General features: G+C 43.8%; 4 protein-coding genes across 5 annotated transcripts; 3 read left to right on the top strand and 1 right to left on the bottom strand.

The window, feature by feature from the left end:
- Positions 1-1,198: 1,198 nt before the first annotated feature.
- Positions 1,199-6,358, top strand: elp6 (elongator acetyltransferase complex subunit 6). The gene is made up of 7 exons (XM_083988936.1): positions 1,199-1,467; positions 1,681-1,759; positions 1,841-1,911; positions 2,457-2,581; positions 2,819-3,026; positions 3,209-3,358; positions 5,530-6,358. The coding sequence occupies exons 1-7, from the start codon at positions 1,414-1,416 to the stop codon at positions 5,653-5,655; spliced, it is 813 nt and encodes a 270-aa protein (XP_083845062.1). The 5' UTR covers positions 1,199-1,413; the 3' UTR covers positions 5,656-6,358.
- A 762-nt stretch (positions 6,359-7,120) lies between these two features.
- Positions 7,121-64,006, top strand: scap (SREBF chaperone). Of its 2 annotated transcripts, none has more exons than XM_083990442.1 (23): positions 7,121-7,273; positions 13,983-14,183; positions 21,504-21,624; positions 22,695-22,852; positions 25,332-25,552; positions 28,173-28,278; positions 29,418-29,590; positions 31,002-31,128; positions 34,647-34,759; positions 35,916-36,010; positions 36,350-36,448; positions 37,538-37,750; positions 38,344-38,729; positions 39,413-39,562; positions 44,743-44,944; positions 53,875-53,990; positions 55,086-55,638; positions 57,620-57,705; positions 58,488-58,570; positions 58,691-58,857; positions 61,286-61,366; positions 61,687-61,893; positions 62,926-64,006. In XM_083990442.1, the coding sequence occupies exons 2-23, from the start codon at positions 14,062-14,064 to the stop codon at positions 63,169-63,171; spliced, it is 3,825 nt and encodes a 1,274-aa protein (XP_083846568.1). In that variant the 5' UTR covers positions 7,121-7,273; positions 13,983-14,061; the 3' UTR covers positions 63,172-64,006. The 2 variants fall into 2 exon arrangements, with proteins under 2 accessions (XP_083846568.1, XP_083846567.1); XM_083990441.1 differs by lacking the exon at positions 7,121-7,273 and adding an exon at positions 9,064-9,341.
- Positions 64,007-68,747: 4,741 nt separating this feature from the next.
- Positions 68,748-101,916, bottom strand: ptpn23a (protein tyrosine phosphatase, non-receptor type 23, a). Its single transcript, XM_083989778.1, has 24 exons — positions 101,721-101,916; positions 99,957-100,031; positions 98,299-98,426; positions 97,512-97,588; positions 96,591-96,640; positions 96,367-96,498; positions 96,199-96,279; positions 95,986-96,117; positions 95,801-95,848; positions 87,393-87,449; positions 87,233-87,291; positions 87,054-87,133; positions 85,585-85,699; positions 85,404-85,469; positions 83,534-83,679; positions 83,118-83,435; positions 81,609-81,763; positions 81,165-81,496; positions 76,490-78,926; positions 75,626-75,810; positions 75,428-75,532; positions 72,696-72,834; positions 72,487-72,600; positions 68,748-70,051 (listed from the first exon to the last, which is right to left on the bottom strand). The coding sequence occupies exons 1-24, from the start codon at positions 101,802-101,804 to the stop codon at positions 69,482-69,484; spliced, it is 5,685 nt and encodes a 1,894-aa protein (XP_083845904.1). The 5' UTR covers positions 101,805-101,916; the 3' UTR covers positions 68,748-69,481.
- An 11,743-nt stretch (positions 101,917-113,659) lies between these two features.
- LOC310999175 (ecto-ADP-ribosyltransferase 5-like) lies at positions 113,660-114,500 on the top strand (the record flags this gene model as incomplete). The annotated part of the gene is made up of 2 exons (XM_083989499.1): positions 113,660-113,725; positions 113,814-114,500. The coding sequence occupies 2 exons, from the start codon at positions 113,660-113,662 to the stop codon at positions 114,498-114,500; spliced, it is 753 nt and encodes a 250-aa protein (XP_083845625.1).
- Positions 114,501-121,896: the final 7,396 nt, after the last annotated feature.

Here is a 121,896-nt window from a genome sequence, read left to right as displayed (position 1 = left end):
GTTGGATTTAGATATTCTTTATTATACACGTGGAAAATGACATAAAATATGACTCATGCATTACCAATGTTCATGCATTGGAAAAGGAGGCAGAAATTCAACATGAAAGCATCCAGAGACAGTTTGAGGGCATCTTCATAAACAGCCTACTTGATTCTGATTCCACTCGGGTTTAAAAAGACCCTATTTTGTCATAAACAGAAACGTTTTGAAGATATAACCAAGGTTGGTGATTCCCGACTGCAAATCTGCAAAATATGCCTTGGTTAAGGTTCAGAATTCTGAGCTTGAAGCAGATTTAAATTGGATGAAGAAGAAAAAAAGTGCTGCAGACACTTGCTAGATGCATAAATTAGAGTTGCAGATTCTCCTGCGCTAACTAGGACACTGGCGTCCCTTTTTCAAATGTAAGTATGATTATTTATGAACTTTTAGGTTTGTTTTCTCCAAAATCTCCAAAATAATTCTACTAATCTAATAAAACTTGAGCAGTTTTGTGCAGATGGAGAATGCTGGAGGATGAAAGCCATCCTCTCTTAAACAGATAGCCTAGATTAAAAAATGGGATTTCTGCTCTACCTCAGCACTATACATCACTTATTAATATCTCTGAAAAGGAAAAGTAGTGTGAATAAGTTTAACATGTCTTCAGACAACGAGATGGTTTTTGCAGAGAATGGTAACAGGCAGATTAATGAGTAGAAGTAGCCTGATAGTTTATGATGGTAAAATGACAGGAAAATGTTTTATTAATTTTAGGGCATTATATAACCCTAAACAAGAATTTGATTTAATCTGACATCTAGTATCTCTGAGGTATAATTTAATGAAAATGTAAGTCATTAACACAGTCCTACCAACAGGAGGCACTGTCTGAAAAGCGACAAGGATTGAAACAACGAAGGAGTCGCCATGCGCTTAGCAAAGATTGTCTATGCAGGCAGTTGCGTTGATGTGCCTGTATCTGTCGCCATGGATACCAATTTGTCACAGACCTGAATGGTTGCCTTTCCAAAAACAAAATCGATTTCAAACCCATAACTTTCCACTGTGATTAAAACAGGATCAATAATTTTCGAGTATAAGAGTATATCCAGCTTTAAACAGTTTCTAACGAGTAAGACTTACCAAGGACCGTTTTTTCTTACTGCCAGACAAAATAGGTGGGGAGTGAGACCTCTTGTTTAATTTCAGCTCTTTGCTCAAAGCACGCTACCTGACGTTAGCATAACAGGCAGTTAGCAGACTAAAAAGCTATTAGACTACTACTACTACTATTTAAAGTGGGATACACTACGGTACAGTTATACCCATGAATTCCCAATACAAGCTTTGGACGTAAAGCCTCCTAACCAGGTTGTTACAGCTCGTTTATAGACCGTTTAGCTTGTGTTATATACAGTGGGGTTAGCCATGTACACAGAGCTCAACAGCATCCTGAGCGCCGCTCCAGACAGCCTCACACAGGTAATGATGACATCTGGAAACCTCCCAGCCTGGATACTGTAACATTACGCGTTGTTTTATTAAGATGTAACTCACTCTTTTGTCAGCTAACAGGTAAAATACGCGTGAGTCCCTGTTGTATTAGCTACGAGCTGTAGCAGCTGTACAGCCTGCAAACACATAATGACAACATTTAGCCTATGTTTTTCTAATGATGTTTGTATGAACCTACAGGGAGAATTCATCTTATTGTCAGACAGACGGAGTGATGCCTCTTTCCTTATTCACCACTTCCTCTCGTTTTACCTACGAGGTGAGTTTGTTAACACCAGTTAACAAGTCAGACTCTCGTTTTGGTCTGAACAGCAGCTGATGTTTGTGTTTTCTGTCACAGCGCGTTGCAAAGTGTGTTTCCTGGGTCTGGTGCAGTCCTTCAGTCACTACAATGCAATCAGCCAGAGACTGGTGAGACACTGATCATTATGCATGACGGTAGTGCTATTTGAATGTTGTTATTTAACTGTTACCTGAATTATATTGTGCAATCCCCTCTATTTCAATTTTTCTAAATGTTCAGACTAGTTTTATTGTCATTCATACCACTTTGTGTTTCCCAGGTCTCAGTGTACTTTCTACTAAAAGATGAGACAAAATAGATAAATATAATAAAATAACTGTACAAAATATAAAATGTTCTACCTCTACCTTGTATTTTGGGGTCCCAGCAAATATTATCAGGGTTTTTCTTCATGAAAATTTGGCTCTAAAGTTGGATATTTGTAAAGTCATGCACTGGGTAGAAAACATATATTTTAGCAGATCTTTATTTTGCACACTTGACGAATAAATATGTGACACTTTGTCTCATAGCTACAGGAACAGTGGACCTGTGTCAACTGAAGAACATTTGACTTGATTTGAATAACTGCAATAATTTATATCACAATCAGCGATTAGCTTGCATTAGATCACAGAAACATTTAAGATCTGTGTGTATGGTGTGTTTTCAGGGTGTGAGTCTTGCACAAGCGAAGGAGAAAGGTCAGCTGGTATTTCTTGAAGGACTGACGGAGTCGTTGTCTGTTTTGATTCCTCATGAACCCACTACAGGAAGTCAAGCTATGGACTTCCTCAGGTACAACAAAAAAAAAAAAACATTTTTTCTTTTTGATTGTATGATATCGTTTCATTGACACCTTTGTTTTTGTTTGACATCTATACATCTTGATCATCATGCTATCACCTTGTTACCACTACACCTCATTATCAACAAGTAATATTCTTCTGTTACCAAATACAACAATAATATATCCATGTTTTTTACCCGGTTTTCCTTTTCTTATTGCCTGTTTCTTATTATCTCCACGTTCAGGGATCCTACAGTCAGCCTGAGGCGTTTGTATGAGTTTGTCCGGTCCAGTCTTAGCAGTTCAAGCAGTGGTGAGGAGGGGGCAGAAGAGTGGGGACCCCCGGTGCTGCTGGTGGACGACCTCAGTGTACTGCTGAGCCTGGGAATGAGCGCTGGAGCCGTGTTGGACTTCAGCCACTACTGCCGAGCCACAGTCTGCTCCCAGCTGCAGGTTAGATTCCTGCCGCCAAATAGCAGTTAAAGCTGCAATTTACTGTACAGGCCGATATGTCTTCACATTTCTGAATTAGATTTGAATTAAGTCATACATATACCATATTTCCTACTGAGCATCAACTTTGCGGTATGAACAGGGCACAGTTCACACAGGATTTCTGTTGACTCCGACTGCAGGGCAACATGGTGATGCTGGTGCGCTGTGATGGGGAGGAAGAAGATGATGAAGGCTCAGAGCAGCTCCTCAAGGGCCTGACCCACCAGTGTAGTCTCACCCTTCATGTACAGGGTCTCCCAACCGGCTACTGTAGGGACATACACGGGCAGGTGCGTGTATTTCAGCAGTGTGTCTGACTGTGATTGATCCTACATTTTTCAACATTGCACAGACACTGCCAGTGGTGCAAGTACTACAAGACCCAGTCTGGAAAAATTTGAGCTTAGAAATTACAATTGTGCTTGAAAACAGTAGTATTAAGTATAAAGTATAATGTATAGTGGTTACATGCTGTCATTCCGACATCCCACCATTTAGACAGACCACCATTCCGACATACCGCTATTCCGACATGCGAACGTCCCACCATTCCGACAAGGCTTTCAATATAAGGAAATGTGCGTTACTCAACAAGTGCCTCCCTTCTTTAAGACATGCTGATAGAGGAATACCCACATGGTTGTGCATAATTACGCAGCAGAGCGCAGACAGGGACTAGTCTGCCTGTCTAGCCTCTACCTGCTCTTTTTACTAAACGTAAAGTAGAAGTAAGCGATCCGGTCGTTTTGGCTAACTTCTTGTCAGCCGATGGAGTTAGCAGTCCCCGCCCTCGTCCCTACGTCACCACATTCAGTGGCGCCGCCAGCCGGAATCCTGTACGCACTGTGCGTACAATTTTCTTCATTGGTGAAAAAAAAAGAAGCAATTTTGTTTATTTTGAGGGGGTGTGATAAAGACGCTTGTTGTTTGTAACAGGCTAAACGTGCTGAGTTCATTGATTGTTAAACCAATCACTGGAAGCCTAACGTAAAAGCCAGAGATTGTCGTTTACGTCATGTCATCTGTCCCATTTTTATTTCTGGCGCCTATTTACACTACTGCTATGTGATGATTACGCCCGGTCCAGTATAGAAATGTCAAAAAGACAGTTGAGCCTTTTCCAGGCATTTGAAAAAAAAAAAAAGAGATCCAAACCCACGATCACAAACACGCAGCAGAGCAGCGATAATGAAGGTCTCTCCTCTCTAGCTCCAAACTCACTCGTCTGCACCGCGATTATGGACTCATAGGCGCCGATTCCAGGTTGAGCACCCACTGGGGGAGCCTCGGCCCATCAGCTGTGTGTCTGTGGGTATGTGTAGCCCGTATGTGTGTTCAGCCTGTGTGAATGTGTGTGTTAATCTCTCACGCGCTCTGTTAAGATGAACAAACACAAACCGCTGCAGAGTGCGAGCCTGGCACAGAGGCGCGCGCTCTGGCGCATCTGGCACAATCTGTTAACGGGACCGAAAGGAAACTGCTCCGCTCCGCGGCTATTTCGCGTCCGACGTCTATTAAGCACATGTTGTTATTGATATTGTAGCGTCCGACCCGAGGTAACTACATCAACATAACACAAACTTATCTGACAGCTCTCACTTCCTCCTCTGCTCTTCCTCACACACACACACAAACAGGTCTTCCTCACACTCACCCCGGCCCCTCAGTTTCTCATCCAACCATACCTGCTACCTGCCCGTACACATTCACAGTCAGTCAGAAATCACACAACTCAAACATCATAACAACAACATTACTGCGGGGTCGCAACAATATTTTCAGTTGTGCAGTAGGTGAGCGACATGTCCCATTGCTACGTGGCATGATAAGCACAGCAACCCCCCCCCCCCCCTCGAAAAAAAAAATTGTTGTTTGCCGTTTCTGTGCGTACATTGAAATTGAATCCTGGCGGCGCCACTGACCACATTCACGCGCATCCCTTGGCTGCACACACAGAGAGGACCGCCCCTTTATGCCGTTCTCTCCTCATTGGATAAAGGTTGTAGGATACAAGGAAAGTTTTCTCCTCGGCTTACAGCAGAGCAGAGTGACTGACAGACCCGTGTTTCAGACCAAACACTCTATAGAAGTGATTGCTGTCGGAAGATAGAACTATTTAAGACTTATATTAACACAAATATTCCGCTTACTTCTGCTTTAACCAATTCTTTTCGTTATTGCCTAAACCCAACCAGTGCAAAATCTTTTGGGGAAAAAAATACGCTTTTAAAGGAATTGTCGGAAAGGCAGGATGTTTAAAAAAAGAAAAAAATACCGTCATTCCGACCATAGGAGGCAAAAATTGTCAGAATGACTGGTGGGATGTCGGAATGGCGGTTGCCCCCCATGTATAGTGTATATATATACTATATTACTTCTATATTTTTGTACAAAACACAATGGAATGGTGAAATCTGCCTATAAACATGTAAGTAAACATAAATTATTCCTTTGTTTTCAGGTGGAGGTGTGTTGGAGGAGGAGACAAGGTGATGGTCAGAACACACAGAAGAAACTCTTTCAGTATAAAGTCCATGATAAAGGAGCCTCCTTCTTTGCTCGGGGGACATCCAGCGCTGTTCTCTAGTTGCAGCCTTCAACGTCCTCATGTGTAGGGTTTTTTTTTTGTCTATTCAACACATGACAACAGACTGAACTGAAGTGATGCCGCTGTTCTGCCAAACAAAACAAATATTAGTTTGTTGGCCAGCTATTAGCCCAGCTCAATGTTTGGCTGGTTGCTAGTGTCAGTGACCCAGACTGTACTCCAGACTCTGGAGGAAGGACACGCCGATCCTGCCAGCTGATCGGCACCGCTCCACGCTTCCCAGATGTTTTCTTTTTTTTTTCCCCATTTCAAATAAAAGAAGTGGATCAATTAATTTTTGTGTGGTGACGAATAACTCTGAATGTACTCTGACCTTCTCGCTCTTTATTTGCTACTATCACAGTACATGGTATGCAGCACTCTCGGTAGATGCTTCATGCTTACACTTTTCCAATCTGACGACATTTTGAAGTACTTTGCTACATACATTTGCATATTAATGAGAGAGCACTGTTTTCCTCAAACACACTTTCAACCCTTTTACGATAACAAGCTCAAACTGATGATTTCAATATGTGTTGGTACAAATATCTTGGATTGATTAATGGGCTAGTAAGCAAAGGTCCAGTGTGTAATAATTGGCATGCTTTATTGGCAAAATCTGAATATACTACCCATGAATATATCGGTAAGTGTAATTGTTATAAAAGAAAATGTGTTTGGTTTTCAGCCTTATAACTATTTTTTTTTTTACATATACTGTACATATAGCAAGGGCCTTTTGTAGGCTACAGCAGCCAAACGTAAAATCCAGCCAGCCAGAGAGCACATTTCGCAAGTTTCTCGTTAAATAAATAAAACCATGGAAGAAGGAGTATGAAACAGCAGACATATACCATAAAATGAGCGCTGAAATCTATAATCTGAACGCTAGATATCACGGGTTTCCCTCCATTTTACACACTGGACCTTTAATTTGATCTGTTTTTCAAGAAGTTTTCCCTGTTAAAAGGGTTTTCTTGGGAGTTTTTCCTCAGTAGGTGTGAGGGTCTAAGCCACAGAGGATGTTCTTATGATGCTCTAAAGCGCTTTGAGCCAAACTGTAAAAATGGGCTATACAAATAAAATTGCCTTGCCTTGCCAAGAATAATCTATACCAGTAATTTGCATGCATACACCACAAATAATTAATTATGAGTAGGCCTATGGTCTGATTAAATTATTTTGGTATCACTTTCTGTGTATGTTTGCATATTAATTAGGTACAACTGAGATCATGATGATGCTCAAAAGCGATTCAGGTGCGTTTTGTTCACGATTATTGGAAATGTAACGGTTAATGGAGTGAATTGGTAGGCTTGCCCCAGAGCAGAGCCGTCTGTGCCGCTAGGTGTCGCTCTCCCCCCGCGCCTCGCTCTGCGGGGTGAGAGGTCGGAGTGGAGAGGTCTCTGTGGGGACTTGACAACCAGTAGGTTTGAAACGCTTCCTACTGCATGTCAGCATCAGTGTGCGGAGGGGAGGGGGGGGCATACGAGTTAGCATTTAGCCTGTTTTTCAAAACAAAAGGAATAACACGGCGGCCACTCGTCTGTTCACCCGGGAGGACGTCGACAACAACAACAGCTACTACACTCGAGGATCTCTGAAGTTTGTCCAGGCAAGTGTGGGAACGGTAGCTAGAGTTAGCTGCGCTGTGGAAGTTAGCTTCACGGCGTTGGGAAGCGTGGGAGCCTCTGGATTGTTTAATCAGCCCGTAATGTGGCAACAGAGCCGCTGTTATGGTGGTAGCACGGAGGCTACAGCTGCCTGGGTTTACACATCTCATATTTGTTCTCATAAAATCAGATAAAAGCCCCGCACACCACAACCTTAACAGTGACAGACAGGCTAACTTTAGCCTTGTATTTGTTTTTGATAACCATATTAGCTAAAGCCACGACCCATTCCCACAGTGTCCCTGTGACAGCCATGCTAGTCAGGGGTCGGTAATACGAGCTCCTGTAGCATGTACGTCCCTATTTTAATCTACTGTAACCGTCTCTGCTTGAAATTGTACAATACACTTTAACTAGACCTGGGTTCACTGGGTTCGTGAGTGCAGTTAGCTCGGAGTGTTAGCCTTTAGCTCGGTGCTATCACTAGTTTTGGGTCGGAACCATAGGTCGGAACTGACCAGGTGTAATGTTAGAGAAACGGTACACGAAGATGCGAGCGTTTAACAGTTAGCTCTAACTAAACATCAGGAATTAGAGTTCATTGTGCACGCTCCGCCTGTTAGTTCCGTTAAAATGCTCTGGTTGTCAGTGATGGGAGTAACGGCGCTACTTTTTTCAGTAACGTTAACGAGTAATCAACGCCGTTACCGCGATGGATAATAGAAAGCGCCGTTACTTGACTCGAGAAGTCCCGTCACTAACTTAAATAATACACCCGCTAAAGTGTACGATACACATTTTTTTCGGTCAACCAACTAGTCTGAAAAAAGTACCGTATTTTATCTGGAACTAACCAACTCACTCAGTATTGATGTGCGGAGGAATACTAAGTGAGTTGGTTAGTTTCAGACAACCGGGAGGTTACTAGGGTTATGGTGAGGGGGAAAGTGGAGGACTTCCTGTAGGATGCTTCTTGCTAATGTTAGCTGTCGTTAGCTAGCCAAACAAGTTTGACAGCGGGGTCCTGGAGATGTGTCCAGTCCACTGACGGAAACACAGGGAACCCAAGTGGGACGACCAGGAGGTTTATCTGTAGCAATTAAAAGTATTTCAATAACACAAAAAACAAGAAATTGAGCCATTATTCTCGTGGGATGTATGATAGTGGTGTTTCATGTCAGTGAACAGCTCTGTTGACAGACCATCAGCTCCTCTGTGATGAGCTACAAGCAAGAGACTGATCTCGGAAATGTTCTGTGCTAATTGTGAATGTTCCTAAATGTTCTGTTGATGAGGAAACCTGTGTGGGATTGCACATTGTTAACTCTTTTACAGCTCACTCGCTTGTACATTTAAAGTTACTCTTTATTCTTGGAGGAGCATGCTGCTGCCTTGTATGGGACCCTGGGGCATCCTTGGCCCTTGTTAGGGAACCACTGTGTTAGCTTGTTCCTGTCGGCACTTAATGTTGCCACATAGTTGCATCAGCCAGACCGTGCTGTGTTGTGAGAGCTGTTTCACCATTTTGGCTAGTTTGGCTCAAACATTGTAAAGTTGCCAGAAATATACGATTGTGAAACTTAACCAAGGGTTGTAGCCGGCTATTTTGTTGAGAGCATGTGCTTGATAACCTCCTGTTATAACTTATTCAAAATGACATAGTATGTATCTAGCTCCTACAGCTTGTCACACATCACAACCTGTTACAGTATGGTTACTGATTGACAGGGCAGTCCCCTCTTTTATCATCAGCTCTGGTTGTAAAAGGCTGTGTTGCAGTGATCTGCTCATCCACATCGAGCCTGGACTAATGGGCTTCACTGATCAGAGGGGCATGCTCTCGCATTATGCAATTATGACACTGAATGCTGTCATCTTACGGAGAATCGATGCAGCTTGAGCCTCTCAGGAATGTTTTTGGGTAGTTTTTGTTTTGCAGTAATTTGTGCGTAGATATAGATGAGGCGTGTAAATGTATTGCATGGAAGAGCTTATTATGATTATGCCACTGGAGCCTGTAAACCCTGGAGATGCCTTCAAGCTGGGCATTTTGGGAAGTGTAGAAAAGAGGTAAGATGTCACTTTTTTGTCAAGTCTGTATTTGTAAGTCTAAATGTGCTGGCTTGGATTTCAAATAGCTGTGCTACAGTTCATCCATGAGCCAGTGTGCTGACAGTGATGTTGTTGGCATGTGGCTCTATAAAGCTACCTTAATCTGCAAGACACCCAATTAAGCTGCACAGACCCACAACGAACGATCTCCCTAACTGAATTTGCTCTTGCCATGTCAAACCCTGTGTGTGTCATGTCCGTAGCAGTGTTTTTGTTTTGCAAGCAAGTGTGTGTGCTGGTCTTCTTCTCACGTGGGAGCCGTATAGACCGCTCTTTGTTAGATTATCAGTTGCCGAGCATGTATGGACAGTGGACACACTTTCCACGGTCTTGTCGTAAAGATTTATTTGTGGGTCGGTTTGTTGGGTTTAAGCAAGACATGTTATTTCAATTCACTCAGCCGTAGTAGCCGGTATAGCCCAACAAACACCATCCGGCCAGACAGAATAGGATTTCCAAACAATCGCTGGTCACCTGCCAAAGAGGCTGAAGAGGACACAAACTCACCAGCCTGAGACAACAACAGTTTACCAGTGGAGTTCATTTCCTGCCATGGTTATGATTTTTTTTTTTTTTTTTTTTTTTCAATTTGTTTCAAAGCCTGCCTCAAGTGTGTGATGCTTTTGGAGATGCAAATGTCTCAGCACGCTGCAAAGTCTGTGTCTGACCGGTTGAAGGCTGTGTGCAGAGGAGAAGGGGAAGCAGCGGGGGGTGGCCATAGGCCCCCAGCCCCGCTCGTCGAGTTTCCGATCGGCTAAATCCCGGATTAGTTCACTGACGGAGATGTTGCTGAGCCTTTGCCAAATCAGGCCTCGCCGCTACCACTCACGTAACGGCACACAGCGCGCAGTGAACTGGACAGACGAGCTCAGAGATGGAGGCGTTCGTGGAAAGTTTTCCCTTTCAAGACACTGAGCGGGACCAGAACCCGGCCGTGGCTCCACTTTCCTGCAGGAACGGAGAGCAGGCTTCAAAGCTCCCTTTCGACCTCTGCAGAACCCATTGTGCAAGCTTGCCGGGACGTTGCCGTGTTTACTGTATAGTGTATTTATAACAGTAGATCAAGAGACTCCTGAGGCGAATTCCTCCCGGGGAATGTTTCCGTTGCTCCCAGGGGGGAGAGCCGAGCAGCCACACTCTCTGCCCGAGTCAAGGAGGAATCACTATGTTAACCACAAGGCACCACTAAAGCTAAAAAAACCTGGACATAAACGGCTGCAAGCCAGAGAGATAACCTGGTCCCCGGTCAGCAGGTATGGTCTCAGAACTGCGTGAGGCTCCGATGACGGGTACGGTGTATAGCTACAGAGCTGTATTGTTGTACTTTGCCACGGTTAACAAACAATACGCTGCTGCTTATGGACATCATGTGAGAAGCTCAGGCGACAGAGTTGATACGGGTCAGACTCGGCAGTAGGAGATAACTCTACAGCTGCAGGAGGTGTGCTAGAGGCATCCAGTTAAACATTGTAACAGAGAGTGGAGCTGCTAACACAGGACAGGCAGCACTGAACCTGTCTGCTGAGCAAACAGAGAGCAGAGCTGAGATTGAGCAGAGAGGCCTGACCGCCCGCGAGCTTGAGCTGATACTGGGAAACAGGCTGAGCCCATTCAGTGTCCCGCCTAGAGATTTCACACAGCTCCTCTGCTTGTGTTGACATTCAGTCGGTCTTCATGTCAGTGGGTCATGCTGTTTCAAGAAGTCAGAATATGATATTGAATTAATGACTTTGAGTGGGGTCATATTGTGTCAGGATGAAAATCTGAAAAAAACTATATATATAAAATATATATAGTATTTTTTTTTTTTTCACGTAGTTTTGTGTACATTTGGCCTTTATAATCAAAACTATTGATATATTTTTAATGTTAAACTGATCACAGTTGGACTGATGTTCAGATAAAACCAAGGTACCAAGGCACAATGGCCTCTGTGAAAATATAGCACATTTTTATACACATACATACAGGTGTATCTCAATAAATTAGAATATCATGGAAAAGTTAATTTATTTCAATAGTTTAATTCAAAAAGTGAATTGTTTTTAATTGTAATGATTATGGCTTACATTTAATGAAAGACCAAAATTCAGTATCTCAAACATTTCACTAAATAACCTTTATGATGTCACACTCTAATCAGCTGATTAACTCCAAACACCTTCAAAGGTTTCCTGAGCCTTTTAATGGGCTCTTATTAGTCTGGGCTACAATGGAGAAGACAGCTGACTTTACTGAGATGCACCTGACATGGACTGATGTAATCCTGATATCAGATACTCACTCAAATACCTGGGTTGGGTATTGGTATGAATAAGGCTGAACTATGTGGCCACACACTATTAAATTCTATGTCCCTCTGTGTTTCTGTATAATGGGCCAGCAGTCAGGAGACCATAAAGTTACATCTGCTTACAGCTGGTAGCAGCGCCGCAATAACGACACAACTAATTCAAACACTATTGTACTTTTACTTTTATTGATAAAAAAATAAGTCACTTTAATCTTCCTCTAACATTGCTTCAGGGCTTCTTCATTCATAATAAATGGATTTACAGCATGTGGTTACTTGAGTTCCCACTAGCTGTGTAAATACTCAGACTCAAATTTCTCACGTTAAAGTAACGTCTTGAGCTTACTCACCGAAACCGTAAGATATTCATTTCGCAACCACACAAGAAGCACGCACGAGCGATTGTGAATACTTTGCTTTAATAAATGATCTAAAGAAATCCCTCTGTGCTTTTCCACCTGAGTGAAAGAGGAATTTACTCACTGTCCTGTAACAAGAGGCTGTTATCTGGGGGAACCTGCTGCCGGCTGTTTTTTTAAAGTTTTTTTAATCCAGGTGTGATCAATGAGAGTTTGCACATCAGTTTGCTCAAGTGGAGCCGCTCAGCCAGAGTTGCATGTTTTCTACGGAAGGAATGTGTCCACACCTTTTTGGCGTGCTGAATGAGCTGTGTGTTTAAGTGCTGTGTCTACCACGTGACCTCTGGAGGAAAAACACACGGTGCCTGTCGTTTGGCAACATGTGCGGCGCGCCAACACTCGGAGCATGCGGCTAATTACGTGTTAAAGACAGAGCAGGGCTATGAGAAGCAGCCTCTGTGTGTGTGTCTGTCTGTCAGGGGAGATGTACCACAGAATACTGTACGCCCTGTTCAGATGCAAAGTAACATTCATAGAAAAAAAAAAAAAGACTCCATGCATGGCTACTGTTTTCTTTGGATGTATTTATTTTAAACCTCAGCTTCTAGCCCCAGGAGAAAACTAAAGCACGGTCTTTTCTAAGGCTGCAACACCTTTGATTTTTTTTGCTTTTAAAAACACAAAATGCTTCAAAAATGTTCAGCATTGGGATGAAAACCTACACCAGAAGAGAGGCATCAGAAGTTCCTGAAGAGAAAATATTCACCATATACTGTACACAGGTTCACCTCTGGGATGGTGCTCAAGGGCATTTTCCTTCCACTTTCAACAGTGATGTAGTGGCACAAGGTTTAGTCAGGTCCTTCTTTACTCACTCCTTGTAAAATTGATTGAAAACATTTACTGGTAGGTTGCAGCTTCTTAAAAGTGAGGACTTAAAGGTCCAGTGTGTAATAATTGTCAAGGTTTATTGGCAAAATCTGAATATAGCTACTACCCATATATACAGTACAGGCCAAAAGTTTGGACACACTCAATGCATTTCCTTTATTTTCATGACTATTTACACTGTCGATTCTCACTGAAATTCCACTAATGAACCCTGACAATGCACACATGTGAAGTGAAAACCATGTTCAGGTCAGGTTCACCTCTTGAAGCTCACCAAGAGAATGCCAAGAGCAAAAAGCAGTAATCAGAGCAAAGGGTGGCTACTTTGAAGAAACTAGAATTGGAGGGGTCAGAGATAGAGGAGGAGGAGGAAGAAGGAGAGGAAGAAGAAAAGAAGAAAGAGAAGACAAAGAAGAAAAGACATGTTTTCAGTTATTTCACACTTTTTTTGTTAATTCCACATGTGTTCATTCATAGTTTTGGTGCCTTCAGTGAGAGCAAAGGAAACACATTGAATGAGAAGGTGTGTCCAAACTTTTGGCCTGTACTGTATATACCCAATAGATTTGTAAAAGTGTATAATCGCTATGAAATAAAATTTGTTTGGTTTTCGTAGCCAAGTTATAATTATTCTTTTATATCTCCCCCCATTTTACACACTGGACCTTTACGTTTTTTTCAGATTTAATGTATATAACTGGTGAACTGTTGATTGAGTCAGAGGGCCACAAATCCTCACATTTGAGAAGCAAGGACGTGGTAGAAAGGCTGAAACAATAAGGATTATTGAAATGGGCTGGACATGAATCATCTGTTTTGTTTCAGCTCTAAATGCTTTTGATGATAATGGATTAATATCTTGTTTTGGGATAAATAAATTACTGATAATTGGCTCTCACAAGACTTCTCTTAAAGTCTGTGAAGGTAAAAAAGAAAAGCAAAAAAAAAAAGACTCGGAAAACTTAACGTCATAAAGATTTTGAAGGAGAAAAAGCACTTGTTTCATAATTTCTGTGACTTGGTGTGATGATGTCTTTGTCTCACTCGCTCTTACAGGTCCCTGGATGCCCCGCGGCGCACCGTCCTCCGCCGCCCAGTGCTTCCCAATGGCCGGGAGTTGACCCCGCCCACCAGGATGACGCTGCGCGAGCAGCTGAGAGAGAAGATCTCTGCGGCCTTCTACCGCCACGGGCTGCTGTGTGCCTCCTACCCAGTACCCATCATCCTCTTCACCTCGGCCAGCATCCTCACCTGCTGGTAGGTGAAGTGTCGGGGCTTGTGCGTTAATGCTTGCTCAGAGTTTGATGTACAGTTAAAAACAGAGAGCATCAACAGGAAGCAAAAATGTTAAATAACGCACGCAGTTATAAAATCATATCTACATTCTCACATTTAGATACAATAAAGAGGGCTGACAGTGCAGTTATTGTCAATAACTTGTCAGTTAGATTGCTGAATACACTACTGCTTAGGAGTTGTGCATGTAGTTGACTTGCTTGAAGGGATAGTTCAACATTTTAGCAAATTGGCCCATTGCCATAGTCCCTATAGTCTAAGGAGTAGGGTTGTTACCTTTAATTGTCGGTGTAAGCTATTTTTAGAACGGCAGAGCCTGGAGCATCTCAGAGCTACGCTACGGAAACTCATGGGATTTCTTGGTTTCCCTCATCAAACTCATCAAATACACAATCCAACAACTCCAAAACGCTCTGGTGGACAAGTTGTGACCTGCACATTCACCACGCTATGAGATAATAACACAACGTTGCCAGAGTTGTTGTAGAGGGAAATTCATGCAAAACAGCTGATGTGTGTTCCCATCAGGGGGAGTTTTCCGGCAAGTAGTCTCTGCTTCGAAAACAACTCTGTCTGGTAACGTTCTGTTATTATCTCATAGCGTGGTGAATGTGCAGGTCACAACTTGTCCACCAGAGCGTTTTGGAATTGTTGGATTGTGTATTTGATGAGTTTGATGAGGGAAACCTAGAAATCCCATCAGCCTCCGTAGTGTAGCTCTGAGCAGCTTGTGACTCGGCTTGGCCGTTCTGAAAATAGCTTGCACCGACAATTAAAGGTAACGAACCTACTGCTATGACTATAGGGATTATGGCAATGGGCCAATTTGCCAAAATGTTGAACTATCCCTTTAACATGAGGCTCAGTGGCGGAGCAGGGGATTATCCTCCACGAGCAGTTTGACAAGTTTCTGTGGACACTTTTACACAGACTTTTCCACCTGTTTCTGGCACGTCATCCTCCATCAGAGCTGCTTGTCAGATAAACCTCCTCACCTCTCTAACATCAGATTATCTCTTCTCATCATTCCTGTAACTTTCCAGCCCGACGGTCGGGCCTTCACACCCACTTCATGCGAAGCTGAGCCACCTGCGCGGAGCTCAGCCTCTTGTTCCAGCTCTTCTCAACAGTTTGTTGCATTTTCCGATGCGTGCACAAACACTTGCAACACTGTGACGGTCTGCAAATGTGCACCATTGTGCAGGTTTTTGAAAAAGTATCACGTCTCACCTCTTCTGTGTGACGGCCGGCTTTTCACCCGGCCTTCAAGTGTCACAGCCTGTTTTTCAAAAGTAACTCCTTTTTACTTTTCCAGCACAACCTGGCCTTTAGAATTTCTCTTTTTAAAAACCAAGGCAGCTTTTGATAGTAGAAAGATGTGTGGACAGGCCCAACTCATTTGAACCGGCCATCTGCACTCACATAACAGCCCCCCCGCCCCGTCGTCAGCGGCGCACAAACACTCGCTTAACACACGCACATCCTTTTGCTCTTGCTCAACCACCGGTCAAAAGAGAGAACAGAGGTCAGAGAGTTGAGTTGTAAAAACAATCTCAGCTATCCGAAACGCACACATGCACCTGCTGCGTGCCGTCGGCGCAGCATCTTCCAGCGCGGGGTGGGGGGGCAGAAACAAATGGACGAGCCAGCGGCACCCGGGGCGAAGGGAGAAGAAAAGAGCTGGATGACAGGGATGTTTAAGGCAGGACGAGGGCAGAGGGGGCTGTGAGAAAATGGCCCTGTGAGAATGGGAGGCCTGTCCCTCCATCTGTCTGTCAGGAGGGGGGCCGGCTCCACACAAAAGAGGCCTTTGTGGAGGTACAGTGACCTTGGAGAGCGGGGGAGGCAGCGGGGGGGAGAGAGGGAAGTGAGGGAGGGAAACAGAGGGAAAGTTTGCCGTCCCAACGATGACCAGCGAAAAAAATCCTAAAGGGCAAATAAGCAATATTTATACAAGGAGGTTGGTAATGTTATTGATCGATACCAGTGACTCAGCAACTTTATTAACTGCTCCTCAGTTTAGGATTCATTTTCAACACACTCACCTGATACAAGTAGCTACAGTCCTGTAATCTGTAATTATCCAAACTGCTCTTCTAATTAGCATAAATACACACACATTTTTGTGTACTGTATGGTAGTGTAAATGCAGCCTCCCCTCCACTCCCCTCCACTGTCTCATTGCACAATACACAAAGACCTTTATTGATTTTTTTCATCCGTGTCAGTATAATAAACTTCTCGGTGCATGTTTGAGTCGCCATCTGACGCTGTCTGTGGAAAAAAAATTGCGGTTCTGAGGGACGTAAACAGCCTAAGCAGCGGAACTTCAATCCGCTCTATTCATCGCTGCCGTGGCGATGCGGGGACAGACACAACTACCGCAAAACAGGAGCGATTAAACTGAAAATCCTCAGATTCCTTCTTTTAGACCTAAAATGTTAGGAAAATACAGCCCCCGAGTTGAATTTGCACGGAATTGTCCTTTAATAAAGAAACAAAAGGACATGGATTCTTTTATTTCCTTTTAAGAAATGTCTCAGTTTTACTCATTTGACCTCATAGTGTTTTTGCTTGAGAAGCAACAGAGCCAACTGTAGTAAACAGAACAGTAACATCTGTCAGGCTGAGGCCGATGCTCAGGGCGATGCTCAGGGAGGCCACCGCCGTCTCCAATGTCACTTTCATTGTGTTGTCAACAACAAACAGCTCACAACCTGGCTGCTCCTTTTCACAGCAACACGTTGGTGTGGATCAACCCTGAGTCAGTGCTCCGTCTCCACTGGTTTTGAACTGGTGTCTGTCAGGGATGGAGAGAATGAGAGACGTAGGAGGTAGAGGGAATGTGTGTGGTGTATTTTTCTTTTTTTCCTACAGTGGCAACTAGGGGTGTGTATTGGCAAGGACCTCTCGATACAATACGTATCACAGTACTTGGGTCACGATACAATATATTGCGATATTACATAGTTCGCTGAAAAACTAAGAATGTATTATGCATTTTAAAATCCAAGTTGTAGGCCTATATTTACATTAAATGATAGTAGTAAGCTGCCTTAGCTCTTCAGTAATAATGATAATACCGTTAAATTGGCTTTTGTAAGGAGGGGGAGCCCTTCTTCACTCACAACTATCTCTCTGTAACAGCATCACTTTCACCAATAAGGGATAAGGAGAGTTATGTGATCAATATTATGTTTACCCACTCACTCCCTGACATTGCATGTGAATGTGCATGGCTGTGTGAAGGACAAGTGTGTAGGTTTTACAGTCAAAACACTTTTTTTTAGGTCAAAAACTAATAATTTAGTCTACATTTAGTCTACATTTAGACTAGTATCTACATTTAGACTAGTAGTCTAAAGTCTACATTTAGACTAGTATCGATACCGTTGAAGTTTGAATTATGTAACTGGTATAAGATGAAAGAGCAGGTTTTTAGGTGAAATATGAGTCATTTCATCAATGTTTGTTTTAAACCACCATGCTGGTACAGCTGGTCAAACAGTGACTGACAGGGTGGGGATGGTTGTTACACCTTTTATCTTTGTTGTTTTATTAAGTGTCATTAAGTTTCTCTGGAATTTTCATTCCAGAAAAGACTTTCAAGGCCCCGTTTCCTGTGCTTCACCATGGGCTTCTCAGGCCACACTTCACTGTTCTACCACTTCTGACTTCTCATCTCTATCTTTATGTACTGTCAGGTGTGAAAGGAGGCTCCTACATGCTTATTTACAGCCTGTACTCTTGAGCTACAGCATCTGATCTATCTGATCATACAAATCATTGGCCCTGAAATGTGTGTTTCTCTTCTATAATCAACATTCAAGCACACCCTCTCGGGTAATATTGCTTAAATTAAATGCTCCTGTGACACTTCATTGTGACACTTGAATGTATTTCCAACTACAAACAACCCAACGTGCAACTATTGCAGCCAATTATGTTATTTGTTTTGTCATGAATCATGAATCATAGGTCTTAAAATTAATCCATAACGGTCTTAAAAAGTCTTAAATTTGAGCTGGTGAAACCTGCAGAAACCCTGAAACAGCCTTTAGGTTCAGTCAGTGAAGTGCTAACTGTGTCTCGGTCCCGTGGGCAGCTTTTCTTGAGGTGCTCTGTCCCGACTCGACCGCCAGTGGTAAAGGCCGGTACGATGTCACACTTCAGTACTGTCAGTCTGACGTGGGTTTAGTGACGCATGAGCGCTGAACGGTTTCTCTCCCACAGCCCTCAGGTTTTCAGAAGGACCAGAATGAGCTGTGGTTTTGTCAAAACCTGCAACGTGGTGGTTACACACGATCAGCAAGCAGAGAGAAAGCAGCTCTGTCCTTCAGCGGGACAGGAGGACACTGTGCGCTAACCAAACTCACTGCCTCACACACACACACACACACACACACACACACACACACACACACACACACACACACACACACACACACACATTCACAAGGTGAGCACATACCGTACTGTAAGTATAGTATGTTGGAAAACAAGTAGTTAACCTGTTTCATAAGGACCCACCCACCCGTTTCCTGGAGAAAGAGGGAGTGGGTTTCTCCAGGTAGACCTAGTAGGTCAGGAACAGCCCCAGGCTCTGGTTTCACGTTGAGCACAAATCACCAGCAGTCCTTCTCACCTCTATCATGGAGCTGTAGCACCAAGCAGAATACAGCAATCTGTGTTAATCTATCAGCAGTAGGGGTGTAACGGTACACATAAGTCACGGTTCGGTACGTACCTCGGTTCAGGGGTCACGGTTCGGTACGGTTTCGGTACAACAGACACTAATTGAATGTAAAACTAAAATCTGTCTTGTGTTATAAAAGTAGAAAAAAAATAGAGTGTATTAGGAGTGTTATAATACCATTCATTAAAGGTGTACAGAAATGGCCATTTGTCCTGTTTGTCGCGCCGAGTTGTCACGAGCTGCAACACGAGTTTACCCGAGTGAGGAAAACGAATTTGATTGGTCGTTATCGAGCGGGAGGGATATTCAAAGCTTGGGGCGAGACCGAGCTCCGTGTGTGTGTGTGTGTCTCAGACGTTTGAATGACGGATGACGGATCCAATATCAGTGGCTGGTGAATCGTGTACAGGCTGACGTATAATCCGTGCGCCTGCATTATCCAATGCGAAAAAAAAAATACACACTTTCATCCCGGATTTACTCAAAAATAGAATTTTGCACAAAGTTTGGCCTACATCGTCTGAAAGATGAGTTATTACATTAATTGTATGATCCAGAGTGGGCTCAAATTCAGTTTTCTTTTCTGTACACCTTTAATTCTAGAGGAAAAAAACTTGCACTTGACAACTGGCAACTATTTATTAAAAAAAAAACAAGAAACTAACATCAATGTTGGTTTACACTAGGGCTGGGTAAAAATATCGATTCAGCAATGCATTGCAATTATTTTCTCTGCAATTCAATATCGATTCAGCAATCTTCTGAATCGATTCAAGCCCCTGGCCAGTGGGGGCGCTGCGAGCAACACCCTCGTGTGATTCGCGCTGTACGGACGGGGGCCGCACTAGACCAAACCATAACAATATGGGAGTGAGTAGCAGCAGCAGCGTTAAGCCAGCGCCTTCAAACCTGAAAGCAGATGTGGGGATTCATTTTGTATTTATAGGCGCCGATTCCGTGGGTGCTCCGGTGCTCAAGCACCCACTGACCAGGTTGAGCCACCAGATGCGCATTTCTCCGTGCCGCGAAAAAGCTAAAGTCAGACCGACAACTGCCCCCTTGTGTTAAGCACACGTTGTTATTGATATTGTAGCGTCAGACCCGACGACAAGTCAATAACATAACACAAACTTATCTGACAGCTGCTCTCACTTCTTCCTCTGCTCCTCCTCACTCACTCACACACAGACAGGACTCTGTCTTCCTCACACTCACCCCAGCCCCTCAGTTTCTCATCCCACCTGCCCGTACCATACACATTGACAGTCAGTCAGAAATCACAGAACTTAAACATCATAACAAGAACATTACTGCGGGGTCGCTACAATATTTTCAGTTGTGCAGTAGGCTATTATTAATAATATTGTTTTGTATTGTTTTATTACTCAAAATGTTATGAGTTATTTTCCAAGAGGAAACTAACACATAGCCTAATTTAAATGTAGCTGCACTGTAGTTCAGTGTTAAAGCAGTGTCATATTTTGTTATGCTATGAGTTATACTATGGCTGTTCATAAGGCATGAAACTAAACAAATAATTATTAAAAAAAAAAAAAATCTGGTACTCTTATTTGTGTATTTCTGCTTGATACTGAATCGATATCGAAGCATTTCAATCAATATCGAATCGAATCGATATCGAATCGAATCGTGACCTAATGAATCGAAATCGAATCGAATCGTGAGATTCTCAACAATACCCAGCCCTAGTTTACACAGTTAATTTAGGCGAGATGCCAGGTGCTTTGGTGATGTTTCTGGTCCTGTCTGTGTTCATGTCAAGAGCAAGAGGCTTAAAAGCAGCGGGATAAGTTAACACAAGTTGTCTTTTTCCTTGCACCAGTGATTGACACGCGGGATTGCGGGGGGGGCGGGGGGTGAACATGCGCTAACGTGTTTGATGCATTTCTACATCGCCGACGGACTTTGTCCGGTCGACCAGTCGCCAGCTGCTTTACACAGTCTATGGTCGCAACTCGCGAGCCGTTGCTGTCGCCGTTGTGTTTCATTGAGAAGCCACACGGTGGCGGCGACCGTAACGTCTGACCGGGGGGGGGGCGAGATTGTAGCGGAAATAATGAAAGTAATGGCAAACAAACACTGCATATCTCCAAAATCAGGCAGGTTTCCAGGATGCCAAGTCGCCTACTCATTTTAATGTAACAATTGCCGATGAGAACCAGTTTCAAAAAGGAAAAAAGGAAGAAAAAAAAACAATCAATCACGGACTTCATGATCGATTACCATGGCAACGAACAAAGCTTCGAAGCTTCGATTTTTTTGGGTCAACCCTAATTGTGATGTATATCCATATCCAAAGTTGGGCTCTTAGGAGAAAGTTTCATATTATGATTATCAGTCAATCAATCAATCAATCAATCAATCAATCAATCAATCAATCAATCAATCAATCAATCAATCAATCAATCAATCAATCAATCAATCAATCAATCAGTCTGTACTGGTTGACCTGCATCTCGCTGATGTTGTTGGACGGACTGAATCTGCACAAGTTGACTCATTCACTCATTCTCACACTTGTGTTTCATAACTGTTAACCCTCTGCCCCCCCCCCTCTCTCTCAGCTATCCGTTACTGAGGCTCCCCCTGCCTGGGACGGGTCCCGTGGAGTTCACCACAGGGGTGCGAGACTACAGCGTCCCTTCCCATGAGCCCCAGGGAGATCTGGGAGAACGGCCTGACTGGGTAGGGGTCTGGGGAGAAGAGAGGGCAGTGCACACACACACACACACGTTTATACACAGTACATGATCCCAGCTTTAGCATCAGTCTAAAGTCTAAACATTATTTTTGTTGCTTCACTGTGTCCATCACCTCTAATCTGGCGCCTGAGGGGACGTCCTCACTAAAAGATTGCGATCTATACAGACGGGTCTCCCTGTAATTACGGCAGCTCATTAAAGGGATAATTCACCCAAAATTCAAATTACACTCATTATCTACTCACCCTCATGTCGACTAAGAGCTGTGAGAATTTTCAGAGTCCTCCGTCCCTTCTCTGAGTTACGGGGGGGTCCGTGCAGCAGTATTTGTCCATATAATGGTTGTGAATGGATACCAACTTTCTTCGTCCAAAAAGACACCAAAAAACATCCAAATACCTCCATACTGCTCGTCTGTAATGTCCCTCTTGTATTGAAGCCCCGACATGAGAAATTGTTCCGCCGGTCAGTGCAAAATTTGCACTGACACAGGAAGAGCAGTGAACCAAGACACTGGGAGCTTCCGCTACAAACAAGCTTAAAACATAGACTTTTTTTTTTTTTCGGAACAATTTCTCATGTCGGGGCTTCAATACAAGAGGGACATTACAGACGAGCAGTATGGAGGTATTTGGATGTTTTTTGGTGTGCCTTTTTGGACGAAGAAAGTTGGTATCCATTGACAACGATTATATGGAAAAATACTGCTGCGCGGATCCCCCCGTAACTCAGAGGAGGGACGGAGGACTCTGAAAATTCTCTCAGCTCTTAGTTGACATGAGGGTGAGTAGATAATGAGTGAAATTTGAATTTTGGGTGAACTATCCCTTTAAGTATGAAAGCTGAAGGCAGACATGAAGGAACGGCTCACGTTGTCACATTGTCAGCAGTCGTCCTGATATAACAGCCCTGAGGCAGGACAGCGATATAGAATACAGATGGAATCGTTTAACAGCAGGTTTTGCAGGTTCAGTCAAACAGAACCAATCTGATGTTATGTCTCAACATGCCTGTGTGTGTGTGTGTGTGTGTGTGTGTGCGTGTGTGCTGCAGTATCGGGGTCCTCCGGTGGCCTACATCCAGCAGGTGTTGGTGAAGGCGGCGGTGTCTCCCTGGGACAGCAGCCTGGTGCCGGTGGACGTGTTCCGCTCGCCACTGGGTCAAGTGTTCAGCCTGCTGGAGCAGATCCGTAACCACGTCCACTCTGACAGGTGAACACACACACAAGTCACAGGTTTCACTTTATTGTATTAATTTGTGAAGAGTGTTTAGATGTAGTAGGACTTAATTTAGAAACGTAAAAATACTGTATGGTGGTGGTTAAATTGGCTTTTGTAAGGAGGGGGAGCCCTTCTTCACTCACAACTATCTCTCAAAACATTTTTATTTAGGGGAGACCGGGGATGGTTGTAACAGCATCACTTTCACCAATAAGGGATAACGAGAGTTATGTGATCAATATTATGTGTATCCACTCACTCCCTGACATTGCATGTGAATGTGCATGGCTGTGTGAAGAAGTGTGTAGGTTTTACAGCCAAAACACATCTTTTTTAGGTCAAAAACTAATAATTTGGACCAAGTCTACATTTAGACTAGTATCGATACCGTTGAAGTTTGAATTATGTAACTGGTATAAGATGAAAGAGCAGGTTTTTAGGTGAAATATGAGTCATTTCATCAATGTTTGTTTTAAACCACCATGCTGGTACATCTGGTCAAACAGTGACTGGACTGACAGGGTGGGGATGGTTGTTACACCTTAGTTGTTTTATTAAGTTTTATTGTTGTTTTATTAAGTGTCATTGCCCAGTTTCCTCTGCTTCCCCATGGGCTTCTTTCAGGCCACACTTTACTGTTCCACCACTTCTGACTTCTCCTCATCTCTATCTTGATAGCTGTACTGTCAGGTGTGAAAGGAGGCTCCCACATGCTTATTTTCAGCCTGTACTCTTTAGCTACAGCATCTGATCTATCTGATCATACAAATCATCAGTGGCCCTGAAATGTGTGTTTCTCTTCTATAATCAACATTCTACATTCCCATTTGGAGTTTGCCTGTATGACACACACACACACACACACACACACACACACACACACATGCTGCTGTGCTGTCTCTCTCTCCTCTGCTCTCTGGACTGGGCTGCCTGTCATGGAGTCCTATGGGCTTAGGTTTGAGTTCTCAACGGCCGGTCCGGCCCAACCCACCGGACCGGACGCGTCAGTTCAAGTCGCGTTCGGCAGGAATATGTAGCTACAAATGACTCAGGTCGGACTGTGCCTCGGGCTTCTCCTTTTTTTTTTTTTTTTAGACCAGGTTTGGACATTTTCGGGGACAGCTTTATCCGGGGACAGGTCGGCCTAATTGGGGACTGTCCCCGAAAGAGACTTTATCACAAAAACATACAGACAGTTTCAGTAAGTTAACAAAGTTAACATTTTGTTGTGGCAGTAGGCTACTTGACCCACCTTAAGCTTCCCGCTGTCTGTGCATTAACTGAGCGTCAGCAGCACCGCGTGTGTGCATTCTATCTTTTTAAAATTATACTTCAACTACCTCAGTAATGGCTTAGTTACATTCCACCACTGTAGATGACAAACCAGATAATAACATTTTGCTCTTTGCCCTTTTTTCCTGAATAATTATCTATAGCAGTGGTGACTAACTTAGTATTTAAACTCCATCTCCTGTCTCTTTAACACTGTTGTTTTCAAGATCCACTGCTGTCTGTCCTCCACCACATAAATCAGTTCAAAATGAACCCTTGAACCCAAAACTATTTTCCCTTTAGAGAGTGGAAGAAAAACATCCATGACCTTGAGTTATGAGGAAGAAAAGCGAACTTCCAGCAAACATCGATCGGTTGTGAACCCTGAGGCCTGTGACTCTGTGGGACACGTGCTTTTTGACAGCTGCTCTGTCCTGAACACTGGTATCAGGCCGATGTAGACCCCTCCCCTCTGTTGTTTTGTTGGAAAGCTGAAGAGAGCAGCAGATTCTACTGAAGCTGTGATCACATCCAAAACCTCTGATTAATAGCATGCCACTTCATTAGATTATGTTTTAGAATTTAAAGATAATGAATACGGTAGATTAAAGGGATAGTAGCATTTTTTTTAAAGTGGGGTTGTATGATCTACAAATAGCTCCTAAGTACTTTAATTGCAGTAGAAGACTCTCTGCACTCCTCCCATTAGCAACGCCAGCCCATAGCCCTGCCCAGAGATTTACAACATACATTGTTGTGAATGGACCCAAAGAAACGGCCTATTTTTACGTTCAGCAGTTGGTTCGGTCCAAATAAAAACTGTGTTTTTCCTGGAAAAAATTATATTATAGCAAACAATGGAACTGTGTATTTTTTTCAGGTAAAACCTCTTTTAGGCCGCGAAAATAGGCCGTTTCTTTGGGTCCATTCACAACAATGTATGTTGTAAATCTCTGGGCAGGGCTATGGGCTGGTGTTGCTAACGGGAGGAGTGTAGAGAGTCTTCTACTGCAATTAAAGTACTTAGGAGCTATTTGTAGATCATACAACCCCACTTTAAAAAAAATGCTACTATCCCTTTAATATTGCTCCTGCTTGGAGCCTTTGTCACTCTGCGTGTGTTGTTACTCTGCTCTTCCCACCTCCTCCCCCCCTGTTCCTCACCTCCGTCTTCTCCTTGTCTCTCCTCCTCCGTCAGCTCTGGGGTCCGCAGTCTGGAGACGTTATGTCTCCAGGTGACGGACCTGTTTCCGGGGTTACGGCGGATGCAGTCGGTGCTTCCCGAGCACGGATGCCTGCTCGTCTCTCCCGGCAACTACTGGCAGAACCAGCGGGAGCTGTTCGACTCGGACCCCGACCTCCTCAAGACCATCCAGAAGCATGAACCCAAAGGCCTGCACACCTCGGCCACACTGCGAGGTGAGTAGAGAGGAGACGGACCACCCACATGCTGACGCACACAAGAAGCATTCAGGGCTACTCTGACTTTTAAAGTTTGTGGAGACAAACAAAAACTGAGGACTTTAAAGTCAAGAAAAATAATCTGACCTTATTGGTTCCATTTTTAAAAAGTGGGGCAACAGTTCTTTCACATTCCTAAATCACCTTGTGTGCATTTGTTCTGAAAGGTTGGATGAAGCTTTAAAGGAGAAGTGCCATTTTTACAACATGGACCTTATTTCTGGCATAAAATACGGTGGTTTACTCACCCATATAACTTTGGTGTCATCAGGAGTCCTTCGGATGATATTCAGATCAATTGGAGAGCTGCATATATCCATATATAGTGGGAGTGATAGGGGCACCGAAATGCAGCCTCTAAATAACGCATTATCTGCCGCAAAACTCGTTCATTTCACCAGTATTTAGTCATGATGCACGAGTGCTATTCCACAACAACACCATCTACCATCTATTCGTGAATGTGCAGCGGTTTGTTGTTCTTTGGCCAGCTGTTCCTCTCTCTGCCTCCACATCCTCCTTAGACTCAGTGAGGACGTCCATCATATTCAAAGTCCTCGTCCACAACCTCAAGCTGACCGTGGCAGAAAAAAGAAGAAGCCTTTTTTAAAATTGCTTTATGAACAATTATATACAGAACACTACTGTTTAGCCAGAGGTATTATAAGTGAATGAGCCGTGCTGCAGCTGCATCCGCACTCAGAGATGACATCATCCAGTTCAGAGGTTAGTAGGTCAACCTGCAGACCCCGGATGATGATAACAGGAAACTCTGGACTCAAAGGGGAATAGCACTAGTGAATCATAACAAAAAAAAATCAAGAATCAAGAAAAAAGTTTTGCAGCAGATAATGTGTTATTTAGAGCCTGCATTCTCAATTCCCCATTCACTCCCACTATATGGATATATGTGGCTCTCGAATGGATCTAAATATTGTCCAAAGGACTCCTAATGACACTAAAGTTATATACTGTAGGTGAGTAAACCACCGTATTTTATGCGAGAAATAAGGTCCAGGTTGTAAGAAACGGCACTTCACCTTTAAGGCTGAGCTCATGTACAGTATTTCTAACTTGGATATGGAAAACATCTCGGAACCTGATGAACCTATTTGAGCTGCTCACACAGAGCTGGTCAACACCCTGCACTAGTACAACACATGTCTTGTTGTCACACTGTTCGTAAAGGGGGTTTCAGGCCTTTTTTCATTTCGAAAAATTCTGACTCCGCTTCCTGTCTCGTGCCGTGAGATTAGCCATCAAATCCAGCCTGGACCGGAGGCGTTTCATGGTCAGAAATATCAGAAGCGGAGTTCAGTCCTTTTTTATTCTGTTGACTGCTGTGTTGGAAGGAGCCTGCCATCATTCAGCAGGGGTAATTGTAGGGAGGTAGTGAGTGGGGAGATTAGTGGCATCAGCAAACTAAGAGGCTTTTATGTTGACAGAGAACACACAGTTTCATTCCTTGAGAACTTATTGAATTCCCTGAAAAACTTTACCCACTGACATAGTGAACCAAATGGACGTCTTCTGGCTGCTGAAAGCCGGCTCAGCCCTCCGCCTCGCCCTCGCCCTCCAGCTCAAGTGATTTAGAGGTGGGGAAGCTTATTCTGGAGCTGGAGTCAGGGACGGCTGGGCGGCCAGATCCAGTCAGACTGATACTGTTGTTCACAGTGAGCTGATCCAGTCACACCGCTGTGGGAAAGCTGCTGAGTATATCCCAGCAGCCCCTGCCTCCACAGGGTCCCTGCTATGAAGAAGACTGAAGTTGAAAAGAGGCAGATGTGAAATGGAGTTATTTTTAAAGATGAGCTGATATCAGCACAGAGGTTCTCAGCTTCCTAAAAGAGCAGTGGTCAGCAGCTTCACCTGCAGCAAACCCCACTGACTGCTGTCGCTCAGAGGTCATATTAGGGCTGGGACGATATGCTTTTCTCCCGATTCGATTCTTCTACGATTTTTTGGATGGCGATTCGATTTAAATTGCGATTCTATGATATTGCCGATTCTCTCGATTTTTTGTCTGCATTTTTAACATTTATCTGCACACAAATACTGTAGGAGCCTATAAATAAATAAACATACTCCGTTATAAAGTGAACTTAAACCCTTTTCAAAACCTGTACTCTCTGTATGTAAAAAAGGCTAACACAATATTTCAACCCCCCCCCCCCCCAAAAAAAGAAAAAAAAAAAATTAAATTAAAAATAAATAAATAAATAAATAAAACGATTTTTGAAAAGACAATCGATTTAAAAATCGTCAAAAAGGATATTGCGATATTTATGTGAATCGATTTTTTCTCCCACCCCTAGGTCATATACTGTAATAACATGGCCAGTACTTCACACTACTGGTTTAATGGATGATAGCAGAGCACTGTCACTTGAAAAAAGTCCTGCAGAGAGTGTGTGTGTGTGTGTGTGTGTGTGTGTGTGTGTGTGTGTGTGTGTGTGTGTGTGTGTGTGTGTGTGTGTGTGTGTGTGTGTGTGTGTGTGTGTGTGTGTGTGTGTGTGTGTGTGTGTGTGTGTGTGTGTGTGTGTGTGTATGATCTTTATTTTGTGTTTTTGTGTTTCAGACCTGCTGTTTGGTGTCCCTGGAAAATACACAGGTGTCAGTCATTACAACAGGAGGAGGGTGGTGTCGTACACAATCACTGTGGTGTTATCCAGCTACGATGCACAGTGAGTTACATCTGCAATGGAATAGTTAATAATTCTTCTATTTATATATCAGCTTTTGAAAACAAGGGATTACAAATTGCTTAAAATAACATTCAAATAGTATGAGAGAAGAACCTCATATAAACCCATAAGAAGCAACTCAAGAACCCAACAGCATAAATTGAAACCAGGAGGAACAAAGTGAGATGGAAAATGATGTAAGCAATTAAAGGAGATAGAAATAATAATTGAGGGGAAAGAGGAAAAAGCAGTAAGAAACAGATAAGAGCGGGTTGAGAAGAAAATCGATAAAAAATAATTATAACAATAGAAACAGAGAAAAAGATTTGTAAGGAGACAGGAACAGAAGGAACAAAAAGGTTCAACTGAATCTTAACAGAAAGAAAACGAAGGAGTCCTTTTCTTTTTAGTATTTGTCACTTTATTTCTCAGTGTAAAGATAAATGTCTAATACAAAGTTAACTGAGACAAACTTTTTTCCGAAATTTCTTCCAGGGTCATTTTTCTTTCCATGTCCCATAATGTTCATTAAGGCTGTGTGAGCTTATAGATTTCAAAGCAGTAGTTTAAGAAAAAGAAGAGTTCCCGCACACATGGCCAACTTGCAGAATTTATTGCATTGCAACGTTTGACCTAAAGGTCTAGCACTGAAAACGTTGAAATGCAATAAATTCTGCAAGTTGGCCATGTGTGCGGGAACTCTTCTTTTTCTAATTTGGACTTAATTGTCACCCTCCGACGCACCTGCCAAAGAAATAGATGTGTGAAGATTTTTGCTTTTTCTGAAAGCAGTAGTTTAACAAATGTTACTAAGACAACTGGCAGCTTTTTCTTTGCCTCTTCTCAGCATTGTAGACTTTGAACTATGAAATTAAATTAAACAGTGCTGGGTTTCTTTGCCAGTTGAGCAAAAATGGTTTTTGACAGGTCTATATTTAAAGATAATTTAGTTTGGTAACTTCCAGAATAAACAGCCCACTGTCCTAAAGTGGAGACTGGCAATCATCTGCATCACGCTGCACATTTGTTTCTGTAATTGTACACAAAGAATCTGTGAGTGGAATGGATCTGCAGCGCTTGATGACGCCGGCGATGATGATGTTGAGGTGTGTGTTGTGTGTGTGTGTGTGTGTGTCCAGGTTCCTGAACAGCCTGCGGGCTCGTCTGAAGCAGCTCCACCCGCCGGCCAACTGCAGCCTGAGAGACGACCACATGGTCCACGTCCACTTCAAGGAGGAGATCGGCATCGCTGAGCTCATCCCCCTCGTCACCACATACATCATCCTCTTCGCCTACATCTACTTCTCCACACGTCAGTCCAACGTCTTCTTTATTTCATTATCAGCACGGCTCACATCGTTCTTTAATCTCTGAGAGGCGCCAAAGATCTGGACTCAGTGTCTGCCGTGCAGACCTTTTTGCACGTGCACGTGTGCGCCAAGGTTGTTTGCCTGTCTGGTGCAGGGATAATCCTCACACAGGAACATTGTACACCGCTGCAAGAATGCTCCCAGCTAAGAGCTCAGCAACTTACCAGTCCAAACAAACACACACACACACACACACACACACTGCAAGTACACAAAATACATTTTCACAAGCTGATCAGTTGATTCATTCATTCAGTTATACATTTGGCACCTTGTTTCTTTTCAAAATGTAACTTGCTGAAGTAATCAAAAACTTCTTTCAACTACAGTTTTTATTATTTTAATTTCATTTATTTATTTATTTATTTTTTTTAAGTATATTTTTTGGCTTTTTGCCTTTATTGGATAGCACATAGTGAGATAGACAGGAATGGGGGAGGCAGAGAGAGGGGGAATGACATGCAGGAAAGGTCTGCCCGATGCAGGATTCGAACCGGGGACGCCTGTGTGGGGCGGCCGCTTTAACCACTGCGCCACGCACCGCCCCCTTCATTTCATTTATTCGTATTTTTAAAGGTGTACAGAAAAGAAAACTGAATTTAAGCCCACTCTGGATCATAAAATTAATGTAATAACTCATCTTTCAGACGATGTAGGCCAAACTTTGTGCAAAATTCTATTTTTGAGTAAATCCGGGATGAAAGTGTGTATTTTTTTTTTCGCATTGGATAATGCAGGCGCACGGATTATACGTCAGCCTGTACACGATTCATCAGCCACTGATATTGGATCCATCATCCGTCATTCAAACGTCTGAGACACGCACACACACACCGAGCTCGGTCTCGCCCCAAGCTTTGAATATCCCGCCCGCTCGATAACGACCAATCAAATTCGTTTTCCTTACTCGGGTAAACTCGTGTTGCAGCTCGTGACAACTCGGCGCGACAAACAGGACAAACGGCCATTTCTGTACACCTTTAACACAAAATATTTTCTGCCTTTTTTTCCTCTGTAGCTCTAAATTCAAATCCCTTTACATTAATAAGTTGTAAAGCTTGTATCAGGGATTTCTTAGACTTAATATTTTAATGTAAAACTTTGTAGACTTTTTGGCCAATGCAGGATTTCTGGAGGTTAATAAAGTCTTAAAATATTTCTGTGTATTTAACGGTGAATTAGCCGCTTTAAAAAGCCATGTTGGCAGACGGCACCATTTGAGGGATTTGCAGTGGGAACATCTGTCCTCACCACTGAGCTGTTAAATGAATAAATACAATAGTTCCTACTGTAGTCAGCTGTGATGTGTGTGTATGTTCACAGTGTGTGTGTCTGTCTCTCTGCTCCCTGCAGGTAAGATCGACATGGTGAAGTCGAAGTGGGGCCTGGCTCTGGCTGCTGTGGTCACGGTGCTCAGCTCTCTGCTCATGTCTGTGGGGCTGTGCACGCTGTTTGGACTGACACCCACACTCAATGGAGGGTAGGAACACTTTCCTTTTTCTACTTAGAAGTTTATAAGAGAGATTATGAAAAGCCCTTTTTGTTGGTCAATAAAGATCTAGCTTTGATCTTGAAGCAAAGGAATATAGAAATAATTTGAAAACCAGGACATCGAGCAATGGGTGACACTGAAGACACAACAACGCAGGTGCAACATGTTGGAACATGTCCCCATGCACTGTCCCCGTACTATATCAGCATGACTCAGTGGATAGTAGTGTCTGTCAATCTGTCACTACTGAAATATCTGAGCAATCCCTGGATGTGTAGCATGTGCAGTTGGGCATTGTGCAATCACTAATCTGGCTACGTGCAATAACATCAACACTGAGCTTTTTAATTAACACTAAAGCACTTTGCAGATTTTTGATCTGTGCTCAACAATTTCATCCATTTTACTTTGTTATGTTCTCTCTATCTGTTTTTTTTTTTTTAATCTCCTTCAATATTAGTTAGTTCATTAAAAGTTCAACATTTTGGCAAATTGGCCCATTGCCATAATCCCTATAATCTTAACAGTAGGTTTGTTACCTTTAATTGTTGGTGCAAGCTGTTTTTAGATTGCTGCGAGCTGCTCAGAGCTACGCTAGGAGGCTAATGGGATTTCTTGGTTTCCCTCATCAAACTCATCAAATACACAATCCAACAAGTTGTGACCTGCACATTCACCACGCTATGAGATAATAACGGAACGGCTTGCACAGACAATTAAAAGTAACAAACCTACTCCTATGACTATAGGGATTATGGCAAGGGGCCAATTTGCCAAAATGTTGAACTATTCCTTTAATATTTATCTTGATGTTGCCTTGTTTTTTCTTCTGATTGACACCAACCTGCCAATGGGACTGGAGACAGAAATAGAATCTCAAACACATATACATGAGAATGTTCATTAATATGTATGTAAGATGGTGCAGATAGTCATGATGTCCAGGGGATGAATCTCATCTTCCTTTCCAGTTCATATCATGTCAAAATCTTCCTATGACCAGGTACTTAAACAAACCCAGATGCACTTTGAATTTTGCTTTGTGCGAATTTGTGTTTGTGTTAAACATGAGGGTGCTGCTGACATGGCATGGTAAAGCAACTGACGTCTGCACAGCAACATGTTAGCATTGGCATTTAGGGCTTGTTAACATGTTGATGTAAGGATTCAGTTCATGGTGCTACTGTAGCAGCATGGCTGTGGAGTTTTGGTTTGGTTTCTCAAAAAATATCAACTTTCATCTTATGTGCTGCAACTGATTTGCAATTTATTCAAGACTGTTGTGGAAACCACCAGGAGTATTCATCATTATTATTTAAAGAAAGACACAGAAAAACAGGCCAGAAGAACGTTGTCCTCATCATGTTCTGTACATTCAACCACATCCTGTTAATATTTACAGCCCCAACAGACTGTTGCTGTTTCATCATTATCTCTTAAAACAATCAGGACAGGTCCACCAACACACACAAACACACACACAAACACACACACACACACTGAAAGTAGTCTATTGACCATTTCCTCCATTGACTTAAATGGATCTGTGTCAATGTTTACAGCAACTTGGCACAAAGTCAGGGGGTTGGTATGGATGATAAAAGAAGGGAGGAGGTGGGCGGGGCTACGTTATGGGGCGGGGATACAACGATGTTGACATTCATCGAGCGTCCAATCACTCGTGGACTCTTAGAAAGCAGACGCTGTGGCGTGATAACGGCACACTGTTGTCCAACCACTGACCAAGACCCACGCAGGTCGGGTCCACAGTGGGCCTCGCCTGTACTTTGTGCGTTTGCATAAACACACATCAAGGCCGACACAACCGAGCTTTCACATCCAGGGCTGCCGAGATAGCGATAGTGTGTGTGAGTGTGTGTCAGGTAACTGTGTTACTGAGTGTGTCTGATGTAACACGCAGAGCTGTTGACTCCTCCGTGACCCAGTTATACTCTTACTTGTATAGCAACAGCTTATCTCTCCTCTCAGACTAATCTCCCTACACCTCATCACAGAGGGACATTCCCAGCAGGCAATCACCAAATATTGATCAATCTTTTTCAACTTGGTTTCTTTCTTTCTTTTAACTTTTTCTCCTGCTCAGGCAAGAAAATAAAGATTGTTTTTTAAAATCCCTGGTGTAGTTGGGGCCCATGTCTACCAGTCACCATCAGTGTGACCAATAAATGACATAGTTTACTTGATTTGAATGTAAATGGCCACAGTGATGGTCATACACAGATAACAGTACTGTTTCTGGTGAAGTTAATTTCATCATTGTGTGTGACAGTTTTTAAAACATCTCTTAAAGGGATAGTTCAACATTTTGGCAAATTGGCCCATTGCCATAATCCCTATAGTCATAGCAGTAGGTTCGTTACCTTTAATTGTCGGTGTAAGCTATTTTTTAGAGCAGGCTGCTCAGAGCTATGCTATGGAGGCTAAAGGAATTTCTTGGTTTCCCTCATCAAACTCACAAAATTCAAAATCCCAAAATCCCAAAATCCCAAAACTCCAAAACGCTTTTGTGGACAAGTTGTGACCTGCACAATCACCACACTATGAGATAATAATGGAACGTTACGAAACGGAGCCGTTTTCGAGGTAAATACAGAGTCTGCTTGCTGAAAAACTGTCCCTGAACGCAATGCGCATCAGCAGTTTTGCATGAATTTACCTTTAAAACAACTCTGTCTCGTAACGTTCTGTTATTATCTCATAGCGTGGTGAATGTGCAGCTCACAACCAGAGTGTTTTGGAGTTGTTGGATTGTGTATTTGATGAGTTTGATGAGGGAAACCAAGAAATCTCATTAGCCTCCATAGTGTAGCTCTGAGCAGCCTGCTGCTCCGCTCTGCCGTTCTAAAACTAGCTTGCACCGACAATTAAAGGTAACGAACCTACTGCTATGACTATAGGGATTATGGCAATGGGCCAATTTGCCAAAATGTTGAACTATCACATTTATATCACCTACAGGCCTGGATATGAATCTCCAGAATCCATTCATATCAATTCAAACAGTCCTGATGACAGTCATTTTAATTGTCCATTTTCCCACAAAGAAATACACTTTATTTGCCTTTTAGGTGTAAAATCATTTCCTGATATAATTAAACCTAGAAAACATAATGTGTGGGATTTTAAAACCTAACCTCCTCTTTGAGTTCTTTAAAAAATATTGTTTCTCTCCATTGTTGGTGGACAAAGTGATTCTTCTCAACCACTTCAGGGAGTCTGGGAAAATTCTTTCCACCTTTCTCAGCTTCACCCTTTGCTCTCCTTTATTGTTGTTCCCTGTAATGTCAGTGATCCAGGAACTTCAGTTTACTCCACAGTTCATTGTCAGATCATCTGTGCATGGGAACAAAGAGGTTCCCCAGAGGTGCAAAAACACACTCATGTGGCAAATGGAAAATCACAACCTGAATCTGAGCAGTGAAACCTGCTCTTTTCCCCCAGTTCACCTCTGAGGTTGTCGCTGCTCTGCTGTTTCCTCTCCACAGGGAGATTTTCCCGTACCTGGTGGTGGTGATCGGCCTCGAGAACGTCCTGGTCCTCACCAAGTCTGTTGTCTCCACGCCTGTTGACCTCGAGGTCAAACTCCGCATTGCTCAGGGTGAGGACAGAGTGTGTGTTGACTGTGCTTGTTGTAGTTTTAGGTACAGAAACACCAGCTGTACAACATGTTTAATATCTACTCTACTAATTAGGTTTGTCATGATACCAGATTTTCAGTAGTAGATACCAACACCAGTGAATTTCCATGATCCTTGATGCTCAATCGATGCCACGATAAAAAAATAAAATAAAACAGAACCTATGGACTTTTCAATAATTCACTACCTAATTAAAAAGCAGTTTCACATCAAACTTTCACGTATTTCATCTCCACTGTGCTTCTCAAACTGCACAGAATTTAAAGAGCGGGCAGCAACATGAAGTTAAGAACAGTGTTAAAACGCTAAATATGGCTCAACACAAACAGAAAGTCATGTAGTCATTACCTGTTAAGCCTGTAACGTTACACCAAAGTCACGATTCCATTCGTATCTCGATTTCTGACCAACAGTTCGATACACGGTTTGATTTGGGGGTGGAGCAGCATCCTAATAGCTGAGAATATTACTGTCAGGTATTGTCCCTCCTCTATTAAATATGAAAATGAGGCTGAAAATCATAGGACATGCCTGTTCTGATGATATAAGTCAGTGGTCCTGAAATGTGCGGTGACGTCTTTCCATATACGGGCTTCCTTTGTTTGTGCAAGATGCTACATCTGAACGCCCCGCCATGCACACACACACGCTTTAACCAAGGCGACGGCCCAAATCATCCAGGCCTTTGCTTTAGATAAGCGCCGATCAGATGAGCCAGAGCACAGTGGATGGTGGGAATTCCCCAGAATTCCCCAGATTTGCGGGAATTTGTAAAATTATGCGCAATCCCACAGAAAAATTCTGGACCTGATTAAGTTTGGTAGCACTGGCAGCTCATAGGGCTGTATCTGGCTTGGAGGCCCAAACTCTGGGAGTTGGAAGGGGCGTGTCGTGGTTCTGCCATTTCAAACGGCGAAAAATTTGTTTGCTAGTTAGCAAAAGGCGCCCTTCCTCAGCATCGACTTGGTACTGAAGTATCTGTTTTCATGACAACCCTACTACTAATCACTGAGTAATTATCCTGTTTTTTCCTGCAGGCTAGTGAACGGAGCTTTGATGGCGTCTTACTGAGACTAGACTGGTGTATTAAGTGTCTCTGTCTCTGTCTCTGTGCAGGCCTCAGTAATGAGAGCTGGTCTATCATGAAGAACATGGCCACTGAGCTGTGCATCATCCTCATCGGATATTTCACTCTGGTGCCGGCTATCCAGGTAACGGAAACGTGTTTGGATTGTTCAATCGGCAGAAACAAAGAGTAGGAAATAACAGTGGGAGAGAAAATAAATAACAACACACAGTATGAAAACAATAGGGAAAGTATGCCAACACAAAAGAAGCGTCTCCCCTCCCACAATGCTTTGTGTGTGTGTGTGTCCTACTTATAAAACATGACAGAACAATAAGAACTATTCCTCAATGAAATCATACCATGTCCTGTTGGTGGCGATACACTTCATGTAGCTGGTGCATCATCGTGCCACCACGCTCACACATGATTGGTCAGTTAGCCTTTGTAGTGGTCTGATGTGTGTGTGTGTGTGTGTTTGCAGGAGTTCTGTTTGTTTGCTGTCGTGGGGCTGGTGTCTGACTTCTTCCTGCAGATGTTCTTCTTCACCACAGTTCTGTCTATAGACATCCGCCGCATGGAGGTAGGTGCTCACACACACACACATCTGGCTTATGATAACTCTAGATGTGTGAAGGAGAAGAAACCTTAATACAAAGGAAGTGGAGCTGACACACACACAGGCACACACTAAACCTTCGTCATGAGCTGATACAGGACGTTCAGGAGGTCGGGTGGCGGTCACAGACCCACATACATTCACCACATAGTTTTCAGATTACTGTTGTCCCACATGTGCACTTCTCATTTTCAAACCTCTTAATGTTCTACTGTTGCTCCCTCTTCCTGAGTCACACACACACACACACACACACACACACACACACAGAAACCTTTCACCAGTGTTTAGCTCTGTTTCGGGCCAAGTGAGAATTAGCATCGTAAAGCCACACACTTACATACACAAACAAATAGAATCTAATCCTTTGAACAATATTTGGTTTATTTAACATATATAATTAACAATGAGTGTTTCTCTTCTTGTTTGGTCTTATGTGTTTAAACTGGATGTTCTTTTCTATGGAAGCTTATTGCATTCACTTGGTGAAAAAAAAAAATCTGTTTTTCAGAGTAATTTTTTCTGGCCTTCTTGGCCGGTCTGTCATTCTTGGCCAGGTCTCTCTTGCAAAAGAGATCTTGGATCTCAATGGGACAAACCTGGTTAAATAAAGGTTATAATAATAAAAATTTCGGAGCAATTTTTTTTTCTGACTTAACGAGATTTCAAAATCCCGCGGGAAGCTCCCACCTGCAAGTAACGTTTAACTGTTTTATGTTTAACGGCCGCGGTCAAGCCAGCCTCCACTTCATAAAAATCAGAAAAAACAGAGCTTTTTTTTTTCTTTCACGTGAATGCAGTACGCGTACGTACTTTTCAAACTGAGTCTACACATTTTTAAATACTCTATGTATGTGAATATGAATCATAGTGCTTACACTGGAGAGGCTGAAACAAGAGAATGATTTAGCATTTTTGCTTGATCATTGGAAAGACAAGGATGGATCAGTAAAATCAGCATCATCAGATTCTGATCAAGCCCCTCCCTCTGTCACGGCCTCACATCTTTGATTGTTTTAACATCTTAACCCCCCCCCCCCCCCCCCCCTTTAGCTGGCTGACTTGAACCGCCGCCTGCCGGCCGAAGCAGGGCTGCCTCCACCCAAGCCGGGCCCGCTGCGTACACGCGAGGCCCCCCCTCCTCCGCGTCCATCCCCCCACACCATCACCCTGCAGACGCCGGCCTTCAGGAACCTGAGGCTCCCCAAGAGGCTGCGGGTGGTCTACTTCCTGGCCCGCACGCGGCTCGCTCAGCGCATCATCATGGTGAGAGGATGGATTCAAACCTGCGATCCGAATGTCCTGTTGTGGACTAACCGTGTTAAAGGGATAGTTCACCCAAAATTTAAATTTCACTCATTATCTACTCACCCTCATGTCGACTAAGGGCTGGGAGAAGTTTCAGAGTTATCCGTGGCTTCTCTGAGTTACAGGGGGTCTCGGCGTAGCAGTGCATGTCCATAAAACGGTTGCAAATGGATATTGAAGCCCCGAAATGCAAAATTGTCCTGAAAAAAATTAAATAAGTCTATATTTCCAGCTTGTTTTGTAGCGGAAGCTCCTCTTCCCGGTTCGTCAAATTTGGACGAACCAGGGTCCGTCCTCTTCCCAGTTCGTCCAAATTTGATGAACCGGGACAAAACAAGCTTGAAAAATAGACTTATTTAATTTTTTTCGGGACAATTTCGCATTTTGGGGCTTCAATACAATGCACTGCTACGCCGAGACCCCCTGTAACTCAGAGAAGCCACGGATAACTCTGAAACTTCTCCCAGCCCTTAGTCCACATGAGGGTGAGGGTGAATTTTGGGTGAACTATCCCTTTAACGATCAGTAATATCCATACGGCGTGTTTCCAGGTGGGCACCGTGATCTGGATCGGCATCCTGGTCTACACCGACCCGGCCGGGATCCGCACCTACCTGGCCGCGCAGGTGTCTGAGCAGAGCCCTCTGGGAGATCCCGGAGGGGGCGGTCTGCCTCCTCACCTGGGCGTGGCCCCCGTCTTCCGTGGCGGGGATCCCACCAGCACCCTCAGCATCCACCCCGCGCCGGATCCCACTCCCATACCCGAAAACCAATCGCAAGGCCACCACGGAGCGGCCAGGGCGGGGCCCCTCCCCCAGGCCCCGCCCGCCGCACCTCAGATCACATGGGGGGCCGAGGACGAAGAGGGCTGGAGGAGGCTGTCCTTCAGGCACTGGCCCTCACTCTTCAGCTACTACAACATCACTTTAGCCAAGAGGTGAGAGGAAACGTGTCTGTGTTGATCAGTCACACTGTGTTGAAGGTTTTTAATGAAGATGAATTAAGTTTTTATTTACCTCAAAACAAATGACTAATAATAAATAATTAACATCAATAAGCAGATGCTCAACATGTGTGATTTTCCCACTATAATCTCTATCAACGAGATTGAACATGTGTTTTAATTAAAAAAACACTGCTTTTATTTTGTGAAGGCTGAACAATCAGCTTATTTCACACTGTTTATATGACTTGTCATGCTACTCCTGCTGCTCACTGATGCTTTATGATGTGTACACTGGTGAAATATTAACACTCAGGACTGTTTTTATGACGTCAAACATCTTGTGCATCATCATAGATGCATTCCTTAAAAGTTCAGCAGCTTATTTGGTGACTAAGGTGAACTGAGGCAGGACACAGTGCAGTGGTAGAGTCTCAGGAACAGATACGAAACTATACAGTATCACTGATATGATAATTTCTAGCAAAAGACCCAACTAGCTAAGATGAGACACTTTGGGCTTAATCAATAAATGCAGACAGCTCGTTCCTTCACTTAATGTTGGTACGAGCCAGAAACCTGTTTTCACTCATTAACTGTGTTCAGTTAAGATGTCTAGTTTGGGATTTTGCACAGAACGCCACCGTCAGGTTACATTGTTCTCTCCCTCCCTTCAGGTACATCAGCATCCTGCCCGTCATCCCCGTCACCGTTAACCTCAGCCCCCAGGAGGCCATCGAGACCCGCCACCCTCAGGACACCAGACATCCTCCTCCACCCATCCCCAAAGTGTCTGCAGATCTGCAGACCGACCTCACCCTGTACAAGTTAGTACTCCAACACACACACATGCACAGTGCACACACAGTACACACAGCTACCACACAAAACTGAACAGACTCCAGAGCAGCGTGTTGGAAGGAGGGAGGGACATAATCCAAAACCTGAGGGGAAAACCTTCAATCGGTGTTTCATGGTACTAAAACTTTTAGTGGGTCAACCTTAAAGGGATAATTCAGCTTTTTTTTTAAAGTGTAAAGTACATATTTTTCTTTAGATTGTACTCTTGAACTGGTGTATTATTTTGAGACGGGACTTCTCGTAGGCAGCAAAAATACGCTGATTAATCGTGACACACAAACAGTGTACTGCCTGTGTCTCGGTGCAGTGCGATGCGCCAGTGTTTCTCAGTGGAGGGGGGCAGAGACCTTTCTACTGCATCTAGTGTACTTAATGGACATTTGTAGCTCATACAACACCACTTCAAAAAAACTGAACTATCCCTTTAATTAAAAAATATGGCATTAAATATGAAAATATTCTGATCATTGGTCATTATTTTCCATCCAGTTTTTATGACTGATATAAACATAATGCCATCAGTAGTTTTCATTTTTGGATCAACTTCATCCAGAGTTTTCTTTCTTTCTTCTTTTTCTTCACTGATCAATACAGTGTAAAACTGAAACTGGGCCTCTACAACCTGTTTTTAAATTTAGGGGGAAAACACCTGGAACACCTTGGAAGGTGCTCCTCTTTTGAAAAACATTGTCCTGGAGTCTTTTCCACCAGGGTGTCACTGAACTGATGGTCCGGTCTGAAGCCTCCTCTGCAGCAGTAAAGTAACGCGGAGTCCAAGGTCATGAGCAGCTCTCACGTTCAGAACAAGGTCATCTCTGCCTGGGAACTAATGACACATAGATCTGATCAGTGATTGGTTGAGGTACAGTGTTGAGAAATACAGGAACCTTTTCCTCAGCCTCGAGGGGAAAGGCCTGAAGGACGAGATGTGTTAAAGGGATAGTTCACCCAAAATTCAAATTTCACTCATTATCTACTCACCCTCATGTCGACTAAGAGCTGTGAGAGTCCTCCGTGCCTTCTCTGAGTTATGGGGGGGTCCGCGCAGCAGTATTTGTCCATATAATGGTTGTCAATGGATACCAATTTTCTTCGTCCAAAAAGACACACCAAAAAACATCCAAATACCTCCATACTGCTCGTCTGCAATGTCCCACTGGTATTGAAGCCCCGACATGAGAAATTGTTCCGCCGGTCAGTGCAAATCACGCGAGATTTGCACTGACACGGGAAGAGCAGTGAACCGAGACACTGGGAGCTTCCGCTACAAACAAGCTTAAAATATAGACTTTAATGTTTTTCGGAACAATTTCTCATGTCGGGGCTTCAATACAAGGCGGACATTACAGACGAGCAGTATGGAGGTATTTGGATGTTTTTTGGTGTGTCTTTTTGGACGAAGAAAGTTGGTATCCATTGACAACCATTATATGGACAAATACTGCTGCGCGGACCCCCTCGTAACTCAGAGAAGGAACGGAGGACTCTGAAAATTCTCACAGCTCTTAGTTGACATGAGGGTGAGTAGATAATGAGTGAAATTTGAATTTTGGGTGAACTATCACTTTAAGTGTCAGTGTGTCAAGTGTCAGTGGAGTGACTGTTATCTTATCTGAATGGAGACAAAGGGACGGGGGGAGGGGCCGTGGTTATTTGTGCCTTTAGCAACATTGACCGGACCAGCCTGGTGAACTGGTTGGTTTTTAACACACCAATCATCTGTGATGTAACAAACTGACAGGAACATGTTTTTTCCGGTATAATCTCCGGACACAACCAGTTTGCTGCGTTGTGTTTTACGATGTTTCCTTGAACTCGTCTGCAGCCATTTGACAGTTTTACAGGTTTTCCTGCTGATGTGGTCCAGCAGCCTCAGTCAATGAGAAGCTGTGAACTGAGACGTCACTGCCATATGATCTATTTTTACTTCTTTTACTTGTCACTGTTGTTATTTCTGCGCGCTGTGCGTCTGGAAAAACCTTCACGTTGGAAAGTGTGCTTGACTCAGTAACATCAATAATCCATGTGTGTTTCTGAAGCCTTACGATGACACAGGAAGACCAGACTATATTTATTTTAAAGGGAAATTCATGACCTCATACACTTTTTTTTTCTTTTCAGGTTTTTAATGTGTAACTCTAACACATTTATCACCACTAGGGCTGTCAGTCTTTCCCCCAAATCAGATTCAAATTTCTAATGATTCTTCTGTTAAATATATAAACAACAAAATAGTTTGTTTTATCAACATGTTTACTACCCCGACTGCACAACATTAATTTGTGTCGTTGCAGAAGGCACACGTTGGCAGTTTCTACTCTGAATGTTCTCATTTTTAAAATAATTCAAATTCTGTTAGAATAGCGAAGTTTTGTTCTGACAGCCCATAATCACCACACACCATCCCTCACTGCACATCAGTGTCAGGGACAGTGTATCAGGTCCTCGTCTAATGTTTTCTCCGAGCTCTCAGTTGTGTAAGGCAGCGTGTTGTCACCCTGACTGCCAAGTGGAAGGTTGAGTTCTCTCCCGTTTCATCTTTGGACAGTAGATACCAAGGTTATCAGCCGAGGCCGAGGTCAGGGTCGTGACCTTCACAGAGGGGAAGTCACAGCTGATTTATGGCTTGTTTCATTGACCCTGAGACGAGAGGGAGAGAGAGTGAGAAGGCCGGTGTGATCACGTGTGTTGCAGCCGGGGTCAGAGCAGGTTGCAAAACAGAGACGCAGGTTTAAAGGTGTTTATTGCTGCTGCACGTGGAGAGACAAAAACACTCGTCAGTTGAGCCGTAGGTCGCACATTCTTGTACAGTCAAATACATTTGGATTTCAAACGGAGACAGTGTTCTGTCTGTAGGTGGTTCTCTTCTACCTGAGGAATGAGTTAATCATATGTGGTGCTGATGAAAATGGTGTTTGACAAACCAGTCGTACATGACCTTAAATTATTTACTTTGCAAAGTTTTCCCATCAAAGACTGAAAAACTCATCCAGCAGAGCTGCAGCAAACCCTTTCTTCTCATTTGTTGTGTTTTGGTGACAGTGTGAAGCGTCTGTAATCACATTCTCCATCAGCGTTCGGAGCCGACGCTGTGAGCCGCGTGTTTAGAGCGGAGCAGCAACAGTCAGAGCTGCCTCTGTAAACACCACAGCAAACATTTAAAGGACACAGACACAGTGTGCGCTGCGTGTCTCAGTCACATGATTTCATAATAATCCTTCCACTTTTTGTTCAACTGTTAGAAACACAACGTGTGGTCGGATATTTCCAGGCTCTGACTCTGAATCAGATTTGGGACTGTGTACGTGCTGCAGCTCCACAGAGCTCAGCTGCTGCCAAGATCAGATGAACTGGTATGAAAACACTCGAGGATCAAGACAGAGCTCACACAGTCAGCACTGCTCTTAAATACATCAGCACTCCAGGGGAGGGAGGGGCTCCAACCTGCTTCAAGTGTAAATAAGCTGGTGTTTGTTCTCAGGTTCCCCTGTCGACAGCGTTCACAGCTTGTTTCTGCTGCAGCCAAGAGGCCACAAGAGAAGAAGCACTTAGTGATTTTCACTTGTTTCCACATCATTTAACAGCAGTAACGTTACATCCAGAGGATACAGAGGAAAGAATATGAGGTTTACAGTTTATCTAAATACTATGAAACCAGTTTTATTTAACTGTATACCTACCTATAAAGTCTGTCTATTTCTCCAGTGGCCCATAAGTCTGTTGTGCAGAAGGAAAGAAAGAGGAAAACAAGTAAAAGAATAAAGAATGAAATAAAGAAAGACAGAAGTATCTTCTGTCTTTCTATAGACAGAAGACAGAAAGACAGAATGGAAAAAGGAAGGAAAGAAAGACATCAAAAGGGAAAAAAGAAAGAAATACAGACAGAAACGAAAGAAAGACATTAAAAAGGAAAGAATAAAAGAAAGAAAGACAGAAAAGGGGACAGAAGTAAAGAAAGAAAGATGGACAGAAAGGAAAAAGGAAGGAAAGACATTAAAAAGGAAATAATTAAAGAAAGAAAGACAGAAAAGGGGACATAGTAAGTAAAGAAAGAAAGATGGACAGAAATGAAAAAGGAAAGAAATACATAAATAGGAAAAGAATTAAAGAAAGACAGAAAAAGGAAAGAAACAATATGAACAATACCCATATCTCCACCCTGACTTGTTACTGGCTGACTGTGTGTGTGTGTGTGTGTGTGTGTGTGTGTGTGTGTGTGTGTGTGTGTGTGTGTGTGTGTGTGTGTGTGTGTGTGTGTGTGTGACGTTGGAGCCCCCTGGCCTCAGCAGCAGGTTTCCATGGACTGGTATTTCAGGCAGAGTGGGTCTCACACCTGTGGCAGGTCTCATCATCACACACGTGCCACATTCCTCAGTGGAGCTGCAGGTTCTCTGTGGAGGATCTCTCACTCTGACTCAGAGTCCTTGACTGGCTTTAAAATCAAACTCCCTCTGTTGACAGATGGGAGTCATAAAATGTAGAACAAAAAGATAAATGAAGACATAAACACACTCAATACAATAGTAAAAGTAATGCACTGTCTGTTAGAGTGTTTATTCTTTTTTAGTCTATCACATCAGTTGGAATAAATGTGTTAGATGAGTAGTTTGTGACAGGATGTGACGGTGTGGAGCTGATGGGAGGAGTCAGGATGAGGCGTGAGGAGGGTGTGAACATGGTGTGATTAATGTTGTTTTCCACATGAGTGCACACACCTGCACACCTGAGGGGAGAGGGGGGGGCGGGGGGGTGCTGCCACTTTGTCACATTCTATTATGAGGGCTGCATGTGCATGATATCCAAAAAAAACATCTTATTGTGATTGTATGGGCAGGTTTTGAGCATGTGATTTCAGTGTGACTGTCCCTCATTGCTTTTCATTTTCACTTTAAAAATATCAAAGTGATTATATGTGACTTCTTTGGGAGGTTTTATACAATGTCCCTTTGAATATTGAGAATCTGAGTTGTCAAGAGTGTCTCTGTAGCAACACAATGCTATAGATGCACTTGGCCATATTCTGATTTAAATAACTTGGGGAATAGCTGTGCAGTCTGTCAATATGAGTATAACGGTCACCCTGCTGCTGCAGTAGGAAAACAAGTGTACTATAGTCTGTGTTTGACTGGTCCCTCTTCCCGTCCAGGGTGGCAGCTCTGGGTCTGGCGGCGGGCGTCCTGCTGGTCCTGCTGCTCTTCTGTCTCTACCGCGTCCTCTGCCCGCGAAACTACGGGCAGAACGGCGTGGCCCACGGGCGCCGGCGCCGAGGGGACCTGCCCTGCGACGACTACGGCTACTCGCCGCCCGTCAGCGAGATCTCACCGCTGCTGTTGAGGGGCCACAGTATGGTGAGACACCTTACACACCACACACAGATCAGACTGCTTATACTGGAGACTCTGATTTAAAGCTCCTGTGAATGAGATCAGTAAATATTAGGACTGTCAAGTGATTATATTATTTAAATGAATTGCACATTTTTTATCTATTGAAAACTTGAGGGATCATTTTGTGTTTAATACTCTTATCTTATCTGCTGTATAACTGTATTTGAATGGGCACTGCAGCAGCTCCATAGCAACAAGTGGCTTGTGTTATAACCTGCCTTGCTCATGGCACAGTGGTACAAGGTGATCTGGGTGGACGTTCTCCAGTTTTAAGTGAAAACTAGACCATTATTCATTTCTCCCTGATTCATTTTTTTCATAACATGTAACAACTGCATTGTGATTAAGAGCAGATTTTATATTTAGTGCAGCAGTAACAATAGCAGCAGCTACAGAAGCTTCCAGGGGAGAACTGTGTGTTTTGGCTCTACTTTAGGGGAAATAAAGACAGGGTCTAGTTGGCACACATTTAAGTTACTTATCAATTCAATTAAATTACCAATTAATTGCAAGTGTAACCCAGTGAGTCAGTGCACAGAGAGTTCAGGGGGATATGCAATAATGTAAAATAAGCAACAAGACAGAGTACAATTTCACCGATATGAAATTATATGATGAAGTGTTTTCATTCAGGGAAATTGCTATTTATCTTGTAATGTAGCAGAAAATAATATGACTTCCTGGAAATGTTTAAAAAGAAAGAAAAAGAAGCTGTAAAATGAACTATAATGCAGAACAAGATTTTAAAAAAGATCATTCAGCAGCTTTAATTTAGTTTGCTGTGCATTATGCATGATGAAGCCTACATTTTGCTGATAGTACACCTGGTCTTTTTTCTAATGCGGCATCTTAACTTGTCAGTAATTTGAGTAAAGGCTCCAAATACTGAAAAACAATACTGAAAAAATGAATTCAATTTGAATTCAAATGAAGTCATATTTAAATATTTATCAATTTCACTCATCACAATCATTTAATACATGAGATTTTTTTTAATTAACTTCAGCACATCAACACATCACATTATCATTATTCATAAGTCAGTCTGGTTTTGTTGTGGGAAACAACAGAAGAGGGGTCGAAGCCGGTTGAGGAAGCGCCTCACTCTCTCCCTCACAGACGAGTTGACGACTGAGTGCTCTGTCACAATCACCACAGGTTCAAGAGGAACTTGTGTGTTTGGTTCACTGGAGGGTTCAGGCTCCTTCTCCTGGAACTGTTCCTCAAGGAGCTCCTCTGTGACCTGGACCTCGGATGCAGGTGTAGCAGGTGGTGTAACTACAACAGAATCTGGTGCTGTAGTAACTTGTGGCTCCGCCTCAGGGCTGGGATCTCTGCTGCCGTCCTCTCTGGCCTCAACTTTGGCTGAAGGTTCAACAGGTTGTGGCAGTAGAGGTGTCACCACAGTGTCTAGTTCAGTGGAGTTGTCCATTTCAAGGCTGGCTTCTTCGCTGCCATCCTCCCTGGCCTGATCTTGGGTTGATGGTTCAGCAGGGGATGACAGCAGGTTTGTCAGCGCAGCAGTGTCTGGTTCAGAGGAGGGTTGAGGGTCCAGGTCCAGGCTGGATTCTGCACCACCATCCTTATTGGCCTGGATTCCTCTGCTTCCCTCCACAAACTCCATATTCAACTTCTGGACTACAACAGAATCTGGTGCTGTAATAACTTGTGGCTCCGCCTCAGGGCTGGGATCTCTGCTGCCGTCCTCTCTGGCCTCAACTTTGGCTGAAGGTTCAACAGGTTGTGGCAGTAGAGGTGTCACCACAGCAGCAGTGTCTAGTTCAGTGGAGTTGTCCATTTCAAGGCTGGCTTCTTCGCTGCCATCCTCCCTGGCCTGATCTTGGGTTGATGGTTCAGCAGGGGTTGACAGCAGGTTTGTCAGCGCAGCAGTGTCTGGTTCAGAAGAGGGTTGAGGGTCCAGGTCCAGGCTGGATTCTGCACCACCATCCTCCTTGGCCTGGATTCCTCTGCTTCCCTCCACAAACTCCATATTCAATTTCTGGACTACAACAGAATCTGGTGTTGTAGTAACTTGTGGCTCCGCCTCAGGGCTGGGATCTCTGCTGCCGTCCTCTCTGGCCTCACCTTTGGCTGAAGGTTCAACAGGTTGTGGCAGTAGAGGTGTCACCACAGCAGCAGTGTCTCGTTCAGTGGAGTTGTCCATTTCAAGGCTGGTTTCTTCGCTGCCATCCTCCCTGGCCTGATCTTGGGTTGATGGTTCAGCAGGGGTTGACAGCAGGTTTGTCAGCGCAGTAGTGTCTGGTTCAGAGGAGGGTTGAGGGTCCAGGTCTAGTCTGGATTCTGCACCACCATCCTCCTTGGCCTGGATGCTGGCTGCAGGTTCAGCAGTAGGTGATGGTGGACCTTCAACCTCAGCAGAGTTTGTCTCTGGATTGCTGATTTGCTGCTCCTCAGGCGTTTCAACTTCAGGTATCAGAAGAACCGCTACTTCACGGCTCCTAGGTTGAAACATCTCGCAAATGTGCCTCGATGCAACATCTGCTATTTCAGTCAGCAGAGCTGGAGAGAAGTTCTTGATGCTGCTCACCAGGACATCAAGTGTCCACATCTGCCTGATCTCTGTCTGGATGGACAGGACCATGTCGTCCCTGATGGAGCGGCTGCAGTCGGCCTGATGTCCCACAGCGGTGAGGACATGGCAGACACGGTCCAAAGTGGCCTTGGCGACACCAACAGAGAGTTTGCTGAGCAGCTGGGAGGGCATGTTTAAGCGGGCTCGAGGGGGGAGCACCCAGAAGCCCTGCAGGACTCTGGGAACCACCTCTAGCACCACTTCCTGTGGACACAGCAGTTTGGAGCTTGGGGCCTCCACATCACACAGGATCTTGGCGTATGCTTGTGCCATGTTGAGGATTGTATGATGTCTGTGGGTTGAAGACAATAACATTCAAATTACAACCACTCAAAATCACAGACATATTCAAACCAATTTAGTTTAGCTGTCCATAAATAAGGTTACCGGAAATTAGGAGGCGCAGCCTCTGGGGACTTGAGGAGCATTCTGGCCTCAAATTCAACATCCCTCATTTTATTACTGACGTTCACTGCCCACAACTGAAACAACAAATTAGTTATGAAATGCAGTTATTGCATAAATCGAGATTAAAATGGACACGATAATGATAAGTATCTATCTCTAGTCGTCTCTGGATTCTTGTCTTACCAGCGTCAGCAGTGGCCTGGCTTCGTCCTCATCAAAGCTCTCCAACTCAAACTCCCAAAGACTTCAAACACACACAAACAGAAACTTTAGCTTCTACTTTGTATCACTACAGACAGACTGGTGTGACGTGAGAAGAGCTGAAGATGCAGCGGTGGATAGTGTTTAGGTATCGGCTACTCACCGCTCTCTCAGAGTACTTTTGCTCTTCTCCAAGATGAGCTGGATCATGTCTTCAGCAGTCACCCAAGATGGGATCTGGTTTTCCTGCTGAAGGCTCAGGAGCTCCATCATAAGTGCAACCTGGAAACCATTGAAGAGCAATGTCACCTCTAAGCAGGACAACTCAAAGTTCATCAGGATTTATCTGGTGTATCTGTGTCTGTGTGGACTGTGAAGGATTGCACTTCTTACTTGACACTTGTAGCTTTTAATATTCCAGCAGATTTGAAGAGCCCGATCATTGATTGGTGTGTCAAACAACACCTGTTCACCAAACAATATCATGTTAGTCGTCAGCTTCAACTTGATGAAACACACCTGAACAGTCTAAGTCCAGTAGACACAAACCAACAAGCTGTCTTACCCTGATGGGCCTGTAGATTCCTCTGCTTCCCTCCACAAATTCCATATGCAACTTCTGGACTACAACAGAATCTGGTGTTGTAGTAACTTGTGGCTCGGTCTCAGGGCTGGGATCTCTGCTGCCGTCCTCTCTGGCCTCAACTTTGGCTGAAGGTTCAACAGGTTGTGGCAGTAGAGGTATCACCACAGCAGCAGTGGAGTTGTCCATTTCAAGGCTGGCTTCTTCGCTGCCATCCTCCCTGGCCTGATCTTGGGTTGATGGTTCAGCAGGGGATGACAGCAGGTTTGTCAGCGCAGCAGTGTCTGGTTCAGAGGAGGGTTGAGGGTCCAGGTCCAGGCTGGATTCTGCACCACCATCCTCCTTGGCCTGGATGCTGGCTGCAGGTTCAGCAGTAGGTGATGGTGGACCTTCAACCTCAGCAGAGTTTGTCTCTGGATTTCTGATTTGCTGCTCCTCAGGCGTTTCAACTTCAGGTGTCAGAAGAACTGCTACTTCACGGCTCCTTGGTTGAAACATCTTGCAAATGTGTCTCGATGCAACATCTGCTATTTCAGTCAGCAGAGCTGGAGAGAAGTTTTTGATGCTGCTCACCAGGACATTAAGTGTCCACGTCTGCCTGATCTCTGTCTGGATGGACAGGACCATGTCGTCCCTGATGGAGCGGCTGCAGTCGGCCTGATGTCCCACAGCGGTGAGGACATGGGAGACACGGTCCAAAGTGGCCTTGGCGACACCAACAGAGAGTTTGCTGAGCAGCTGGGAGGGCATGTTTAAGAGGGCTCGAGGGGGGAGCACCCAGAAGCCCTGCAGGACTCTGGGAACCACCTCTAGCACCACTTCCTGTGGACACAGTAGTTTGGAGCCGGGGGCCTCCACATCACACAGGATCTTGGCGTAGTCTTCTGCCATGTTGAGGATTGTACGATGTCTGTGGGTCGAAGACAATAACATTCAAATTACAACCACTCAGAAAATCACAGACATATTCAAACCAATTTAGTTTAGCTGTCCATAAATAATGTCACCGGAAATTAGGAGGCGCAGACTCTGGGGACTTGAGGAGCATTCTGGCCTCAAATTCAACATCCCTCATTTTATTACTGACGTTCACTGCCCACAACTGAAACAACAAATTACATATGAAATGCAGTTATTGCATAAGTCGAGATTGTAATGGATCTATCTCTAGTCGACTCTGTATTCTTGTCTCACCAGCGTCAGCAGTGGCCTGGCTTCGTCTTCATCAAAGCTCTCCAACTCAAACTCCCAAAGACTTCAAACACACACAAACATAAACTTTAGCTTCTACTTTGTATCACTACAGACAGACTGGTGTGACATGAGAAGAGCTGAAGATGCAGCGGTGGATAGTGTTTAGGTATCGGCCACTCACCGCTCTCTCAGAGTACTTTTGCTCTTCTCCAAGATGAGCTGGATCATGTCTTCAGCAGTCACCCAAGATGGGATCTGGTTTTCCTGCTGAAGGCTCAGGAGCTCCATCATAAGTGCAACCTGGAAACCATTGAAGAGCAATGTCACCTCTAAGCAGGACAACTCAAAGTTCATCAGGATTTATCTGGTGTATCTGTGAAGGATTGCACTTCTTACCTGGCACTTGTAGCTTTTAATATTCCAGCAGATTTGAAGAGCCCGATCATAGATTGGTGTGTCAAACAACACCTGTTCACCAAACAATATCATGTTAGTCATCAGCTTTAACTTGATGAAACACACCTGAACAGTCTAAGTCCAGTAGAAACAAACCAACAAGCTGTCTTACCCTGATGGGCCTGTAGATTCCTCTGCTTCCCTCCAAAAACTCCAACTTCTCGACTACAACAGAATCTGGTGCTGTAGTAACTTGTGGCTCCGCCTCAGGGCTGGGATCTCTGCTGCCGTCCTCTCTGGCCTCAACTTTGGCTGAAGGTTCAACAGGTTGTGGCAGTAGAGGTGTCACCATGGCAGCAGTGTCTGGTTCAGAGGAGGGTTGAGGGTCCAGGTCTAGTCTGGATTCTGCACCACCATCCTCCTTGGCCTGGATGCTGGCTGCAGGTTCAGCAGTAGGTGATGGTGGACCTTCAACCTCAGCAGAGTTTGTCTCTGGATTGCTGATTTGCTGCTCCTCAGGCGTTTCAACTTCAGGTATCAGAAGAACCGCTACTTCACGGCTCCTAGGTTGAAACATCTCGCAAATGTGCCTCGATGCAACATCTGCTATTTCAGTCAGCAGAGCTGGAGAGAAGTTCTTGATGCTGCTCACCAGGACATCATGTGTCCACATCTGCATGATCTCTGTCTGGATGGACAGAACCATGTCGTCCCTGATGGAGCGGCTGCAGTCGGCCTGATGTCCCACAGCGGTGAGGACATGGGAGACACGGTCCAAAGTGGCCTTGGCGACACCAACAGAGAGTTTGCTGAGCAGCTGGGAGGGCATGTTTAAGAGGGCTCGAGGGGGGAGCCGCCAGAAGCCCTGCAGGACTCTGGGAACCACCTCTAGCACCACTTCCTGTGGACACAGCAGTTTGGAGCCGGGGGCCTCCACATCACACAGGATCTTGGCATATTCTTGTGCCACGTTGAGGATTGTATTATGTCTGTGGGTTGAAGACAATAACATTCAAATTACAACCACTCAGAAAATCACAGACATATTCAAACCAATTTAGTTTAGCTGTCCATAAATAATGTTACCGGAAATTAGGAGGCACAGCCTCTGGGGACTTGAGGAGCATTCTGGCCTCAAATTCAACATCCCTCATTTTATTACTGACGTTCACTGCCCATAACTGAAACAACAAATTACATATAAAATGCAGTTATTGCATAAATCGAGATTAAAATGGACACGATATGATAAGCATCTATCTCTAGTCGACTCTGGATTCTTGTCTCACCAGCGTCAGCAGCGGCTTGGCTTCGTCCTCATCATCATCCTCATCACAGCCCTGCAGCTTATACTCCCAAAGACTTCAAACACACACAAACAGAAACTTTAGCTTCTACTTTGTATCACTACAGACAGACTGGTGTGACATGAGAAGTGCTGAAGATGCAGCGGTGGACTGTGTTTAGGTATCGGCTACTCACCGCTCTCTCAGAGTACTTTTGCTCTTCTCCAAGATGAGCTGGATCATGTCTTCAGCAGTCACCCAAGATGGGATCTGGTTTTCCTGCTGAAGGCTCAGGAGCTCCATCATAAGTGCAACCTGGAAACCATTGAAGAGCAATGTCACCTCTAAGCAGGACAACTCAAAGTTCATCAGGATTTATCTGGTGTATCTGTGTCTGTGTGGACTGTGAAGGATTGCACTTCTTACCTGGCACTTGTAGCTTTTAATGTTCCAGCAGATTTGAAGAGCCCGATCATAGATTGGTGTGTCAAACAACACCTGTTCACCAAACAATATCATGTTAGTCATCAGCTTTAACTTGATGAAACACACCTGAACAGTCTAAGTCCAGTAGAAACAAACCAACAAGCTGTATTACCCTGATGGGCCTGTAGATTCCTCTGCTTCCCTCCACAAACTCCATATTCAACTTCTGTACGTCTCAATACAGAACAAGCCAAACTGGCAAAGCAATAAAACGAAAGTCCACAACGGTCGATACGACAAAAAGGCTGAGAGAACAACGTGGTTGATCCTCTTGGCACAAAGTGAGACTGAGAAACTGAGCTCAGACTGGGTGGTTTTGGGTTCTAAAGTGGAACCCTGTCTGTGAGGTCACAGTGTCACTGTTCTGAAGCTGCTCCCACATTCTGCTCATAGGTCATCAGGGAGGTACATTCAAATATAAACAGTAACACATTTATTTATAGATATTACCGTAATTATAGATAAATAGATATAAATCTGAAAAGCTCAGCTTCCTTCTGTTCCTTTTCGAGCATACGTTGTTTATTGATTTGAATATTGGTCTTGTTTTTTGGGGGGGACACTACAACACATGTTAATTATTTTACAGTATATGTCTTTTCTTTTTTTCTCTTAGGAGAAAAAAAAGAATAATCAATCAATTAATGCTGTAGAAAATAAAATATAATATATAAAATCACCTATGTGCCTATAGTGCATTGACAGTCCAGGGACGGGGGCAGAGGGGGGAGGGATTGGGCAGAGTTCAGCATCCTGACAGTCTGGTGGAGCCTAAAATCTGTTTGTTTTTGAGAAATAAAGAGAGAGAAACATTTCAGATGAACCAGTGTTGATAAGTTCACATAACACAATGTAGTTTTAAAGGGATAGTTCAACATTTTGGCAAATTGGCCCATTGCCATAATCGCTATAGTCATATAGGTTTGTTACCTTTATTTGTCAGTGTAAGCTATTTTTAGAACGGCGGAGCGGAGCAGCAGGCTGCTCAGAGCTACGCTATGGAGGCTAAAGGAATTTCTTGATTTCCCTCATCAAATACAAAATCCCAAAACTCAAACGCTTTTGTAGACAAGTTGTGACCTGCACAATCACCACGCTATGAGATAATAATGGAACGTTACGAAACAGAGCCGTTTTCGAGGTAAATACAGGGTAAATACAGGGTAAATACAGAGTCTGCTTGCTGAAAAACTGTCCTGAACGCAACGCGCATCAGCGGTTTTGCATGAATTTACCTCTAAAACAGCTCCGTCTCGTAACGTTCCGTTATTATCTCATAGCATGGTGAATGTGCAGTCCACGACAGCGTTTTGGAGTCGTTAGGTTGTGCATTTGATGAGTTTGATGAGGGAAACCAATAAATTCCCTTAGCCTCCATAGCATAGCTCTGAGCAGCCTTCTGCTCCACTCCACCGTTCTAAAAATAGCTTACACCGACAATTAAAGGTAACGAACCTACTGCTATAACTATAGCGATTATGGCAATGGGCCAATTTGCCAAAATGTTGAACTATCCCTTTAAATGACTGTGAGAGTTTCACCAGAGGAAGAAGAACAACAAAAACAGGAGGTCACTGGACGACTAAAGAATAAACAGTCACCTGCTCATCAATACTATAAATAATCATAGATAGAGTAGCACAGGAGAATCAGAAGAATCAGATGGAGTTTGAAGCTTTAAGGTGGTGAAAATGTCTTGATTTCCTACTGATCAGGTGCATTCTGGTTCTTTCTGGTCCTGCAGGACATCGAGTGTCTGGCCAGTGACGGGATGCTGCTGGCCAGCTGCTGCCTGGCAGGACAGATCCGTGTGTGGGACGCTCAGACTGGAGACTGTCTCACCGTCATCCCAAACCACGGGTGAGACGGACAAGTTTGTTGAATGACATGTATTTTTTTAATATGATTTTTGTTTTCCAGAACTAAATTCCTGCTCTGTCTATTTTAATAGATAGAACCTAGATGGATGTATGGATGAATATTGTGACATATTTACTATTTTTATAGCCCCACAACATAAACAAACATTTTTCATCATCATCATCATTATCCCTTTAAATACTTTATTGACGAATTGAAACAAAGATAAATGCAGAGTGGGACATTTTATAATTTAGTAATAAAGGTGTCAGAGCTCTCTTGTGACTGTGACTCTGTTGTTAAATGAACATTAAACACTCGTCTCTGCTGACTGACTGATACTTACATCACTGCAGTTTATCTTTATCGGTATCTGTGGCGACACCTCATATCTAAGGCTGCAACTAACCATTATTTTCATTATTGATTAATCTGTCGATTATTTAAACGATTAATCGATTAGTTGTTTGACATTTTTCAACATTTTTTTGACCAATCAGTGTTTCCCAAACTACAAGATGATGTCCTCAAATGTCTTGTTTTCAAAGAGATACTCAGTTTATTGTCATAAAGGAAAAGGGGAACCAGAGATATTCACATTTAAAAAGCTGAAATCAGAGAATTTTGACTTTTCTTAAAAAAACTACTCATGATTATTCGATTATCAAAATAGTTGACGGCGATTAATCTAAATAATCGATTATTGTGCGATTAATGGATTAAAGCAGAAGTAAGCGGAATGTTTATGTTAATATAAGTCTTAAATAGTTCTATCTTCCGACAGCAATCACTTATATAGAGCGTTTGGTCTGAAATACGGGTCTGTCAGTCACTCTGCTCTGCTGTAAGCCGAGGAGAAAACTTTCCTTGTATCCTACAACCTTTATCCAATGAGGAGAGAGAACGACATAGAGGGGCGGTCCTCTCTGTGTGTGCAGCCAAGGGATGCGCGTGAATGTGGTGACGTAGGGACGAGGACGGGGACTGTTAACTCCATCTGCTGACAGGAAGTTAGCCAAAACCACCGGATCACTTACTTCTGCTTTAATTGTTGCAGCTCTGTATCTAACACTGAGGGCTGTGTCTGGGTTTCAGGCTGAGGCGGAACAGCAGCAGTGGCTGCTGGGACCAGAGGGACGGCTGGGACAGCATGAGCGGCGGCGGTGGCGTGGAGCCAGAGGGTCTGGGCTCAGAGGGCTGCGACCGCTCCATGGGGGGCGACGGCCTCCCGGAGGACGAGGGATACCCGCTGAGGCGCCGCACGGCCCCGGCTCGGCCCACGCTGTTCACGGACCAGCCCGACCTCACCCCGCTCATCGACACCAACTTCACCTCCCAGCCGCCCTCGCACCTCCCCGCCCCGCCCAGGGGGGGCTTCGACTTCGGGGGGCTGGTGGAGCGCGCCTACATGGAGCACGAGCCGCCCTCGCCCTCCGCCTACCCCTCCCCTTCCTCGGCCTCTTCCTCGCCCCCCTCAGGAGCTAAACTCCAAAGAAGCCCCAGCCTAGGGGACGCGGCCGGACCCCCGCACCAGGAGAGGGCCTCGGCAGCGGGGGCGCAGGCCACGGCAGACTGGGAGAGCTCGGTGTGGGCCATGGAGCTGAGAGGGAACCTGATAGCTGCTGGAAGGAGCAGCGGTAAACTAGAGGTGTGTGGAACAATGAGAACAAGGGCCGGGACTTTAACGCGTTAATTTTTTTAACGCATTATTTTTTGTGTAATTAACTCATCTTAACGCATTTTAATCATACTTATTTTTGCACCGCGGAACGTTTCTCACTGGATGAGTTTCAGGCTACCGATTATACTGGAGCACAATTATTTAACGAGTCAAAAAGCCGCCGACACTGATCACTGCCTGAGGAGTTTTAGGCCCCGTACACCATAAATACTTTATCGGATTGGCCTCGCGTCCACACGAATACGGCGTTTTCAGGGGGTGAAAACGGTATTTTTTGAAAACGGGTCCCAGAGTGGGAAAATTTGAAAACGCTGCCCCAGCGTTTTCGTCTGGACGGCCAATACGGGTTTTTTCTGAAACGATGATGTCATGCCCCCCATCGCTCTACCTGTAACCTGAGACACACACACACACACCGCTGCAGCAGCTACACGCTGACAGTCTATGGACGTAACAACAACAACGGCCGACTACCGTCCGGTCGCTGCTGCGGCTGAATCACGTCTGTTTAATCATCACTGATCGTCATATTTACTCTGACACGACTCCCTGTCAACATTTAATCCCATGTTTGAGTTTGAATACAGCGGTGGACTTCTTCTTCTATTGAATTTCAACAGGGACTTCCTGTTTTCCTCTCTGTCTTAGGTGTTTGTGTGTGGCAGCGCTACAGCGCCACACACACTCCACACACGCCTGCAGTTTTGGGTCGTTTTCAGTGGATCCGTGTGGACGCAGATATTTCTGCAAACGATGCCGTGTTTACGGAGATTTTTTTCAAAACGATTAAGAAAAAGATCGGATTCAGTGAAGCCGCGTATTCGTGTGGACGGGGCCTTAAAGGATAATTTCCGTTTTTTACAACCTGGACCTTATTTCTAGCATAAAATAAGATCATTTTACTCACCCAGAAACTTTGGTGTCATTTGGAGTTGTTTTGACGAAATTAGCCCCAGTGGAGCGGCGCGTATATCCGTATAATGCGAGAACACGGGGCACGCAATGCAGCCTCTAAATATCACATTATCCGCTGCAAAACTCGTTCATTTCGCCAATATTTTGTTATGATACACTAGTGATATTCCCCTCCGAGCCCGTGGTGGCATGTTATCAACATGCTGCGCCTGTAGGTTGACTACTAACCTCCGACCTGGATGATGTCATCTCCGACCGCTGCCCGGCGCGGCTAACTTGCTACGGCTAATGCTATGGTTCGTTTCTGCGTGTTTCTGACTTGTCAGAACAAAATGAGCAGCTGGATGAAGTTCAGCTTCCACAGGCTTCCTCTCCTCAACCTGGACTCACTAAAGCTCCGGCTAGTTGAGCTAAAAATGGACCCGAATGCCGAAGCAGAATGATTATTATCAGAATGAGCCGGGCAGCGGTCGGAGATGACATCATCCAGGTCGGAGGTTAGTAGTCAACCTAGAGGCGCAGCATGTTGATAACATGCCACCACGGGCTCGGAGGGGAATATCACTAGTGTATCATAACAAAATATTGGCGAAATGAGTTTTGCAGCGGATAATGTGATATTTAGAGGCTGCATTGGGTGCCCCGTGCTCTCGCATTATACGGATATACGCGCCGCTCCACTGGGGCTAATTTCGTCAAAACAACTCCAAATGACACCAAAGTTTCTGGGTGAGTAAGATGATTGTATTTTATGCTAGAAATAAGGTCCAGGTTGTAAAAAACGGAAATTATTCTTTAATGTAGCCTGAACGCAGCTCAAACCGACCCGGTGCCTCAGCACGGCGACCAAGCTTTGATAAACACTTTGATATATACTGTGTTATATGTGATTAAAAATGCGATTAATTTTGATTAATTAATTACAAAGCCTAGATTTTTTTTTTAATCGAGTCCCGGCCCTAATTAGAGCATTAACTAAAATGATCCCACTGCTGTGTGACTGTAAAGTGACTGACTGTACATGTGTTGACAGCTGTGGGACGCCGTGGAGGGCTCGTTACGTTGCAGTAGCGACGACGGCGTCTCGGGGATCACAGCTCTGGCCTTCCTCAACAACAGGTGAAACACACAAACACAGAGAAACACTCGACTACTACAAAGGTTTATTATGTCAACACTGATGAAACCACAAGGAGTCATTGGTCTCCACACCACATACACAGACAGGACATTATGACACTGACAGGTGAAGTGAATAAAACTGAATAACAATTCATCGGGCCCCGCATTCCATATGGGCGCCGCCTGTAAAGCCACGTTTCCACCGAATCAACAATCTTTTTCTTTTTTACCACAACACAGGGTTCACATCATGATATCGTCTGTATTTTGAGCGTAAAAATAAAACAAGGCAAAGCAATTTTATTTGTATAGCCCATTTTTACAAACAGTTTGTCTCAAAGGGCTTTACACAGCATCATAACAACATCCTCTGGTCTTAGACCCTCACATCCACTGTGGAAAAACTCCCAGGAAAACGCTGTTAACAGGGAAAAAATTGGAGAAACCTCAGGGTACAAATATTTAAAATACAATTAAAACTTTACTGGTCCATAGTTTTCTTTGTTAGATACCTCAAGAGACTTTTGGTGATACACGTGCTCCCATCCAACAGACCAGATACTGTTGCTGCTTCTGATAGAAAGCTGTCAGAACACACAGTACAGCGCAGTTTGTTGTGTATTTGGCAGCAAGAGACCAACACAATATTATACAGGTGGTCATGATGTTACAGTATGTCTGATCGGTGTGTAAATGAATGTACCAGCAGCTTGTTATCTTGTCACCTAAATACAGTTAGTCTGTACATCAGTGTTGACTCATGTCTTCATCCTCCTCAGAATCGTAGCGGCTCGTCTCAACGGGTCTCTGGACTTCTTCACTGTTGAGATCAACAAACCTCTGGGTCTGCTGCAGTACAGAGGTGAGACATGTTGACAACATGTGTGTGGCTGCGTTCTTTCATTTAGACACGAGTAGAGCAGGAACACGCTGCTCTCTGCTTTGTTGTTGATAACACTGTGCCCCCCCCCCCCCCCTGCAGGCCCCCCCGGGAGAGGCAGCATGCCTCCGTCTCCCTGTTACAGCAGCGAGGACGTGATCAGCCTCCACCTCACTCGCTCCATACAGTGTGCTCACCAGAAGCCAATCACGGTGCTGCGAGCAGCCGCCGGGAGGGTGGTGACCGGCAGCCAGGACCACACAGTCCGGGTAACACACAAACACACACACTTCCTGTTTAAAGGGATAGTTCAACATTTTGGCAAATTGGCCCATTGCCATCCCTAGTCTTAGAAGTAGTTTTGTTACCTTTAATTGTTGTTGCAAGTTATTTTTAGAACAGCGGAGCAGAGCCGTGAGCTGCTCAGAGCAACGCTACGGAGGTTATGAGATAATAACGGAACGTTACGAGATGGAGTTGTTTTTCGAGGCAAATTCATGCAAAACCACTGATGTGCGTTCCCGTCGGAGCAGTTTTTCAGCAAGCAGTCTCTACATTTGCCTCAAAAACAACTCTGTCTCATAACGTTCTGTTATTATCTCATAGCGTGGTGAATGTGCAGGTCACAACCAGAGCGTTTTGGAGTTGTTGGATTGTGTATTTGATGAGTTTGATGAGGGAAACCAAGAAATCCCATGAGCCTCCGTAGCGTAGCTCTGAGCAGCTCACGGCTCTGCTCCTCCACTCTAAAAACAGCTTGCACCGACAATTAAAGTCAGGGGTCGACAATATAAATGGCCCGGTGGCCCGGACGTACTTTTCAAACCGTCAGGGCCACCAGAACGCTCCAAACACTGGCCCGGTGGGGCCAGTGAAAATAATGCCTTGAAAAAAATATAACAAGTAAATAAATAAATCTAATTTCACATTAAATCCCTGTGGTTTGAAATGATAACTGTCAAATCGTCTCGGTAATTAGTGCTAAGAGATCCCGACCCGATCAACGACAGAGACATCTACTTTCTGTGCGCAGCCAGCGCTGTGCCCTGGCACGTCAGCACCACCTGCAAGCAGCTGCAGCTGCAGCTCTAGCTCACTCACTGCTGCTGATAGAAGGTCGTCACAAGAACCGATAAAAACCTTTTTCTTAAAGCAGATATCAGCTTCACGGCCGTTTCGGCTAATGCTGCGTTCAAGGCAGGCTTTTGAAACCGTAAGTTACAGCTTCAAGTCACAACTACGACTTGGTAGCGTTCCAGGTAACCCGTAGCTCGTGTTTTTACCATCCTGTTGTCTGTGAAAGTTCCCTATAACGGCCACTCGTAACTTCCGACCCGTCAACTCGTACCAGATCGAACTGGTATGACTTCACAGGAAGGAAAAACACAAAGTACGAGTTTCTTTGAACGCACCATGAGTTAGCAGCCCCCGCCCTTGTCAGGCATCAATTGGTCCTCGTGCTACATCACCACATTCACGCGCATCCCTTGGCTGCACACACAGCCCTTCATGCCGTTCTCTCTCCTCATTGGATAACACTTGTATCCCACAAGGAAATTTTTCTCCTCGGGTTACAGCAGAGCAGAGTGACGGAGAGACTCGTGTTTAGGCTGAAATACTTCATGTAAGTGATTGCTGACGGAAAATAGGACTATTTAGGACTTATATTAACAAAAACATTCCACTGATATCTGCTTTAACCATGAAACTTCCCTCCTCCTCAGCGCGTCGGGTCGAGTCCTGTCGGGACCGACGCGAACGTTACACACGGGCCAGAGCTCGTTCGGTGTGCGCCACAGCGGTGGCACGTCACGTGACATTTAGACCATAATAACAACAACAAAAAAACGTGTGTAAACGCAAAACTGAGCTGAAAATGAAACAATGAGTCAGTTTTGCACCAATCTGTGGAAACAGCCTAAACGTGAATGAATGAGAACAACAGTTATATCACTGAACTACTTGGAGGATAAAAGTAATGACTACATAACTTCATGTTTGTGTTGAGGCATATTTACCATTTTAACTCTGTTTTTACTTCATTGTTAAACCACAGTGGAGGCTAAATATGTGAAACAGTTATTTATTTATTAAATAAAGTAGCCTGATGAATTTAAAAGCACTTTTTTTGACCTTCTTTAATGAAATTGAATGAAAATTTGTATATGTATGTATTTATATCTGATACAGGATATAAATCCTTTACATCAGACTCAAATAAATAACAACATACAAAAATTAAACACAAATATACCAACTCATACATAATCACTAAAATACATATAACAAAATAATCCCCCAAAATCTCAAGAAACTACAAGATCGTGATATTGAATAAGTATCAAGAATGTTGGAAATTGACTAGTAATGGTATCAGAAAGTTCCAGCCTCGATGGCGAGACCGCAGGAATTGGCTGGGATATGTTGTTTTTCGTTAATATGGGGATCGATACCTATTGTCCTGGGCCAGTGGTTAGAATGGTGGGGCCAGTGATCTTCAAAAGCCACTGGCCCAGAGGGCCTGTGGCAAATTTCCCTTATTGTCTACCCCTGATTAAAGGTAACAAACCTACTCCTAAAACTATAGGAGTTATGGCAATGGGCCAATTTGCTATCCCTTAAACTATCCCTTTAAAGTCCTCCATGCTTTTATTTTTGTTTCAAGTGCATAAAACTTTGATTCCGTTGATGTGTCAGGTTTATCGTCTGGAGGACTCGTGCTGCCTCTTCACCCTGCAGGGTCACTCTGGAGGGATCACAGCCATCTACATCGACCAGGTCAGTATCACACACCCCCTCTACAGACACACACACACACTCACACTCACACGTATAGTATGTGTATGACACTCTGTCTCAATTTGAATACTTCCATACTTAAACTAAGTGTTTTAAGCATATGCAAAGTGTGTCTCAAATGACAAGTATGTCAAAATGCAGTGTACTGTAAGACCCTGGATCCTGCACTCCAAACGGACACTTCATACCCTCAATGATCGCAGTCTTGGCTACGTAGTGGAGTGTAAAGTGTAGTATTAGAACTGAGACACAGCATGAGTCCTGGTTTCCTCTCAGTCCGACTCCTCTGTGTCTCTCAGACGATGGTCCTGGCGAGCGGCGGGCAGGACGGCGCCATCTGCCTGTGGGACGTCCTGACGGGGAGCCGCGTCAGCCACGTTTACGGTCACCGAGGCGACGTCACCTCGCTGGTCTGCACCACCTCGTGCGTCATCAGCTCAGGACTGGATGACCTGATCTGTATCTGGGACCGCAGCACCGGGATCAAGCTCTACTCCATACAGCAGGTACTGGAGCGTTGACCCGTCAATATGTGGTTAATGACCGTGTTAACTTTTTATACCAACCAGCGTCTTTATGCACTGAAACATGTAACAGCTCATCTGTTAATTCATATTTTCAGCCTAAATACAGTTATGAAAGTGTGATATATACTGTACATATGTGGGTTGATTTGGGAATTTTACAACTTTTATTGGAATAGATAATGTATGGGTGAAATGATGTAATTTACGATATAAGCACAGACAAATAAGTACATTCAAGATACATAATCAACATATCAGGTACACAGTATTGGAGGAAAGTAAAAGTAACAGAAGATGACATAAGAAATAAATGAACAGTCAGTGAGATGGGTCAATTAAAAACAGGAGGTGGTAGAATAAGATAAGATTAGGGTTTTAAATGGCCTTAATGATAAAAAGGAGGTAAGTTTGTTGTAGGTCCCCAGAATGAAAAACTGGATTTTCCAAGTTCAGTAAAAACAGCTGGAACCTGCAGTGTCCAGTCCTTTGAGTGTGTTTAATAGGAGCTTGGATTAAAAGATACCAGTGAATTAATATAAGAGGGTTAGTATATAATAATAATAATAACTTTATTTATTTAACGAGTTACAAGGTGCTGTACAACAGAAATAAAAACATATCAGATATAATTGCCTGACAACAACATAATAAAACCTAGAGAAGTAAAATAAAATTGGACTAAATATAGACTGGCCCTACTCTGTCCTCCCGATTTGTTAGGACCAACCCTTCAACCAATCAGGAAGCCCCAGAATAGATTTGATTGGTCAAAGATACTTGTTTTCAAAACAAATCCTGCCCACCCCAGTTTTAACAAAAAAAAAAAATATATATATATATCAGCAGCAACCTGAACATGTCAGCTTGACTTGGTGACAGGATTTTTTTTAAATTTTTTTTTTACATGTAATAGGTCAAATTAATGATAAATGATAAAAAATAAAAACCAATAGATAAATGAGGAAAGCAAAGAGCCGTGATGTTTCCTTCTCTAACCTCCTCCTCTACCAGGAGGTGGGCTGCGGGGCCAGTCTGGGGGTGATCTCCGAGTCTCTCCTGGTGACGGGGGGCCAGGGCTGCGTCTCCTTCTGGGACCTGAACTTCGGGGACCTGCTGCAGACGGTCTACCTGGGCCAGAGCAGCGACGGCCAGGGCGTCCGCCAGCTGCTGGTGCTCGACAACGCCGCCATCGTCTGCGACTTCGGCAGCGAGCTGAGCCTGGTCTACGTGCCCTCGGTGCTGGAGAAGCTGGACTGAGGAGGGACCATGAGGATGAAGGATGAGGATGAGGATGAGGATGGTGGTGGGAACGCTCTCCCACACAGACAGAACAAACTTTCCCTCTCCATCACTTCAACTTTCCCAGGTTCCTTGTTTCCGTCACGACGTGGAGCGTTCCACGTGCACACGGCTCCGCTTTTGATTTGTATCAATCAACAGGAGTGTGTGTGTGTGTGTGTTTTACACACATGGAGGCGACGAGGACGGAAAAAAGCTGAACACTGTGCAACCTGCTGCATTTTAACTGACGTTTAACGAGGAGCCGTGAGCTTCATTCAAGAAAAGCTGGATGTTTCTCACCGCTCACCAGTCTGTGCTTTTTTTGTGTGTGTGTGGACGTGTGTGCGTGAATGTGTGTTTGTTTTTCGTGGCTCTGCCCTCTATGCTGCTGACATGGGTGGGGCTTATACAGTGACCCCCTCCACCAGATAAAACTGTCTTTATTTTTTAATATTCCCGCTGCCTCCGGAGCGGCGACGGCGACGGTGAGTCTGACGGGTCGACGGCCTGTTGATGAGCTGAGCAGTTATCTAAGTGTGTGTGTGTGTGAGTGTGTGAGAGAAAACTGAATGAATGAATTTAGATCCTTTTTTTTATGGCGAAGCACTGCTGAGAACAAAAAGCCCAGATTGCTCTGAGTGAGGTGTGATGATACTGTACAGAGTGAACCTCCAGCGGGGCGGGGGCTGTTTTTATATGTATAAATCTATTATTTATTAGCGGTACCTTTTTAAATAACAGTTTGTTTCTGAATGGCTAATCCTGGCTTAACCACAGTCTAATGATGTGGAGATAAATGTAAAGATGGTGATTGTTTCTCTGTGTGTGTGTGTGGGTGGGAGGGAGGGAGGGGGGGGGCACTGCTTATCTTGGTGATACTGAACTGGAAACACTGAGGTGTTAGTTGTGGTGACCACCTTATCATCAGGCTACCTCCGTTTTACAAACAGCTTGAATATTGGACGGCGATGCTGACGTCGTGTTTACATTGGCTTCTTTCCCTTTTTTAAAAAATATATAAATTGTGCCCTTTAGAGATTCTTTTACAAATCACGGTTAAAGGGATAGTTCACCCAAAATTCAAATTTCACTCATTATCTACTCACCCTCATGTCAACTAAGAGCTGTGAGAATTTTCAGAGTCCTCCGTTCCTTCTCTGAGTTACGGGGGGGTCTGCGCAGCAGTATTTGTCCATATAATGGTTGTGAATGGACACCAGAGCTCTTCGTCCAAAAAGACACACCAAAAAACATCCAAATACCTCCATACTGCTCGTCTGTAATGTCCCTCTTGTATTGAAGCCCCGACATGAGAAATTGTTCCGCCGGTCAGTGCAAATCACGTGAGATTTGCACTTACACAGGCAGAGCAGTGAACTGAGACACTGGGAGCTTCCGCTACAAACAAGCTTAAAATATAGACTTATTTAATTTTTTTCGGAACAATTTCTCATGTCGGGGCTTCAATACAAGAGGGACATTACAGACGAGCAGTATGGAGGTATTTGGATGTTTTTTGGTGTGTCTTTTTGGACGAAGAGCTCTGGTGTCCATTCACAACCATTATATGGACAAATACTGCTGCGCAGACCCCCCCGTAACTCAGAGAAGGAACGGAAGACTCTGAAAATTCTCACAGCTCTTAGTTGACATGAGGGTGAGTAGATAATGAGTGAAATTTGAATTTTGGGTGAACTATCCCTTTAAGTAACAACTGGTTCAACTTCAACGGTCCTGAACGATGACAGAAGCTGCGTCACGCTGTGTTTTCTAGTCTAGAGAAACTCTAGAGTTTTATTCAAACCTGCTCCTTTTCTCTCTGAAGAGGCAACAGAAAGACATGAAGACACTTAATACGTCCACTTTCTAGACTCAGATCAGTTTTATGAGAAAATATCAGTTATACAGATACTTCATTTGACAAATTAACTGCTTAGTTTAATTCCAATGGATCCAATGGATCCAGGAATCAAACCAACTATCCAACAGGTGAATTTGCTGACAGTAGTATTTGGACTTTGGTCTGATCAGACACATTCAGACCAAAGTGGTTTTTAAGGAGATTTTAGTCCATGAGTGAAGGAACAAACCGTTGTCTCTTCTCATCACTGTTCTATCAGGAGCCGTGTTTTTCTGTTTCATCAGCACAGCTGTCATTGATTGTTGTTACCATAGTAACATTGGTCTTAGACCTGACTGTCGAATAATATATATCTTATATTGAGTCAGTTTTTATTTTAATGAAACGGTTTCACTCACATCAGACTCGTGTTTGACAAAATGAAGGCTCAGCAACAACATCCAGATCCAGAATGTATTTGCTCTGAATCATCCGCCATGTTTGTGTGGAGGAGCAGCGACGTCACAGCAGAACACAGCAGCTTTCTTTAAAAGGCATTGAAATGAATCGACTAATAATCAATCAATAAATACTCAAGATTTAATAATAGATTTACAAAATTGGCAAAACCCTTATTAAGTAAAATACAAAGACAAAAAAGAGCTGAGCACAACATTGTTCTACAGAAACAGCGTTATTATTAGTTATAATTAAGGAATAGAGAACAAATGAGTCATAATAAAATCATTAGAGCATTAAAGGCTTTTACAGAATGATGAATAATTGGACTGGATCTTCTCTTCAGTTTCCTTGTTCAGCTGCTTTTCCTTCTCTGAGCTCAGAAGTTTAATGAGTTGATAGGAAAAGGAAGAGCAGCTGGAAGATCCCATGATTTATTAGCAAATATTATACATGTCTAGTCTACTTTTTCAAATTAATAGATGTTTTATCCAATGAGAGTTTTATGCATGTTTAAATCTTGAGTATCTATTGATGGTTAGTTGAGTTCAAGTCATTTCATATTCACTGCCATTAAAATCAGAACTTTATTACCTCTCCTGTGTCGTCCTGCTCCTCCATGATCCTCTGTCTGTGTTGAATGTAGTCCAGACCCACTTTCAACTCCAACCCCCCACAGCATCGCAGCGCTAACTCAATGCACTATTAACTATTAACCCTCTGGCACACATGCCCACTCACACTTGGCACTCACACACCAACATCGGCTTAACGCACAGGAAAGGTGGACGTGCGGCGAGTAGACGTGACGGGGTCACAGGTCTGGTTTCACAAGGATGCAGCATCAACCTGTTTTTTTTCTCTGTTAAACAAGCAGCTGTGAGCTCCAGTGTCAGTATTCACACACTTAGAGTAGAACGACACCAGACCTGTGACCTGCTCTGGACCCGTCTTAATGTTTTAGCTCTGTGTTTTCTGTTGTTAACGGTAGTCGAGAGAAGTTTAGAAACAGATAAAACATGTTTAGATTTTTGCCTTTTAAACTTCTGTTTTCTAGAAATGTGAATTTAAGTTCAAGCTACAGTGAAAACATTTTTTGGAAATAACGTTTATTTACTCCCTGGGGTGGAGTTCAATGAGGAGTCAAGCTAACGGTTCGGGGTGGGAACACAAAGCCAGAAAACAGCTTCTTCAGCTTGACTGCTGCTGAATAAGAAATTCTACTACAAGTTTAAACTCTCAAGTTAAATCTGTGGTCCAATCAGGCGGCCGCCGGCTGCCATCTTTGTTTCAATCAAGAGACAGAACGGTTAACAAATCATCTGTGTGATTAGCAGCAGCTGACCAAGTAGTTTCTGGAGGTAAACCTTCAGAACAACTGTTTTTAAAGGGATAGTTCAACATTTTGGCAAATTCGCCTAGGAGTAGGTTCATTACCTTTAATTTCTGGTGCAAGCTGTTTTTAGATCAGCGGGGCAGAGACGTGAGCTGCTCACAACACAGTACTTTCGCCATTCCCTCAACTCATCGAATGCACAATCTAACAACACCAAAACACTCTTGTGAATAACTTATGACCTGCACATTCGCCACACTATGAAATAATCATGTGTATGAAGCAAATACTCGCTACTTGCATTTTTAAAATCACTCCGCCCAGTAGCCATGTCTGGAATGTAGTTCCGGCTACGCATTTGCCTTGAAAACAACTCTGTCTCATAACGTTACATTATTATTTTTTATTGCGTGGTGAATGTGCAGGTCACAACTTGTCCACCAGAGCGTTTTGGAGTTGTTGGATTGTGTATTTCATGAGTTTGATGAGGGAAAGGCGAAAATACCTTGTGCCATGCAGAGCTCACGTCTCTGCCCCACCGATCTAAAAACAGCTTGCACTGGTAAGACTATAGGGATTATGTCAATGGGAGAATTTGCCAAAATGTTGAACTATCGCATTAATTAAGCTCACCAAAAATATCACAGGTTCGTTTTCCTGTAGAGAAACCAACAGTTCCATCTGAGGAGAGAAAACAGCTCATTACTGCTGAAAAATTAAATAATTAACTTAAATTTGCCTAACTGATACTAAAATGACTGCTGTATTTACAGAGGTTATGTAATGGGACTTTTTCTTGGGTTGACCAGTTCCCAGGCAACCAGAATGTTATTAGTAATAACCAAGAAGTGGTGAAGCACAAAACATTGGGTCTTTTTTTTTTTTACATCAGTGTGTATGTGCTGTTGATAGACTTGGTTACTACTCTTCCTGTCGCTAGTGTTTGTGCTAAACGTCCCAGCAGCTGTTTCACTGTGTTGTGTTCAAGCCTGAACACATGGACGTTACTCTGTACAGTACACGACAACACTCAGTCTGTTGTGTTTCTGTCGACCTGAATGCTGCTGCATTCACTGCCTATGTGGGAAGTGGGGGGCGGGGGGGGTATGTGGGAATTCTCACCTTCTTTAGAGACTGAAAACACCACACGAGGTCAAACAGAACTGACCTGGAGACAGCAGGTGTACAGAGTAACATCCACTGACCCCAGAACATGGTGCAACACTGTGATATAAATAATCATATATGATGAAATAGAGCTGTCAATCAATCCAGAAAGCGAGTAAAACTACTGGATTTCCCTAAATGTTGAACTGTTCCTTTAAAGGCAGGAGGGAGGGCTGGTGTAGCAGCTTCAGTCGAATCGTAGCTTCTTATGAATGTGTTGGTTCATCACATATGGACTGGGCCTTGGTAACAAAACCATATCCATAACAGTACTCGAAAGTCTGATTGTCAAACGTGACCGTTCCATCCCGTCAGGAGTGTGTCGTCGCCGTTAAAGCAGGAAACAAACAAAACAAAGAAAAAAGCATCTAAGAAACACTAGAACACAGAAATCAGATATTTGATTTGGTCTGAGTCTGATTCTCCAGCAGCCGCCTGAACCCAGACAAATCACCACGACCACGTGTGTCATTTCTCGGGTGTTCAGACGTCTGTCACGGGAAAATCAGATGCTAAAGGAAACAAAAGCAGAATCTCCAGCTCCCTGTCTGCCCCCCCCCCCCCTCCCCCCCTCTGGCCTCCTCCCGTCGTTGGCAGGCTACAATCTACGCAGGCTGTAGTGGTGGAGGTAACTTATTTACTGTTTTGTAACACGAAAAAGCGCAAGACTTTGTACTAATTTTCAAATAAAGAGGCTTTGATACCACACACACGTTTCTCTGTCTACTGGGTTTATTTGAGATTTTCTTTTTTTACAATGATGAATGATTAGTGACATTTTCTTCATTTTTTGGAATAGTCTAACTTTATTTAAGATATTTACAGTGTTACAGACGAAGAAAAAAATAATCAAACTTGTTAAGACGTGCTGATTGGTATGATGCTCTGTGTTACCGTGACGACGATTGAACCGAGGGGTGTGTTTTCTGTGTGTTTTCTTTTTTAAAATAGCTCCGCCCGGCTCCTTCGGCTCCACGCGGACGTTAATTCCAGTCATTAAAACGGTGAGTGAAGGTGATGCCTCGGCCAGGCCGTGATCATGGAGTGCATGCTGGGAACTTTTCCTTTGTTTAGTTTAAAGTTTGTGGTTGTGCCCAGATCTGGTGCTGGAAGTGCAGAACAGGTTCCGTCCATCACGTACGTGTAGAGAGAAGCAGCAGAGAGCGACAGGAGACGAGTGCATAGTGATCTGGTCCCACAAGCCTCCGCTGATGGAAGGAGTTCAGCGAGTGTGTTGGTGTTTCACCCCCTAAAGCAGTGGAGTAACACCAAACTTCCCAAAAAAGAAAGAAAAAGAAAAACCCGAATCCCTACCGTCTGCCACCAGGCACATCTGGTATTCTACACCGCCTGCTCGTCTCCAGCTCCAGGATTCAGCGTGTTGGTTTTTATTTTATCTTCTAAAAGCGAGATTAGAAAGCTACAGGCTCCGGCGACGCCCGGTGTGGGGGGGCGGGGGGGTGGGGGGGGTGAGAGGAGCCGTCTCAGAACTTGTTGAGGCTCCACAGCGGGTCCAGGCTGCTGAGCGGGTCGTCTTCTTTGTCCTCCCGGGTCCCGTGGAGACCCTGTCCCTCGGCCGGCTGCAGGAAGCTCTGCTTGGTGACCCGCTGCTTCCCTCGCCCCCCTCCCTCCATGGAGAAGGCCTCGGGGGTCAGGGAGGCCAGCAGCTCCAGGGACGAAGGAGCCGGTGCCGAGGAGGGAGGAGGCGGGCTGACGCTGGGCGCCGCCTCGGGGAGCGGCTGGTGATTGGCCGCCGGAGGGGAGGGGGAGGCGGCGTCCAGCCCGTTGGGCGGAGGTGGAGAGTGGGCGGGGGAGGAGAGAGGTGGGCTGAAGGAGGAGGAGGAGGGGGGGGGGCAGGGGTCCTGCAGCGGCTGGACGTCTCCCAGGGAGGGGAAGTCGGGGAGGAAGGAGCCCCCCCCCTCCTCCTCCTCCATGGCCGGGTCGGTGGCGCTGGGCGGCCGGATGCTCAGCTTGGCGATGGTGGCCTGGATGGAGCTGATGGGCATGTCCCCCCCCAGGACCAGGTCCTGCTGGGACTCCTGTCTGGAGTAAGGCTGCAAGAGACGGAGCGGAGGGGACAGAGTTCAGATCAGAGGAAGACACAAGAGACAGAGTTTAAAAACAACATCACTAGCTTCTGGAATTTGTTTTACATAATTTACACAAACATCAGCAAACTTCTGCAGGTTACTTTAAAGGGAAATTGCCGTTTTTTACAACCTGGACCTTTCTAGCATCAAATACGATCATTTACTCACCCAGATAACTTTGGTGTCATTACAAGTCGTTCTGACGAAATTAGCTCCAGCCGAGAGCTGCGTATATCCGTATAATGTGAGTACATGGGGCAGCGCAAAGCAGCCTCTAAATAACACATTATCTGCTATGAAACTCGTTCATTTCACCAATATTTAGTTCTGATAGGCTAGTGCTATTCCCCTCTGAGTCCGGGGTTAGCTGTTATCAACATCCGGGGTCTGTAGGTTGACCTACTAACCTCTGACCTGGATGATGTCATCTCTGAGCGCTGTACGGCTCATTCTGATAATAATGCATCCCGCTGCCCCGTGTTCTCGCACTATATATATACTATACGGATATACGCGGCTCTCGGCTGGATCTAATTTCATCGGAACAACTTGTAATGACACCGAAGTTATCTGGGTGAGTAAATGATTGGATTTTAGGCTAGAAATAAGGTCCAGATTGTAAAAAACAGCAATTCCCCTTTAAGTGAATGTACTAGTAACTAGTTACTTTCCCCAAACAGTAACTGAGTTAATAACTAAATAACCACATTATAAAAGTAACTAATTACCAGTATTTGAGCATTTTATAAAAATGTTACTTTTTTATAAAATGCTCAAATATGTCAAATTACTTGGACTCACCCCCCCTAACCCCCTCACCATAACCCTCACCTCCTGGTTATCTAGAACTAACCGACTCACTCAGTATTCCTCCGCACAGGGAGGAATACTGAGTGAGTTGGTTAGTTCTAGATCAACAGCTTTTTTCAGACTAGTTGTGTATAAACATAGACTTTAATGAGTGTACTATTTTGTGATGGGACATCTTGAGTCGTTATTTTATAACGCCGTTATTCCCGTCACTGTATGGGCATTAGTAATGTGCTGAGATAACATTAGAAAGCAACAGTCTAGTGCCTAGTGAGGTGTCAGTACCTGGTCTGAGCAGAGCTGGTACAGCTCCTTTGGAACCATCAGTGAACAAACAGAAGCAAACACAACATTAAAGATCAGAGACACTGAAGCTACTGGAGGACTGGATCTGTTCTACTGCTGCTGCTCCACCTGTCTGCAGCTTCCTAGGGACGTGGGACACATGGGTCAACTACAACGTTAAAGGATCAGTTAATACTAGTTACTAGTGTACAAGTGTATATGGAAAATAATCAATAGTTTTGACAAACCAGGACTAAACGATTCCACAGCAACTATTTAGGGTGTCCATCATGTGTAGAGTTACTAAGGAACAGTCTTAGGAACTACTGCATCAGTATAAGATGTCTCCATGGCAACAGTCCACAGTGAGATCTATGATTATCCAGAAGACGGTCACTGTCTCTTAAAGGAATAGTTCACCAAAAAATGAAATTCAGTCATTGTTGACTCACCCTCATGCTGATGAATACTCTGGAGTAGTTTTTTATTCCTCAAAGTGCATCTGGAGACCCGGGAGGCCGGTTCGTAGTCCAATTAAATCCTTATATGAGAATCAATAGCGCCTGACACAAAAAGGTCCATAAAACTACACAAAAAACATTTAATATTCCTCCATGCTCCTCGTCCACTGCAATCCAAGTGTCCTGAAGGGAGATAGTCCAGAGTTTACTGGAAACGACGTCATTTAGGACATTTTTACAGCCTAAACAGTCCTGTATTGAATTTGCCTGGTGCCGCGCTCTCGCGTTCACATCAGAGCGCAATACAGGACGGTTTAGGCTGTAAAAATGTCCTAAATTATGTTGTTTCGGGTAAACTCTGGACTATATCCCTTCAGGACACTTGGATTGCAGTGGACGAGCAGCATGGAGGAATATTAGAGGGTTTTTGTGTAGTTTTATGGACGTTTTTGTGTCGGGTGCTGTTGACTCTCATATAAAGTTTTGAACCCCCCCCCCCAGGTCTCTAGATGCACTTTGAGGAATAAAAAACTACCCCACAGTATTCATCAGCATGAGGGTGAGTCAATAATGACTGAATTTCATTTTTTGGTGAACTACTCCTTTAAACTGCTGTTACACTTCTGCGTCTGTGAGTCCAGACGTAAACTTGATCACAAAGTGAACGTGACACTTGGACGTCTGTGTAAAGTCCAGTTGAAGTGAAGTCAGTGCTGCCATGACGACAGCAGAACTAGACTAGAAGGAAACTACATGACAGCCATGTATCTGTCGTATATCTGAGGCTTCAGACTAAACCGTTGCTGCAGCTGTTGGAGCTGTGACCGGAGCAGGGAGACAAACCTTTGCGGCTGCAGCGTTGGTGCTCTTGCTGCAGGTCGCCGTGGTGATGCCGTGGCGCTGCAGGACGTGCTCGGCGTGCTTCAACACGGCCTCGTAGCAGAACTTGAGGTGGAGCTGGACAGGAGACACAGAGGAGCGGGTTCAGAGACTAAGACCTTCATCACAGCAGCAGACTGAGCTGAGCTGCTCATCTCTTTAAACCTGATCACCTTCTCCTGCAGCATGTTCTTCCTCTGCTGCCTCATCTTCTTCACCAGCAGCGGCAGCTCTGGGATCCCGTTCCCTGCCTCCAGCTCCTGCAGAGCGGCGTACAGCAGGCAGAAGACGCCGGTGCGTCCCACGCCCGAGCTGAGGCACACACACACACACAGTGATTAAAGCACACGGACGCACACGGACACACACTGTGACTGAACAAAACCCACTGACAGGTTCATCAAGACTGACGACGATGACTGTTCAAGTTAGTTTGGTTTATGATGAACATTTTGATTGTGTGTTTGCGTTTAATTCTTTTTTCATGCCATATTTAGTGTCATGTTGTTTTGTTGCATCTACTCTCAGTGAGTCTGTCCTGGTTAAATAAAGTCTAAATCATATACATGTATTAGTAACTTAAAATAACAACACTCTCACATTTGATAAGCATAAGCAGCAGGAGTCTTTCTTCTTACAATGATACCAGTATATCATAACGTTATTATTATTTCTTAATTACATTATTAATATAATTATATATTATTATTATAATGCGTTTAATTATGTATTTTCATACTAAATCCAAATACTAACTAGTATAGTGATTTTGGACTCTAAAAAGTGTTCTGATTGGTTGAGGACATAGCCAATAAGGCAAGGTGATGCAGCAGTGGTAGGAGAGGAAAGTTAGGCAGATATCTCAATTTGGCCAAAAAATTACTTAGGCAATTATGCTATGAGGCTAACGATATGTTATTTATAGTGGGCTGGGTGTATTTTCTACATTCTGAATATGGGGCTTTATTATGAACTAATATTTTTTCATTATATTGGTGTAGATGAAATTGATCTATAAAGAACTTCTGATTTAAGTTATAAACCAGTTATTTAGGAGACGTCAGTGGTTCATAAAATAATTTATTAAGTGTCAGTAAATGTTAAACAAACTGGTTAGATTAATATCTATGCTGCATTTACAATAATTCAGAGATAAACTAATGGTTAGTGAGTAAACACTTAATAATATTGTGCAATACTGCAATTCATGATTCATTCTGGTAGTTGTTCAGTGCTTTATAAAACCTGTTGTACTGTGTTGTAATTTCTGGTAGACTTAATAAATCTGTTTGTAACCAGCTCTTGGACAGTCAGTGACAGCCAGTCGCCACAAGGAGGCAGTAACACACTGAAAAGCTGCTCACTGACGGCCTGGTCTGTTCCTCTGCACAGACTTCAGACTGATGAATCCAGATGTGGAGCCTGTTCCAGTCTGTCTTCTATTACATGTTTGTGAGCTGCTGAATTATTTAACACAGGCTAAACATAGTTGTCTCTGTAGGTGCACCTGTACTGCACATTTAGTTTTTATACTCTCTGTATAATAAAACTTGTACAAAGGTGAATTATCATCATAAACTCATCTGTTTGGAACTGTGACACATTGTTTCAGTGGTTGGTGTTCCCTGGCTTTCACAGTGAGCGGCGGGCCTGAGGGTAGAGTTTTTAATGAGCCGCTCTGAGCAGCTCATTAAAAACACAGAACAGAAGAAAAAATGACTCAAACTAGCTGATCTGAATCTGTGTGTGAAGTGAACTTTGACCTCAGCTGCTGTGAAGTGTGACCCTGAGCCACAGCGGAGGATCAGCTGCAGGCTGAGTCTCACACTGAGACTGAGAGCTCCCATTACAACTCATTATGGGACATTTTCTGACTCCATTCATTTCCACTGACTGAGATCAAAAGCAGACTTAATTATTTTTGCTGACAGGCTCTTGTAACCTGGACGACCGTCTGGATCCCTGCTCTCTGCTGATCAACACCACTTGGAGCCATTTGACCAGATTTTAAACATGTAAAACTGAGATCAGCAGCATGAGACGATCAGTTCTTCTCTTTGATTTGACGTTTTGACGTGGAGGTGAGGGGTCAGAACAGGAGTCTGACCCCTCACCTCCACGTCAAAACGTGAGCTGTGGCACAAACTGACAATGCAGAATAATCAAAAAGCTGCTTTGATGTAAACATCTCAGGTTTTTTACCTTTGTGTTTTTACTTTAGTGTTAGAATAAAGTAAGATCCTAGGGAGCAGAGACAACTGGGATGCATTTATGATACAGAGTCGAATGGAGAATCTTGGCTGATCCCAGTCACCCCCTGGACAATGAATTCAGAAAACTGCCCTCAGGAAGGCGCTATAGAGCTGCTATAGAATATACCATTTTAGAACCATGTCAATCACTTTTGTTAGGTGTATTGAATGATGATTTATTTATTGTGTGTTTTTATGTGATCATTTGTGAAGCTAAAGACAAATTTCCACACTGAAAATAATGATTATTATTATTAAAGAGAATTGTCAAAGCCAAAACAATCCTTTTTAAACTACCTACTACATCCAACTTGATTTTCCACCTCTTGTCTGCATCTTTGGTGAATTATGAATTTTAAATAATTTATCCATTAATTTTACATTTTGAATTTTTTCTCTTGTCGTAATTCTTTTACAATAAGAATCCTTTATGATGTTTTATTTTTTGTATGAAATGTGCTATTTAAATAAAGCTGCCCTTTTATATAATACAGTTATATAAAAATCTATTTTTCTTTTATAAAGAAGTATTTTATGGAGCTAATTTATTCCCTCTTTCCCTCCAGGGAAAGATGTACTGGTGTGGGCGGAGTTGTGTTTAGTTTAGTTTGGTTTCGTGACAGACTTCATGGCAAACACACACACACACTCACCTGCAGTGCACCACAACAGGTGTGTGTAAGGGCCTCTGGTGGAGGTAGTGTCCATGCACCTCCTGGATGAATCTCAGCAGGTTGCTCTTGCTGTCAGGAAGACCGCTGATGAAAACATGGAGGAATAAATGATGAGTGTGAAAGACACAGGAAGTGGTTTATTATTATTATATTATAGTAAAGGGGGGCGGGGCTTACAGCTCGGGCCAGGAGGTGAACTGGAGGTGGACGACGGTGCGCTTCAGGCTCTGGTCGCGGTACTGCAGGCTGATCATTCGCTCCACATGTGTGGGCGTGGTCTTCTGCGTGGTCAGGCTGAGTGTGATTGGTCCCTGAGAGAGCTGCTGGCCGCGCTCCGTCGGGAAGTAGCGCAGGACTTTTCCCTGAGAGTGAACGAGAAGAAAATGTTAAAAACAGACTGATGAATCAAATCCAAGACTTAAAGGGATAGTTCAACATTTTGGCAAATTCTCCTATCGCCGTAATCCCTACAGTCATAGCAGTAGGTTCATTCCCTTTAACTGCTCAGCTAACGGAAGTGCATGGTACTTCCGCCCTTCCCTCATCAAACTCATCAAATACACAATCCAACAACTCCAAAACGCTCTCGCAGACAAGTTGTGACCTGCACATTCACCACGCTATGAGATAATAACGGAACGTTACCGGACAGAGTTGTTTTCGAGGTAAATACGTAGTCGGAACTACATTCCAGACACAGCTACTGGGCGGAATGATTTCAAAAATGCAAGTAGTTCCGAGTATTTGCTTCATGTGTCGTAATGTTACACATTTACACGCTGGTGCTCCCTCAAAGTTGTTGGATTGTGTATTTGATGAGTTTTGAGGGAAAGGCGAAAGTACCGAATTGTGAGCAGCTCGTATCTCTGCCCCGCTGATCTCAAAACGGCTTGCACCGACAATTAAAGGTAATGTACCTGCTGCTATGACTATAGGGATTATGGCAATACGCAAATTTGCCAAAATGTTGAACTATCCCTTTAAAGTTCATATTGCTCCAACAAAGTTAAATCTGTGTGTGACCTAAACTGAAGTCTACACCTTGTCCAGCTCCTGCTCTGACACCAGCATGACGATCAGCGACACCTTCTGCTCGTACACCATCAGCCAGAAGTCGGCCGCCGTGCCGGTGAGCGGCGCCTGCGTGGCGATGAGGCGGGGGCAGTACGGCGACAGCTCCTCCACATAGCTGGCGTTGATGTAGTCGTCTTTGCCCGACTGCAGCACCACCCGGTTGAGGTCGTAGGGCATGACGTCCTGGTGCCGGTTCTTCATGGTGTAGCAGCGGGCGATGGCGATGGACAGCTGCCGGGCGTCCTTCTCCTGCTGGTCCTGCAGCTCCTTCCAGCGGGCGTCCAGCACCGACAGCCCCCCCTCGGCCTCCGACGGGTGCTCCAGGGAGTCCACCCGGGCCCTGTAGCGCTCCAGCTCGCCGTGGAGCCGGGCGACCCGCTCCGGAGCCTGGTACGGGTCGCCCTGGATCAGGAGGACGCCCTGCGAGGTCTTCTTGCGACGCTCGCCGTCCTGCGGGTCGGCCTTGGTGGGCTGGAGCACGTTGGTGGGGGCCTTGGTGCCCCCCGGTTGGCTCTCCGGGCTGGAGGACAGGAGGTCGTCCGTGCTGGAGTTCTGGCGTTGAAAGAGCGACGTGGAGGGCGAGGCGGCGGAGGGGGAGGGGGAGGGGAGCGCGGGCGGGGCTGCTGTGCCTCCGGGGGTGGGGGTGGGGGTGGGTCTCTGTGGGGGGTTCAGCCCCGGAGAGGGAGACGGAGAGGGAGACGGAGAAGGGGAAGGGGGGACGGTGTTGGGGGCTGGAGCGGGGGCAGGAGCTCCAGGAGACGGCTGCATCATGTGCTGGGCGGGGGGCATGTGAGGGCCGTGGGGGCCCATGGCAGGGGGCTGCTGGGGGGTGCTGGGGGGGACGTTAGGTCCTGGAGCCGAGGGGTACAGAGGAGAGGGCTGAGGGTGGCTCATGGGGAGGGGGGCCTGAGGCTGCTGGGGGGCGGCGGGCTGCGGGGCCAGGGGCTGCTGCTGGGGCATCATGGGAGGCCCCCCCGGGTAGCACACGCCCCCGGGGTGAGGGGGCGGAGCCTGCGGTTGACCGGGCATCCGCATGGGCTGCTGGGGCATGTTGGGCACTGGGGGGTGGGGGTGGTGCTGTCGGGGCAGAGCGCCGGGGGGCATCTGGGGCATGTGGCCCCTGGGCAGGTGGACCTGAGGACCGGGGGCCATGTGAGGTTGAGAGGCAGGAGGCACATGCGGGTGCAGGTTGGGGTGCATGGGCTGGCTGGTGGGGGGCATGTAGTTCTGTGAGACCGGGGGCATGGGCTGACTTGTGGGTGGCATCTGCGCTCTGGGGCCCCCTGGTATCTGCATCTGGGGGTGAGGGGGTATGGACATCTGCTGCTGCGGTGGCAGCATGTGTTGGTGGGGGAGGCCTGGGGGCATCTGCTGGTTGGGGTGGGGCAGGTAGGGCTGGGATACAGGGGGGCCAGGCTGAGACGTGGGGGGCATTTGAGGGTGAGCAGCTTGGGGCGGCATCTGGGCCTGCGGGGGCCTGGGCATGGAGCCCGCCATCATCTGAGGGTGCTGTGGGGGGGGCACGAAGCCCTGCGGAGTCTGATACCCCCGGGGCATCTGAGGCTGGAAGCCGTTCAGCTGCCCCGGGTACGGCTGCTGGTACTGGGGGGGGACACCAGGCTGCTGGGGCATGTACCCGTGTGGGTAGGGCTGTTGGGGGTGGTGGGGGTGGGGGTGAGGGCCGGGAACAGCCCGGGGTCCAGGCTGGTACCCCTGGGGCATGGGCGGGGGGTACTGCTGCGGGGGCTTCTGCTGCTGAGGCGGGGGCACACCGGGCGGGCCTTGGGGCATGAACTGAGGATAGGCCCCCATCTGTGGGGGCACAGCGTAGCCTGCTGAGGCTGGAGGGGGGACAGGGTGGTGAGGGGTGGGGGCATAGCTGGGGATGGGGGCCTGGATGCTGTCCACAGTGGTGGTCGAAGGCCGAACGGGCGTCGGGGCGACGGGGGCCTGAGGGGGGTGCGGTGCCCGATACCCTGACGGCTGGGCCGGCATCTGTGGAGGCATTTGAGGGAGGGGCCCACGGGGCAGAGCCCCTGAAGTGGGAAACTGAGCGATCCGTGCCAGCAGCTCTGGGGGGGGCAGGTTGGCGGGGAAGCGAGGGAGACCGGCAGCGGGGGCGGGGGCGCCGGGCCATGGCAGAGAGCTGCTGCCGCCCAGGTTGGCGCCGGGCGGGATGAAGGCCTCGGGACCGGGCAGACGGGAGGTGGGGAGGGCCGACATGTCGGGGGGGAGGCTGCGCAGCTCCTCAGGGAGGTCACCCCCCAGGGCCAAGATGGCCGCGCTGAGCTGGGCCAACTCTGGGTCCTCCAGACTGGAGCAGGCAGAGTCGTTGTCTGGAGCCTTGGGCTTCAGGCAGGGTTTGGCTGCTGTGGGCCGGGCGGGGGGCTTCTTCTGGGTCTCTCTGAGGGAACACAGGGGACAGCATGAAAATCACTAATACAGTAGTTTAACATTTTGGCAAAATGGCCTATTGCCATAATCCCTATAGTCATAGGAGTAGGTTCATTACCTTTAACTGTCGGTGCAAGCTGTTTTTAGAATGGCGGAGCAGAGACGCAAGCTGCTCAGGTAATGCAACAGAGGCGCGGTATTTCCCTCATCAAACTAAATACACAATCCAACAACTCCAAAACACTCTCGTGGACAAGTTGTGACCAACACATTCGCCACACTATGAAATAATAACACATTTTTTATGTAACATTACGACACATGAAGCAAATACTCAGAACTACTTACTTTTGAAATCACTCCACCCAGCAGAGTCTGAAATGTAGTTTGGTTACGCATTTGCCTCGGAAACAACTCTGTCTCATAATGTTCCATTATTATCTCATAGCGTGGTGAATGTGCAGGTAAACACCTTGTCCACAAGAGTGTTTTGGAGTTGTTGGATTGTGTATTTGATGAGTTTGATGAGGGAAACCCGGAAATACCATATGCCTCTGTTGTGTTAGCTGAGCAGCTCGTATCTCTGCCCCACCGATCTAAAAAGGTAAATGAGCATACTGCTATGAAATAGACTATAGGCAGATTTGCCAAAATGTTGAAATTTCCCTTTTTAAGGTACTTGCAGATATAACAATACCCGAGTGTTTTTATGTCTAAATATTCAGCACAATCTCAGCTCTATGTACTCTGAGGCCCCCTCTGTCCTAGAGCGCTGTATAAAGAAATAATTTAGGCCAGATGCTGGAAATTTAAAGTTCAAATCTCTCATGAAAACACACCTTCAGTCAAAAGGATGAACTATTTTGGTGCTTGAAAAAGGTTTTCCAAAGTCTTAGCTTCACAAAAGCAGTGAAATATATGAATACAATAATAAATAAGTTTAGAAAACAAATGTAAAATGAAATTTGGTAATATCTCTTTTTGAGCATAAATGTTCTCTGTCAATATTTTCACCATATGTCTCTCAAATGTGATAAAAGAGGCTGAATAATGACTTCACATCCAACTTCATGAGATGTGTGTGTAAATGAGAAATAAGCATACGTTTTTTTCTCCTAAGAAAATATTTACTAAACACACAGAAAACACACAAAATGTACAATATTCATATAATGTTCACGTGTTGTCACTATGTCTGTACTGTTTGAAAGGGAAAAAGAGTGTGAAGAGTTTTTTTTTTTTCCATAGAGCTAAAATGATAGGAGGGACAGAGATCCCAGAGTGCCAATTGACCCTTCGCCAACTCCTCCCACAAACGGCTATTGTCCAATCCTACGTTAGCAACCGTAACTATAGGCCTGGCAAGCTTTCCGCAGTGAGTCATTACGTTTGCTTTTGTGGACACATTTTGAGACTAGGACGAAAAACATTTGTTTGTAGAGAAGGATGTTGTTGTTGCTGCTGCTACTACGGTGGTGGCGGCGGCGGCAGCAGCAATATAGAGATGTTCAGATACGAGCAGACTTTTTTTTCGACTTGAGCAAGTGTAAATATGGGGATAACCATATGTTCCCCTCCGAAATGACAGCTGTACTTTTAGGGCTTTTACCTGGGCTTTTAGGCGAGGGATCCTCCAGGCAGGGACTGCTTTCACTGACTGATACAGCGGTGGGAGAAAACAAAACAGCAGCGAAAGCTGTATGTGGTTCACAATCGCCCCAAAACTTGCAGTTTGACAACGTTTCATGACCAGTGAGATGACCTAACACTTCGTGGGTTGATAGACGGTAAAATGACCGGTCCTTACTGCTGCTCTGTACATTGTCCAGTCGTGTCGTTGAACAGATGTTTTATCCTCCTGCGCGAGTCACGTCACTGAAAACTCTGAATGATCTCTGTGACTTCTTCTCTCTATTATCTCAGAACAGTTTATCCAGAAATTTGCTGATATTTCCTTTGAAATCGATACCAAATACTGCCAGGAGCATGGCTGGGAGTGAAAGCTTGCCCGCCGTAGCAACAGTAACCAAGGGGGCGGGGCTTACGCGAAGGGTCAATTGGTTGGCAAAAATTGACTGACAAGCGATTCAACCACTCATGCATTTGAAGGAGGAGAGTCTCGCAGGAGTAGTTGAACCGCTTTTCTACGGCACGAATTGACCAAAATATAAACAAAAACATATCGACACCGTTGCATAAATGCGGGGTTAACCATTAGCTCTGTTATTGCTCTTTTACGATGACTTACTTTTCTAGGACGGGCCTCCTCTCCTCCGCCCTGCTCTGACACAGGGCTTTGGCTCTCTCCAGCAGACGAGAGGCCTTGGCCTCCAGGTCGTCGTAGAACTCCTTCCCCTCCTGCGACTTCTTCATCAGGTCCTCGTAGGCCTCGTACGAGCCCACCAGCCCCTGCACCGTGCCGTTCCACTGCTGCTCTGTCTGGTTCAGGCCCTTGCGGACCGAGGCGTACTGAACGTTGGCCTCCGTCAGGGCCTTCAGGATGTTCTCCTGGGCGGCCAGGTTCTGGTCGATGTACACCTTCACCTGCTCGTACTTCTTCAGCTGGTCCTCAAATATACGCTGGAGGGAGATGTTTAACCATGTTCAATACTTCAGAAAAGGCTGAAAACACATCCTCAAAACAAACACAGACTGGTGTATTGAACTCTGCAGATTGATTTCCACAGATTACCTTCATGTCAGCTCTCTCTGTGGTGACCAGGGTGGAGGTGATGTCGTCCTGCTGGATCAGGTCACGGAGCTGCTTCTCCAGCGAGCCCCTCTGCTCCCTCATCTCCTGCACCTTCCCCAGGATCCGCTTCATGCACTGCAGCCCTGCTACTTCCTCTGTATGTCAAAACACACACACACACTGGGTCACACTCACAATTTACCTTTAATTCAATTCTAAAATATTTGACTTATATAGGATCATATCAAGCCTGAAAACCAAGGGGGTGGATCGGATTACGTGTAGACCTAACTCGCAGACGGCCATATTGCATCGGTCCACATGCTCTGACTCTGGCTGCAGGAGATGGGTGATCCAGTCATCTGCACTAAAAAAACTGTAATTTTGTAATTTTGTCCATATGTGACCGAATTTGTCTGGCCTGCCCTGAGTGGGTTTCAAACCCAGGTCTCCCGATGCTAACCGTTTCGCCAAGAGGTCAATGACCACTTGGCAAGTGGGTACTGAGTTTAACTTCAGTACCGGTAACCGTCACACGCTGTCACTTCTCCTTACTGTTACCTCGTGACTGTGACTATACCCGCGGACCTCCGTTACACATATATAGATATTACTTTAACTATTTTCATAATGTTACTTCAGTGTTACTTTCATAGAAAAGTACATAATTTAAAGGTCTAAGGTTCAAAACCTGTACTCTCTGTATGTAAAAAAGGCTAACAAATGCACATTGCACAATATTTAAAAATAAAAAAAAAATGGATTTTTGAAAAAAATAATCGTCAAAAAAGATATTGCGATATTTATGTGAATCGATTTTTTCTTCCACCCCTAATATATTAGTATAAGTGTATAATCATATACATATAGCAAGGGTCTTGCTTTATAGAGTGTCACCATCTTGCGCCGCCATGTTTGTACGGCAGCCAGAACAGAAGATCCAGCCAGTCAGAGAGCAGGTTTTGCGAGTTTTATGTTCATAAAATTATAAAATCCGAGAAAAAGGCGGAAGGAAAGAAGGAGTAGGAAACAGCAAACATATGGTAAAATGGTTTAGATCTTCACCTCATCGCTCCATGCTCCTGAAATACTCCTAGTTGTGGTAAACAAGTTTTTTTTGTCCTCGGAGGCCACCGTCACCTTGCCGACGGGAGGGGTGAGTGCTAGCAAGTGAGCACTGCAATCTAGAATCTGAGCGCTGGATGTCAGGGTTTTTCCCCCCATTATACACACTGGACCTTTAACATTATTCATGATTTTGCAGTACCATAACTGCATTTCTGACATCCAAAACCATTTGAAAATTGGTCAAAAACTGAGCAAGTTCTGGTTATTTTCGTAGAACATGCACTATGCACTATAGGCTTAATGTTCTGAGGGAGCGGGCGGACCAATGCAAGATGGCGGCCGTGTGGCGACGCCGCGTCATTGGGCAGCAGCGCTGGGTGAGTTACCTAGTCTTCTTATATACAGTATATCTATGCTGTAAACCTTGTACTGATTCATCACCTTCACTGAGCTGGGGCCGGGGCAGGGCGTCTCTCAGACTCTCCAGCGGCCCCCCCAGGAGTCGCAGGTTGCTGATGTGCAGGTTCATGGCCCGGTGGAGCTCTGTGTTGGTGAAGCTGGCCTTCTCGTGGGCCTCCATGTACTTCTCCAGGTCCCTGCGGATCTCGGCCAGAGCCTGGCCCTGCGCCGCCGGGTGCACCTCGCCCAGGGCGGGGCCGCCGGCCTCCTGCAGCGCCCGCTCCCCGGTCTCGTCCGCCTCCAGCACGTCTCTGATCTCCTTCAGCGAAGACTCCACGTCGGTGAAGACGCCCGACAGCACTGCACGGGAGGTAAAGTGGTGGACGCTTGTTTACACGATAACAAACCATCAAAATGTGTGTGAATTGGACAGCGTGGGGGTTAAAGCTGCTGCTGACCCTGCATGGACTGGATGAGGCTCTTGACGGTGTCGGGCCGGACGCTGAGCGCAGCACATTTCTCCATCAGGACCGGAGGGATGTGACTGTACATGTCCAGATTGTCCACAGACTCCGGCTCCAGGCCCAGAGAGTCCATGAACTGCCTGAAGCAGGAGACAGACAAGACGTCCAGTTATATTGTTATCTATGGTCACTCACAAACAGCAAAGACTATAAAACAACATCAATTTACCACACAGGACCATACACAACAACACAACACTGGAATTCACACTAAGACATCCGGCAGCCAGTGATAGATTTGGTTGGAACTTTCATTTTCATTGAGTCTGTTGTAATTGTAAGCTTCATTATTATATGTTGTGTGTTGTGATGAGCAGTGTGAGTGTGAGGTTGTATTGTCAGCATCAGAACTGTGCAAAACCAGGATGAACTGCTGCTGCAATGCAAAAAGCTAATAAGTTTCTGGGGTGCTCGGTGGTCAGGTGGTCAGAGTATCAAACTACGGTAATTGAAAACAAAATTATGCTACTATAAATGATCATCACTTAATTAATGGCAGAAAAAAAGTTCTTACAGAAAATGATAGGTCTATAATTTACACAGGCACCTAACTAAGATAAGATAAGAATGACTTAATTAATCCCCAAAGGGAAATTCATTTGTCTGTCAGCTCATCTACCATTTGTAGAAGAAAGGTAAGGTGTGAAAGGTACAAAGGATCTTCTGTATCTCTCCGTCCTGCAGTGAAGAGAGAGGAGTGGTCCACCACTGGTGTTTTGTTTTCTTTGGTCCATCAAGGTGTTATGAAGTGGAAGATCTGAGTTGTTCAGAATGACCTCTAACATCTTCAGTGTGTGTCTCCACCACGTCCCCCCAGTGTGTCCAGCCTGGCTCCAGTCACAGAGCCAGCAACTCATCTGTCCATTCTCTTTGTGTCCTCTGATGCTGCCTCCCCAGCAGACTGCAGCATACAACAACACACCTGCCACACAGACTGATTAAACATCTGCAGCATCTCACTGCAGATGTCTACAGATCTGACTTTTCTTAACAAAAAGAGGAAGCTCTGTCCCTTTTTGTAGAGTGCTTCTGTGTTTAGGGACCAGTCCAACTCCTTATTACCATGACCTGACACCTGACCAGGGTTCCCACTCTTTTCTTGAAATCATTTTCTAGGACTTTTCCAGGACAGTTTCAGCTGCTACAGTCTGACAGACATGTTACTACGCCGTACACTAATAAATCCCCCTGTTCCATTCAAGTGTTCTTTTCTACAGTTGTACCTTATTTTGTAGATGATTGTTTCTATGTTTATTCCTCTCTCAGCCCCAGAAGTCTGATTTAAAGGGATAGTTCACCCAAAATTCAAATTGCACTCATTATCTACTCGCGCGATTTGCGAAATGTAAACGCAAACATGTTGTTTTTGTTTTGAAACCACACCCACTACAGCTCTCTGCTGCTCCTCCATCATCACTCAGCAGAAAAAAACCCTCATGGTCCAATACTGGAAACAACTCAAAGTTGCTAGTCTTAGATCTCTTTGGAAAATAAATCCTTGGTGGGGTCTGAAAAAGTCCAACAGAGCTCTGGTAGCTGATGTCACGATGTGATAAATAATTTTCCAGGACAACTCAAGCTTTTCCAGAACATTTGACTTTTTTCTCATTTTCCATGTGCTTTCCATGACTGGAAAATTGGTTGAACATTTTCCAGGACACGTGGGAACCCTGTTGACACATACTACAGTACGGTAACTCTGTGTTGCACTCACTGGATGTCACGACTTATCAATTATCAATAAAAATACACTCTTGAATATACACTTCAATTTGATCACAGCTGCACACGCTCTGATACTCACTCTAGTGTCTCATTCCTGCTTTCTATCTTGGCCATGACGTCCCTCAGCAGCTTGGCCTTCTCCTCGCTGGAGGAACACAAACACAACAGGAACCACAGACGTTACCCAATCATCCTTATGTGTCAGAAGATGAATAAACATAAACATCTTCACCCGTCAACACCATGCCACGGCGCCTCACCTGTAGAGAGAAGAGGCTTCGTGAGCAGCCATCGGCACCAGCTTGGCGAACAGGTCCGGTCCGGTGACGGTGGGGTCGGTGGGGTTGACGGGTAGAGCTTTGACCAGCGGTGCGCCTGGAGGAGGGACAGGGACACACAGGCAGAATGATGAAGATCGTGATTGGAGGAGGTGGAGGAGGAGGAGGGGTCACAACCAGCAGCATGTGACAGGAATGTGACAAGAACAGCTGTTGTGGTTTGTTTACAGCACAGAATCGTCAATCAGCCTCATTCGTGCATTTTGGATCAGAGCGATCAGAAGTAATCAGTCAACAGACTTTCTAAAAATTATTCTGCAACTATTATGATCAATTTCATTCATTTTGTTTCTTTTTTTCTTTTTATATTTTTAAAGGGATAGTTCAACATTTTGGCAAATTGGCCCATTGCCATAAGCCCTATAGTCTTAGGAGTAGGTTACCTTACCTTTAATTGTCGGTGCAAGCTATTTTTAGAACGGCGGAGCAGAGCCGCGAGTCAAGGCAAGGCAAGGCAATTTTATTTGTATAGCCCATTTTTACAAACAGTTTGTCTCAAAGGACTTTACATGGCATCATAACAGCATCCTCTGTCCTTAGACCCTCACATCCACTGAGGAAAAACTCCATAGAAAACCCTTTTAACAGGGAAAAATCGGAGAAACCTCAGGGTGAGCAACAGAGGAGGGATCCCTCACCCAGGACGGACAGACGTGCAGTAGATGTTGTTATAGACAAGAGCTGCTCAGAGCTATGCTACGGAGGCTAATGGGATGTCTTGGTTTCCCTCATCAAACTCATCAAATACACAATCCAACAACTCCAAACGCTCTGGTGGACAAGTTGTGACCTGCACATTCATCACACTATGAGATAATAATAGAACGTTATGAGACAGTTGTTTTCCATCAGCTGTTTTGCATGAATTTCCCTCTAAAACAACTCCGTCTGGTAATGTTCTGTTATTATCTCATAGTGTGGTGAATGTGCAGCTCACAACTTGCCCACCAGAGCGTTGTGGAGTTGTTGGATTGTGTATTTGATGAGTTTGATGAGGGAAACCAAGAGCCTCCGTAGCGTAGCTCTGAGCAGCTCGCGGCTCTGCTCGGCCATTCTAAAAATAGCTTACACCGACAATTAAAAGTAATGAACCTACTGCTAAGACTATAGGGATTATGGCAATGGGCCAATTTGCTAAAATGTTGAACTATCCCTTTAAAAGGTATAGTTGACAGTACCTACAAACATTTTGTTTCTTAAATGTGAATATTTCCTGTTTCTTGTCTTCTATAATATCCAAATGAATATTTTTGGGACAGACATTATGAATGAGAAAATGAACTCTCTCAAACACAGATACACAAAGGGCTTCTTGTGTCACTCTGCAAAACACAAAACCGCTACATGTAAATGCTGCTTTGCATTAACACAGTGAGTGAGCTCCCTGTTACCTTTGACTGAGGCCAGAGTCTCCAGAGAAGGAACCGTCTCATGGTAGATGAAGTCGTTGTCCTTTTTGGCTGAATTGAACCTACAGGTCAAATGACAAAGAAAACATTCACACACTGCACATTTCTTTCCATAAGATGCTGGCGGAACTACAAGAGAAAGAACAAGACCGGCCACTCACTTTCCACCGATAACGTCCATGGTGAATCTCAAAGCCTCCTGCACGCTGTCAGGCTGACCCTGGTTGTACCAAGACAAGGAAAACACACAGTGAGAACACACACAAACACACTGACAGGTCACAGTGACATTAAAAACATGTTCATGTGTTGCTGTTCTACCTTGGCCAGTTTGATGGCTTCACTGAGTTTATCCAGGGAGCTCTGCAGGTACGCCAGCTGAAACAAACAGGATGTACACATTTAAGTAGGAAGAGAAAGACAATCAGTATTCATTTATTCATTCAGGAACAAATAATAAATGTCTGAGACATTTAGCTGAAGGAAAAACAACGTTACAACAACTGCAACAGTGAAACTGTGTGGGTAAGTGTTAGGAACTGCTATTTAGCTCTGTGCAAGAAACTTTCTTTTACCCTGAATTTGATCTAGAGGGCAACATTAGTGTTTACTAGTGCTGCTTCTTCTTACATGTCAAGATTCATACTGACTGAGACTGGAAACATTATTTTCATTTTTTACAGAGCAAGTCACACGAGCTGTGTCCCCCTGTCCCTATGCTAAGCTAAGCTAACTACCTGAACTGTCAGCTACAGGCCAAGTGTCCGGTATTTAAAACTCTTGGAGGTTTTTTTATTTTTTATGTTCAGATGATTTATTTAAAAACTGAAAATTTAAAGTGTCTGTAACTTCAGACAAAGAAATTCTGTCCTTGCAGCCCCCCTGACCTTTTTATGTCGGGCGCTATTGACTCTCATGTAAGGATTTTGTTGGACTACGAACCCCCCTCCCAGGTCTCCAGATGCACTTTGAGGAATAAAAAACTACTTTGGAGTATTCATCAGCATGAGGGTAAGTCAACAATGACTGATTTCATTTTTTGGTGAACTATTCCTTTAAGACACAGCTTGGAGCTGTGTCTGTCTGATTAGCTCTGTCTTGACCTTAATTAAGTAAGAAGAGAAAGAAAAGCAGAATTTCTTTATTTTTATGTCAGAGACATTTAGTTGAAGGAAAACCACTCTACACCGGCAGCGGCCCCCGTGGCACTTTAAAAATTCCTGCGAGGAAATTTTCCAGCTCCATCTTTCATCTTTCTGAGCACTGACATTGAGGTGTGTGAACCTGTGTGTGTGTATGTGTGATTGTAATCACATAAAGAGTTGCGTGGTTGTGTTTGACAGAGACTTCATATAAATGTATAGGAGATAGGAGTCAGAAGTAGATTAACTGCAGAAATATCAGATTAATGAATATGGTCTCAGCTGTGGTTCTGGCCTCAGGCTCAGAGGTTGCCATGACGATTGATGCACCCTAGGCTGAGGAGGGTAGATTTAGACATCAATCAAACATACATTGCTTCAGCATACTTTCACCTACAGAGTCCATTTAAACTTAAAAATGTCGACAAGTCTTGTGTGTTGATTTGCTTTTTCACATTTTAATTCATCACTGTTGAATGATCATGATCATTTTTTGGGAGAAATGTTGAACCATGTCTTGAACCATTCTTAGTCTGGCCCCTCACCTGAGAACAAGTTGCCATGGGAGACCCTGCAGGAGCACATTGCTCCAGACAACACAGGCCTCAGGTTCACAGGGACACGCAAACCTCTCCACCACGATAAGGTGATGGTTCCTGGAGAGGTAAAAATATATAGTTGCTCTGTAGTTGTTGTTTTTTTTGTTTTTAAAAAAAACATATATGTTTTATATAAAAAAATATATAGTAAAAATATAAAAATAATACTAATATGGGGATAATGGGATGGTGAAGGGTGGGGTGGGTTAAGGAGGGCTTGGGTCTTGGGGGTGATCTGAGGGTGGGAGGGGGGATTCGGGGGGAGGAGCTTCTTATTCTTCTACTCCTCCATTCTCTTCCTCCTCTTTCTCTCCTCTCTTTCTTTTTTCTCTTGTTCTTTTCTTTCTCTCTTCTCCCTCTTTTCAATCTGTTCTCTCTCCTCCCTTTCTTTCCTCTCTTGTTCTTTTCTTTCTCTCTTTTCCCTCTTCTCATTTTTCTTTCTCTCTTCCCTCTCTTCCTTTTCTTTCTTCTCCTGCTGTTTCTGCTCCTTTTTGAGCCTCTTTTCCTCCTCCTTCTTTATCTTTGCTTTCTCCTTATCGGTTCTGGAGGCCAGTTCCTGGAGCCCGGTGTTTTCAGTGGCCAGGCGCTGCAGGTCCTCCTCCATCCTTCTGGCCTTTAACAACCAGTGTCTCTCTCTGTTGAGCCAACTCTCCTCTATGTCAATCCTCTTGTTGTGCAGCTCCTCTTTCTGGTTCTTCTCCTGTTCCAGACTTTCCTGCAGGGCGTTGACCCTCGTCTCGCAGTCAGCCTCACATTGCTGGAGCTTGATGTTGGTATTATTGAGTTTGAGGGCGCACTCCACGTTGTTCTTTATCAGTGTCATCATTTTGTTTGTAGCAGTGGTCATCTTCTCGTCTTTCTCCGTCATGATTAGGTCGACCTTCACCTTACAGCTCCTCTGCACAGCGTGGAGTTCAGCGGCTGCCTTCTTTTCATTACTGGCAGTCATCTGCTGAAGAGCGATGAATGTTGCCTCACATTTCTGGAGTTTGGTGTTGAGGTCCTGGAGTTGAAATGTGTACTCCATGTTCTTTTTCACCAGGGCCATGTTTTCAGTGGTAGCCCTGGTGATCTCCTCTTCCTTCTCTTTCATGATGAGGTCAATCTTTTCATCACAGCTCCTCTGCAGAGCCTGGAGCTCAGAGGCTGCCTTCTCTTCCTGAGTGGCCGTCATCTGGTGAAGGGCGTTGAATTGTGTCTCACATTTCTGGAGTTTGGTGTTGAGGTCCTGGTTTTCCATTTTTGCCATGGTGATCTCCTCATCCTCTTTGATGATGAGGTCAATCTTGTCGTCATAGCTCTTCTGTAGAGCGCGGAGTTGGGAGGCTGCCTTCTCCTCCTTTACACTCATTTGGTTTTGCCAGGTGGCATTTAATTGGCCGAGTGACTGGGCGAAGGAGTCCTCATTGTCTTTAATCCTTTTGTCCTTTTCAATCACTTGGTGGTTGAGCCAATTGTTGTTTGAACGGCAGGCATTGAGATCTGCCATGCAGAGGTGGAGCTCATGCATCTTTGCATGGACACATTGCTCCATTTCTCTTTGCCTGCCGTTGTACAAAGCCTCTCTGGCTTTGGCTGACTCAGATTCCTTTCCAAGGTTTTCAAGGCCGTTCCTGGTCCAAGCAAGAGTTGAAGCCAAAGACTTCATATCTTCTTGCAGGGTTTTCCTTTCCTGCTCCCAGCTGTTTTCTTTGCTGAGTAGCTGCTGCTTCAGAGCAGCGTTTTCCTCAGCCAGCTGTTTATTCTCCATCTTGGAGTTGAGCAGGGCTGTCTGGAGGTCATGCAGCGTTTGAGGAGTGTACTCCTGCTGCTGGTCGTCACCAAGCCGTGCTCGTCTTGGTGACTTGTTGTCACGTTCTGTCATCTTAACCGAACACAGAAACTGTAGCACAGTTGAAGATATAACAGAAGTTTTAGGATATTGATTAATTACTTTAATTAATTATGTGTAATTTTTAATTACTCGTAATTTGTTGTAATTAAACAATTGCAATCGATCAGTAACTACACAGAAAATGTCAGACTTTGTCTCTGTCTTCACTGTGTGCATCCACTGAGAGATATGTCTCTGAGATCAGTTGGTAGGCTACTTAACAAGTGATGTGTGATGTCATCCAGAATGTTGAAAGGAATCATGTGAGATCACACATGATGTCATTACATGACATTCTTTCATCACACATGATTCCTTTCAACATTCTGGATGACATCACACATCAGTTGTTAAGTAGCCTACCAACTGATCTCAGAGACATATCTCTCAGTGGATGCACACAGTGAAGACAGAGACAAAGTCTGACATTTTCTGTGTAGTTACTGATCGATTGCAATTGTTTAATTACAACAAATTACGAGTAATTAAAAATTACACATAATTAATTAAAGTAATTAATCAATATCCTATAACTTCTGCTATATATTCAACTGTGCTACAGTTTCTGTGCTCAGTAAAGATGGCAGAACGTGACAACAAGTCACCAAGACGAGCACGGCTTGGTGACGACCAGCAGCAGGAGTACACTCCTCAAACGCTGCATGACCTCCAGACAGCCCTGCTCAACTCCAAGATGGAGAATAAACAGCTGGCTGAGGAAAACGCTGCTCTGAAGCAGCAGCTACTCAGCAAAGAAAACAGCTGGGAGCAGGAAAGGAAAACCCTGCAAGAAGATATGAAGTCTTTGGCTTCAACTCTTGCTTGGACCAGGAACGGCCTTGAAAACCTTGGAAAGGAATCTGAGTCAGCCAAAGCCAGAGAGGCTTTGTACAACGGCAGGCAAAGAGAAATGGAGCAATGTGTCCATGCAAAGATGCATGAGCTCCACCTCTGCATGGCAGATCTCAATGCCTGCCGTTCAAACAACAATTGGCTCAACCACCAAGTGATTGAAAAGGACAAAAGGATTAAGGACACGGAGGACTCCTTCGCCCAGTCACTCGGCCAATTAAATGCCACCTGGCAAAACCAAATGAGTGTAAAGGAGGAGAAGGCAGCCTCCCAACTCCGCGCTCTACAGAAGAGCTATGACGACAAGATTGACCTCATCATCAAAGAGAAGGATGAGGAGATCACCATGGCAAAAATGGAAAACCAGGACCTCAACACCAAACTCCAGAAATGTGAGACACAATTCAACGCCCTTCACCAGATGACGGCCACTCAGGAAGAGAAGGCAGCCTCTGAGCTCCAGGCTCTGCAGAGGAGCTGTGATGAAAAGATTGACCTCATCATGAAAGAGAAGGAAGAGGAGATCACCAGGGCTACCACTGAAAACATGGCCCTGGTGAAAAAGAACATGGAGTACACATTTCAACTCCAGGACCTCAACACCAAACTCCAGAAATGTGAGGCAACATTCATCGCTCTTCAGCAGATGACTGCCAGTAATGAAAAGAAGGCAGCCGCTGAACTCCACGCTGTGCAGAGGAGCTGTAAGGTGAAGGTTGACCTAATCATGACGGAGAAAGACGAGAAGATGACCACTGCTACAAACAAAATGATGACACTGATAAAGAACAACGTGGAGTGCGCCCTCAAACTCAATAATACCAACATCAAGCTCCAGCAATGTGAGGCTGACTGCGAGGCGAGGGTCAACGCCCTGCAGGAAAGTCTTGAACAGGAGAAGAACCAGAAAGAGGAGCTGCACAACAAGAGGATTGACATAGAGGAGAGTTGGCTCAACAGAGAGAGACACTGGTTGTTAAAGGCCAGAAGGATGGAGGAGGACCTGCAGCGCCTGGCCACTGAAAATACCGGGCTCCAGGAACTGGCCTCCAGAACCGATAAGGAGAAAGCAAAGATAAAGAAGGAGGAGGAAAAGAGGCTCAATAAGGAGCAGAAACAGCAGGAGAAGAAAGAAAAGGAAGAGAGGGAAGAGAGAAAGAAAAATGAGAAGAGGGAAAAGAGAGAAAGAAAAGAACAAGAGAAGAAAGAAAGGGAGGAGAGAGAACAGAATGAAAAGAGGGAGAAGAGAGAAAGAAAAGAACAAGAGAAAAAAGAAAGAGAGGAGAGAAAGAGAAGGAAGAGAATGGAGGAGTAGACGAATAAGAAGCTCCTCCCCCCGAATCCCCCCTCCCGCCCTCTAACCCCCACCAGATCACCCCCAAGACCCAAGCCCTCCTTAACCCACCCCACCCTTCACCATCCCATTATCCCCATATTTGTATTATTTTTACTATATTTTTTTATATAAAACATATATTTTTTTTTAAACTAAAACTAAAAAAAAAACCTGCAGAGCAACTATATTTTTTTACCTCTCCAGGAACCATCACCTTATCGTGGTGGAGAGGTTTGCGTGTCCCTGTGAACCTGAGGCCTGTGTTGTCTGGAGCAATGTGCTCCTGCAGGGTCTCCCATGGCAACTTGTTCTCAGGTGAGGGGCCAGACTAAGAATGGTTCAAGACATGGTTCAACATTTCTCCCAAAAAATGATCATGATCATTCAACAGTGATGAATTAAAATGTGAAAAAGCAAATCAACACACAAGACTTGTCGACATTTTTAAGTTTAAATGGACTCTGTAGGTGAAAGTATGCTGAAGCAATGTATGTTTGATTTATGTCTAAATCTACCCTCCTCAGCCTGGGATGCATCAATCGTCATGGCAACCTCTGAGCCTGAGGCCAGAACCACAGCTGAGACCCAATTCATTGATCAGGGACTCCTCTGATAGCTCTGCAGTTAAAGTACCATCCCAGGCGGCTCATTTTTGGCAAAATCTTGGCAAAATTATAAAAAACGGAGTATATCTGGTAAATATTAGACAGTAATTGATGGCATAAGTGATTTGACATATCTATGACCAAATTTGGTCGTCTGTGTAAGGAGCAGGGGCCAAAATCTGGCCGACCAATCAAATTAGTCTCAGACAACTTTGGTTGAATGGTCCATCTGTCAATCAAACTACCAAATCAGAGACGTTCACAGGACGTGACTCGTGGTGCCACAGAGAGAGAGCTGTGGCACCGGGTCCGAGGCTCTGATCGCAGGTTTGGTTTCCAGCAGCGGTGTGGAAGGCAGAGAGCCTCCACTCTCCCTGTAACAAGTTACAAGTCATTTATCTAACATCATAATTAGTCCCAAGCTGTTTAATGACAGTAACAATGAAACACAAGGTAAATATCCTGCATAGTTCTTCTGCTCTGTGCTACTCCCATCACAGCGGCGTCCCTAGCAACGGTCTGTTTTACTTAGCAACGGTTTTGGTGATTCCTGATTGGACAGAGGGGGTGGGTGCTTATCAGTTGTGCAATTTGGAAAAAAACAACAAAAAAGACGTAAATCCAGCCACTTGGGATGGTAACTTAAAGCAGATATCAGTGGAATGTTTTTGTTAATATAAGTCCTAAATAGTCCTATTTTCCGTCAGCAATCACTTACATGAAGTATTTCAGCCTAAACACGAGTCTCTCCGTCACTCTGCTCTGCTGTAACCCGAGGAGAAAATTTTCCTTGTGGGATACAAGTGTTATCCAATGAGGAGAGAGAACGGCATGAAGGGCTGTGTGTGCAGCCAAGGGATGCGCGTGAATGTGGTGACGTAGCACGAGGACCAATTGATGCCTGACAAGGGCGGGGGCTGCTAACTCATGGTGCGTTCAAAGAAACTCGTACTTTGTGTTTTTCCTTCCTGTGAAGTCATACCAGTTCGATTTGGTACGAGTTCACGGGTCGGAAGTTACGAGTGGCCGTTATAGGGAACTTTCACAGACAACAGGATGGTAAAAACACGAGCTACGGGTTACCTGGAACGCTACCAAGTCGTAGTTGTGACTTGAAGCTGTAACTTACGGTTTCAAAAGCCTGCCTTGAACGCAGCATTAGCCGAAACGGCCGTGAAGCTGATATCTGCTTTAACTTTAATCTACTTCTGAGCCCTATCTGCCATACATTTATATCAAGTCTCTGTCAAACACAACCACACACACATGTAACTACATGTGATTACAGTCACATGCACACAAACACACACACACACAGGTTGACAGCTCCTCAGTGTCAGTGCTCAGAAAAAGATGAAAGATAGAAGTGGAACTAGAAGTACCACGCTGCCAGTGGTGTGATCTCTGTCAACAAGAGAATCAAACCCACGACCTTAAAGGGATAGTTCACCCTAGAATGATATTTCGCTCATTATCTACTCACCCTTATGTTGACTAAGGGCTGGAAGAATTATCAGAGTCCACCGTCCCTTCTCTGAGTTACAGGCGGTCTTGGCGTAGCAGTGAATTTCAATGCAACGGTTGCAAAGGGACACCGGAGCTCTTCGTAAAAAAACACACACAAAAAAACATCCAAATACCTCCATGATGCTCGTATGTAATGTCCGTCTTGTGCTGAAGCCCCAAATTGCGTAATTGTCCCGAAAAAATTAAATAAGTCTATATTTTAAGCTTGTTTGTAGCGGAAGCTTCTCGAAGCTCCTCTTCCTGGTCCGTCCAAATCTCGCGTGATTCGCAGTAACCGCACTGACGCCGGCGCAAATCACGCGATATTTGGACGGACCAGGAAGAGGAGAAGAAGAAGAAGACGAGAAGCTTCCGCTACAAACAAGCTTAAAATATAGACTTATTTAATTTTTTTCGGGACAATTACGCAATTTGGGGCTTCAGCACAAGACGGACATTACATACGAGCATCATGGAGGTATTTGGATGTTTTTTTGTGTGTGTTTTTTTACGAAGAGCTCCGGTGTCCCTTTGCAACCGTTGCATTGAAATTCACTGCTACGCCGAGACCCCCTGTAACTAAGAGAAGGGACGGTGGACTCTGATAATTCTTCCAGCCCTTAGTCAACATGAGGGTGAGTAGATAATGAGCGAAATATCATTCTAGGGTGAACTATCCCTTTAAGGTCAAGACAGAGCTGATCAGACAGATACAGTAGACAAACAGTAGAAAACACAAACATCACATCACCTTTAACAGTTCATGTAAAAAAAAATAAAAATACAAAAAGAATCTTGCAAGAAACGTGGTCCTACCCGCTCTCCGTACTTCTGCTGCTCCTCAGCCTGTTTTCCCATATGAAGCTGTTGAGGGACAAACAAGGCTCAAACATCCCAGTAATCAAATCCCACACAACACACTTACAAGCTCATGCATGCACTGAATTGTCCATACACACACACACACAAGCCATTTTCCCTCTCTCCCATCAGACACTCACATGTGCAATAGCAGCAAAGTAGTAGATCTTCATCTGGACCAGTTTCTTCCAGTCCTTCTGGATCTTTCCCAGCATGGAGGCCGTCTCTGAGTTCTCCAGAGCCCTGCAGGCCTCTTTGTAGTAATCCACCACCTGCAGCAGCACAGCAAAAGTTAAACCCTCTATTGGCTGATATGATATTATATAATGTAAGGGATATTTCATGACACTGACCTGAGCACTAATGCGGGCGACCAGGAAGCTCTTCCTGTTGTCCAACATGGACTTCTCCAGAAGACACTCCTGAGCTTGGCCCTGGCAAGTAGACACACACAGGATAATATGACTTTGTCCTCCCAGTGCATGTGCTTGTGTGTGTGTCCACATAAGGTTATAACCTACCAGCATGAGGTTGATGTTGAGGTTAAGGATCTGGTGGCTCATGTCCACACTGAAGTTGTGGCTGAAATTGTCTCTCAGGTAGGAGAAGGCCCCGGCCGAGCACTGGAAGTGGGTACACGACACCTTCATCCCCTGAACACAGAGCATAGTAGAGTCAGTGTTGGTGTGTACATCACATAACGGTTCATGTTCATGACTGTTTGGTCTATGTCTGTGTGTGGTACCTCCTCAGACACCCTGTTGTCCATGGCTCCCAACATGGAGTGTAGGGCCCCTACAGAGAATCAGAGAAATATTCAGTCAGATGTGCTGCTTCCTTTAAATGTTAAGTTCAGTGAACGTGACAAACAAAAACTGCAGATGGAGACTGTCCAAGTCCAATCTTAAAAAAATATTGTCATGCTCATAAGTATATTGAATGTCCAGTATAGTGTAAAGGTAGATGTTTGTGTTAAAGCTCCATACAGTATAAAGGTAGATGTTTGTGTTAAAGCTCCATACAGTATAAAGGTAGATGTGTTAAAGCTCCATACAGTGTAAAGGTAGATGTTTGTGTTAAAGCTCCATACGGTATAAAGGAAGATGTTTGTGTTAAAGCTCCATACAGTATAAAGGTAGATGTTTGTGTTAAAGCTCCATACAGTATAAAGGTAAATGTTTGTACTAAAGCTCCATACAGTATAAAGGTAGATGTTTGCATTAAAGCTCCATACGGTATAAAGGTAGATGTCCATGTGTAGTGTGATTAAAAAGCAGCTCTAGGTTCTATATTAATACAGTGAAAGTATCAAAGCTTCAGTCCACAGAGAAATGCACATCTCCTGTGTATTCAGAAACTGAGACTTAAAACCAGCCGTCAGAACTTCTGTAACTTTGTGATGTCATAACAAAGCAGGCCAGGCTTTCAGCCATGCCCCAAGGACAGGATACCAGGACCTACTATCCATACTGCTACATTTTTATTCTAATGCATATGAAACAGTCAGCCAATCAGGAGAGAGGCTCAGAGCCTCCTCTCTCTCTCCCCTCTGCGTCTGAGCCATCTCACTCCATCATCCAGCCTTTTAACAGAATATCCTGTGGAGGCAAATGGGTTGACCTGCTTTAATGAGCGTCTATAAATCCCTCAATGTGACTTCACTCACCAAGATTGTAGAGGATGCAGGCTTGCTCATAGCTGATGTCATCATGGGTGACTGTTTTTCCAGAGAAAATTTCAGTCCTGCCAACAAATAAAAAATAAAAAAGGACATATTATAGAATATCTACTGGTAATTAAAAAACAGTGGATTTAAAAGTATATACACATTAATACTGGACATCATTTTCTGCTCCCTGACAATGAAATACAAGACATCTCCAAAAAACAACAAAAAACAACAATTATAAGCTGCCATTGTTCAACAAATCACTCCCAATAAATATTGTATAATGTCTACAAGGACACAAATGTCTCCTTTTATAGAGAAAGACATTTCAGACCAGGGATATATGGCTTCTTAATACCTGTAACAGTCTGGTCCCATTTTGTATATGAGACCCTTATCTCATGAATCTGCTACATCAAAACAAAGAAATTAAAGGCTTATGATTGTTCGATATTCTAGTGGACTGTATATTTTGTTCACCTCTCTGAACATGAAGATTTAGGGCAGTGAACTGACATTTTTATCCAGCAACAACTGCAGTGAGTGGATCTCTAAAATAAGCTCTAACCCTCTGGAGTGCAGGGAAACAATAGTTCATGCTGCAGGAGGTCGGGTGTGTGTGAATGCTCAGCTCTGCCTCTGTTATATCTGTGTGTGTGTGTGTGTGTGTGTGTGTGTGTGTGTGTGTGTGTGTGTGTGTGTGTGTGTGTGTGTGTGTGTGTGTGTGTGTGTGTGTGTGTGTGTGTGTGTGTGTGTGTGTGTGTGTGTGTGTGTGTGTGTCTACCATGAGATGGGTACGGCAGCCTCCTGGCTCGTTCCCATGGGCACCCGGCTCTGGAGGTAATGCAGCTGGCCGAAGTACTTCCTCAGAGTGCTGCAGCCCTCGAAATCCCTCGTCACGTTCACCGCGCTCTGTGGGGACGGACGCAGACGCTGTGGTTTAATCAGCCGCTCCTCACCGCAGATACACAATCACGACACGAGAAAACATGACTCGTCCGAACATGGACGTTCAGAACTGATCGATGTTTCAAAAGAGCTGAATGGTCGTGTGGACTTGAGTCTGGGCCGGGTTTGAAAACTGATCTGAGATCCCTCGGCTGTGAGATTGAACATTTGACTCCATTAGAGTGGCCCACAGGAAGTAGACAGAGTACAGACAAACCACAAACACAATAACGTCATCATTTCTACTGAGATCAATTGCATCTTCTCTAATAGTCCAGGAAAAATAGTGTTTTCCGACAGACTAATTGAAACAGAATGTTTTTCACCATACATCATTTCTATGAGGTGTCCAGAACAACATACTAAAAGTCCTAAGAAATCCTAGTTGGGGAAATATGTTTAATTCTCATCAATCCAAGATTAATTTACTGTATAAAGTCTATGGTGCCAGTAAGGCCAGAAAACAATACACCCCAATGGGGCTATTTTTTTTCCTTTACTCCTATCACAATAAAACTTTATACAATGAAAGTATGCATGAAATGTAACATTTTTTGTATTACAAGTTTCTTTGAAAATGAATTTGAATATGTAAATGAGCCATACACTCATCAAATATGCCCAAAATACACCCAAATTTTTTGGGGTCAAAAATGAGCTAGATTGCCTTGACTATAACAGTGGATTCTGTAGTTGTGATGCTGGATAGATCTCTGCATGATCACCTCAAAGACTAAGGAAATGATCATGGATCTCTGCAGCTCCAGGCCCCCTTCTCCAGCTTGGGAATACTTGTGGAGTGGACATGGAGGTGGTGTCAAACTATAAATATCTAGGTGTGTACACCTGGATAATAAGTTGGACTGGTCCTTAAACACAGACGCACTCTCCAAAAGGGGGCAAAGCTGTATCTTTTTGTCAAGAAAACTCAGACCTCTAGACATCTGCTGCAGATGTTTAATCAGTCTGTGTGGGAGGTGGTGAAGATGTTAGAGGCCATTCTGAACAACTCAGATCTTCCACTTCATAACACCTTGATGGACCAAAGAAAACAAAACAGCAGTGGTGGACCACTCCTCTCTCTTTTCACTGGGAGACGGAGAGATACAGAAGATCCTTCAATCAGCCATCAGGCTTTTTCATTCTTCTACAAATGGTAGATGAGGTGACAGAAAAATGAATTTCCCTTTGGGGATTTAAAAAAAGCCATTCTTATTCTTATTACCTCTTCACAGTGTGGGACCCTTGTTTCCTGAGTAATATTTTGTGTCAAATGTCAAATTAAGATGCTCAGAGCTGACTGAATAAGCTTTTTGAAAATGTTTACAGTCTGTTATACGCATGAACCTTTAGCTGCTACAAATGGGAATGAGCTGTTGTGTTAAAGTGGAAGATATACAGGTGAATAGTTTTCACTACATTCACAAGCAGCTTTTAAGGAACTCCATAAAAACCAAGAACAGGTTGAAGCCACAGAGATCAGTTACCACCTACCTGACGCAGCGTCTCCAGTTTCTTCATCTGTTCGTTGTAGTTGTCCGGATTCTCTCCATAGTTCTTCAAGATGAACTGGACGAGCAGGGACACAAAGGACCAGCAGGTGAACGTGGTGCATTTAAAATGACTGCTTACACAGTAAAAAGGTTAATTAGGTTAAAAAACAGATTGGAATAACATCTTTGCCGCGTCATGCAGAATAACTGCGCAGTAAATGACGGTTTTGAACATTTCCCTTTATAATGACAAGGAGCTGCTTAATGTCAGGTCAGGAGGTAGACAGCCCTGCAGACATACTGAGTTGTCTTTTTCTTTTTTTTCAGTGTGAGTCTGTTTTATAATGAAATCATGGAAACAGGAAGGTCATGAGGCTACAGGGGAGATGCTGGATGACACAGCAACAAGACAGGTATTGTCCCGATTTGACTTCCACAACACAAATAGGAACTATTCTGCCTTTTGTCCGAGGTAAATGGATGAATTTAATAGATAATAATTCAGCCTGAAATGATCATCTGAGTATCCATAGTTTGGCAATAAGGAACACAATATTATTTTTCACATACTACACATTAACTTATTCCAAAATAAGAACTTGAAATAAAAATACCACCACCGCTGCATCAGTTGGAAACATTTGTCACAAGATAGATAGTGATTTTGAATGAAGGAACTGATGTGGACAGTCCAAAGCAAAATACAGAATATTACCCAAAGACATGACAGTGACAGCAGAGGGCAAAGATCTGTTTTTATCTGCTCCAGGAAGGAGCTGGAAATGAGGTCAGCAGAGAAGGATGTGACAGCAAATCACAAGAACAAGTTGAGTGATCGTCATTTTCTCTCTTGTTAATTTCGCACGTGCAGCTTTGGAAAATGTGTTTTTAATTTTGTCAGTGTAAAAATGTGTCAGAAAATAACTTTGTTATTGCTGGTGTTGTTGTTTTTTTCCCCACACAGCAGTGTTAATAGCTTCTTTATTGCGCAATCAAACCACAGGAAGAGTTTTCCTCCATGCAGATTTATAAGCCCCTAATATAGTGACTTTAATTGTGATGTTATACTTTGCACTTGATATGTTTGTGTTCGTTTTTTATTATGATTTTGTTAAAACCTGTTGAACGGCATATTTTAGTCAGACTAACGATATTGGAACAGTTAGTCACTGCATTTTACTTGGTACATATAATAAACTATATAATAATAATATTAATATACTATACAAACACAAGAGTGACTGGTAGCCTGGATTAAATATGTTATGATCATTGGTTTGTCTCCTTTTACCGGGATCCTAAATCAGTGAATCAGCTGCTGCGTTCAGGTGCATGTGACACTGAGCTCACTGTGTTGTTATGTTGATGTCGGCTGTGTGCCCGGGCCCTGAGGAGCCAGCCTGCTTATTATACACAGTGTGTGTCTTTAACTTCACTGCAGCGACTTGTTGTGGTCATTTCTAAGGGGTTAGCCACTTGAGTTGAGCGCTAATTACGAAGTTTCACCTGGGTTCCTAGCTTATTATCATGTAGCTAGCAGGAAGCTAACATTAGCAAACAAAGGCGGTGGTCAGGGGGCTTTGCCACAGTCAGACCTCAGACACACGTTCCGGAATATTCCAGCCCGGACAAACAGTGACAGCTACCGGCTGCCTCCGACCCTGGCTAACGTTAGCCTTTCGGTTCGGGTTATCCAGTCGTCCATAATCCCTGCGAGGCTGACTTTCGACCTCAGCCCTGTTGCTCCACTCCCCACCCAGCTCACCTGCCTGACGGACGGGCTGAACTGGAACTCTCCTGCCTCCTTCAGATCCAGCCAGATCATCGGCATCCGGGGGACCGCCTCCATCGCGGCCGGCTCTACACGGCGCTGTCAGCCGCTAAGATGTCCAAATGTCTTCGGTAGTTTTTTATGGACGTAAAACGGTTTTCCAGAAGAAAGCTTTCCTCCCAAACAACTGTGTCATGTATCCATTTACACTTCAACCGGAAGCTTGGAGCATGCGTGACGTAGCCCCCAATACGTGCCGCGCGGGGTTGTGGGAAATGTAGTCTGCGGACTTAATAACTGTGCCATTGCTGTTCCTACCTTGCCAGTTAGAAGACAGGCCCACTGCTATACTAGAAGTAAACAGTAAAGCCTAATTCTGTTGACTGAAAGTTGTATAGGTATTTTCTTTTCTTTTCTTTTTTTGTGATTCAGTTTTTATTGGTTTTCAGAAGAAAAATACATATATGTAGGGCTACCATAGCTACCACATGTGAAAACAAAGCCAAAACAGAACATCTACAGAAAAAAAAAAAAAAAACGAACAGAGGGAGTCAAATAGAGACAGTAGCCTATACACACCTACACATATAAAAAATATTATGTATACAAATGCAGACTGATGAAAAGAATTAATGGGTCCCATATTTTCATGTATAACTCTCCCTTATCCAACAGCCTGTAACAAAGCCTTTCCAGTGTCACAAGGGTCCCAACACTATTGTGCATCCAATAATAATTGCTGTTTTGTACCATACAATCTGGTGGACATTTAGCCCACTTCCCGTCAGTAGCACACCCAATAGGCTACATCACATTATTAATAAAGGAGATAATCTTGGAAACCACAGTAAATCTAAATAAATACATCTTAATCTTAATTTACATGAAACTTTTTAATGAAGGCCCCTACTGACATCCATAGTTGGCCATGCATGCACCCAGCCAGCAAGCTGACACAGAGTTGTAAGATAAGGTGAGACTGTGAATTTTTATCCACTCATTTAAGTTTTGCATTGTTAAGAGCATTAAAACTACAGTGCTACCCCATGAACAACGTTAGTATAGTAAAGTAATTTCCTGTCAAAGATGGTAGGCCACACCATAGACGCACAGCTCTAAGCTACAGCTCACATGTTCTCTTATGGATGCATGTGCTTACTATATATGGATCCTGGGCTTGCACCTAGGAACGGTAAGTAACCCACGAACATAATAACATCAGCATATCTGGAAAATAGTAACAGTAAACATGACTTATCAAACAGTCCTCTCGTGTCCTTTTTTTTTTAACCCAATGGAACTGTTTACACCAGCACTGTAGAACTCAGTCCTTATGAACATAAAGGAGGCCGTAACTGTCTGGAGGCCGTAACAGTCAGCCATATTGGGACCAAGCAGGGGAAGGGGAAGGAGAAGAGACAGCAGCAGTGCCTGAAGTCTCAGGCAGCGGACATACAGACCACCATGAAGCCTGCTGGGAGCAGGCTGAGGAGAGGACATGCATGCTCCCTCACACCTAGTCCATTCACTTGGTGCCTGCAACCCACTGCCTTCTGATGTGGACACCTCTGACCCAGTCATGTGCTGACAAAAGTATGATGCTTACTTACTGTTTTAATCATCACCTCTTCTCATTTTGTACTTGGTGCATTTAACCCCCTCTCTCACCCTGTAATGCTAGAACCCAGAACCCAACTGGTGTTCTTTCCCACTAGATGTCACCATTTCTCTTCTCTATTGGGTTTTAGTTATGACAAACAAACCTAAATAGGATAAAGAGTTTAAAAATAAGTCCAGTAACATTTGCATCTTTTTGCAGGAAAACATTTTTGTTTAAATAGTCGGTATATTGGGTTAAAAAATGTCTTTAAGAATCACAGTTTGGTGAACATGGTGTATTTACATAGATTCTTTACCATTGTGTTTAGTTGTCATTGTTACATAATAGTGGAAATGGTCTTTCCTCCTGCCTTTGTAAAAATGATATCACATAACTTCACAGCAAACTGTACTCAAATAAAGAGAGGGTTTTTTGATCTGAAACTTTATCATTTCAAAATTATGTTTGGGCCATAAGGTTATAGGACCCAACTGCCACCACTCCCCCTGTACAGATGCCTTCTCTGGTCCCCTGGGGCAAGATGACATTTTCATTCCTCAGTAGTGGACAAGTCAGTGCTCCTTAGCACCTGAAGAGAAGAAGACCAGTTAGTTGAAACGTTATGCTTAATAATAAAGAAATCTTTTGTGGCTACCAGTAAGTGTGCAGGCGTACCCTCTCCTTTTTCTTTGTTCAGTCAGTGCTCCTTCTCATGATTTCATTTTTCTCATGCCTTTTCCTAATTTCCTTGAACAACCCATTCTGGGGCCGGCTTCCCAATAACGTTCTTTCTTGCGCTAAGAAGACTCGAAAGACATATCTTACCAAAGTCTGTTAAGGTGTTAAGGCTAGAGGGAACAATAGTCATTCACATTGCTGATGTTTGTTTTCTTCAACACTGGCACAATGATGGCCGACTCAAGGGATGCAGGGACCGTTCCCCATCGTGTGCAGGAGGCTACCCTGTGTCTTCTTTTTCTCATATGTTGCAGAGTCAGGTGGGTGTGACTGTCAAGGGGTTTTCTTTTAAGCCCATCACACTTCCGTTTGCTCCAGCTTATTATGTTAGATCTCTGAGCCGTTTACACACACAATGTGTTCTATGTAAATTATGTTTTATCAAGGAAATTGTATTGGTATAGCCCATTTTTACAAACAGTTTGTCTCAAATGGCTTTACATGGCATCATAACAACATCCTCTGCCCTTAGACCCTCACATCCACTGAGGACGGGTAGACGTGCAATAGATGTTGTTACAGACAAGAAAACAGTTTATAACACAGGGAACATGGAACATGGAAATGTTAATAAGAGCTGATGGAGGCAGCTTCTGGTGGGAGGAAAGGCAGGGAGAGCAGGCCAGCTTAACGCGAGTACTGGGGTGGCAGACTGGTTCGTGAGAAGGGACCATACAGGTGGCGGTTGGTGCAGAGAGATGGAGCTCTGGAGAATCTGAAACACAGAGATAGTGTGAGGACAGTATAGGGAATGATGAGGGGAAATGAAGGGAAATCGATGTTACACTGAGAGATGAAATATTTACATGTAGTCGAGTCAGAGAACAAGAAAGACATCCTAACATGGTCATACAGTGAAACAAAGTCATATGGGGATAAAACACTGACTGGGCTTTTAGAGACATAGGCTGACATGTCACACAGGTTTCTTGCTAATTCTACAAACAATGTGCTTGTGATCTCCTATTTTGAATGTAGCCAGAAGCCAGAGTAGAGGGAGGGGCTTGATTCAGTGGTGAGTGCCATCCCCCTCACAGAAGGCACTCTGCCACAACAGACTCTGTGAAACAATGAGATAATTTATTGAATGAGTCAAGCTGAAACACTGAAGGTAACTGTTTCCTTGATTAGTAAGATGACTTAGATGTGTTTGTATCATGCTGCTAAATAAGACAAAAGTATGTATTTGCATGTGTTCCAACTTGATTATCTTTCTTTTCTTAATGTTGCTGTTTTTCATTGTTTGTAATAGGTCAATAATGTAATCATTTTATCCAATAAGTATGCTATTTACAATTGTTTTTATTTGTTAATTTGATCATGTGATAATGAAGGAAAGTACTTCACTTGTTGCAACACAGTTTATTTTATTCAGGAGATGTACTGCATATGGCCATGGCCTCTAAAAAGACCACGCCCAGGGGAGGGAAAGAGAAAAGCTTTTCTCACCATCTTGATGATCATTCTGCCTTTTGTGTTTATGTAGTACATGCTTATGTATTTAGGTATTTTCAGTTAGTTTTCAGATAATACGATCATTCTTGGATTCATTCTTCACCACCAGGAACAATACTGAAGTTCTCAAAGTTCTACTCACTCATTCATTTGAACTTTCAGCATTGTTAAAGTGATCACTGTTAGACCATGACGTTCAAGACAGAAATGATGAGAAATGATCTACTTGCCTTGTTTTTATATACTGTATCTTGTAATAATCAGGTTGTGTATAGAGATACATTGAGGATCTCACACAGGTGATCTGCATTCTGGTTGTTTTGCTCAAATAAAATAATAAGTGCAGTTGTTTCTGTTTGTTTATTGACTGAATACAGCACATGGTGCCAGTCTGCTAATTTTCTGTCAAAGTTCAGACAGTTCAGATAAATGACAGTTATATACATAACACAGTCGATCTTATTTGCAATATATCCATACTGTACTCACCAAATGTGAAAAGTCAGATAAAAGACAAAAGCAAATCTACTTCATATGGTGGCAGCATTCTAGCTGTGATAGAGGAGAAATAGAAGAAAGACAAATGTGTTACAGTACTCACTGTTATTTATCACAACACTGTTCTCATTTGATTTTAGCATTCTCTTCCCATAGCGCTAACAGTCAAAAAGGAGCGGGACCCTTAGAAAAAACTAAACATTTTCTCCTTTTTATTTTGTTTAATTAATTGTCAAAGAGAAGAGCTCCCCTATCTGTGCTGTTTCGTTTCTCTCTTGGTTTGTCAGTTATAAACAGCAGGGTGTAGATCAAAAGTATCAAAAGTTAATTGGCATAAATTATGTCTGCTAACCAGATTATATTGTTCTCTCATTCCTTCCCTTATTTCCCTGAACAACCATTGTGTTTCTTTGATAACATTCACAATGTGTTCTATGTGTGCAATGTAAATTCAGTTCTACCTCTATCTCTCTTCTATCACTGTTACAGTTAGAGATTGAATATTTTCATGTAGTTGAGTCTCAATTTCAACGGGTCTTTTTACCTGGTTAAATAAGGTTAAATAAAAAGACATTTTGACATGATCATAAAAAAGTGAAGTGGGGACACAACACTGACTGGGACAGATGTTCACTTTATCTTTCTAGAAACAAGATGATTGTGATTCTTCCAAATACATGACTTATTTGAAGTGAACTGAGATACTGACACATTTAATTGTGTTTGTAATATGCTGCTAAATAAGACAAAGAAAAAAGTGTGAAATGTGAAACACCAGAATGTTTTATTTCTATTTTCTGACAGAGGACAAATGCAGATGTCATGAGCAAGAAGGTTCAGTATAACATATCAATATATGACCAACTGTGTTGATGATAATGGTAATTTATAGTTTTATGAAAGTAAAAGACAGTACAATCTGCTTCTTCATACTTTACAATTAAGTTGTGCAGTTTTTGGGGGTAAACTTTCATTGTGGATTCATTTTTTAACATTAGTTACACAGTATAACCTCTGCACCTCTGGCTATTCAACTTGAACTTTACATTGTGAAGCTATTTAATACGAGCACAGTTCAAATTAGAATGAGGTTTCTTTGTACTCTCCAGTGTATAGACCATCTCACAATGCAGGGCAGCTTCCTTCTCTATCTTTGTGACTTTAAAGACCTCATAAGGAGGAATTAGCACTTCTCTTTCGTCCGGAAAATGGGAGTACATCGAGATGTCTGCTCCAAAACATGTAAAGATCTTAAAGCATGTCTTGGTCCCAAATGTGTCACTAGGGTAAGTCTCCTTTGAGCTGGAGGTAAAAGAGCCAAGGCGAATATCCTTATTGAGAACATCTTTGCTGTAGTCTCTTCTGGTTCTACGGTAACCAGTCACACATCTTTTATCTTCAGGTACTTGAGAGTTGAGAGTTTGAAGGGCATCGGTCAGGAAAAAGTGAAGCCAGTGATAACGGAATGTAGTCTTGTATGAATCCCTCTGGTCGCGAACTGCTTTACTAAAGTTACTAGATACGTTTTGATCTTTGCGGGTATAAATATAAATAGCCATGAACTGTTCTTGATTCAGTGTAGTGGGCTTTTTATCTGCGAATGCTGCCAGTGCCGTTGTCCAGGCCGTTTTCCAGGCCGTTTCATCAATGGCTTTCTCCCCAGGTTGCACTTTGGTCTTCATTTTTTCTTTGCAACCCTGGTACATGTCATCAACGGAAAGCTCAGCCATGTCCAGAGGAGAATCTGCAGCATCCTAAGAAAAGAACATAGAATAGAATATATATGAGAACTTATTCTATGGTCATCTTAACTTATGCAAGCCATCCTTCTTAATACATTACCGTTGCAATTCCTGTAAAGACTCCATAAGTGATCAGAAGTGTTGCCCAGACTGCCAATGTTGCCATCGTTCAACAGAGTAGACGACTCACTGCACAAACAGTTGCTGAATAGAACGATCTGTGCCAACTTGTGGAGTACAGCTGCAAAGAGACAACCTACTGTAGTCTGTCTCCCCAGTCTACATGGACGTATGGGTACAATGCATATATATATAGTAGGTAGATGGGGGAGGTTGGGGTGTTGATAAGACAGCTCATTTGTGTCATGTAATAATGGAGACAGTTTTGCCAGACCAAAATGACCATACAAGGGAGAACGTAAGTTGGCAAGTTTTGAATGCAGCAAGATATCTGATCCAGAACATTAATGCAAAAAGAAGAAAGATTCATTTTGAATGAAGTCACAGGTTCGTCTGCAAAGGAGGGACTACATTCAGTGGTGAGCAGTGTGTGCCGCCCCCTTCACAGAAACACTCTGCCACAAAAATGTGCTGCCTGAACAGTGAAGTCCAATGTTAAAACACCTGAGATACTGAAACATTTTACTAAATTGATTAATTAATTAAACTGAAGCACTGAAGGTCCTTGATTAATTAGATGACTTAAACTCATTTGTAACATGCTGCTAAATAAGACCAAAGAAGAGAGTGTATAATATAAACACCTTTTACAAACATGTGAGAGGTAAAACAAAATGATGTTTTATTTCCATTTCGGAGGTGACATGTGCAAAGAAACTTTACACACCATATTGATATAGGCTACAATGACCAAATGTCCTGGCAAAAGTATGAAATTACAGTTTTATGAAAGTAGCTATAAGAGCAAAGGGCTGCACAATACTTCCCAATCCAGTTACTCAGGCGCACATTACACCCAGTTTTGTATTAGTGTGTGGAGAGAGAAAGAGGTAGATCCTGAGTCATCACCAGTTGATGAGGATACTCCACGTATTGACAGTTGTGTACACTGAGCTGAGTCTGAAAATTGACGCCAGACTAAACACAATTCATCCCTGGACGTGACTCTCCCAGCTCACTGATTAAGTCCCATCAAGAAATGCTTACTGATTCCCCTATACTGTGACATTATGAACCTTTACAACATACACCTGAATGTGCACATGGGCTGGACTGTGGACTCCCAATTGATCTGTTTTGTAGTGTGACAGACCCTAATCCTAATCCTAGCTATCTAACAGTAAAGCTGTTAGATAGCTAACAGAAACGTAGAAGAGTGTCATGAGAGATAGGTCCTGGGTGGAAAGAGGGCACAACAGGAGGTCCATAAGTGAGGCTCTAAAACTGCCAAACAACGACTCTCAGCTCTGACCACCAGGCTGCAGAAGGATACCTGAGAAATGGAAGCTAAACCCAGTTGCAACGGAATAATTGCATAAGGACTGACCCACCCAGAGCTGAGAGTCAGCAATACTGGAAGGATACAAAGGAAAAAAGATGTCAGTACTCTGCCATTCAAGATGGGGGAGACCACCTAACAACAACACTGTGCAGGACCTCAACCCAAAGTGGCTTAGGACAAAACCAAACGTCAACTGTGGCATACAGTATACCAAGGTGATGCGCTGTTCCCACTAACTGCCCTGAAGAAACCCTTTCCTTAGCCATAATTTCCCTGAACCCTTGGGTTTCTTTGATAACATTCACACTGTGTTCCATGTGTGCTATGTAAATTAAGTTTTATCTCTGATTGACAGACAGATGGTTCAGAGAGAGTAAAACAGACTTTTACATAATGAAGGGAAATCACCCTTAAAATGAGAGATTAAATATTTGCATGGCACCGAGTCAGAGAACAAGAAAGATATTCTAACATGATCGTAAAAAGGTCAAGTGGGGACACACCAATGACTGGGCTTTCAGGGTAAAATATAAACACCTTTTACAAACATGTGAGAGGTAAAACAAAATTATGTTTTATTTCTATTTTGGAGGTGACATGTGCAAAGAAACTTTACACACCATATTGATATAGGCTACAATGACCAAATGTCCTGGCAAAAGTATGAAATTACAGTTTTATGAAAGTAGCTATAAGAGCAAAGGGCTGCACAATACTTTCCAATCCAGTTACTCAGGCGCACATTACACCCAGTTTTGTATTAGTGTGTGGAGAGAGAAAGAGGTAGATCCTGAGTCATCACCAGTTGATGAGGATACTCCACGTATTGACAGTTGCGTGCACTGAGCTGAGTCTGAAAATCGAGGCCAGACTAAACAATTCATCCCTGGACGTGACTCTCCCAGCTCACTGATTAAGTCCCATCAGAAGAAATGCTTACTGATTCCCCTATACTGTGACATTATGAACCTTTACAACATACACCTGAATGTGCACATGGGCTGGACTGTGGACTCCCAATTGATCTGTATAGTAGTGTGGTTGTGTTCCTCTTGTTCCTGCCTGTTGTTGTGTGTCTATGTGTGCATGTCAAGAGCAAACAATTTAAGGCACAGGCAACGGTGGTTGACGTTAGGCCCGTATGCGCGTACGTGTATGAACGAGTGCAGGAGTGTATGGGAGAAATTGGGAGGGCTAGTGGCTGTTGGCAAACTAAGTATTCTTCCTATGAACCTCTGCAACAAATGTTGGTGTAAGGTCCGTGTCAGTGTGAGTGCGCATGTAACCGTTGATGTTGTGATTGATGCCCTGATATCCTTGTTTGTGTTGTTGCAGGGAAATAAAACATAAAATATATAACACCATTGTATCCAAATAAGTGTAACATTACACTATCATGGGTCTGAGATCATCAACCCATGGAGAAACAGTTTGAAGATTACCGTAGGGGCCCCGCCTGCAAAGCTGGGTTTCCACTGAACTTTTTTACCGTTTTTTTTTTCACACCATGATAACTTCTATATTTTGACTATTCAAACTTCCATAGTCCATAGTTGTCTTTGTTTAATATGTAAAGAGACTGCAGAAGAGAGCGAGAGACACTCCAGTCAGTTGCATCCACTGAGCTGAGTGTGAAAACCGAGGAGCACACTGCCACAACCACCTCTATGTTGCCTGAGCAATGAAAACCAGCGTTTAAAAATCTAATTTCTTTCTTAAAATATCCTTGAACCTTTGTGGGTCTTTGTTAACGTTCTTGCTCTGTTCTTAAAGTGGTGTAAATGGCTTATTATTCAGTGACCGAGAGGGGAACATTTACTTTCACAGTAAGCAACTGCTAAGAGAATTCACAGTGTGAGACAGACAGACTAAATTCATATTTTTACCAAGACATTTGGTCATTGTATATCAATATGTTGTGTAGAATTTCTTTGCTCATTTCATCTCCATTTTGACTCACAAAAGTAGGATATTATAAACAGGCTACCTTTGATACGTCATCTGACTATAATGACACAATTACCTGCAGTGCTTCAATTCGATTCATTTGCTAAAGTCCGTTTTTTTTTCTCTCTTATAATTGGATTTCACCTTCCAGGTACCAAAGAAGCTGTTGTGGCAGAGTGTTTCTATGCAGGGGTGGCAGACATTTGATTGACTGATTGAAGTGTTTATTTCGAATATGAAAAGAAAATAATAAAAAAAGAAAATAAGACACCCCTACATAGAAACACAGCAAATGAATCGAATTGAAGCACTGCAGGTAATTGTGTCATTATAGTCAGATGACGTATCATCAAAGGTAGCCTATTTATAATATCCTACTAAGAAGAGTGTAAAATGTGAAAACGTAAACACATTTGACAAACATGTTAAATGTGAAACATCATGATGTTCTTCTATTTTGTGGCAGAGTCAAAATGGAGATGACATGAGCAAAGAAATTCTACACAACATATTGATATACAATGACCAAATGTCTTGGTAAAAATATGAATTTAGTCTGTCTGTCTCACACTGTCAGTGTGAATTCTCTTAGCAGTTGCTTACTGTGAAAGTAAATGTTCCCCTCTCGGTCACTGAATAATAAGCCATTTACACCACTTTAAGAACAGAGCAAGAACGTTAACAAAGACCCACAAAGGTTCAAGGATATTTTAAGAAAGAAATTAGATTTTTAAACGCTGGTTTTCATTGCTCAGGCAACATAGAGGTGGTTGTGGCAGTGTGCTCCTCGGTTTTCACACTCAGCTCAGTGGATGCAACTGACTGGAGTGTCTCTCGCTCTCTTCTGCAGTCTCTTTACATATTAAACAAAGACAACTATGGACTATGGAAGTTTGAATAGTCAAAATATAGAAGTTATCATGGTGTGAAAAAAAAAAACGGTAAAAAAGTTCAGTGGAAACCCAGCTTTGCAGGCGGGGCCCCTACGGTAATCTTCAAACTGTTTCTCCATGGGTTGATGATCTCAGACCCATGATAGTGTAATGTTACACTTATTTGCATACAATGGTGTTATATATTTTATGTTTTATTTCCCTGCAACAACACAAACAAGGATATCAGGGCATCAATCACAACATCAACGGTTACATGCGCACTCACAGTGACACGGACCTTACACCAACATTTGTTGCAGAGGTTCATAGGAAGAATACTTAGTTTGCCAACAGCCACTAGCCCTCCCAATTTCTCCCATACACTCCTGCACTCGTTCATACACGTACGCGCATACGGGCCTAACGTCAACCACCGTTGCCTGTGCCTTAAATTGTTTGCTCTTGACATGCACACATAGACACACAACAACAGGCAGGAACAAGAGGAACACAACCACACTACTATACAGATCAATTGGGAGTCCACAGTCCAGCCCATGTGCACATTCAGGTGTATGTTGTAAAGGTTCATAATGTCACAGTATAGGGGAATCAGTAAGCATTTCTTCTGATGGGACTTAATCAGTGAGCTGGGAGAGTCACGTCCAGGGATGAATTGTTTAGTCTGGCCTCGATTTTCAGACTCAGCTCAGTGCACGCAACTGTCAATACGTGGAGTATCCTCATCAACTGGTGATGACTCAGGATCTACCTCTTTCTCTCTCCACACACTAATACAAAACTGGGTGTAATGTGCGCCTGAGTAACTGGATTGGGAAGTATTGTGCAGCCCTTTGCTCTTATAGCTACTTTCATAAAACTGTAATTTCATACTTTTGCCAGGACATTTGGTCATTGTAGCCTATATCAATATGGTGTGTAAAGTTTCTTTGCACATGTCACCTCCAAAATGGAAATAAAACATCATTTTGTTTTACCTCTCACATGTTTGTAAAAGGTGTTTATATTATACACTCTCTTCTTTGGTCTTATTTAGCAGCATGTTACAAATGAGTTTAAGTCATCTAATTAATCAAGGACCTTCAGTGCTTCAGTTTAATTAATTAATCAATTTAGTAAAATGTTTCAGTATCTCAGGTGTTTTAACATTGGACTTCACTGTTCAGGCAGCACATTTTTGTGGCAGAGTGTTTCTGTGAAGGGGGCGGCACACACTGCTCACCACTGAATGTAGTCCCTCCTTTGCAGACGAACCTGTGACTTCATTCAAAATGAATCTTTCTTCTTTTTGCATTAATGTTCTGGATCAGATATCTTGCTGCATTCAAAACTTGCCAACTTACGTTCTCCCTTGTATGGTCATTTTGGTCTGGCAAAACTGTCTCCATTATTACATGACACAAATGAGCTGTCTTATCAACACCCCAACCTCCCCCATCTACCTACTATATATATATGCATTGTACCCATACGTCCATGTAGACTGGGGAGACAGACTACAGTAGGTTGTCTCTTTGCAGCTGTACTCCACAAGTTGGCACAGATCGTTCTATTCAGCAACTGTTTGTGCAGTGAGTCGTCTACTCTGTTGAACGATGGCAACATTGGCAGTCTGGGCAACACTTCTGATCACTTATGGAGTCTTTACAGGAATTGCAACGGTAATGTATTAAGAAGGATGGCTTGCATAAGTTAAGATGACCATAGAATAAGTTCTCATATATATTCTATTCTATGTTCTTTTCTTAGGATGCTGCAGATTCTCCTCTGGACATGGCTGAGCTTTCCGTTGATGACATGTACCAGGGTTGCAAAGAAAAAATGAAGACCAAAGTGCAACCTGGGGAGAAAGCCATTGATGAAACGGCCTGGAAAACGGCACTGGCAGCATTCGCAGATAAAAAGCCCACTACACTGAATCAAGAACAGTTCATGGCTATTTATATTTATACCCGCAAAGATCAAAACGTATCTAGTAACTTTAGTAAAGCAGTTCGCGACCAGAGGGATTCATACAAGACTACATTCCGTTATCACTGGCTTCACTTTTTCCTGACCGATGCCCTTCAAACTCTCAACTCTCAAGTACCTGAAGATAAAAGATGTGTGACTGGTTACCGTAGAACCAGAAGAGACTACAGCAAAGATGTTCTCAATAAGGATATTCGCCTTGGCTCTTTTACCTCCAGCTCAAAGGAGACTTACCCTAGTGACACATTTGGGACCAAGACATGCTTTAAGATCTTTACATGTTTTGGAGCAGACATCTCGATGTACTCCCATTTTCCGGACGAAAGAGAAGTGCTAATTCCTCCTTATGAGGTCTTTAAAGTCACAAAGATAGAGAAGGAAGCTGCCCTGCATTGTGAGATGGTCTATACACTGGAGAGTACAAAGAAACCTCATTCTAATTTGAACTGTGCTCGTATTAAATAGCTTCACAATGTAAAGTTCAAGTTGAATAGCCAGAGGTGCAGAGGTTACACTAATGTTAAAAAAAAATGAATCCACAATGAAAGTTTACCCCAAAAACTGCACAACTTAATTGTAAAGTATGAAGAAGCAGATTGTACTGTCTTTTACTTTCATAAAACTATAAATTACCATTATCATCAACACAGTTGGTCATATATTGATATGTTATACTGAACCTTCTTGCTCATGACATCTGCATTTGTCCTCTGTCAGAAAATAGAAATAAAACATTCTGGTGTTTCACATTTCACACTTTCTTCTTTGTCTTATTTAGCAGCATATTACAAACACAATTAAATGTGTCAGTATCTCAGTTCACTTCAAATAAATCATGTATTTGGACAAATCACAATCATCTTGTTTCTAGAAAGATAAAGTGTACATCTGTCCCAGTCAGTGTTGTGTCCCCACTTCACTTTTTTTATGATCAACCAGGTAAAAAGACCCGTTGAAACAAGTGAAGTACTTTCCTTCATCATCACACGATCAAATTAACAAATAAAAACAATTCTAAATAGCATTACTGAGGAATGAAAATGTCATCTTACCTGACAAAAAAAAAAAAATGTCTTGCCCCAGGGGACCAGAGAAGGCATCTGTACAGGGGGAGCAGTGGCAGTTGGGTCCTATAACCTTATGGCCCAAACATAATTTTGAACTGATAAAGTTTCAGATCAAAAAACCCTCTCTTTATTTGAGTACAGTTTGCTGTGAAGGGATGTGATATCATTTTTACAAAGGCAGGAGGAAAAACCATATCAAAATCATTTTCCGCTATTATGTAACAATGACAACTAAACACAATGGTAAAGAATCTATGTAAATACACCATGTTCACCAAACTGTAATTCTTAAAGACATTAATGTTTAACCCAATATACCGACTATTTAAACAAAAATGTTTTCCTGCAAAAAGATGCAAATGTTACTGGACTTATTTTTGAACTCTTTATCCTATCTAGGTTTGTTTATAACTAAAACCCAATAGAGAAGGGAAATGGTGACATCTAGTGGGAAAGAAGACCAGTTGGGTTCTGGGTTCTAGCAGTACAGGGTGAGAGAGGGGGTTAAATGCACCAAGTACAAAATGAGAAGCGGTGATGATTAAAACAGTAAGCATCATACTTTTGTCTTTCGTAAACTCCCCGGTACAACAGACAATCTCAATGATGACAACACACAAATAACTCCATATTTGTCAAGTAACCATGAAGTTAACATTCTCTACTGTCCCTTATTTGGCGTTTCAAATTTGGACAGTTAAGCATGGATGTTTTTGTAACTGTCATTTATCTGAACTGTCTTATCTTCAACAGTTCTCTTATGTGTTTAACCTTTGTGAGATTCTCAGGGTATCTGTATGAATAACTTAACTAACCTACTACAAAATATATAAAGCAAATTAATAGTAAACACTGATGATCACACCAGTCATGTATTCAAAAGGGAGAAAAAATAAAGTCACACTCATAACTTAATGTTAAAATGAAATTCTATTTTTTGCAATGGCAAAATGAAATGAAACTTCAAATGGATTAGTACTTATTTTAGTATTATTCCCAGCCCATTGTATCGTCACACAGCTGTAGTTCAGGACAGTTTTCCAGTCCTATGCAGGTATAGGAGAGGCTGGACAAACCCAGAGACAAATGTGACTTAAGTGGCAACCTTTTCGTAATCTTTCGAGTTTAGATTGGAAACAATAGAAATACACCAAAATGCAATGATAATTACAATGGTGAGAATAGCTTGTTGTCTCTTACCCTTTTTCCTGGGCTTGGTTTTTTGTTTGTTTTTTAGAGCCAAGAGGGCTGAGAAATAGCAGAACAACATGAGTGACAATAAGATCACACCATAACCCACAAAGGCAAGATGGTGAGGAGTGGGTAAAATACAGAAAGGCCTATCATAACCACCCTGTTAAAGCAGAGAAGGCCAATTTGTAGCTCAAAGTTTTATACCGGAGAAACAGCACAGGATGAACCACAGCTAGAAACTGCTCTATACTGTACAGATACTGCAGCAAGAGGCGACCACTACGAAGGTAACCACATGAAAATCTTGTGACAAATTGCACTGAGTTGAGGGTGTGTCTGAGAAAGCTGGAAACAGACAGCAAGCTGAAGAAAATCTCAAATGCAGCTATAGGTTGAGCGGGAGGAACTCAGCCACCAATGTGCCTTTCGTTCCGGTCGCTGTCAGTCACCCAGCATAGCTGTTGGTTGGCAGATTCAGGAGTGGACCATATTACAGTAATTGAGATGGAGACAAAGAGGGAAGTGCACATGATCATAGAGGGGCAGGGGCTCAACGTCACAAAAGGGCAGTGCACACAAGGCATGCACCAATTTTTTTCAGGCCTTTTTTCATAAGTTCTTGTACCTGTGCAGAGGACATCGCATTATTAGTAAAAGAGATAATCTACTTAGACCATAAATCTAAATCTAAATTTACATGAAACGTTTTAATGAAGGCCCCCATCTGACTTCCATAGTTGGCCATGCACCCAGCCAGCAAGCTGACACAGAGTTGTAAGATAAGGTGAGGTTCCACAAATTTGTATCCACTTATTTGCATAATATTAGTGTTGCATTGTTAAGAGGGTTAGGGTTAGTAAATTTCCTGTCAGAGACACACTAAAATAATAATAATAATAACACACTGCCATAGACAAACAGCTCTAGGCTACAGCTGACATATGCTCTCTTATGGATGCATGTGCTTATTGTCTATGAATGTGTGTATAGTAGCATGTGCTTAGTACCTGTATAATGTATAGGTCATGTATGTGCATGTAAAATATTCAGTTTTGGTCCCGAGGGTATAGGAGTGGCTGCAGTAAACCATGATCATGACTGACTGTCTGTGTGTCAGTGTGTGTGTGTGTGTGTGTGTGTGTGTGTGTGTGTGTGTGTGTGTGTGTGTGTGTGTGTGCGTGTGTCCCTGTTGTGATTTTCCATCATTGACAGGACATTTAAGCAGCTCTTCACAAAACAGTAAAGAAAAATATTTACTTATTTTCTAAGAAATAAAATCATCTTAATTTTTTCCCCCATAAATCATTTTCCATTTCCGTGTTGTTTATCCACACTGCACATTGTTTATTTATTTTTTATTTTTGAGCAGGGTAAGCCTCTGGCTCCATGATAACAAGCTCACTCTAAACAAGAATAAGACAGTCTCCATGTGTTTCTCCATCAAAAACACACCACAATTAGAAGATTAGAAGTTTTGACAATTTCTTTAAATTTTCGTCTGTCAAACTGGTTTTTAAGTGTTTGCGGAACTTGGCTCCAGATGTGCTGTGCAGTCGTTTTAGAAGACAAAATAGTGATAGGATCACCAGGGGTACGGCACTTAGCTAGCAACTGTAAAATCTCACGCCGTAAGACCTCCTTTGGGCAATCAGCCTTCTCTATAAAGGGTTCCTAGATGTGGAATTCACTACCGACCGAAATAAAACTAACCCGAGACGAGACATTAGAATTTTTAATACAAAGGTTAAAATTTGGCTGAAACAAAACATTGAACTGAACATTGTCCCTATCAAATAAACTGAATTAAATTAAATAAGACTTTGGGCCTATAACCTACTCAATGCTATTTCATCTATCTATCTAGGCAGATTTTACACTAACTGCTAGGTTGAGATTATGAACTACCTACAGCCATGAACGGTCTTTCTGTTGGATATTTGTGTGGGTATTCCACACTATGACCACTAGGTGTCACAATCTCACATGAAGTGTCTATGAAGTTGTTTGCTAAGAGAGTACACTGACAGACTCTCCTCCGGTAGCCTACCTCCACACAGCTGGTTTTTCCAGGGAGTAGCCAGTAACGGAAGTGTCCACAGATGTAGGTCTGAGCCGACTGTGGCTCACTGCATTATGAGAACACTGAGTTCTAATACCACCTCTTTAAGAAGAATATACATTTTTATATTACACCCATGGCTGTGTAGTATGCAATCAAAGCATATTGGCGCGTGTATCACAGTATGTGAGTGGTCCATAAAGACAGGCAGGCCCATACACTCTGCAGGTGTGCAACTGGCTTCTCCCTCCACGCCCGGTTTACTGTTCATGTGATTTCTGAAACACAGGTAGCCTACGAAAAGTTAATGCGTTTGGTTGTAGAGCTGTTGGTTGCCACTGCTCTGTTGTGGGCCTGAGTGGCCTCTGTAAATTTAGTTTAATTCAGTTCAGTTCAACCTTTATTTAGACAAATAGGCTATATTGCAGGTAGTTAGACGCGTTATCCATTGCGCCACTAGCCCTCAGTGGACCAGCTTGTTGGATCAACTGAGTTGTCACAGGATAGAGGGTCAACAGTTGTCTATTATACAGTGACGTACAGGACAGTAGGAAGTAAAACAACCAGTCTGTGGAAAGTTGCCGTGACCCGGATTCGAACCGGGGTTGCTGCGGCCACAACGCAGAGTACTAACCACTATACGATCACGGCGACTAGGTTTAGCAGTTGTTTGAAGACCCAGCATATTGACCAGCTCCTGACTTCTGTTTTGTCTCCATGGGCGGTCCTCAGTGTTTCACAAAGTCAATTAATATCCTACAAATCATGTTAATGTTACCTTGGTGGCTTCTTGTGGCCACAACTATGCCACTATTTGCTTTGCTTGCTTATTTTGGTTTACATTGTAAAGGGTTTGAGATTTCTATTTGATTAAGTTATTAACAGACATGTGCCCAGTTAAAGGGTTGACCGAGCTAGCCAGGAGTCGAACCTAGAATCTTCTGATCCGTAGTCAGACGCGTTATCCATTGCGCCACTAGCCCTCAGTGGACCAGCTTGTTGGATCACCTGAGTTGTCACAGGATAGAGGGTCAACAGTTGTCTATTATACAGTGACGTACAGGACGGTAGGAAGTAAAACAACCAAGTCTGTGCAAAGTTGCCGTGACCCGGATTCGAACCGGGGTTGCTGCGGCCACAACGCAGAGTACTAACCACTATACGATCACGGCGACTAGGTTCAGCAGCTGTTTGAAGACCCAGCATATTACAGCTCCTGACTTCTGTTTCGACTCCATGGGCCAGTGTTTCACAAAGTCAAGTAATATCCTACAAATCATGTTAAAGCAGAAGTAAGCTGAATATTTGTGTTAATATAAGTCTTAAATAGTTATATCTTCCGATGGCAATCACTTACATAGAGTGTTTGGTCCGAAACAAAGTCAAGTAATATCCTACAAATCATGTTAATGCTACTTTGGTGGCTTCTTGTGACCACAACTATGCCACTATTTGCTTTGCTTGCTTATTTTGATTTACATTGTGAAGGGGTAGAGATTTCTAATTGGTTAAGTTATTGACAGACATGTGCCCAGTTAAAGGTTTGACCGAGCTAGCCAGGAGTCAAACCTAGAATCTTCTGATCCGTAGTCAGACGCGTTATCCATTGCGCCACTAGCCCTCAGTGGACCAGCTTGTTGGATCAACTGAGTTGTCACAGGATAGAGGGTCAACAGTTGTATATTATACAGTGACGTACAGGACGGTAGGAAGTAAAACAACCAAGTCTGTGCAAAGTTGCCGTGACCCGGATTCGAACCGGGGTTGCTGCGGCCACAACGCAGAGTACTAACCACTATACGATCACGGCGACTAGGTTTAGCCGTTGTTTGAAGACCCAGCATATTGACCAGCTCCTGACTTCTATTTTGTCTCCATGGGTGGTCCTCAGTGTTTCACAAATTCCAGTCATATCCTAAAGTTCATGTGGCTTTGCTGGCTTCCTGTGGCCACAACTATGCCACTTAGTTTTGGCTAGGTGTTTTGATTTACATCGCGAAGGGGTTGAGATTTCTAATTGGTTAAGTTATTGACAGACATGTGAACAGTTAAAGGGTTGACCGAGCTAGCCAGGAGTCGAATCTAGAATCTTCTGATCCGTAGTCAGACGCGTTATCCATTGCGCCACTAGCCCTCAGTGGACCAGCTTGTTGGATCACCTGAGTTGTCACAGGATAGAGGGTCAACAGTTGTATATGATGCAGTGACGTACAGGACGGTAGGAAGTAAAACAACCAGTCTGTGCAAAGTTACCGTGACCCGGATTCGAACCGGGATTGCTGCGGCCACAACGCAGAGTACTAACCACTATACGATCACGGCGACTAGGTTCAGCAGCTGTTTGAAGACCCAGCATATTTACCAGCTCCTGACTTCTGTTTCGACTCCATGGGCCAGTGTTTCACAAAGTCAAGTAATATCCTACAAATCATGTTAAAGCAGAAGTAAGCTGAATATTTGTGTTAATATAAGTCTTAAATAGTTATATCTTCCGATGGCAATCACTTACATAGAGTGTTTGGTCCAAAACAAAGTCAAGTAATATCCTACAAATCATGTTAATGCTACTTTGGTGGCTTCTTGTGACCACAACTATGCCACTATTTGCTTTGCTTGCTTATTTTGATTTACATTGTGAAGGGGTAGAGATTTCTAATTGGTTAAGTTATTGACAGACATGTGCCCAGTTAAAGGGTTGACCGAGCTAGCCAGGAGTCGAACCTAGAATCTTCTGATCCGTAGTCAGACGCGTTATCCATTGCGCCACTAGCCCTCAGTGGACCAGCTTGTTGGATCACCTGAGTTGTCACAGGATAGAGGGTCAACAGTTGTATATTATGCAGTGACGTACAGGACGGTAGGAAGTAAAACAACCAGTCTGTGCAAAGTTGCCGTGACCCGGATTCGAACCGGGGTTGCTGCGGCCACAACGCAGAGTACTAACCACTATACGATCACGGCGACTAGGTTCAGCAGCTGTTTGAAGACCCAGCATATTTACCAGCTCCTGACTTCTGTTTCGACTCCATGGGCCAGTGTTTCACAAAGTCAAGTAATATCCTACAAATCATGTTAAAGCAGAAGTAAGCTGAATATTTGTGTTAATATAAGTCTTAAATAGTTATATCTTCCGATGGCAATCACTTACATAGAGTGTTTGGTCCGAAACAAAGTCAAGCAATATCCTACAAATCATGTTAATGCTACTTTGGTGGCTTCTTGTGACCACAACTATGCCACTATTTGCTTTGCTTGCTTATTTTGATTTACATTGTGAAGGGGTAGAGATTTCTAATTGGTTAAGTTATTGACAGACATGTGACCAGTTACAGGGTTGACCGAGCTAGCCAGGAGTCGAACCTAGAATCTTCTGATCCGTAGTCAGACGCGTTATCCATTGCGCCACTAGCCCTCAGTGGACCAGCTTGTTGGATCACCTGAGTTGTCACAGGATAGAGGGTCAACAGTTGTATATTATGCAGTGACGTACAGGACGGTAGGAAGTAAAACAACCAGTCTGTGCAAAGTTGCCGTGACCCGG

Source organism: Trachurus trachurus (genome assembly GCF_905171665.1).
Source record: "Trachurus trachurus genome assembly, chromosome: 16".
NCBI lineage: Eukaryota > Metazoa > Chordata > Actinopteri > Carangiformes > Carangidae > Trachurus > Trachurus trachurus.
This window is presented reverse-complemented; position numbering and strand designations above follow the sequence as displayed.

Coding starts and splice junctions, on each gene's coding strand:
- elp6 (XM_083988936.1), top strand. CDS start 1,414: ATGTACACAGAGCTCAACAGCATCCTGAGCGCCGCTCCAGACAGCCTC. Junction 1,760..1,840: donor CCTCTCGTTTTACCTACGAG/GTGAGTTTGTTA, acceptor TTTCTGTCACAG/CGCGTTGCAAAGTGTGTTTC. Junction 1,912..2,456: donor ATGCAATCAGCCAGAGACTG/GTGAGACACTGA, acceptor GTGTGTTTTCAG/GGTGTGAGTCTTGCACAAGC.
- scap (XM_083990441.1), top strand. CDS start 9,244: ATGTATTGCATGGAAGAGCTTATTATGATTATGCCACTGGAGCCTGTA. Junction 9,342..13,982: donor TTGGGAAGTGTAGAAAAGAG/GTAAGATGTCAC, acceptor TCGCTCTTACAG/GTCCCTGGATGCCCCGCGGC. Junction 55,639..57,619: donor GGAGCAGCGGTAAACTAGAG/GTGTGTGGAACA, acceptor ATGTGTTGACAG/CTGTGGGACGCCGTGGAGGG.
- ptpn23a (XM_083989778.1), bottom strand. CDS start 101,804: ATGGAGGCGGTCCCCCGGATGCCGATGATCTGGCTGGATCTGAAGGAG. Junction 96,641..97,511: donor CTGCATCCTCTACAATCTTG/GTGAGTGAAGTC, acceptor GATTCTCTGTAG/GGGCCCTACACTCCATGTTG. Junction 95,849..95,985: donor ACTTTGCTGCTATTGCACAT/GTGAGTGTCTGA, acceptor GTCCCTCAACAG/CTTCATATGGGAAAACAGGC.